Source organism: Taudactylus pleione, unplaced genomic scaffold (genome assembly GCF_031769625.1).
Source record: "Taudactylus pleione unplaced genomic scaffold, aTauple2 ptg000262l, whole genome shotgun sequence".
NCBI lineage: Eukaryota > Metazoa > Chordata > Amphibia > Anura > Myobatrachidae > Taudactylus > Taudactylus pleione.
The window spans coordinates 1,887,141-2,031,319 of NW_028284664.1; the positions used below are offsets into that span (position 1 = coordinate 1,887,141).

The 144,179-nt window shown below is 44.7% G+C and overlaps 1 protein-coding gene across 4 annotated transcripts; it reads left to right on the plus strand.

Moving 5' to 3' along the window:
* The first annotated feature begins 11,648 nt into the window (after nt 1-11,648).
* Nucleotides 11,649-107,007, plus strand: ARL6 (ARF like GTPase 6). Of its 4 annotated transcripts, none has more exons than XM_088481071.1 (8): nt 11,649-11,669; nt 20,513-20,651; nt 48,291-48,352; nt 55,683-55,751; nt 58,475-58,569; nt 85,414-85,543; nt 94,432-94,487; nt 106,574-107,007. In XM_088481071.1, the coding sequence occupies exons 2-8, from the start codon at nt 20,529-20,531 to the stop codon at nt 106,597-106,599; spliced, it is 561 nt and encodes a 186-aa protein (XP_088337197.1). In that variant the 5' UTR covers nt 11,649-11,669; nt 20,513-20,528; the 3' UTR covers nt 106,600-107,007. The 4 variants fall into 4 exon arrangements, with proteins under 4 accessions (XP_088337197.1, XP_088337195.1, XP_088337194.1 ...); XM_088481069.1 differs by lacking the exon at nt 11,649-11,669 and adding an exon at nt 11,748-11,769; XM_088481068.1 differs by lacking the exon at nt 11,649-11,669 and adding an exon at nt 11,983-12,126.
* The last annotated feature ends 37,172 nt before the right edge of the window (nt 107,008-144,179 follow it).

The window sequence follows — 144,179 nt, forward strand, 5'->3', positions numbered from 1 at the left end:
TAATAGGCAACATCAACCTGGTTTCCTGGTCTTGGCGTCCAGTATGCCACACAATGCCCCCAGTTGACATTATGCCATATTGCAGTGCCCACAGTTGACATTATGTCACAAGGTGCCAAGTTCACATTGGCAGGCTCCTGCATCATGGTCTCTCCCAGAAGTGTTCTGTGGCATGAGGGTGAAGGCCCAGGCCTCATAGCAATGGCGCTCCCTGCACTCACTGTAGTTATGCCCCTGCATGTTACATATTTCTGTCTGCAATCATGTCTCTTGCAACCTCATATTCTGCACACAAATCTCATGGCCTGCATTAGTGAAGGAAAAAATAAGTGATTTTGACAAACTTGACAATTTTTGTCATTGTGATATAGGTATCAATGCTTACCTGCCCCTGCCACTCGTTTAAGTGCCAAATTATAGTTTTCAATCACAAACCCTGCTTATCATTACATAACGTGATTATAAGTTCTACTTTGGGGATTTTTATACATTTGTAGTAGAATTACATAAGTCATTTCTAAAGATATATATAGGAAAATCCATATCTTCTTGTAATATTATGATTTTTCCTGACTGCATTAGTGACCTGTTCAATACGAGCAAATTGCTAAGAATGGCCTCAAGCTGGGCAAACACTGCACAAGTCTGTTCAGAATCCCATGCATGCCGATGAAGCAGTACTCGCTAGATAACTAGGTGTGTCTGTAAGGGCACATGCCCTGGGCCCCCATCTCCCAGTGTGCCCTCCATCGCTGGCCCATTGGATCACCAGAGTTACCCGCAGCCACTGTCAGTCTCCTCGACATAGCTCTCTGACGCCAAGTTGTGATTGAGGCTGACCAATGAGCAGTAAAAGCCTGCAGAAGTCTATCTTCAATTTAATCACTCTGTTTCATACATACAGGACATAACTCCTGATTCAGAGGTTGACGCTACTGCATCCGCTCTTGTGGTTGTTGTCGGGGATGTTGGAGCGATAATATCCAAATGCCAGTTTCAGCCACCGCTTGGTGTAGTAGCCAGCGTCTGAATGACCAAGCCCTGGAACTCCCACTTTCTGTGTCCCAGCATGCTGGTAAACCACCGGTGATTCTTCACATGCCACCATCGGCACGCCATTGACACTTGCAGCAGCCCTAGGGCAGGTACACTATCTCCATGTGAGCATGTGGCTGCAGCTGTGCACCTGAGAACGCAGCCACTGTCACTGACGCGCTTGCGACACTCCCATAACACGCCCATGAGATGGACTTTTTTGTGTTCACTTCAGGCCACCTCGCAGTCGCCATCCAGGAATGCCTGTCACTTTGCCACGCCATATATGATACCCAATGCAATAGCACAGTTGTGCAGTGGTGTCCCTCTACGCGGAGGGGGCATGGCCTCCTGGCAGTGGGCATGGCCACACAGGAAGGGGCGTGGCATTGTGGGCCGAACTCCCGTGCTAATTACTGAGGGGGGGGGGGTTGCCAGGGGTGTGGACTGCCCTGTGTGCAGTGTCAAATCCCTCACAGTGTCAGGAACCGACTGCTGCACTTAATGCTACAGTGCAGCACCTGGCTTTTGTCACTGAGGGGTCTGCACCTTGGTGTCACCCCTCGGCAGGTGACACCCGGGTGCGGCCCGCACCCCCCTTGTGACGCCACTGTATTTGTGCGTACCCCTGTGTAATGCATAAGCCATTGGAATATTTGCTTATGCACATCTGCAAATAATCGGTGACCTACGTGAACAGCGGCGTTGTGTTGGAATTGCGTGCACCTTTGAGTCAGGCCCACAGTGTAGATAAATCCTCCCATAATGTACTTATAATACATTACAGCTCACCAGGCAAGTTAATATACCCGGTTATTAAACACTCATTTGCCTCACCATTATGAAACATTCTGAAGTAGAGCGGCTGCAATTAATTGTGGCCTTTGAAGACCAAAATTAAAGGCTAGTTCATGTACCAATGAGAAAAGGTTGTGCTAATAGCGCCGAGGGGTTAATAATGAAACAGAACATCTTGGAAATGCCTAGACCTGCATCAGTTGTAATCTGACATCTCGTGAGTCAGTTTGGACACCAGCTAGGCTGCTCATTGCAAGGTGACGTGAGTTACCAGAGTTTGAACGGGGCATGATAGTGGGTGTCTGACAGATGGGACATTCCATTTCCAAAGCTGTGCAAACATTCAACATTTCTCGATCTCCGGTGTCACGTGTTTACCGGGAATACCTCATGGAAGGCATTACCACCCATCGTGGACAGCGCAATGGCCAACCACGTTGCTTAATGATCGTGACCAGTGGCATCTGGCCAGCATTGTCCATCGTAACAGACAAATGACACTGGCTCAAATCTCATCCACATTCAATGTAGGAGGTACCAGACGCATATCCAGCAGATCAGTGGTCTTTAGCTTCCAAGGGATATGGGAGCAAAAGACCTACCAGAGTGGCCCTGTTAACACTATGACACCGGACACAGTGCCTCACCTGGGTTCGTGATGTCGCTGATTGGACTTTGGAGGATTGCCAACATGTGGCATGGTCCAATGAGTCATGATTCCAGTTGTTTCGGGCTGAGGGTAGGGTTTGAGTGTGACGCAGACCCCATGAGGTCATGGATCCTAATTGTCAACAAGGCACAATGCAGGCGGCAGCTGGTGGTATAATTTAGTGTGGGTACACTGGACCACCTGAACAGGTCATTGACCAGTAACCAATATGTTGCATTGCTTGATGACCATATTCAGCCCTTCAGTCTTCATGTACATCCTCATTGCACGCAGTGTGTTCTCAAGCTGCATATGCCATCACAATGGCTAATTTATGCACGCCCATGCAACAGAGTTCAAACGGACAGGCACGTCTACGTTTCTCCGACCACTCCCCCGTCACCATCCCCTAAGGCTGAATACCTGTCAATCATTCTGCGATGGCTTGCTGTGCTCTGCGTGATTGCAGTGTAGCCGTCGCGCACAGGCATAAGGGTATGTTTACTAAAGTGCAGGTTTTTAGAAGTGGAGATGTTGCTCATAGTAACTAATCAGATTCTAGCTATCTTCTAGAAGATGCTGGATAAATGTTAAGTAGAATCTGATTGGTTGCTATGTGCAACATCTCCACTTCTATAAACCCGCACATTAGTAAATTTGCCCCTTAGTTACCACCGACTAAACTTTCTCTCCACATATTGAGTGCAATTCAAGAAAACCATTTAGGTCAGTGGTTCCTAAACATGATCCTCAAGGCACCCTAATGGTCCAGGTTTTAAGGATATCCATGCTTAAACACAAGTGATTTAATTAGTACCTCATTCAGTATATTTATTATATATATACCATTTGTACACAAGCATGGATATCCTTAAAACCTGGACTGTTAGGGTGCCTTGAGGACCGAGTTTGGGAAACCCTGATTTAGGCAAAAGCACCCCAATTCACACAGCTCCTTTAATCACAGGGTGGAAAATATAGCACCATCTTGACACACAGATACCAAACACTCTGGCATAATCTCTTCCACCCTGTAAAGAAAATACTCTGGGCCTGATTCAGACCCGGTCGCAATCGCTGAGCGCTCGCTACCGGTTCGATGGTGGCCCAGAGCGCATGCGCACGACGGAGCCGGCTCCGTCGTGCGCATACGCGAGACCCGGATAACGACGGGCAATCCGTCGCTCCGGGTCTCACACCAAAGGGGGCGTGCTGTCGATGTTGAGTGACAGCACGCCCCCTTTGGTGGGCGGGTCGGCTGCCCAGACAGAGGCGTTCCCATGGGAACGCCTACCGTTTGGGGGCGGCCCCACTGACATCACAAGTGATGTCAGTGGGAGAGCTTTCGGCTCTGCTTGAGCCGAAAGCTCTCTGGGGCTTGCGGCCACGAGACCCTACCACAAGGGTCTCGTCGCAAGCCAGATGGTGGCGATGGTCTTGATTATCATCCTGGCCACTCGCATTAGCTGTGGGCTAATGGCCGCTCCATAAAAAAAAAAAGACATCCTGATTCAGAGCGAGCGGCTCTGAATCAGGGCCTCTGTTCCTAAACTTTTCATTTATCTATTCCATTTACCTGTGCTGAACTAATTCATTTATGAAAATGGTTTTGGCTTGTCTTTTGTTAAACCATCAATGAATTATGTACAAGTAACTGCATTAGCAAAGTAAGTGGGAAATTAGCGAGCAGAGCAGTTTGTACTGAGAATATTGGTAATGTTTATGTGCTTCCATTAACAATTAAGGCAAATGACTGAGGGGCCTATTAGAGCTATTTTGCGGGAAATCCTTTAAAAACAGACATTTTCGGGGAATCCCAACAAAATCTAAGTATCCCTATATGTAACAAGGAGAGACCGCAGCTGATATCTGCAGCAGTCCCTCCATTTCCTACGGCATAAGCAGCTCCCTTAGGTTTCTATGGAGGTTGCTATGCAAGTCGGAATTACCAAGCTCTGGAATGCTTGTCCCCCGACAGCTCACGCCATCTAATATTGCTTTTACACTGAAGTCCCAGTTCTGAACTGGGATTTGGAACATGGCCGGGTTAGACACCTACTGCGGCGCCAACCCGGGCTATGGCCGGTCCGGCACTGTTCACACCGGTGCAGGGTCTGCAGTGACCCGGCTCTTCCAGCGTTGTAGTGGACGCTTGGAGCTGATGTTATCTCCAAGCACCACTGAAGCCGGCCAAGCAGGCGGCATGCGACACGAACTGGGTCATCGTGACCCGGATCGCGCCGTTTACACTGCAAAGTACCCGAGTTGGATCCTCGGGTCCCTGGACCCAGGTGGATCCATTTACACAGACGAAAATCCCGGGTTGATGTGCGCCAACCCGGGATTTTTAGGTCGGTGTAAAAAGGGTATTAATATGATGTTAGCTATTAAAAGCCTATTGGCTACTTTTTTTTTTACAGAATTTACCAGAAAGGCATCCTCAGTACAGTATGCACGCCAATGCCGAATGCAGTAGCTATCACTTTGCTTCTAGGCATTCGCGGTGACAGCGCTTTTCTGGAAGCTCTTTCCCGGCGCCCCAACCTTACTAAATGCAAACGGTAATTTTCCTGAGCGCATTGTGAGTTGGGGTAAAATTTTCTTACCACAAGTGCATCTCATAGGGGGTTGTTGTGAAATGGACCCCATAGTCTGCTCCCACCACAACCACCACTGTATCCACCAGGGGCAGAACTATGAGAGACAATGGAGGCACCTTCCGCCGGGCGCCAGCACTGTAGGGGCACCTCCTCCATTGCCCACAATATATTCACCCCACCTAGGGCTATAAATATGTACCCTGAGTGTACCGTCAAGGCCGCCCAATACATGGTATTTTCCCTTTTTGCTAGGGGGGGCACCAAATTATAACTTGCCTCCGGGTGTCTGGGATGAATTTACGCCACTGGAATCCTCATATCATGCTTATTGCATGCTCTGTACAACACTTGTTATATACCTTACCTATTAAATCGGGATGTAGTCAAAATGTCGAGAATGAAAAAAGAAACATCGACAGACAAAATGTCAACAACCAAAATGTAGACACAGTCATAATGTCGCAAAATAAGAAAAGACTAAAGTCACAGGTGCTTGGTAGGGTAAAGTACGTTAAAACTGTGTTTCACGCTGCTGTTAAGATGGTCGCTAACCAAAAGAGAAAATAAAATAGAAAATTTAACAGCGCTGCAACACACAGTGCATAATAATCTAATTTCCAGACAGCGGAAGCCCGGCAGGGTTGAAGATCCCGAACGTCAAAAGGTAAGTATTAACTAACCCTATTCTACCCCTAGCTCTAACCCTCCTTTAGGGGTGCCTAACCCTAACTCCCCTCTTCCGCTAGCCTAACCCTAACCTCCCGGGGGGGGGGGGGGTGCCTGACCCGCTAACCTAACCCTTTCCCCCCGCGGCTGTCCACGCCCGGCTTACCTTTGATCGGTAAGCCGGGTGTCGGGCTCCCGGCTTAGGTCGTATGACAGATATCGGGATTTCGACGCCTGTCATTAGTACCTTGCCGGGATTAGAAAGTTGGGAAGCCGGCGGTCAGGATTTAGACCGTCAGCTTCCTGACTACATCCCATTTGTTTTGGGATAGTTTCCAAACCCCACAATCTCATAAATTCTTGTTTAATTTCTTTTTTGTACAAGTATAAAGTCCGGTCCACAAATAAAAATCCACAGGTAAGCAGAAAAAGGAGAGAAAGTTCTCAATTTCTTTACTAATGATATTTGGGTACTTGTGTACTTTACGGACTCATTGCAGAGAGAACCCAAGCGTCCTACACTCATTATTATTATCAATCATGGGATAGGCAACCTGTGGCACTCCAGCTGCTGTGGAACTACACATGACAGCATGCACTGCACATACAGTATTTGCTGTTAGGGCATGCTAAAACTGTGGCAGGGCAAGTTGGCATGTGTATCTGGCTGGATTGTGACAGGTTGCCTACTGGGGGAAAAGCACAGAGCACCCGCAAACAGTGCTCCTATCATGTCACACATATAGACAAATTTCACATAAAATTCATTGTAAACCCTACCCCCTACCCCCGCTAGAGAACTTTGCACTGATTACTGCATGCCTATTATGTGCTGTATGATAAATTAATTGCAATGATCATTGCACTAGACCCTGTCACAGTAGCAGGGCCGGCTCTAGGGCTATTTGAGTGGAGTGCCAAACAGGGGCACCACATATTAGGGGGTGCAGCGGTATCTGGACCAACTCCTTTCCAGCTGCTCCATCCCCACAGCCCTTCTCCACACACATTCTCCCAGAGCAGATCATTCACCAAAGTGGGATTTAGGGAGGGCGGTTGCTCCTCGCTTCCTTCTCCACTCCCCCTCTCAGCGGCCACCGCGGTCTACCTGTGTATTATGTGCACCACCTCCATGTGCTAGCCGGCCGCAGCAGGGAGGGAGGTTACGGCATATTATGATTCTCACATAGGGTGATAGTAGGTCTGGGGCAAGCCCTGCACAGTAGCGCTAATCCCCTTCATAGTTGCGACAAATAAATGTTTGCATAGCATGTATACATGTCTATATTTTATATGCAGGTTATACTGTGACCAGTTACATATATTTTGACTGTTGGATTTTGACAATATCGACATACAGTATTGATACGGTCAAAACAGTGGCGTAACTACGACCCCTGCGGTGGCTTGGGGACGCCGGGGGGCCGTTGCTTCGCCAAAGCAACTGTGAACGCTGGTCTCTGAAGTGATCGGAGGCTAAGGAAGCAAAAATAATAAAAAACTTTTTACACATTGTCATTATGGGGTACTGTGTGTAGAATTTTGAGGACCAAAATGAATTTATTCCATTTTGGAATAAGGCTGTAACATAACAAAATGTGGAAAAAGTGAAGCGCTGAGAATACTTTCCGGATACACTGTAAGAACTGGGGGGGGCACAACTACAGGGGGCACAGCATATGGGCACAACTACAGGGGGCATGGCATATGGGCTCAACTACAGGGGGCACGGCATATTGGCTCAACTACAGGGGGCACTGCATATGGGCTCAACTACAGGGGGCACAGCTACAGTGGGCACTGCATATGGGCTCAACTACAGGGGGCACTGCATATGGAGAACTACAGGGGGCAATGCATATGGGCTCAACTACAATGGGCACTGCATATGGGCTCAACTACAGGGGGCACTGCATATGGAGAACTACAGGGGGCAATGCATATGGGCTCAACTACAGGGGACAATGCATATTGGCTCAACTACAGGGGACAATGCATATGGGTACAACTACAGGGGCATTGCATAAGAGGCACTGCTACAGGGGCATTGCATAAGAGGCACTGCTACAGGGGCATTGCATAAGGGGCACTGCTACAGGGGGGAATTGCAAAAGAAGCACTGCTAGAGGGGGCATTGTATAAGGGGCACTGCTACAGGGGGCATTGCTTAAGGGACACTACTACGGCATTGCTACAGAGGGCATTGCATAAGGGGCACTGCTACAGGGGGCATCACATAAGGGGCACTAGTACAGGGGCACTAGTACAGGGGCATTGCATAAGGGGCACTAGTACAGGGGGCATTGCATAAGGGGCACTAGTACAGGGGACACTGTATAAGTGGCACTAACTTGATACACGCAGTTTACAGGTTATAAGCTATGTTCCCAATAATCTGTTTCTTCACAGACATAGAAACTGTGCAACCTGTCTTGGGTTGAGGTGACAGACTGGCAGGAGAGGAGAGGAGGGTTGGTGAAGTAGATCTTTCAGGGTGGGATGTAATAGGCATTAACATGTGGCATAATGTGTAAGGGGCATTACTGGGTGGCACAATGTGCTATTACTTAGTGTGGCATAATGTGTTATAAAGGGCATTACTGAGTGGCATTATCTGTTATAAGGGGCATAATGTGTAAGGGGCATTACGGTGTGGCATAATGAGTTATAGGGGCATTAAGGTGTTGCAGAATTTGTTATAAGAGCATTACTGTGTGTCATTATGTTATACATGGCAATATTGTGTGGCATAATGTGTAAGGGGCATTACTGTGTGGCATAATGTGTTGTAAGGGGCATTATGGTGTGGTATAATGTGTTATAGGGGCATTACTTAGTGTGTCATAATGTGTAAGTGACATTACTGTATCACGAAACAACACATCTTAAAAGTCATCTTTGGGTGTGTTTGTGTTATGAGCAGGGGGGGGCGTCTGAAACTTTTTTGGCAGGGGGGAGCAAAGTTTATAGTTATGCCCTATGGGCCTGATTCAGAGCTGCACACAAGCGGTTGTGTAAGTTTATCTATCTCAGATGCAAATGCAGAAGGAGGAGCCAGACACCTCTTTTCTGCATTTGCAATCATAGCACTGCTACGTCGCAGGCTGGGATCACCATAGCAACCATCGCGAACGATGGTCGCTATGGTTGTTCTTTTAGTCAGGCTGCGGGAGCTGAAGCCTAGCTGGTGCCTGGTCACGCAAGAGGCCAGGAATCTGCATCCGCCCACAGAGACCCTGAACTCATCCCTCCCGGAAAACGGGGTCGACACCCCCCATTTCCGGGAACGGCAACCAGGCACGCCCCTGCTCCACCACCCAAACGTCGCAGCATATAAATTATGCTGCAGCTTGGGGGATCCCTAACCATCGGAGATGTGCATTTATCTATGGATCAGGCCCTGTATTTTAAATGTCGATATTTTGCCATGGTCAAAATGTTGATATTTAAAATGTAGACATCTAGGAACACATTATGGTGTCTAAAATATCATTGTATATATTCTCTTTGTTAACCTAATATACCACTATGTGCAGTTACCTAGATTTTAAATGTCAGTATGTGACATGGTCAAAATGTCGACATATAAAATACAGACATCTAGGCACAAGTCAACATAGTTCAAGTGCCCAATAAATATTTTAATAGAAAAGGCTAATTTAAATACTGTGACACTGCTTTAAAATGTAATGTTTAAAATTAGTTTTTGTCTATGGGGCACATTTATTAAGAATCACATACTCAATTTAATCTGGGGGCGATATTAGTGCCCATGACCGCATTATAATATGCGATAATGCCACCTGAATGTATTAAATAGCACACACAGGGACAGGGGTCTGGAAGACGCCTGGCTGTCCCTGCAATAGGCTCGGAGTGAAGTGACCACATCAGCGGTCTATTCACTCCTCTATCAAGACTGCTGCACATGAGTGGTCTACAGACCAAGCATTAGCGGCGGCCATTAACGGTGAGGGTTTCTGAAGTCTCTCCCAGTACGTTTTGCGAAGTGTAGCCCATCTTCGGATGGCGAAAGCTGCAGGGGCCAAGCTAACTTGATATCAACTTAACGTATGACTGCCAATGGTGTATATTTGTTGTCACATATTTCTAATAATAATGAAAGTCACTATATAAAAAAAAATGTTGTCGTAAAAAAATACACGTAATTATTTCAGGACTAAAATTTAATAATGGGTGAATAGTATAGGACCTCATGCCATATTTAAACTGCTATTGTCAGTTTGTTATTTTGTCTTTATCAGATAAAGTAAACATGTATTTCATGTTCCTGCAACCTTCTCACATTAAAGCAATTCATATGATACTTATGCTGTTGATATAATAGAATACTGTAATAAGTATCAATATCATTGCATGTCATGCTTCATCTAAAGATATAGATAGATATATATATATATATATATATATATATATAGATAGATAGATAGATAGATAGATATGTATATATATATATATATATATAAAATTATATACATATATATTTATATATACACATAATATATTACTGGCAGACAAAATTTAAAAGACCAGGTGATGTATATTTTCAACTGTGATAGAGAAGGAAATTTAGAAAACATGTTCTGTTATGCATCTTGTGTGTAATAAAAATGTAAAAAAAAGATTGCTTACCTTTACAGTGTTTTCATGTGTATATACAAGGTGATTAGTTATCAAGATAACACTATATTGTTTTTCGTGACTTAAATTGAATAATCCTTAAATAATACAGGACTTGTCATATTTGAAAGGCCAATCCCACAGAGGCAGCGCTGCTATTGGTGTAGGAACGGTCGCAGATTGGTGGAAGGTGCGTACACACTGCACTATTGGTCCAATCTGGCCAGGTGGAATCGGATGAATATTGAACTGCACATATTATGTGATCGTTCGATTCGACCAGTTTCTTCCGACAAAACATGATGGAAGGTGCGTACACGCTCTTGCTATATCCCTGTCCACCAAAGACTCCAAGGGCCAACTGTTATAGGGTGAGAATTTAGATGACGGAAGAGTTTAGCAGTAATTACATTTGGCCCCTCATCCCGTCTGCAGTAGTCTCTCTCCTATCACTGTCTGGGCTGGCTCCTCTGCCCTTCCATTCTCTTTGTCTCTCTCATTCCTGTCTACATTGTTTTTTTTCTAAGATTGTCCTGACATAGATTGGCTAAATCTGTGATGAGCAGGTTAAAGATGATCTTTCCAGCCAATATCGATAAATAGGCCCCTCAAACTGAAACTGGTTATGTGCATGTCTGTAGGGGTGGCAGTCGTGAAGCCGGCGGACGTAATCCCGACCGCCGGCTTCCCGACTGTCTAATCCCGGCAAGTGTCTAATGGCAGGCGTCGAAATCACGACGCCTGTCATTATACATACGCCGGGAGCCCGATGCTCAGCATCACGATCGAAGGGCCGCCGGCCACCCATAGTCGCGGGGAGGGGGGGGGGGGGGTTAGGTTTAGGGCTCCCGGGGGGGACTTAGGGTTAGGCACCCCCCGGGAGGTTAGGCAGCGGGGAAGGGGGGTTAGGGTTAGGCGGCGGGGAAGGGGGGGTTAGGTTTAGGCACTGGGGGAGGGGGGTTAGGCAGCCTTAAGGGAGGGTTAGGGGGTAGAATAGGTTAGCAAAATACTTACCTTAGGACGATAGGGTTTTCACTGCTGCCGGGATGCTGGTGTCGGGATTCGAACCGCCGGCCACGCGTCCGGCAGTTAATCATACCGATTCCGTCTGCAGGGACCCTCATCCGAGAACCCCCAGCTGCAGGTGTCATGTACCTGAGACCTATCCATTGGGAGACGGAGTATGGGGGGAGGGGCGGGAACGGCGGACTATAAACCCCAGCAGGGTGTGTTGGGGGGAACAGGCAGACTACACACACACGGGTATAGCACGCTCTTAGGTACAGCACACGGGTATAGCACGCTCTTAGGTACAGCAGCACACACGGGTATAGCACGCTCTTAGGTACAGCAGCACACACGGGTATAGCACGCTCTTAGGTACAGCACACGGGTATAGTACACACACACAGCACAGTCCCCATGCTGCCGATGGGGAAGATCCCCTTATTACAAGTGTCCCGAGTACCGCTCCCATTCACAGGATCAAACTGTGTCAGGGGGGCCCCGGCACCGTCAGCCAATCGCTGTTCTTCAGAGAATATAACCCAGTATAGTGTAATGACACCAGCGATTGGCAGTAAGGCGGCTGTAAGCCGCAGAAAAGTGTTGCTGGGTTACCATAGAGACCGCCGCTTCCGGTACACACTGTAGCGGCTGCCGGCCTGTCAGTCCCTCACATACCCCGCACGGCCGCCCTCCACTCATCACACGTATCAGTACCGGCACTGCTGCAAGGTATGTCAGGGGAAGACATATACGTAACATGCAGAGTTCCCGGGGATTGGTGCGTTTTACAGCGCTCTGTACATTCATTGCGCACAGCTCCGTGACCCATCACCCGCTCCAATGTCTATCCATCCCCTGACTTTATGCTCCTCTGTCCGTCCATCCCCTGACTATATGCTCCTCTGCCCCTCCATCGCCTGACTGTATGCTCCTCTGTCCGTCCATCCCCTGACTGTATGCTCCTCTGTCCGTCCATCCCCTGACTGTATGCTCCTCTGTCCCCTGACTGTATGCTCCTCTGTCCGTCCATCCCCTGACTGCATGCTCCTCTGTCCGCCCATCCCCTGACTGCATGCTCCTCTGTCCGTCCATCCCCTGACTGTATGCTCCTCTGCCCCTCCATCCCCTGACTGCATGCTCCTCTGCCCCTCCATCCCCTGACTGCATGCTCCTCTGCCCCTCCATCCCCTGACTGCATGCTCCTCTATCCCGACTGCATGCTCCTCTGCCCCTCCATCCCGACTGTATGCTCCTCTGTCCATCCATCTCCTGACTGATTGCTCCTCTGCCCCTCTATCCCCTAACTGCATGCTCCTCTATCCCCTGACTGCATGCTCCTCTGCCCCTCCATCCCCTAACTGCATGCTCCTCTATCCCCTGACTGCATGCTCCTCTGCCCCTCCATCCCTTAACTGCAGGTAACATGTGACCCTCACGCAAACTTCCGACAGGTCTGACCTGACTCAGAAATTGCAACTCTCGTCACACCCAGTGAGTACTGAAGCAGCGAATGCCGTCAGAGTGGCTAATTTATGCACACCCAGGAAATGTATTCAAAGGACAGGCATGCCTCCAACCACTCCCCAGACACCAGCCCCCATACGCTGAAGTCCTGTCACTCACTCTGCGATGGCTTTGTATCTAGCTGCGTGATCGCAGTGCGATCGCAATACTAGCCTGCGCACTACAGTGTTTATGCATGCGCAGTACGCACCATCAGCTGATCTGCATATGCTGTTGCAATTGCGATCCATGATGAATCAGGACCTCTGTCCCTCCCTCCATTCCCTGACTGCATGCTCCTCTGTCCCTCCATCCCCTGACTGCATGCTCCTCTGTCCCTCCATCCCCGACTGCTTTCTCCTCTGTCCCTCCATCCCCTTACTGTATGAACCTCTGTTCCTCCATCCCCTGACTGCATGCTTCTCTGCCCCTCCATCCCCTGACTGCATGCTTCTCTGCCCCTCCATCCCCTGACTGCATGCTTCTCTGCCCCTCCATCCCCTGACTGCATGCTTCTCTGCCCCTCCATCCCCTGACTGTATGCTTCTCTGCCCCTCCATCCCCTGACTGCATGCTCTTCTGCCCCTCCATCCCCTGACTGCATGCTCTTCTGCCCCTCCATCCCCTGACTGCATGCTCTTCTGCCCCTCCATCCCTTGACTGCATGCTCTTCTGCCCCTCCATCCCCTGACTGTATGAACCTCTGTTCCTCCATCCCCTGACTGGAGGCCTGATTCAGAGACTGAGACAATGCTGATATTTTCACAGAACAAGCGATTGATTACTATTGCGTATGCGCCGCACTGTGCGTCGATAGTACAGATTTTTACACAGTTATACGTCGTCGGACAGATATGAGAAGGCAGCAGTGGACATGCTCGGCTATGCTTTTGAAGGCATTAGCATATTTTAGCAACTGAAATCCGTGAGGTTGCGATTGCATTAGCGTAAGTCTCTGATTCAGGCCCTCTATGCGCCTCTTGTCACCTGACCGTGTGCACCTCTGTCACTCCAATCCCTGAATGTATGCCTGTTTGACTGCAGGCATCCTCTGTCCCCCTCCGTCCTCTGACTGCACGCAACCATTGTCCCCCTCCGTCCTCTGACTGCACGCAACCTCTGTCCCCCTCCGTCCTCTGACTGCGTGCAACCTCTGTCCCCCTCCGTCCTCTGACTGCGTGCAACCTCTGTCCCCCTCCGTCCTCTGACTGCGTGCAACCTCTGTCCCCTCTCCGTGCTCTGACTGCGTGCAACCTCTGTACCCCTCCGTGCTCTGACTGCGTGCCACCTCTGCCCCCCTCCGTGCTCTGACTGCGTGCCACCTCTGCCCCCCTCCGTGCTCTGACTGCGTGCTACCTCTGCCCCCTCCGTGCTCTGACTGCGTGCCACCTCTGCCCCCCTCCGTGCTCTGACTGCGTGCCACCTCTGCCCCCCTCCGTGCTCTGACTGCGTGCCACCTCTGCCCCCCTCCGTGCTCTGACTGCGTGCCACCTCTGCCCCCCTCCGTGCTCTGACTGCGTGCCACCTCTGCCCCCTCCGTGCTCTGACTGCGTGCCACCTCTGCCCCCCTCCGTGCTCTGACTGCGTGCAACCTCTGTCCCCCTCCGTCCTCTGACTGCGTGCAATCTCTGTCCCCCTCCGTCCTCTGACTGCGTGCAATCTCTGTCCCCCTCCGTCCTCTGACTGTGTGCAACCTCTGTCCTCTTCTGACTGCATGCAACCTTTGTCCCCCTCCGAGCTCTGACTGCATGCAACCTTTGTCCCCCTCCGAGCTCTGACTGCATGCAACCTTTGTCCCCTTCCGAGCTCTGACTGCATGCAACCTTTGTCCCCTTCCGAGCTCTGACTGCATGCAACCTTTGTCCCCCTCCGAGCTCTGACTGCATGCAACCTTTGTCCCCCTCCGAGCTCTGACTGCATGCAACCTCTGTCCCCCTCCGTCCTCTGACTGCGTGCAACCTCTGTCCCCCTCCGAGCTCTGACTGCATGCAACCTCTGTCCCCCTCCGTCCTCTGACTGCATGCAACCTTTGTCCCCCTCCGTCCTCTGACTGCGTGCAACCTCTGTCCCCCTCCGTCCTCTGACTGCGTGCAACCTCTGTCCCCCTCCGTCCTCTGACTGCGTGCAACCTCTGTCCCCCTCCGTCCTCTGACTGCGTGCAACCTCTGTCCCCCCTCCGACTGCGTGCAACCTCTGTCCCCCTCCGTCCTCTGACTGCGTGAACCTCTGTCCCCCTCCGTCCTCTGACTGCGTGTAACCTCTGTCCCCCTCCGTCTTCTGACTGCATGCAACCTTTGTCCCCCTCCGAGCTCTGACTGCATGCAACCTCTGTCCTCCTTAGTGCTCTGACTGCATGCAACCTCTGTCCTCCTTAGTGCTCTGACTGCATGCAACCTCTGTCTCCCCCCGTGCTCTGAATGCATGCAACCTCTGTCCCCCCTCAGTGCTCTGACTGCGTGTAACCTCTGTCCCCTTCTGTCCTGTGACTGCAGACAACCTCTCTCCCTTTGTCCTCTGACTACATGCAACCTCTGTCCCTTTTATATAATACAGCATCATATGCAACAATTGTGCGGATCAAGAAAAGTAGTGTTCATTGGGCCTGATTCAGAGCCGGACGCTCTGACCAGAGCGCTCGCTCTGAATCAGGGCCCTCCTCCATGAAAATGGAGCGGCCTCCTGGCCGCTCGCATAGCTGTGGGTGACCACCCACAGCATATGTGAGCGGCCAAAAAGATGGTCGCGATGGTCAAGACCATCGCGACCATCGGACTTGCGACGGAGACCCTGCGGTAGGGTCTCCCTGCCACAAGCCCTAGAGTGATTTTGGCTCTATCAGAGCCAAAATCACTCCCACTGACATCACTAGTGATGTCAGTGGGGCCGGCTTCAGACGGAACGCCTCCGTCTGGCCGGCACACCCACCAAAGGGGGCGTGCTGTCAATCAACATCGACAGCACGCCCCCTTTGGTGCGAGACCCGGAGCGATGGAAAGCCCGTCGTTCCCCGGGTCTCGCGCATGCGCACGACGGAGCTCCCTCCGTCGTGCGCATGCGCAGTGGGGAACATCGACCCACTTGCGAGCGTACTGCCGCTCGCGAGTGGGTCTGAATGACCCCCATTGTACACAAATACATGAAAAATAAATTGCACCTTCTTTATGAACTGTTTTTATTCATGTTGAAGATTTGCTGGAGTGTTTGATGTCATTTTCCTGTTGCATGATCAAATATTGGCCAAGCTTCTGTTTTAGGATGGATTACCTCATATTTTCCTCTAGAATAATCTGATTTGATGAGGTGTTTCTTGGAAGACTCAGTGATGGTATGCAGTTCCTATGGTTGCACAACAAGCCCATATCATCACCCTGGTACTTAGTGGTTGATATGAGGTTCTTCTGGTGATACGCTGTATTTGGTCTTCACCAAACATGTTAGTCTTTAATAAGACCACACAACTCCTCCTATGTCTTGTCTGTCCGTAGATCATTGTTCCAGAAGTAATTATTTTGTTGTTGAGATGCAGTTTAGAAAACCTAAGCTGTACAGCAATCGATTATACTGGATTTTTAGTAGAGAAAGTGCTTTACTCTTCCATGAAAGCCATACTTGTTCTGTCTTTTTGTAGTGGTTGAGTCATGAACTTTTAACATGAAACGATCTGATCTTTTGGTGAATTAACAAGGACGCCCACTTCTGAGAAGATTGGAAACTGTTCAGTGTCTTCTATGTGTATGTAATCTGTCTCGCTGTACAACGATGGACTTCAAACTGTTTGGAAATGGCCTTATAACCCTTTCCAGACTGATAAGCAGTAGCTTCTCTGAGATCATTGCACAAGTATTTTCCCCCTGATATAATGTTAACATAGAATTGTAATGCTCCATAGTGAACTACCAAAGGCTTTCTTTTTTTTTTAATAGAAGTTATAGCATTTCCTAATGATTATAAAATATAGTGTACTTGATTAGCAGCATCTGGCTCAGATTACTTTGTGACATGGCTTCTTCTTATTGAATTATATTTCATCCACTGGGGGACAGTTAGGAGCCTGGCACTGTCAAAAGGTGGTGATTTTAACTTTGGCTCCTCCCCCTCAAAGCTCTGATTGGCTGTTACATTTTTTGTGGGTATCCAATGGAGCCGGGTGATTTCTTTGTAGCTGTGGAGCTGTACTATCTATGGCTTTTATTCTGTAGTCTTGATTTTTTTTTTTTTTTTTTTAATTTACAGCATCTATCAGAGGTTGCGAAAGACTCTTGGAGTGGGCCGAGGAGAAGTTACGCGGACTTCTCCTTCGCCGATGGCCTTCTTGGATAATCTCCAGGGGCTTTTCGACCGCTACCACTGGGGTAGGTACTCGGGTTTCCATAGCATTCAGCATCATCGTGATTCAGCTAGTTCCTGAGTGCCTGCCAGATATGGTGGCAATCAGGTAAGAGTTCCCTCCTGCAATTAGAACTAGTCTAATTGCGATCTACCTCTCCTTCTCTGTCCCGGGCTTATATACATGTAGAGGTAAGCGGTCTATGGAGGAAGCGGCACTCCTAATCAGTGTGTTGGAGCTTTGAGCTGCATTCAACATGCTGAAGGCAGCTAAGTCACCGTGTCTTATCTGAACCAACAGGCGGGCACCGGAAGTGCCCAGGCCATGAGCGAGAGCAGATATATTTTTCATTTGCCAAAAATAAAATATTCAGGCCTAAACGTGGTTTATTATTTCTGGAGTAGACAATTGGGAGGCCAGTTATTTCGGCAGGAATGGTGCCTTCATCCCAAGGTTTTTCCAGCAGTTGGTGGAAAAATGGGGTAAATTGGACAATATGATGGTGTTCAGGCTGAGCTTAAAGGTGAAAAACTACAGCTCCAGGACCAGGGATCCAGCAATGTACTGCTGTTGACAGACATGCTGGTGGTTCCTTGGGATTACTCTCTTATTTACCTGTTCCCCCTGGTAGCTGTGTTATCAAGGGTTCTCAAAAAGGTAAAAAGAGAGGAGGACCAGCTCATTCTAATAGCTCCTGATTGGCCTAGGAGGTCATGGCATTTGAATCTGCTGAGCATGTTAGTGGCTGGACTTTAAGCAAAGGTCCTTTCCGGCATTTAGCTGTGCCTTGTCTGGCTTTAACAGCATGACTGTTGAAGCCACATGCCAAAGGGTTCGCTGATAGTGTGGTAAAGATGAGCTAAAAGCAAGGAAGCCAGTCTTTCCTAAAATGTATCACTGTGTTTGGAAGACTTATATTACTTGGTGTGAGCAAAACATTTTCTGACATCTTTTAGGTTGACGAGATTACTCCTCCTGTTTTTACAGGAGGGTCTGGAGGCAGGAATATAGCTTGGTTCTCTGAATGATCAAATTTTGGCTCTATCTGTCTTATACTAAGAATTACTAGCTTTGAGAGCTTCGGAGGTTCAGATGTTCTTGTAGGGTGTTCTTCATGTGCAACCTCCTTTTGTGCTCTGGTTGTTCTTTGGGATTTGAATCTAGTTCTGCTGCCTGTGCAACGTTCTCCTTTTGAGCATTTGGAGTCGCTAGACCTAAAAATTTTAACTTTGAAGGTGGGGTTTCTGATGTTTCTATCCTCACCCTGTATGGTGTCTGAGCTGGGCACTCTTTCATGTAGATCACTATTTCTCATTTTTCATGATGATAGAGCAGTTTTGAGGTTCAGACCTTCATTTCAGCCTAAGGTTGTGCTCTGATTCCATATGAACCAGGATATTATCCTGTTGTGATGCCCAGCTGAGGAGATCTGTCTCTGAATGAAATTAGAGCCCTAAAGCTTTATGCTCAAAAGACGGGGGACATTTATTGAACAGATATTCTTTGTTTTATATGATTTCCGTAATAGAGGCTGGCCAGCCTCTAAGCAGACTTTTTCTTGTGAATTATGTTGGTGATTTGCCAGGCCTATATGGGAGCATATGTTCTAATTCTGGAGAGTTTGAGGACTCGCAAGTGGGTCGATGTTGGCCAAGTGCGCTTGCGCATGAGTGAGCCGGCCCCGTCATGCCGTCGCTATGGGTCTCGCTGCAAAGGGGGCGTGCTGTCGATGTTGAGTGACAGCACGCCCCCTTTGGTGGCCCCACTGACATCACAAATGATGTCAGTGGGAGTGCTTTTGGCTCTGATAGAGCCAAAAGCACTCCAGGGCTTGCGGCAGACGAGACCCTACCACAAGGATCTTGTCGCAAGCCCGATGGTCGCGATGGTCTTGACCATCGCGACCATCTTTTTGGCCGCTCGCTATAGCTGTGGGTGGTCACCCACAACTATGCGAGCGGTCAGGAGGCCACTCTAAAAAAAGAGAGGGAGGGCACTGATTCAGAGCGAGCGCTCTGAAAGAGCATCCGGCTCTGAATCAGGCCTTCATTTCAATAGGTCTGTAGGTGCCTCGTGGGAGCTAGGTATGGAGCCACTGTTGAGCAACAGTGTAGAGCGGCAACTTGGTCTTCCGTGCTCACTTTTACTAAGTTTAAATTTTTTTTTATACTATTGCATCGATAAATGCTATCTTTGGGCCCAGGAGTACTCATGCCCATAGGGACTGCTTTGGAACATTTCCAGTGTCCCCAGTGGATGAAGGAGAAATTAGGATCTTTGTATTTACTGTAAAATCCTTCGATTCCATGGTGGACATTGGATGCACTGCGTTGTTTGGTTCTTATGTGTTTTGTTGTGAGCTTTGTTAGGATGAGTGTACTTTTACTTTCCCTCTCATGCTCCATATTTTGGGGGTTTGTTCGTAAAAGTACAGTTCTAAACGATGGAGTTTTGCTGGGGAAAAGTCTGAGTTGAAGCATCAGTTTTTGAAAGTGCCCAGACTCCTCACTTCACCCCAGTGTTCCCCATGGAATCGGAGAAAAGGATTTTATGGGAAGTACATTTTAAATAACATAAGTCTTGGATGAATTGGATCACGCTAACAGACTATGATAACAAGCACACCTGCAAACCTACAAATGAATGGCAGAAAAAGAACCAAGGTTTTTTAAAATATCAAATTCCAGGGGTTAGATTTCAAAGCTGCGTCTTCTAAGGCTGTTTGACCTGTAAATTGAGAGTAGCAATAGTTTTAGGTGCAAAGAGCGCCATGTTTTGCACTTAGTATTATTGATGCTTTTAAATTTCAAGGTCAAACCCGATAAAAACCATCAACTTTGAAAAGCCACTGCTTTGTAAATCTAGCCCCAGGCGGCCAGGCCTCAACCCTATTCAAATGAAATGGATTATCTGTTATGTGCTATTTGTCACATGAGATTAGATTTGTTACATTTTACATGCCAGGACATAATACCGATTTGAAAAAGGATTCATTTTCTTTTCTAAATGACTCATATAGCAGCCACATTATATATGTGTTATACAGACACTACAAAATAGCTGTATAGTACCATATGCATTATTTAAGAAACCTCCACCTAAACACTCCTACTTGTCAATCATGCTTAGAAGCTATACGCCTTTATAATAAGAAGCTTAGCCTTCTCTTATGCTGTCTGCACTTGTCATGACCTGGCTATTTTCCATTCACATTGGTAAGATTGCTGGTGGAGTAAGCACACTTTTTTATGTCTTTATATAACCGTAATTGTTCTGTAATGTCAGGTACAGAGCGAGGACCATGGGCTTGTTTGACCGGCTGGCAGGCTGGCTGGGCTTGAAGAAGAAAGAAGTTCATGTCTTGTGTCTGGGGTTGGATAACAGTGGTAAGACCACCATCATCAACAAACTGAAACCTGCCAATGTAAGTGTGACTGTACTGTTTGTGTTATTATGTGGGCAACATGATTTACGCAGTTTATCCAAAGAAAAGAAGCAGATGTTCACAAATCAGTCACGAGTTAGTTCTGCCACTGTCTGATTTTATACTTGTATAATGCTCTGTAAATAATCTGTCATGGTATCACTGAAATGGAATATTGTTTTAGTTATTTTAAAGGCGAAGTGTAGTACCGATATGGGTAAAAGACCAGTAGGGTCCTTTAACTTATTATGTTTCTCACTTCAACTACTGCAGACATCACTATTATCTGAGCATGCAGGGCAGGAAGCATGGATAGGTTAGATAAAGCTGGGTACACACACTGAGACGACCGGCAATCGTTCCAACTTTCCAGGCGATTTCCCTTGAGCCCAGAACTAGCGAAATTGAGTGTACACACACACTGCAATCTTGCAAACGAACGATATATTATATCGTTTGGTCATATACGATTTATTACTACAACAGTGGTTCTCAAACTCGGTCCTCAGGGCCCCAAACACGTCACGTTTTCCAGGTCACCCAGCAGTTGTGTCCATTACTCACTGACACATTTTAAAAGATCCACAGGTGGAGTTAATTATTGCACTTGTGATTCTGTGAGGAGACCTGGAAAACATGCACTGTTTGGGGTCCTTAGGACAGAGTTTGAGAACCTGTGCACTAGAACAACTATCTTTAAGTTCACTGGCTGGGAGTAGCAAGATGTGACATCTTCAAAGGCCAAATCAGAATGACATATCGCCTGGTTGTCCGCTCGGCCGTACACACAAGGTGTGCACCATATCGCTAGCGATGTCGTCGGGTTTGATGTGCAGCACATCATACCTGATGATGCCACATGTGAGCGCGGGAGCGCGCATATTGAGTACACACTGAGCGATGTAGGCGATTTGTCATTACGAAACAGCCCTATAACGGCTCCACCCTGTACCCAATTTAAGCATCAATTGTCTGCCCACAGGGATTAATGGATCCTAATTGGATTGTTGTACACCCGTCCATTCAAATGCACACATCCCTGAAATTTAACCAGTCGCTCCACTCTTCATATCTTGCGGGGCCCCAATAATTCCGGAACCAGCGATATAATAACTCTGCTGCTACCTGGGGTAGAGGATTGTTTGTAGGGACTCTCCATTGTTACTGACATGTTCCATCAAGAATAAAATGAACACTATGTGGAAGAGGAATGTCAAGTTTCTGGATGCTATAGGTTTATTTATGCCCTTACAAGTGTGGGATTGTGCTTGTTGTATACACTGACAGAAGAGTTACAGATTTTACAGCCGCACTCCTGAGTCATTACATCTGCACATTTTCCCACAGGCAGTTAATCACAACAGCATGCCAGCTGGAGACTCGTGTCTTATTGTTTTAACAGTGTCCAATTATGGCACTATAAGAATTATTGTAGGGATTTCTGCAATGGTAAAACTGTCTAATTGGGAGCAATTTAAGCACAGGGCATCTCTCTTTCCCGCTGTGTCACACTATTGTGAAAATAATAAAAAAGCAAAATAGAAAGGCACACTCACCTTGTAGGACTTTGTATGATCAGTTTTATTGGCTAATTAACTAGTTGTAAGCCGCCGTGTCTGGTTTTTTTTGCATGTCTTGCTTATGTCTGAGTTTTGTTTGTTTTTCATTCCTGTCCCTGTTATCGGCTCACGGTTGAAGCAGCCATTGTATTGGCTGAACCATTCTTCTTATACTAAATGTTAATCGTAAAATATCGTAGGAGTTAGCCGTAGTTAAATATATGGTCTATATTTTGCTTAATAGAAAGTGGATTTTGCATCGTTTGATGACTTCAGCAAATACACAATATCTTAGACTAGACCAGTGGTTCTCAATCTCTGTCCTCAGGACCCCACACAGGTCACATTTTCCAGGTCACCCAGCTGTAGCACAGGTGTATTTATTACTCACTGACACATTTTAAAAGATCCACAGGTGGAGCTAATTATTTTATTTATGATTCTGTGAGGAGACCTGGAAGACGTCAGTGTTTGGGGTCCTGAGGACCGAGTTTGAGAACCTGTGGACTAGACTATTTGTTCTCAACTCCAAACCTCAAGTACCCCAACAGGTCATGTTTTCAGGATTTCCATAGAAACAGGTGAGATAATTACTGACCCAGCAAAATAGATTAACTCACTTGTGCATGATTAAAGCCCTCCACAAAACATGACCTGTTGGTGGTACTTGAGGATTGGAGATAGGAACCACACTGTTCTAGACCTTGTACAAAGAACTTCTGACACCTCGCATCAATATGTATCTCACTAGATACCATTAATGCTATTTATCCATCTGGTATGTGCTGGATGATTGGTATCCTAAAGGAATAAATTCTGTTATACCCCTTTTCCACCTAAATTCCGGGTCTGACGCGGAGTTGGAACAAAGTCAGCGCCGCTCACACCGCAGTCGGGTCTGCATAGACCCGGCTTTGGCGGAGTGAAAGTGGTCGCTTGGAGATGACGTCATCTCCAAGCGCCACTGAAGCCGGACCAATCGGCCGGCTAGCAGCGCACTCCAGGTCATCGTGACCTGGAGTGCGCTGTTCTCACACCTGGGTTGAATTGCCGGGTCACTCAACCCGGCGATCCAACCCTCTCCCCTTTTACACCAGGGAGCTGCCCGGGTTAACCCTTCAAAAAGCCAGGTTTTAGCTCCGGTGTAAAAGGGGTATATCTTACAAGCCAGTAATATTAACACCTTCTGGGCCTTTTTATACTAAGGGAAAATTTAATTACTGGGCCAGGATATTCAATTAGTGGGGTTTACTCCCCACATTAATCTACAGAGGTGGACTTTTCCTTGCAGCTTCAGGATCTGCAAGGAAATTCTGTGAGAAAAGGCATCCCATGGGGATTCCCGCGCAGAGAAAACCCATTGATTCTGCATTTTTCACAGAACCAGTGGGTTTGCGCATGTTAACCCCTGGTTTACTGCATTTACCGCAAGGGAAAATTTATAATTGAATAGCATTTCCTTGTGCAGCCGGGTAATTAACCACAGGGTTATTGAATTCCCCCCTTAAATTTTGGATATTATATGTGTATATTATTACATATGACTTACTAGTTTTATATAGTGTTATTTTAAGCCTTTTATTTACATGATCTTTTTTATACTACTGTTTTTTCTTTTTCTTTTTTTTTTGAAACCCCTATCAGGTTAAATAATTTTTCTAACCAGTTACTTTGGGACCGATTAGTGGTCAGTAAAGCATCCTGTGTTGGCTGGTTACAATTACCCATTGCCTAGAGAGTCAGGAACTAGCACAGTACTTGTAATTATCAAATACTTGTTGCTGGTTCCAGGAACTAGCACAGTGGCTGTATCTATGACTGTGCATCAGTTGTACCGCACACCTCTTACATTGTAAGCACATTTGGACATGTCCAACTTTACCCTTTTACCCTCTGTTTTATGTCATATTATGCTATTAATTGAGAGGCTTTATAAAGCCTGGGCCTGGCTCTCCACTCATTCTCTTGGACTGCAGTCCCTAAAAAAATGAGCCAGTTCAGACCCTCTAACATGACCCCTTCCATCAGGTACTAAATGATCTGCTACTGGGCTTCCATCTTAATTTCTGACTGCCGTCACCTGTTAAACTACTTAATTGATACAGGTGACAGCAATCATAAATTTTGAGGGAAGTCCAGTAACGGAGCATTTTGTACCTGATGGTAGGGTGCAGTTGGATGGTCTGCAGGTATCCTCTCTGGCATGTTCCCTTTCTCTTCCCTATGAGGACTATGGACACTGGAGGGAAGATCGTGACTGAGATTACTATGTGGAATTGCTATAACGTTATGGGATCGTTCCATGGCAATAGTGAGCTATATGGGAAATTGAATGACAATAGAGACATGAGAATTGTAAAGAAACCAGGGATACGCATTTCAGAGCAATCATGTATTTGGGTCAGCACAGAAGGTGTAATGGTTAGCATTACTGCCTCACAGCACTGAGGTCATGGGTTTGATTCCCACTACGCCCCTAACTGTGTGGAGTTTGTATATTCTCCCTGTGCTTGCGTAGGTTTTCTCCGTGTGCTCCGGTTTCCTCCCACACTCTAAAAATATACTGGTAGGTTAATTGGGTCCGAACAAAAATTAACCCCTAGTGTGTGTGAGCATGTGCTAGGGAATATAGATCATACTTGCCGACTATCTGGCTACCCCTTCCGGGAGGGAGCAGCCAGATCGGCATTACTGGGGGGGCGTGGCCAGCAAACGGGGGCGGCCAGATGACACGTTTTGTGGGCGGAGCCACGCGAGCGCGTCATTTTGGCCCCGCCCCCGCTTCACACTGCTGATATTACAGGCAGTGTGATGCAGGGGGCAGTGCCAAAATGACGCTAATAGCGTCACCGCCCCCCTTCGCTGCCGGGGGTTTTACAAACAATCGGGGTGGGCCAGGAGGGGTCTGCTGCAGCCGGGAGACTTGCCTGCCTTCCCGGGAGGTCGGGAGCGGCACCCGATTTTCGGGAGGCTCCCGACCAAATCGGGAGGGTAGGTAAGTATGATATAGATTGTAAGCTCCACTGGGACAGGGACTGATGTGATTGGCCAAATATTCTCTGAAAAGCGCTGCATAATATGTGTGCGCTATTTAAATAACTTCTAATAAATAATAATGATAATAAACTGTTGTATTATCATGTACCTGTAGTGTGTAAAAAATGATGGTAATAATAAAACATCTTAAAAGAATCTCCCAATATTTGTGTGATCTTATCTGTTTGTGTTGTTGCCCTGTGCTGTTATTTCTATCTAAGCTTACTGTATATGGTTATCTATTATCTATTTGTATAGTACAGTATTAATATATAGCAGAATCTACCTTGTATATGATTATAAGATCCTACATCTCGCTACTGGTGTGGGCATGAATAGTATATAGTGATACATATGTATAATGCAAAGAGCTAATTTAGAGCAGATATGTTTTATCTGGGTAACCTGGAAACCTGCCTTTTGCTAGTGGTCACTTTCTTGAGCCAGCATACAGTAAATGGCGCAGCGGTTTGCATTTCTGCCTCACAACACTGGGTAACTATACTAAAGGTCGATTTTTTTTCTTTTGTGCGATTTGGCGTCTAGTTTGCAAATCGGAGATTTACTAAAGTCAAAACTGACCAAAAATGCATTTATTTTTTTAGAACATCAGACAAACAATCAATACTGTCACATAGACGACAAAAGAAATTGGAAATTTACTAATGGTCTGTTTGTAAAGCGTCCAAAAATGGACGGCAAACCTTCCCAAACAATAGATGCACAGATCAGTATGATGGCATCATGGTGATGACCGGCTGCCTATCTGGTCACACGATCGACAATATACAATAAGTATTACATTTACGTTTCTGGTGTAGGGGTGTACACACACGTGGGTCTGGTCACAACAACAACGGCACTGGTCACAGCTCAGTATAGGCCCTTATACATTTTCAGTGCCAGTCCCATATGGCTCTTAATCCGGCCCTGCCCCTCGTTGCCCACCAGCATTTTTCTCACTTGCCACTTTGCCAACAAGATTTTCTTACCTGCCAGCCCTGTCCTCTAACTTTTTACTCACTTGCCCCCCCATATTTACCCCACACGGCCTCTTCTACTTTCTGAATTCCTTCCTTTGCTGCTCAGGAACCGCCCGCAGCTGAGGTCACAGGATGGAGAGAGAATAAGTTCAAGACAGAGCAGCACTTCAGACCGCCCCTGCTGCTCTGTCATCACTGTAGCCATTGGACCAATACCCTCCATTAACTCTTTAGTCACAGGCTCGGCGCCGCGATCTTACTGAAGTACAGGCATATCGGTGGGTGGGGAGCACAGGAGACCAGGACGAGTACCCCTGATGTGTCTCCCCCCCTTCCCAATTCCTCCCTTATGCCGCTCAGGCAGTACAAAAGAAACATTTAGGAAGGATACACAGTTCTGCATAGAAAGACGCTGACTAGAACGTCTGTTTTGTCATAGGTAACGTTTTTAAATGTGACTTAAAATAGTGCAGAATATGCAATTTGTGTTCTATCCCAAAACTAAAATGTATGGTGGCAAATGCATCATTTAAATCTTCAACCGTATGTTGTTACCTAAATTAATATTGTTGGTAGACTACACAAACACATAAATATACTAATAGGTTAAAAAGAACCTAGGACGAAGTAAGAGCTAAGTCTACCAGACTTATCCAAGGTTGGAAGCATTTAACTCGCTTGAAAAGAAGAGGCCCACTCTCCGACAGCTGGCATCCATAACATGTATTCGGCCTAAACATACATTTTTGCCAGTACATGTAAGTTGTATATTTCAGCACTGCCTGCTGTCATTCTGAGTAATAATGTATAATATATGCAGGCTTAGCCCTGTCTGATCCCCCCGTTACTATTAGCTCTGTGCATTCAGACGCATACTGTTCCATCTGGGCTGCTGGCAGGCTGATGAAGGAGTGCTGTGATGTTACCGCCGTCTAGCTCCCCATCCGAAGCCCGCAATGCATTTTTTTTTACAAACAAAGTCAGATAACTTACTGGGGTTTTCAAAACTAAAAGAGATTTGTGTCCTCTCTATAATTAAATAAAACAAAGACAAATTTCTTGAGAAATTATTATTATTTTGTTTACACATATGCATGTCATTCTAACTTATCCCATAGCAAGGAGGAAAGGTTCCAATGATCATTATGCTGTACTTTACTGTGCAGATACAGTCATCTATAAGTACCCTTTCATGGGGTTCCGGCTGTTGAAATCCCGACAGCCGCCATCCTGATCGTAAGTATAGCTGGGCGCCTTAGCTGTTAGGTGGGGAAGGGGTAAGTGTTAAGCACCATGGTGAGGTTAGGGTTAGGCACCACTGGGGGGAGTTAGGGTTAGGCACCAAGGGGGGACGGTTAGCTTTAGGCACCAAGGGGGGAGGGTTATGTTTAGGCACTAACTGGGAGGGTTAGGGTGCAAGAAGGGAGGGTAAGGGGGGAGGGTTAACATACTTACCCGACCCCTGTCTGGATGCCGAGCATCACCATACCGAGTATTGGGATGCCGCTGTCAGCGTTTTGGACAAAGGCATCCCGACTGCCGGTATTTCATACCGATTCCCTTTCATGATGTGCGTTTCTCACACTGCCTCCAGTTTCAAGTTTACTCTTAAGATCTGATGACATATTGTATCTAGCATGAATCCTCTCTTCACATACAAAGAGCAGAGTGCCCATGTTAATGCACCCATGCAGATCAGAGTGATTCTGCCACTTGCACCTTTTTTGCGCCTCGATAAGCGACATTGGGGTGGCACAGGGGAAATGGTACTGGCAGTCTGTACACTTACAATCACACGCAGATCACGGAAAAATCTTTTTCTTCAGGGTCCATAGGGCTCCACAGGGAGACCTTGGGGTGTAGGTGGTGGTTGGGGCCCGGGCACCACACAGTTAAAGCTTTCAGCTCCCAGGATGCACTGATCCAACACCCTAAACCCCGAGCCAGAGGCACCTCAGTTTCGTCGGTGTCCGGTTGGAGTCGGGTCACCATTATGCAAAGGGTTGCTTAGGCAGCCCGAATATCTTTATTTTTATGATTTTATTTATTTTTAGTACTTGTTGAGTGAGCAGCAGCGGACTGTCTGCAGGCTGGGGATTTCGGCAGGCATCCTGGGGTCCTCGCTAGCCAGTCCCGCGGACAGACGCAGACTGCAGCCCGGACACAAGGGGACATGTAAGGCGGGTCAGGGGACAGACCGGAGGAGCTGAGAGTGAACACAGGCATTGTCCACAGTGATCCACTGGACCACCAGGGTACATATGGAGTGGGAATCCAGCGTCCCGGTGGTTAAAAAATCAGCATGGGGAGGTCTGCCAAGACGTCATTGGTACTGCTTCCTCAATGACAGGACCTGTTGTCTCAGGGTCCTTGCCTTTACCCGGACCTGGGTCATCTGTCTTTGACGGCGTGGCTCTTGAGACATCCCTCCTGAGGTCCAAAGGATTCTCTAGCTCTGTAGTCAAAACTATGCTCAGAGCCGTAAGCCAGCCTCTGCTCGGATCAATCACAGAGTGTGGCATACATATTTCCAATGGTGGTATACCAGAAGCTACGACCCCCAAATGTTTAGGATTTCCACAGTCCTGGTCTTCCTTGGAGCTGGGTTGGACCTTGGACTCCGCCTGGCCTCACTGAAAGTGCATGTCTCTGCTCTATTCATTTGGTTCCAGCATAGGCTAGCTCCACCGGATGTCCACATCTTCCTCCAGGGTGTCCTCCGTATACAACCTCCCTTTGTCCATCCAGTGGCTCTATGGGATTTGACAGTAGTGATTTATGCCTTCCAGAGTCCTCCTTTTGAACCCTTGGATTCTGTGGAACTCAAGTGGCTCACAGCGAAGACACCCGTCCGCCAGAAGGGTGTCAGAATTGGGGGCGCTCTCCTGTCGCTCCCCACTTCTGATATTACATCAGGACAATGCTGTGCTTCAGACTCGTTCTGGTTTCCTTCCAAAGGTTGTTACTAGTTTCCACATTAATGAAGAAATTGTAGTCCCGGCCTTTCAGTCACCAGACCTATCGGCAGGTGAGGCCTCCTTGGATGTGGTCCATGCCCTCAGGACATATGTGGACTGCACCAGTTCCTTTCAGAGGTCAGACTCCTTATTTGTGCTCTATGGATTTCACAAGAAGGGATGGCCAGCCAACAAAACAGACATTGGCTAGATGCTTCACATGACTATCTCACAGGCTTACACGCAGGCAGGCTCTCCTGTACTGGCTACTGTTACTGCTCACTCTACTCGCTCTGTGGGTCCTTTGTGGGCAGCTCACTGTGGCGCCTCAGCTGAAAAGCTGTAAGGCGGCCACGTGGTCCTCTGTCCATACATTTCTGAGGTTTTATGCCTTTGATACATATACCTCTCAGGATGCTTCATTTGGATGCCAGATTCTCCTCTCAGCACATGAGCGTCAGCACCCTTAAATGACTGCTTTGAGACATCCCCAAGGTCTCTCTGTGGAGCCCTATGCACCTTGAAGAAGAAAATGAGAGTTATGGTAAAACATACCTTTGTTAACTTTCTTAGATGTCCATAGGGTCCACTGACGCCGCACCTGGCTTTATATGGGCTATGTTTCTGGTCACCGGTTTCCCGTCTCCTTCTATGTGAGAGTGTGATTCCTGTGTGTACCAGTTATCGATTCTTGCCTGTCTATACCTTCTAACAATCGATTCCTGCCTATACCTTCTAAACAATATTTCTTCCTATACCTTCTAAAATTGTCGCTATTCAGCGTTATGAGTCGCACAAGAAATAAATGCTTTCAGACTTTGAGTGTGGTTCCAAAGCACAAAAAGATATTAACTCAATATAAAAACAGATGGTTACATGCTGCGATCTAAATACAATTAGCGCAAGTAAATCATACAGACCCAAGGTACAGTTGTTACATACGCATGCGCTCTGGGCCCAGATACCGGCATCAGCAATAGAAACCTCTGTCAACAGCACAGTAAGTAGACTCTCGACTGGGGTCAGAGAGCGCACATATATACACTTACAGGGATAGGCAATACAATAGAACAGATTGGCATGATTCCATTGGTTCTCCTTCATGTTGCTTCTGTTACAGGATAGTTCATAGGTCAATTCGAATGGACACAAGTCAGCCTCCAACAGCCCTTTGTGTCCTTTTTCCCGCTGCATGCTAATCTAAGCTGATAACATTACAGAGTACATTTTAATGTTCTAACTCTCTCTAGTCAATAATTTGCAGACGCATGTTGCGATCTTCTCACCGATGATACCGGAAATCTGTTGAGACACAGTGGATCAGTACAACACCAAACACGGTCTGCTTATCATGTATTAACCTTAGATATCAAATAACCTTTATTTCACAACATTAATCATTACTGAATAAACCTTGAATATTACACCTTAAATGTTAGGGAACCTTTCGTGTAAGTGTGCAGTGTGTAAGTATTGGGGAATTGGGAAAAGACGCTAGTTAGCGTTGTGCGACTGTGTTTTGTGTAGTACACTTGGTACGTGTTTTGTAGGGTGAATCATCTTATATGTTTTAGTGACTGTCTGTATTTGTATGATGGGGACTTTTAACTTCTTTCTATTGCGTGGGAATCGCACGACGCTAAATAATAGCATCGCCGTATGTACTTATAATGGCGTGATTCTCTAACATGGCGCTGGGAGGCCAGTCGCAAAATGGCATCTCATTGCCATTCGAAAAATGGCGTCGCCCCGATCAAATTTTAAACCGATCCTGTCTCAGCCAATTATCCGGCATCGACACAGTCTTCCTTCTCTCTTCTCCTCCTGCGGCCTTTGGCTTGTCACAAACTGAGGTGCCTCTGGCTCGGGGGCAGGATATAGGGGGTTGGACCAGTGCATCCTGGGAGCTGAAAGCTTTAACTGTGTGGTACCCGGTCCTCAACCACCACCTACACTCCAAGGTCTCCCTATGGACTTCGAAGAAAGAGAGTTAACAAAGGTAAGTAGTACCATAACTCTGATTTTATGCTTGAGAGCCATATTATTACTGTTGGCAGCGAACCGCTTGTGATTGGCCATTTGCGAATGCTCCGCTGATGCGGATTGGTGATTTATTCATCACTTGGGCAAATGTTTGTGCTTTTGTGAACGTGTTTTAAGCAAAACTTTTTTTGCAGACAAAATTATTTTCTTTCTACTGTATTACAGTTGTTTTGTTTTTAGTTTAATTGATGCGTAATGGTAAATGAATTGGTTGCACCTAAAATAAATGGTTTAGAAAATGGCTAGAAATGAGACGTAGGCATTTTGGACATGTGCATTGTACAAACCATGTGCTACAATTGCTGACATTGTATGTTGTCCGAACTGCTGCTTATTAATCAGGGTCACAATTGTGGACAAGTCTGCATTGTTGTCTTAAATGTGAAGGGGATGCTTTAACGGTTTGGTAAATGGGAACGGAAATATTTAATGTACCCTTTATCAATCTTGCTATGATAATACGTATAATGTATTCCTCCTTTTAAGTTTCATGTAAAAAAAAATCCAGTTTTAAGATTGTCCTGTAAAAGAGAGGTCTGTTTAAAATTATTATTGTTGTTGTCATTGTTCATGAGTTGCAAAGTAGAACATATAGTCAAGACATTGGCAAGGTTAGAAATAATGTTTTTTATTTGAAATAATAATTTTGTCCTTCAAACTTTGCTTTCGTCAAAGAATGCTCCTTTTGCAGCAATTACAGCATTGCAGACCTTTGGCATTCTAGCTGTTAATTTGTTAAGGTAATCTGAAGAAATGTCACCCCACGTTTCCTGAAGCACCTCCCACAAGTTGGATTAGCTTGATGGGCACTTCTTGCGTACCATACGGTCTAGCTGCTCCCACACCAGCTCAATGGGGATGAGATCTGGTGACTGCGCTGGCCACTCCATTACAGACAGAATACCAGCTGCCTGCTTCTTCCCTAAATAGTTCTTGCATAATTTGGAGGTGTGCTTTGGGTCATTGTCCTGTTGGAGGAGGAAATTGGCTCCAATCAAGCGCTGTGCACAGGGTATGGCATGGCATTGCAAAATGGAGTGATAGTCTTCCTTATTCAAAATCCTTTTTACCTTGTACAAATCTCACACTTTACCAGCACCAGAGCTGCCCCAGACTATCACATTACCTCCCACCATGTTTGACAGATGGCGTCAGGCACTCTTCCAGCATCTTTTCACTTGTTCTGCGTCTCACAAATGTTCTTCTGTTTGATCCAAACTCCTCAAACTTCGATTCATCTGTCCATAACACTTTTTTCCAATCTTCCTCTGTCCAATGTCTGTGTTCTTTTGCCCATATTAATCTTTTCCTTTTATTGGCCAGTCTCAGATATGACTTTTTCTTTGCCACTCTGCCTAGAAGGCCAGCATCCCGGAGTCGCCTCTTCACTGTAGACGTTAACACTGGCGTTTTGCGGGTACCATTTAATGAAGCTGCCAGTTGAGGACGTGTGAGGCATCTATTTCTCAAACTAGAGACTCTAATGTACTTGTCTTCTTGCACATCGGGGCCTCCCACTTCTCTTTCTGCTCTGGTTAGAGCCTGATTGTGCTGTTCTCTGAAGGGAGTAGTACACACCGTTGTAGGAAATGTTCAGTTTCTTGGCAACCTCTCGCATGAGCCTTAATTTCTAAGAGCAAGAATAGACTGTCGAGTTTAACATGAAAGTTCTCTTTTTCTGGCCATCTTGAGAGTATAATCGAACCCACAAATGTGATGCTCCAAATACTCAACTAGCTCAAAGGAGGGCCAGTTTTATAGCTTCTCTAACGAGCAAACCCATTTTCAGCTGTGCTAACATTGCACAAGGGTTTTCAAGGGTTTTCTAATCATCCATTAGTCTTCTAACGCACTTAGCAAACACAGTGTACCATTAGAACACTGGAGTGATGGTTGCTGGAAATGGGCCTCTATACACTTATGTAGATATTCCTTTAAAAACCAGACGTTTGCAGCTAGTATAGTCGTTTACCACATTAACAATGTATAGAGTGTATTTCTGATTAATTTAATGTTATCTTCATTGATAAAAACAGTGCTTTTCTTTCAAAAATAAGGACATTTCTAAGTGAGCCCAAACTTTTGAATGGTAGCAGGAGCGGATTGGGCCGCCAGGATGCCGGGCCATTTCCCGCTGGGCCGGTCCCTTATTATGACTTTAGGGGCTGTCGGCGGCTCTTCCCTCACCCATCCCTCTGCCGGCCCAGCTGCAAGCTGACGCGATTGGAGCTCACCTCCGATCGTGCAGCATTACAGCTTCCACGCATGCTGGCAACCGCCCATCCCTCATTAACCCCTCTGCTTTGCTGGCCCAGCCAGCTGCCGCGATCAGAGTTCTGCTCCGATCGGGCAGCGTGTATGCACCTAAACAAACATAGAAGACGGGGGAGCTACCGCGCATGCGCAGCCGCTACAGCTCCCCCATAAGCCTTTGCGGAGCCGTCAGTCACTACTCCAGGCTGTCTGCGGCCCGGTTCCAGGACAATCTCTATATACACACCGGCACTGCATGTTGCCACCTGCCTGAGGTGTACACGCATGGAACAGCAGCAGCTTGTACACAGGTGGCGGCAGCCTACAAATTCTGACTGTGTCACAGTGTAACAGTCAGTAAGTAAACTACATAATTTATAGTTAATATATGGCTGCCTGTATAATATATGTATGTGCGTGTATATATATATATATATATATATATACATATATATATATATATAAAACACAGAAGTCCGGCACTCTCAAAAAAATCTATGTAGAATATGCAAGGGGAGAAACTGAAGGGCACTCAGCAGGACTTGCACAGCCTATACGACTTGAATCAATTAACCAGGCAGAGCCAGATTGTATGCCAACGTTTCAGCAGATAAATGCTTTTATCAAGACATGAATAAAAACAGAAATGCAGTGTAATATATAGCAGATCACTCACCCAAGTGTCCATCACCTCCACGATCTCCCCAGCCGCGGCTCATGCTGATGACGTCACAATCGGGAAACACCAGCGCGCGTGTAGGCCTGGGGGGCGTGGTCCAAACACTAAGTGCCATCACCATGACTACCTGATGCACAACACAAGGAATAGGCTCAATGAAACAATATAACAGAACTACGGCAGCGCGCGATTCTGTAACACAGGGAACCAGGCTAATGTATACAATGTAAAGTAGAAAAAGTCACACCATGCCACAAAAATAATGCATGTGTGTAAACCTGTGTATATACATGCGCTGCACTGAAAGAGGCAAAACACTAATCCACTGACCTAGGTTTATAAAAAACACGAAAAAGAGAGATATTCATTTAAGCCAAAAGGATGTACTGTTTGCAGGATGTGAATCCATTTGGCTTCCTTTTGATGCAAAATGCGACCTCTATCTCCACCTCTGGTGCATGGAGGCACCCAATCAATCATTTAATATCTCATACTAGATAAATTATGTCGATGCTGCAAAACATGCATTAACATGCTCTAGCAAATTTGTCGTGTACTACATCAAATGCCCATGTGGTTTATTTTATGTTGGGAAAACCACACGACAACTGAAGGAACGTATGGCATTGCATCGCTCCAATATTAGGGCAGCCCTTGAGGGCAAAAGTTGTGACCAGCCGGTCGCACGTCATTTTTTTCATTGACAGAATTTTCAGATTTTGGCCTCTATTCACCACCACAATGGTTTTGAAATGAAACAAACAAGATGTGCTTTATCTGCAGACTTTCAGATTTAATTTGAGGGTAATTACATCCAAATCGGGTGAACGGTGTAGGAATTACAGCAGTTTCAATATGTGCCTCCCACTTTTTAAGGGACCAAAAGTAATGGGACTATCAACTCAAAAGCTATTTCATGGACAGGTGTGAGCTATTCCCTCGTTATTTCATTATCAATTAAGCAGGTAAAAGGTCTGGAGTTGATTCTAGCTGTGACATTTGCATTTGGAATCAGTTGCTATCAACTCTCAATGTGAGATCCAAAGAGCTGTCACTATCAGTGAAGCAAGCCATCATTAGGCTGAAAAATCAAAACAAACCCATCAGAGAGATAGCAAAAACATATTAGGTGTGGCCAAATCAACTGTTTGGAACATTCTTAAAAAGAAAGAACGCACCGGAGAGCTCAGCAACACCAAAAGACCTGGAAGACCACGGAAAACAACTCTGGTGGATGACAAAAGAATTATTTCCCTGGTGAAGAAAAACCCCTCCACAACAGTTGGCCAAATCAAGAACACTCTCCTGGAGGTAGATGTATATGTGTCAAAGTCAACAATCAAGAGAAGACTTCACAAGAGTGAATATAGAGGGTTCACCACAAGATGCAAACCATTGGTGAGCCACAAAAACAGAAAGACCAGATTAGAGTTTGCCAAACAACATCTAAAAAAGCCATTACAGTTCTGGAACAACATCCTATGGACAGATGAGACAAAGATCAACTTGTACCAGAGTGAAGGGAAGAGAAGAGAAGGAAAGGAACTGCTCATGATCCAAAACATACCACCTCATCAGAGAAGCATGGTGGTGGTAGTGTCATGGCGTGGGCATGTAGGGCTGCCAATGGAACTGGTTCCCTTGTACAGGTTGAGTCTCCCATATCCAAAATGCTTGGGACCAGGGGTATTTTGGATAACGGAATATTCCGTATTTTGGAATAATTGCATATCATAATGAAATATCTTGGGAATGGGACCCCAATATACACACAGAATGCATATATGTGTTATATGCACCTTATACACATAGCCTGCAGCTCAATAATTTTGTGGCTCAAGCAAAGTTTGTGTACATACATGAAATTAATTTGTTTCATTTACACCCTACACACACAGCCTGAAGGTAATTTTATACCATATTTTTAATAATTTGTGCCTTAGACAAAGTTTGTGTACATTGAACCATCAAAAATCAAAGGTTTTATTATCTCAGTCATGCCTAAATTATTCCGTAATTCGGAATATTCCGTATTTCGGAATATTTGGATATGGGAGACTCAACCTGTATTTATTGATGATGTGACTGCTGACAAAAGCAGCAGAATGAATTCTGAAGTGTTTCGGGCAATATTATATGCTCATATTAAGTCAAATACTTCAGAACTCATTGGACGGCGCTTCACAGTGCAGATGGACAATGACCCGAAGCATACTGCAAAAGCAACCAAAGAGTTTTTTAAGGCTAAAAAGTGGTATGTTATGCAATGGCCAAGTCAATCCCCTGACCTGAATCCGATTGAACATGCATTTCACTTGATGAAGACAAAACTGAAGGGAAAATGCCCCAAGAACAAGCAGGAACTGAAGACATTTGCAGTAGAGGCCTGGCAGCAGGGCCGGATTAACAATGGGGCGGGTGGAGCTTCAGCTCCAGGCCTCCCCATGAAAATAGGCCCACAGGAGACTGACAGCGTTGACAGGAAAAAAATTCTTTCCTGTCACGGCTGCCAGCAGTTACAAACCCTACCACTAGACCACCCCTGCCCGCCCAGGAAAGCTTCTCCGTTTTCGTCAATCATGTCACGGCCAGGCATTACAAACAGTGTACAATTTTTCTATTGTGCACTAAATATATAGACAGTTGACTGGCACTCGCACTTCAATTGGTCCTTTTCACTGGGGTGCTATCCAGGGTTGCTTGTTCAGCTTCCCATATATATAGTTATGCAATCATCTCCCGACGACGCGGAAACACTCTCCAGACTTGGTTTGTAGTTGCAATATTAATCAGCTTTATTATGCATACCACATTAATTTGCCGACGTTTCGGTTCTAACTGAACTTTTATCACGGCATCAGTATTCTTAACATCAGGGTTAGTTAACTAAAGTATGGGTAAATACAATAACATCAGCTAATGGTCTAACAGGTCCTCTCATATGGACTTAATATTGGAAAATCAGATATCAATAGATAATAAACAACAATAATTATTCATACATTAAAAGTGCCTAGTATGTAATCCATACTGGTGTATGGATATCAATTTATTGTACATTTGGTGCATATCTGCACTCATTGTATTCTGCCCAACATAATTATACATACTTGTGAATTCCTAAATGGGTTATAGTTGCTGGCTGTACACTTTGTCAATAAGTGTCTACCATGGCTGAGCTCAGACAATAGCTTTATACATATAGGTGATATTGTGCAATATTTAGCAGAACAGGTTATATAATAGTATGTTAACCATATATTATTAAAGAGTACTAACAAGAGGTGGCTATTGGTGATATACCAACAGATCCCTGACCCAATGTCTGGCTTAATAGCTGCTGCTGTGAGTAGTAAAAAGCTATGTCTTACCTGCTGGTCATGATATGCCGTCCTGCTGCTGGATCAGTGTGGGGCTTTACTGCCTGTATTAGTACCCGCCTACCGGAAGTGCGTCACTCGTGCCTGGCCGAAACCGTAAGTGAACGCGCGCTCACTTGTTAGCATTTTGGGTTGCCGATTACTACTCAGTGGGGAGTATGGATGAACAAATGTATATACAGAGTCCTAAGACTTGCGCAGTTACTGCATTCATATAGATATGCTAGAAACCACTCCGTTAAACCGGAAGTGGGGCATATACTCCCGATAACCGGAAGTGGGGCATATACTCCCGATAACCGGAAGTGGGGCATATTGTCTATTCAGCAGGAAGTGGGGCATGTTTACATGTCCACCGGAAGTGTGGCATGCCTATTGCTAGCGTGCACTGCCTAAGTATGATGAGTTTATTAGAAATTCAAGTCATTCAAGTATAGTGTGTTGTATAATGATTAGGTAGTGTTAAGTGGTAGATGACATATACATACATACATACATACATACATACATATGTGTATGTTAATACATATAGAGGCACATATAATACCATAAGTCGATGGTAACAGGTGATAATATGCTAGTTTGATTAATGTGCTAGGTGAGGACCTGTGGCCAGTTTAGCTTTAGTGATAAACTTCATACACATTATTGTGAGGAGAGTACTTCGGTGTAAATGATATATATTAAAGATTGACAGATAAAAGGTTAGGGATTATACATGTACTTAGAGGAATATATTCAGTGGGCAGTACTCATTAAGTCCACGAGGGGCAACAGTGTCCATCTTATAGATCCAACGACTTTCTTTTTTCTTTAGGCTAGATATTCTGTCTCCTCTAAATTCAAGTGGTGGTACCCAGTCTATTAGTTTGCACTTGAGTGATGATACTTGATGTCCCCTGTGGAGGAAGTGACGTGCTACTGGTTTATCGGATTGACCTGTGGATAATGCTGCTCTGATAGATGCTCTGTGATTGGCCATCCTCTCAAGTTTCTGGAGGTTAATCCCACATAATATAGGCCACAAGGGCATATTAGTACATAGATCAGATGGTCCATTCTGCAATGTAGTTTCCACTTGATTTTTTATTGCTTTCCCTGTGTGGGGATGGGCCACAGTAGGACCAGTGATCATGGAACTGCATGTGGTGCAACCCCCGTAACGGAAGCTCCCTGGTTTTTCCTGCATTGTCCTGATGATGGATTCTCTCGCTTCCGGATTCAGTGTTGGCCGTAATAGGAGTTGCTTGAGATTGGGTCCTCTCTTGTAAGCCATCATTGGTGCTTGTATGTCTCGAAATGGTAGTGTCTGGTCTGTTTTAATGATAGGCCAATGGCGTTTAACCGCTTTTTCTATCTGCGAGGTGGTGTTATTATATTCAGTCACATATATAAGTCGCCCATCACTTTTTGTCCTCTGTGTGGGATTGGTTATCTTGTCCTTGGCTTTATTCAGGCATTTGTTCAAAAGGGATTTAGAGTATCCTCTTTCTTGGAGTCTTGCTGTCATCTCTGATACTTGCGTATTCATTTTGTCCATGTCTGTGTTATTACGTAATACTCTTAGATATTGAGAAATAGGTAAGCTATTTTTTAACGCAGGTGGATGATGGCTCGAAGACATTAGGAATAAATTTCTGTCTGTGGGTTTACGATAGAGGGTGTGGCCTAGTTTTTTGCCCACTCGGTATATCGTTACATCTAGAAAGTCCACTTTGCTGGCATCAATGTGATAGGTGAATTTTACAGGATGTTCAAGTTGGTTGAGTTGTGTGACCATTTCAATGAAGGTGATTTCTGACCCATTCCATATTAGGAAGATATCATCGATGAATCTCAAGAATAATAATATGCACTCACTATATTTAGACAGTATCATTTCTTTTTCATATTTGGCCATATACAGATTTGCGTAGGCTGGTGCTAAGTTTGACCCCATTGCTGTGCTAGAACATTGGAGGTAGTATTCTTCTTTGTATTTGAAGTGGTTATTGTGGAGGACCAATTCCGCTAGATCCAGTAGGAACTTTGTGGGGGCTTGTTGAGTTTGGGTCCCTTGTATTGCCTGTTCCATGGCTGCAAGCCCTTCAGTGTGTGGAATGATAGTGTAAAGAGAACATACATCCATAGTTGCTAGAAACACATCTCCATCAATATTAATACCTGCGAGTTTCGTTATAAGGTCTCCCGTGTCCTTGATGTAACTTGCTGTTTGTTGGACGAGGGGTTGTAGGAAGTAGTCTACGTACACTGCCAACGGCTGTAATATTGATCCTTGGGCCGAAATTATCGGTCTCCCTGGTGGTTTATCAAGGGTTTTGTGGATCTTGGGTGTGGTGTATATGATGGGACATCTAGGATTGCTTGGCAGGAGGTAGGCGTATGTATCCTCATCTAGCCATCTTGCTGATAATGCTTGTTTTAATATCACCTCGACCTTTGATTGTATTTCTGCCATTGGGTTGTACCCAATACGCTGATATACACTTGTGTCACTAAGTTGTTTTGTTATTTCTTCATCATAGTCCTTCCAATTCTGGACCACTACTGCACCCCCTTTGTCTGCAGGCCTTATAACTACTTGTTCATTCATGCGAAGATTATTTAATGCTTGTATCTCACTATTGGTCAAATTATTTAAATATTTTGATGGTTTCTTTTCTGTGACTTCTTGGGTAATAAGTCGAAGATAAGTTTTGATGCTGGCGTTACTTGAGGGGGGGTCAAATCTTTATGGTTTCTTGAATGGGTTAGTGTTTTGATCTCTGCCCGGGTTGGTGTTTTTAAAATGTTCCTTGAGGCGGAGCTTTCTACCCAACTTGTAGTGTTCTATTGTCCACTTAAAGGTATCATGTCTGTTAGTTGGTACAAACGTTAGGCCTCTGGAGAGCAGTGTGTATTCTGTATCCGTTAATTTATAGTCTGAGAGGTTAAAGACTACACTTATAGCCTTCTGCCTTTTCCTTTTCTCTTTGCGTGAGTAACTGCCTCTCCTTGGATGGGGTCTACATTTGGTAAAATTACTGGATTTTCGTCTCTCGTCAGGCTTCTCCCTAAAAAAGCATGTGGTGGTCTTGTCTCTAAGTTATCCGTGTCAGAGGTGGTCCCTGAAGATGCCGTATCAAGTGGGTATAGTTGTTTACACCTCCTGAAGGGGGGTCTGTTGAATCTTTGGTTTCTTGCCGCTCCTGATGCATCTCCCAGTAGCCACCTATAAACTGTGTGGTTCTTGTAGTCTGTAGATACTGTAGTTAATTTCTTTCTTTTGAATGCTGTAAGTTCTCTTCTATAGGTTTCTACCTGGGTATTTAGGCGTTCAAGCCAGTTTGTTGTTTTATCCTCCTTCAAGATGTTAATGCTGGAAACAGGGAATTCTTCCAACTCATATTTAACTTTCTTTAGTTCTTGTCCTACCTCTTCTACTACTAGGATGATGAGGTCGAGAGAACATTTGTTTAAGACACTACACCACCTGCTGCAGAAGACCGGATTGTTCCTGCCGATAGTTGGCATATTGTTGATTCTAAAACCTCTTGGTATCTGTTTATTCCTATGGTATTCCAATAGGAACTGCCCATGTAGTGTGAGGTCTATTTATCTTCTCCTCATTCTTAATAATTGATGGAATACGTCTATGGATGTTTCAGACGGTAATGTTGAGAATTCTAATTTTTCAAACAGGACTCTGTCCGCCTCCTCGTCAGTAAATGACAACACTCCTTGTTCTGCTTGGGACAGTAATGCTTCATCTAGGAGTGCTGCTCCTCCTTGTGCCATATTGGTATATGGCCTCTAGTTATTGGGGTTTAGTGAGTTTGACGTTTATTCACTATGCTACTGCTGCGTTGTGTATGTACTCCAGTACAAAGATGGTTTGAGAATATACGGGTGTCCGGTATGGCGCACAATTTTTCTATTGTGCACGAAATATATAGACAGTTGACCGGCACTCGCACTTCAATTGGTCCTTTTTACTGGGGTGCTATCCAGGGTTGCTTGTTCAGCTTCCCGTATATATAGTTATGCAATCATCTCCCGATGACGCGGAAATACTCTCCAGACTTGGTTTGTAGTTGCAATATTAATCAGCTTTATTATGCATACCAAATTAATTTGCCGACGTTTCGGTTCTAACTGAACCTTTATCACGGCATCAGTATTCTTAACATCAGGGTTAGTTAACTAAAGTATGGGTAAATACAATAACATCAGCTAATGGTCTAACAGGTCCTCTCATATGGACTTAATATTGGAAAATCAGATATCAATAGATAATAAACAACAATAATTATTCATTACATTTAAAAGTGCCTAATATATATATAATCAATATCCCATTGTGACAGGAAAAAAAGACCAGCACACCTCTTATTGGGGTAGATGTATGAAGCCCAGAAGCGGTGTCAGTGCACGTTATGCCCGCTAATACCGCTTCTCCCCGATATATGATCGGCGCTCTGGGCGGTAAATGACAGGGGCGTTATGCAAGATAGTAGCGCCGAGCGGCAGGGCCATGTACGAACGGTCATACTGCATGACCGTTCGGCAAGCTGTAGCTGTCGTTATTGACAGCTACAGCCTAGCGCTAGCCTATCCCCGCAGCAGGGACAGCGCTGTCCCTGCTGGGGCTGCTGCCGGCTCCAGAGCTGCACGCGGGGATCTCGCGATACTTGCGAGATCCCGCTCATGCTCAGTGGAGCCGGCCGGGACAGAGACAGGGCATCAGCACTAGGCTGAAGCGCTACTGTCTCTAGCGGGTAGCACCGGAAGGGGGAGTTAACGCTCCCCCTCTCCGACCGATGAGATGTTCTTACATCTCATCGGTAGTGCTTCCTGCTTCGCCTCGCTAAGAAGCGTTATAGCGGCACGTTAAGTGCCGCTATCATACAACTACCCCATTATATGTAAAACACATGTTGCCTATGTTCATTGTGACATGCATTATTGGATTTGCCAAGCTGTTATTTTTTGAATCACACAGTGATGACAAAGTTTATAATAAGAGGTGTGCTGGTCTTTTTTTCCTGTCACAACGGGATATTATATTTATTCATTATGGGATTTCAGCACCTGAACATTTTTTCGGGGGTGCCTCGCCCCCTCCCCCCCAAACGTGACAGGCAGACAGTCAGGGGCTGTGCACCGCATGGAGGACGAAGTGTAATGTGTGGTCTTTAAGTTAAAACACAGCACATTACATCTCTTCCTCTGTGGGGTGCATATTTCTATAAAGCACAGCCCCTGACCGTCTGTGCCTGGTGCCTGCTGCTCAGTCAGGTAAGAGAGAGATTGGGAGGAGAGGAAAAGGGGTGCTATAACGATTTTTTGTTGCCACCCAACATAAAATCATTCCGACACCCTTGATATAGATATATATAATATATATATGTGTGTGTGTATATACAAATTGTATATTTATAACATATATTTTTATATATGACCAGTTTCAGCTTACAATTACAAAAAAAGGGAATGGGTATGGTTCGATTCCCGTCAGCGGGGGCCCGATAGGAGCAGAGTTCGAAGCAGCGGAAGCCCGACAGCGCTGGAAATCCCGATTGTGGATAGGTAAGTATAGACTAACCTAACCTAACCCCCCTAACCCTAACCCTCCTTAGGGGTGCCTAACCCTAACCACCCCCTTCCCCGCTGCCTAAACCTAAGTCCCCCGGGGGGGTGCCTAACCCTAAGTCCCCCCCGGGGGTGCCTAACCCTAACCCTCCCTCCCCCTAGCCTAACCCTAGCCCTCCCGGGGGGGTGCCTAACCCTAAGTCCCCCCCGGGAGCCCTAAACCTAAGCGCGGCTGTCCGCTCGGTCTCTCGGCATCGGGGAAATGCGGGCGTCTACATCTAGATACCCGGCATTTCACCCATGCCGGGATAAGACAGTTGGGAAGCCAGCTGCCCCAAAAAAGCATGCCTCTGCAAAGATATGCAACACGCTACACTATGTATGCAGAAGTGGTCACACCCTCATTCACTAGTCACACCTCTGCATCACATTGTGGGTCACACCTCATGTGGAAGCACACAATAGGCCCTTCTCAAATGTCAGCTCCAGGCCCATGCAGACCTTAATCTGGCACTGCCTGGCAGAGCATTACCAGGGATGAAACCCAGCGTCTGGTGATGTCTATGCGTTCCAGACTTCAGGCTGTAATTGCCTGCAAAGGATTTGCAACAAAGTATTAAAAACTGAAAGTTAGATTTAGGATTGTTTAGTTTGTCCCATTACTTTTGACCCCTTAAAAAGTGGGAGGCACATATAGAAACCGTTGTAATTCCTACACCGTTCACCTGATTTGTATGTAATTACCCTCAAATTAAATCTGAAAGTCTGCAGTTAAAGCACATCTTGTTTGTTTTATTTCAAAGTCATTGTGGTGGTGAACAGAGGCCAAAATATGAAAATCCTTTCAATGTCCCAATATTTATGGACCTGACTGTATATAACTATATATATATATATATATATATATATATATATAACACACACACTATGTATGTGTGTGTGTGTATATATATATATATATATATGTATGCACTATGTTTATATATATATATATATAATATATATATATATATATATATATATATATATATATATGTATATATATATATATATACACACTGTGTGTGTGTGTGTGTATATATATATATATATATATATCACATATATATGTATATATATATACCATGTATATACATGCTAATATATAAATATATATATATACACACACACACAACTAAAGTGCCGCCCTTCCACTTGCTATATACTGTGTATTTGTGCATATATATGTGTGTGTGTGTGTGTGTGTGTGTGTGTGTGTGTGTGTAAACAGCAAAAAAAGAAATATCGCCTTATCGCGCTCTATCACATATCACACCATATCATAACAATAAATGTTACAAATCATAACAGAGGGCCTGATTGAGACCCACTTGCGCGACCTCATAGCGATGATCGGGAGCCCCGGAGCGAGTGAGAAATCACTCGCTCCGGGGCTCGCTACAAGGCGGGGCGGCTGTCGATGTTGACCGACAGCTCGCCCCATTTTGTAGGCGGGTCGGGGGGGTGGCTGCACAAATGGAGGCGTTCCCGAAGGAATGCCTGCCATTTGTGGGCGGCCCTACTGACTTCACATGTGATGTCAGTAGTGAACTTCCTGCTCTATTAGAGCAGGAAGTTCACGGGGGCTTCCGGTGGATGAGACCCTTCCACAAGGGTCTCGTCACAAGCCCGATGGTCGTGATTATCGCGACCATCGCCAGGCCACACGCACAAGCTGTGGTTGGTCACCCACAGCTGTGCGAGCTGCCTGGAGGCGGATTTTTAAAAAAAAAATCTGCCCTGTTTCAATGCGAGTGCTCGCAAATAGCGAGCCCCCCTTTGAATCAGGACCAGAGTTCGGATCGGATGACATATCGTTTAGTGTGTACCGGCTGTGCACCATGCAAGGGATTAGTATAGCCACAACTGCGTCCAATTTAGAATAAGGCCCTATAAAGTGGGAGTATTCTATTCCCTCAGCAGACCCCGCCCTCTCAACAGAACCCGCCCCCCAAAAGAGCTGCTGCCAAAAATTTTGCGGGCTGGTTTTCCATCCCAATCCGCCCCTGAATGGTAGTGTATATAAGAGTGGCCCCTATACCAGTTAGTAGAACCACCTAAGTCTCATGCCTGGGACTTCCACTATCACAGATATATTTACACTAGCCGGTACCTATATTTCATGAAAACTAGAAGCTGAATAGATTAGAGAATGTCTCATGTCAGTGAGGCTCAGGCAGTGTGTAGATTGCTGGTCCACCGAAGAATACATGAAATTGCCACCTGTGAGTGTGCATTATTGACCATGTTAACTGATTAATTTGCCTGTCCATGTTTAAGGAAATCCTGGAAACATAACCTGTTGGGAGGTAGTAAGAGTTGCGAAACCCTGCATTAAAGCTAACAGCAGATATGTCAGTGCACAAGGTAATTAAATGCAGTTATCTGGGCATATAGAGTCATAGGCTGTGTTAATATAATTCCTGTCTGGTTTACAGTTACAGCCATGACAGTGTGTTAGTAACGCTGAATCCTTCAGAGACCTGTGACATGATGGAAACTATTTTCTCTCCTCCTGACATCTCTGTGCAAGTAACCTCTCCTCGTCTGTGACCGGATACAGACATTCCTTGATTGTGTCCTCCCACGGGATAAGAACAGTAAAATTAAGTTTCTCTTTTGACCATTTTAATGGCCTAATTTTCCAACAGTGCATCTAATTACTCTGCAAGTAAACAGCAATAAAATTAAACAAAGGAAAAGCAAGCTTGTAAGAATTTGCTATTGTAATAAGAGGTGACTTGTGCAAGGTCAATAGAAGTAATTTATGAAGCTGCAAAAATGAGGGATTGCAATGCAGATAAAGCCCTGATCCAGGAACTAGCACAATACCTGTCCACCATCTACCAAGAGCAAGGAACTAGCACAGAGCCTGTATCAGGAGCCAGGAACTAGCACAGTACCAGTATCCACAACTACCTGTAGTGAGGAACTGGCTCAGTGCCTATATCTACCAACTACCTGGATCAGACTAATACACTGCTTGCAGCCGCTGACTACCTGGAGCCAGGAACTAGCACAGTGCTTGAATCCACCAACTACCCGGAGCCAGGATGTGGCACAGTGCTTGAATCCACCATCTACTGAAGCCAGGAGCTAGCACAGTGCTTGAATCCACCATCTACCTGGAGCCAGGAACTAGCGCAGTGCTTGAATCCTCCATCTACCTGGAGCCAGGAACTAGCACAGTGCTTGAATCCACCATTTACTTGGAGCCAGGAACTGGAACTGTGCCTGTATCTTCAAACTACCCAGAAGAAAGGGACTAGCACAGTGCATATATGTACCAACTACCCAGAGCAAGGAACTAGCACAATTCTTGCATCCACCAACTACCCGGAGCCAGCATCTGGCACAGAGCCTGTATGTACCAACTACCTGGAACCAGGAACTGGAACAGTGCCTGTATGTACAAACTACCTGGAGCCAGAAACTGGCAAGGTGCCTGTATATACCAAATATCTGAAGCCAGGAACAAGCATAGTAGTTTTATGCTGCAAATAATCGGAGCAAGGAACATGCACTGTGCCTGTATCCACCAACTACCCGGTGCCAGGAACTAGCACAATGCTTGTATACCTCAACCACCTGGAGCTAGGAACTAGCACAGTGCAATGAACATGTATCCCCCCCAGCAGTAGCAGGAATTGTTACTCTTTACCTACTGTTTCATGTCATTGCATGTAATTTGTATTATGATCTCCTCAATCTATAGCACTGTAGGCCAACAATTTATAAAGAACACCTAAATGTATATAGGCAAGTGTATGAGGTTATCACTGGTCATTGGACTCCACCTGTAGACCTAGCGTACTATCTGAAATGCAAACAGCACAAGTACTTGCACTGGCCTATTTGAGCTTGTACTCTTTTCTAAAACAGGGTAAAATTAGAGGGTCTGATGCAGAGTTAGATGGAAATGGGGCGTATATTTGCCTATATGGAGAGTTGTACGTATCTTCTAGTGCGCCCACCCACCTATGTGTACTCTTGGTTTCTACTAGTCCCCATCATCTTGCACCAGCCAGTCCTAGGTGCAAAATATACTCCTGGAAAGAGTTGTAGCTACACTTGCATCCAACTTTACTTCATTATGTTGAGAAATCCTCATTGAACTATGGACCTGATTCAGACCCGCTCGCTCGATGCGGCCGCTCGCTCTCAGCGTATGGAAATTCAGCTAAGTGACGTCAAGGCATCCGCTCGCACAGTAAGACATCAGCACGCCCACTATGTCTTGGCGAGCGATCACTTTGTGTTTATAGACTCCCACCAGCCTGTCTTTAGCTGCCCACCTGCGTACGTCATCTCCAGGAAGTATATACAAGCATGGGAACATCGGGAACCGTCGGAACTGACCGCAGCACTTGCGGTTGACTGTACCCTACCGCAAGCACTGCGAGTAGTTCAGTGTAAAAATCAACCAGGTGACGTGTACTATGACGCTGCATGTTAATTATACACGCCTCTGAAACGGCGCTGAAACACTCTGGCACGCCTGCGTCCGCAACTCCACTTCCCCGTTACTACTGCCCCGCCCACAAACGGACTCTCCTGTCGCTCATTCCACTGGGATGTCTTGGCAGGGCAAGCGAGCACATTCTGATCGCTCGTACTAGTTTGCGCACACGCACTGCTAACTACACGCATGTGAACATCATCTGTAACGAGCAGCCGCTTACTAGCGAGCAGCTCTGAATCCTGCCCTATGTAAGCGCGCACCTTTTTTTTTTTCTAATACATTTTCAGCCATAAATGTAGAGATGCTATTAAAGTACGTACGACTCTGCATTGCATGCATGCTAACAAGCATACGTTTCATTCTGCATCAGGCCCAGGAGATACTCTTAAAGCTGGAATTCCTGTTGACCATTCCCTACAGATGGTGGGAATAGTAGCTACTTTCTCCAGTCTATGATATGATTTATTGTTGTCACTATAATTATCTGCACTTATATTCTTATTCATTATGTGCTATTTCAGATGAGTGGCAGCACTAGTGCCATTGCAGGTAATGCTGCTTCATCTGCTTTTGAGAGCCCCTTCCTCCACCTAAATTTAGGTGAATGTAGCATTGTGTAATATATGTGATTCAAGGAGAAGAAAAATCTTATCTCTGCCTTTACTTTTATGTTCAAGGCTCAGAGCCAGGATATAGTCCCTACGATTGGATTCAGCATTGAAAAGTTCAAGACATCCAGGTACTGTGCCAGGAACGGTTGAGTCTACTATATCCATTGCACCAAAGCCTTCATAATCATGGCCGTTATGGAATCAGAGGATGTGTTTGTATATTGTCTTTAATTTTATCAATTTGCTTATATTTTTGTAGATTATTCTTAGTCTATAAAGAATCCTTTATTTCACAGTTAATTTCTAATTCATTTACATAGTTCTGTGTCTTGCCAAGCACATCTAAACACTGTCACCACTTCATTGACTATTGAGATGTACCTGTGGATCTTTTACAATGTGCCTGTCTTTAGCACAAACCCGGTTCCAAGATACTCCGATCTATATCCGCGGCCCGTAATGTTATCAAGACCAGCACTCGCCTGAGCCTAAAGGCCCCCATACATCAGCAATCTGAAAACCACAATTGAACAATTTGAGGATTTATTGCCCGATCTTAGGATTTCCCAATCGAGCAATCTGCGCCCATATATTACAGATCTTTTTCAGTGATTTGCAGATTGATTGCAGCAAACGCAGATCTGGCAATCTTGAAAGGCCCATCATTTTGCTGGAAACGGTCTGCAAATCTGCTGATCATGTCCATACACTAGCAATCTGCAGCCCCAATCGATCTGTGAAATCCAACATGTTGGACAATCTGATTAAACAATTCCAATCACTTTTTGGTTGCAATCTGCGATCTGTGAAGCTCATACATTGCAGATTTTTATACACAATTGATTGCAAATTGTACGATTGATGAAATCCATCTCTGATGTATGGGGGCCTTTACACAGAGTTAATAAAAAAAAAAAAAACACCTGGTCTGTGTACAGAAATAATTACACTCCCCAGTTTCTCTCACTAATAATTCTCAGGTTCTGCCTCCACTTTTTTTTCAGGAGCTACTCACTCCAAATAAGGAAGCCTTAAGTCTTGCCTACAACTGCAATTAAGTCCCAGTTATCATTACACAAATAATAACCTAAATAGTAGTAGAGATACGTAGCATAGATTATCAAAATAAATCTGGTAAGATTCGCAGATACCAATCTTATTAAGTGAAGATTAATATGAGAGAGATTCTCACAATGTTTAAAGTAGATACAAACACAATTATAAGAATGACAAACTCCTGGAGCTATTCATTCAGCACACTGTATACTCCGACTAAAGGATTTCTTTTCGCACCCTCATTAGGGTGTGAGGAGAAATCCAACTAAAGTGCCGGCCGTGCGACTGTTTGCCGGCTTAGCGCGGTGCTAACAGCTTCACGGCTGGTACTTTAGTCAGAGAATGCTGATTCTCGCAACTAAACACCCAGGTTAAATCACGGGAACCGGCATTCTCCGACTTAACAGCACGCAGAATTGAATAGCTATGGGAGCTCCCTCCCGGGGCTAGGCAGCAACGCTTTGAATTGAATCGTGGCCTACTGTCTTAGGCAAATAATTTTCATATAAACAGAAAGGAAAAATTCATAGAACAGTCTCACTTACATGAATAGGTGTGCTGGGAGACACAAGAAGATGAAGCAATTCCCAATGTCAGATTGACTCCCAAGAATTGTGCAAAGGTTGAGAGTTTTACATGGCCTGGGCTGTCACACAGCCACCTTTCTGCTGGCTTGTGAAGATGCTAATTAGGGTTTGGCCCTGAATGTAGAAGAGCCAATTATTTTATCATTATCAATATGTTGGATCCTTTGCTTGCAGTCCTAATGGTCTATACATAAATCTACCAGCCATCACCTCATATGGCTTCTTCTCAGGCAAAATAACTAACCCTGCAGCTGGACATTCCACATCAAGGGTCATTCGCAGGTCAACGTGCTGGTAATTATAAAAAAATGCACTTAATAAAGACATAGGGCCAAATGTAATAGGATGTCTGTTTTGGTAAATTGCGAGTTTGGTTCTAAACTCGCAATTTTTCACAACTCTCCAATGTAATAGGGTGTCTGTTCACTAAAACTCACATTTTTCAGAGTTACTAAAACTCTCCATTCTCAAACTCGCATCCAGATGTTTTCACATTGAAAACAATCAACTCGCCCAATGTAATAGAGTGTCTGTTTCAGACTCGCAAAAAAAAGCTTACCAAAAGTCCCCAAATAATAGACCTGCTTCAGGCTAGCGAGTACATCCTGAGCAGGTCAGATTAACACAGAAACATGCACATGTTTCTGTGTGTACTTCTGTAAAATGTTTTTAAATAAAAAAAAAATTACGTGCACCCCCTCCCCAAAAGCATAACCAGCCCCGGGCTTTATAAAGCCTGTTCTGGTTCTAAAAATACGGGGCCAAAATGCATAGGGGGCCCCTGTATATTAAGAACCAGCAAAGGGCTTTGTTGCGCTGGTTCTGGAAAATCAGGGGACAAAACGAGTAGGGGTCCCCTGAAAATTCCAGAACCAGCACCAAACTCTTTCTAGCGGGGGGATAATGCCACAGCCAGGGAAAACCTTTCACCGGTTTCCCCGGCCAAAGCATTATCCCTGACCACTAGTCAGTCCAGGCCGGGGATCCCTGGGGAGTTGGGTACCCCTCCCCAATAAAGGGGCCCCCCTCTCCAGGGCACCCCAGGCCTAGACTGATAGCCCGGGGCTATCCCCGGCACCCTAGGGTGGTGGGTGCCGGGTTGATAGTGTAAAAAAAAAGTTTGCATATAGGGGGTCATTCAGACCCGCTCGCGAGCAGCAGGACGCTCGCAAGCGGGTCGATGTTCCCCACTGCACATGCGCACGACGGAGGGAGCTCCGTCGTGCGCATGCGCGAGACCCGGCGAGCGACGAGCTCACCATCGCTCCGGGTCTCGCACCAAAGGGGGCGTGCTGTCGATGTTGATTGACAGCACGCCCCCTTTGGTGAGCGTGCCGGGGGCGTGCCTGCCAGACGGAGGCGTTACCATGGGAACGCCTACCATCTCAAGCCGGCCCGACTGACATCACTAGTGAAGTCAGTGGGAGTGATTTTGGCTCTGATAGAGCCAAAATCACTCCAGGGCTTGCGGCAGCGAGACCCTACCGCAGGGTCTCCGTCGCAAGCCCGATGGTCAAGACCATCGCGACCATCATCATGGACGCTCGCTATAGCTGTGGGTTACACAGCTATGCGAGCGTCCATGAGGACGCTCCAAAAAAAGGTAGGAGGGCCCTGATTCAGAGCGAGCGCTCTGGTCAGAGCGTTCAGCTCTGAATCAGGCCCATTGTCTTTAGTTGTAGAACCACAAGTACCAGCAAGCCTTCCCTGCATGCTGGTATTTGGAGAACCACAAATACCAGCATGCGGGGCATTACGGGCCCGCTGGCACTTGTAGTTCCACAACTAAAGAAATACGTAAATAAACATACACCGTGAATGTAAAATTTTAATAAAACATACATGCATACTCACCTAGTATCCGAAATAATCCATAGGGGTGTACCTGAAAAAAAAAAAACATACTCACCTCTCCTATGCGTCGATCACGTCCACTGGCAATCCAGGGGTTAAAATAAAAAAACGCAAAAAACCCGATCCATGCCGGACTGAGCAAAAGTATGTGTGTACATATACCTTTGCTCCGCGTAAATGACCCGGGGCACATGTGTGCCCCGTCAGTGAAGGGGCCGCCAGCCAATCGGGGAGCAGCTCCCTAATTAGCTGATTGCGGCCAGCCTGTGTCTCCCATAGACGTCTATGGTGAGAAATCCCCATTGAAGTCTATGCAGGGAGCCGCTACATCGTACCTGCAAGATTAATTGAGGTTAATCTTGTGGTTACATCAATGATACAATGTCGCGACACGTGTGCCCCGGTCATTTACGCGGAGCAAAGGTATGTGTACACACATACCTTTGCTCAGTCCGGCATGGATCGGGTTTTTTGCGTTTTTTTATTTTAACCCCTGGATTGCCTACTTGGAGAAGTGGATGCGATCTACGCATAGGAGAGGTGAGTATGTTTTTTTTTTTTCAGGTACACCCCTATGGATTACTTCGGATACTAGGTGAGTATGTGAGTGTGAGTGTGCATGTATGTTTTATAAAAATTTTACTTTCACGGTGTATGTTTGTTTATTTACGTATTTGTTTAGTTGTGGAACTACAAGTGCCAGCGGGCCTGTAATGCCCCGCATGCTGGAATTTGTGGTTCTCCAAATACCATCATGCAGGGGAGGCTTGCTGGTACTTGTGGTTCTACAACTAAAGACAATATGGAAACTTTATTTTTACACTAACACTATCAACCCGGCACCCACGGGCATAGGGTGCCAGGGATAGACCCGGGCTATCAGTCTAGGCCTGGGGTGCCCTGGAGAGGGGGACCCCTTTATTGGGGGGTCCTCAACTCCCCAGGGACCCCCGGCCTGGACTGACTAGCGGTCAGGGATAATGCTTTGGCCGGGGAAACCGGTGAAAGGTTTTCCCTGGCTGTGGCATTATCCCCCCGCTAGAAAGAGTTCGGTGCTGGTTCTGGAATTTTCAGGGGACCCCTACTCGTTTTGTCCCCTGATTTTCCAGAACCAGGACCAGCTCAACAAAGCCCTGTGCTGGTTCTTAATATACAGGGGCCCCCTACGCATTTTGGCCCCTGTATTTTTAGAACCAGAACAGGCTTTATAAAGCCCGGGGCTGGTTATGCTTTTGGGGAGGGGGGTGCACATTTTTTTTTTTTACACACACACAGAAGCCATCACGGATCTCACTGATCTGTGATGGCTTCTCTAAAACTCGCACCTTTTAATGCTACTCGCATTAAAAGATGTCAGTTTACATAGTCCTAAACTCGCAAATGCAGTAGCCTCGAGCTGAAAAGTTTGCAGGTTATTGAATTTGCGAGTTTCAGTACAAACTCGCACTTTTTAAAAGTGCGAGAAAGTGCGAGTTTGTACTGTTACTAAAACAGACTACCTATTACATTTGGCCCATAGGGTTACATGTTGCCTAATATCTTGTGATCCACAACATAATCACCATAGTCGGTAATGATTACACCTGTGCTGAAGCATGGAATATGTAAATCATGCACTGTTATGGCTCATGTATTCAGTGGAGGTATTGAGGAAATTGTGAGGATCTGATCGGACCTAGGTGATTTGTTGTGGCAATGCCCTTATTGTAATAGAGACTCATTAACCAGCAATATCCGCAAATTATGCCAGCAAAATGAATAGCTTCCCTGGTGATGCATTGCTATTCCATGTGTTGTTAAATATTAATTTACAGCCAGATTTATGCAAGGTTTCTAGCTCTCAGTGGGTCTTCACTTGCAATAAAAAGTCTTTTAGACTAAGTATTTTAGCAATAAACTGAAGATGGTAACGCAGATGCCTTAACAAGGTATTAATGTACTTATGTACGCAAAAATAAAACTTTAAAACCATCTTCTATAAAAAGATTAGTAAAAGTCTGTGGCCATAGTCGTGTTGTTTACTAGATGTCTTATCAAAACCTCTTTTTAAAAATAATGTTTGTTCAGGACAGGGCACAGAAAATAACGATCAGGATATAAAACATAATTAATCCCACCGACCTCTATACCTTGAAAAGTTTATTTTTAATTTAGCCATCGGAGGTTTAAAGCTGCTTCGTCGCTGCGCTGTAACAAGCCTTATATTAGCAACTATAATACATTAATTCCCTTCGTCTGAACATTTTATTTTAGCTGATGATTAAACTGGGCGATTTTGATAGCATCAAATAATCAGTTCCAAAGGGAATTTGTGTAATGGAAGAAAGCTTTAGCAATCCTGTGTTGCTGTTGAGCAGCCGCAAGTGGTAATTACACACCTCATCCTAGTCTTGTGGCCTAATATCACGCCTCGCTTGGGTAATAACACCGATGCATGGAGTGAAAAGAGATAGAAGTTGTAAAATGACATGAACAATGATATAGGAAAGAATGGTGCATTTTAAACTACGGTTTGTACTGTATGTAATCAATTCAAGAAAAAACAGCATTACAGATGTGTCTACATACATCCTAACTCCGTGCGCAACAAGTCGCGTTAAACACAACGTGTGACTCGTAAGCGCCAAACTTTTTCGTGCAGTTTTTTACCTTCAAATGCATCTTATTCACAAAATGATTTGTATAGGACACAAAATCAGCTTCTGCTGATTAAAATGATACGTGGCATGTCCAATATCCCGTCTGTGACTGCGGGTCTATCTGCATGCGGAATGCTACGTTACAGTGTCACAGCTGCTGTGACACCTGTAATGTTGGTTGCCCTAGTGGGGAGTAAGAGATGAATGAAAATACAGTAGGGAGAAGCACAAGAGGGTAGAGGGCCCTGCATGCAAAATGCTACGTTACAGCGTCACAGCCGCTAGCGTAGCGTTTTGCATGCAGATACACCCGCAGTCGCACACAGAATATAGACATGCTGCATATCATTTTAATAGGCAGAAGCTGCTTGTGCTTCCTATATAAGACTCTTCTGAAGGTAAAACTCACACGAAAAGACGCCCAGCGGTACTGAGTTACGCCACGGCATGGCGCGGTTAGAAGGGCTGTTTAATGTGCAAGGAAGTAAGATGTTTGTGGACACATCTGTATGTAAAAATATATTGTTGGATTGCGCCATAGTAATGTTGCACATATAACATCTTGTTAATAACAAAATCAGAATGGCGCTATCAATAAGCTGCTGGCTCAAAGGAGTGTGTCATATAACATCTTGTAACTGAGGGCCTGATTCAGAGCCAGACGCTATTTGCGGACGGTCGTTCCTAAAAAGGGGCCGGCTATTTAAATTGAGCACTCGCTCATTGCGGTTTGTTGATGCCTCTATGTCTGAGCGAGCGAGCAAACGAAAAATACGCTCGCTATTTTGTTATGACGCCCCTTTGCCGTTCACATCACACGTCATCTCCGGTATTTATTTGATCATTCGGGTACATCGAAAGGCGTCTGAACTGCTCGCAGTGCTTGTGGTAGGTTTAACCTACCGCAATCACTGCGAGCAGTTCAGGCTATAAGACAACAAAGTGACGTGGTCGATGACGCTCCTTTACTAATTATGCACTCCCATTAAACGCCCTTTTGACCGTTAGGCACGCCTGTGTTCGGATCTCCACTCCCTCGTTTTCAAGCACCTTTCCCTGTTACCACCCACAAACGGTACATTCTGTCAATCAAATTAGCAGCCCCTCGCTGTTTTGCGAGCGCGCGATTTCCGACCGCAATGACTGGTTTACGCATGCGCATTACTACCCATACGCATGCGCAGTTGTGCGAACATCGCTCAGTGAACGAGCGGCCGCTTACGAGCGGCTCTGAATCAGGCCCTGAGTCTTAGTAGGTTATCAGCATTACACTTTTATGCATATATGTTTCATGTTATTATTATTTTTTTGTTTTGTTTCAGCTTGTCATTCACTGTTTTCGATATGTCTGGACAGGGGAGGTACAGGAATCTCTGGGAGCACTATTACAAGTAAGACCTGGTTACAGCAATTACCTATGATTTTCTATAACTGCTTTTAGAAATTATCTTTACACCTTTTGACACACAGCGACCAGTTCTTAAGCTGCCCACACACACACATAGTGATTTCTTTAGCCGATTTCGACGAATCGGGAGGACAAATCGTGTGAAATATGGCCAAATCGTGAGTTTGTACTCACTATCACAATGCCAATGCGCGTCTCCGCTCGTCGTCCCTCGCAGCTTCAGATCTGCCATGCTGTAGGGCAGATTTGCCAGTCTGGGACACAATGCACTGGCTGCACGATAGATCTGAAGTCAGACTGGACATTTTTTAACTCCAAATTGTGACCACAACAGCCGGGGAGAGTTCAGGGGAAATCGTGTACATCGCCTGATCGGGAACACATCGCTATGTGTGTGGGCAGCATTACTCTTTGTTACAGGATGAATATACTTTTTAAAAAGAATACAGATTTAATAAGCATGGCATGAAGTTTTAATATCATACGTCTTATATGATCGTACATACACCACCAATGCATTATTTGTGGCGATTTTGTGGTTTGCAGGGAGTATAGTACACAATTTCACATCATCTTCCTTCTCATTTATTACATTAGCATCTTTCTTTGCCCTGAATCTGATCAGCTTGACCTGTAGGTGCCAGACCACACCAGCACATCACCTGCTAATCTAGGTTTTGTCACTGCGAACTTCAAACACCTTGATGTGATTGTGTGAGGATAGGTAACAAGATGGAGCTCATAAACACCCACCCAGAGAAGAGTGAACATTTTTGCTGGCAATGGTAGAGAGGGATTGGGTATGAAATATCGGCAGTCGGGATGCCAGCTGTCAATATACCAAACCCCGTTGGTCTGTATCCCCCCTTCTTCTAACTCTAACCCTCCTTTCTTGAACCCTAACCCTCCCCACACCGCATCTTAACCCTCCCCGTTGGTGCCTAAACCTAATGTCTTTAGTTCATATTGAATTGAATATAATAACTGCACTGTGTGTAGGTGACAAGTGCACTGTAATCTTCTCAGGATGTGAATTAAACTATTATATTGGGAACACGAATGGGTCAGATTAGCATGAATGTTTATTTACCTCACAGATTTGCATTCTCTCCTGTTCTGTGTTGGATCATTTGCTATTTACACCACATGAATCCTATCTGTGTGCTCTGTAATAGTCCAATCTACTGTATGATTTGGGTAGCATTACTGTCATGGGCACAAAGTGTGAAATATTATTTTATTCACGTACTTAACGCCAAGTAGACACTTGTCTTCCACACCCATTAATTGCTGCACAGCTCAGCGGTCCGAACTCCCGCATCACTACCGGCATATCCATAAGTGTCAATTCTTGCATATCCCAGCATATGGAACTGATTTATAGTGATCGGATCTATCTGCAAAGGTTTAAAGAGGCTGAGGTTCTCCCTGGCTGTATATCTGTGATGAGCTGCGTCCTGCATCATAAAACTGTCTCCCACAGCTCCTGGTTTTGAAGGTTAAATATTTGAGCTTGTTTACTTTGAGCATAAATGCCACTTAAAGAATCAAAAGTCAGATTACACGAATAGACATGGAAAATATATAGACATAGCTTTCTCTTTTTCATATGACGGGTCCTGCAAGCTAGGTGTTCTTGTCAATGGACTGTCCAAAGGGTTTGTTTCTATAACGGGTTGGGTATGGGATACCGGCGCTCGGGATCCCGGAGTCAAAAGTCCGACGCCAGCACCCCTACAGGGTTAGGACACTGACAACTGTCGGTAGGTATCCTAACCATCCCCCTCTCCCTACCTCTAGCCTCCCCACTTAGTGCCTAAACCTAACCTTCCCCTCCCCGCACCTTAAACCTAACCTCCCCCCTTAATGCCTAACCCCTAACCCTACTACTTACTTTCAGGATTGCTACAGGTGTCGGGAATCCGGCGCCGGTATTCTAATCGCCGGCATCCCATGTGCCAGGATATTGACCGCATCTCGCTATACAAATTTATTGATAGGAATATAGCAAACGAGTTGTGTGAATACTTGTTTCAACAAGTTTTAAGTAACATCCTTATATATTGTGAACAGTAAGTGACAGAAATATAAAATGTTCACTAAGATGGTACAAGCCTACATCCACGCCAGACAGTGACTTAGAAAACCGTTTATTTCACAATCTTGTTAGCAAACCATTACGAAGGAGTCTCTCCTTCGTTCCCCAGTACCCCATTATAGTTACTAATTACAGAGATTACATTACCCACAGTGCACTCTATGGGGGACCGAACATGTATAATAACTGCCCTGATACAGCCGCACCCCAGTTGCACACGCTGTCGCAGGATGAGATAAATAACTCGCCGTGCAGGTTTCCTTGATCACGTTTACAAAACCAGAAGTAAAATAAAAAAGGGAAGTACTCCAAAGCATAACTTAATAAAATGATCATTAAGTTGACTAGTTGTGTATTCTAATTAAGACAACTCCTGCTATGAAATGTTAGCCTTTAAGTAGTCACTAGGGACTTCTGTGAACTTTATGTTGCTGCTAATATGTTTATGCTGTACTGCGATCATGTACAAGCTATTCTGCTACAGTAACTATTTAGGGTGGGATGGTTAATAAGAATGAAACCATAAGACCTGCTTTCTTCCTCTACAAGCTCCTGCTGTGAATGATACGTCTGACAATAAATCTGTTTGCTGTCTTCCCATGCTGCAGAGAAGGCCAGGCTATTATTTTTGTCATTGACAGTAGTGACAAGCTCAGAATGGTTGTGGCCAAAGAAGAACTGGAGACCCTTTTAAATCACGCAGGTAAGATTGCTTTGTGTCCCCCCCCCCTCCCCAACCACCCCCTTTATTCTCATCAGACATTTCCCAGAAACTCGTCTTGTCACGCTGCTGACGGCTGCTACTGAAGAGCACTCAGCTCAAATGATATATGTCAGCGGTTCAAATACCTACAGTCTTTCTTGACTGATTTTAATTTCGGTTCTTCAGCTGTGACTGTGGCACATCCCAGCTCAGAGTTGGCCCAGCAGAGACCGTGCTGTAGATAAAAACGTTTAGAGATTCTATCACCTCGTAGCAGTATTTATAGTACAGAATAGAGGGTATATTTAATAAAGTGAGAGTTTTTAGAAGTGGAGATGTTACTCATAGCAACCAATCAGATTTTAGCTATTATCTTCTAGAAGGTGCTAGTTAAGCGTTATGTAGAATCTGATTGGTTGCTCCGGAGTACATCTCCATATCTAAAAACTCGCACTTTAGTAACCCCTAGGTGTATTGTTCCATTGGTTTAATTGTGCTCTCACACTTTTCTGTTTTGTTGGGCATGTTGGTTTTTTTTGTTTTGTTTTTTTTAGTATAACTTTTGATTAAAAAAAAAAAAAAATTGCCTAAAAGAAACTTTACACAACTTTTGTAACGTGCTACCTATTATTAGTGTAATGTACTACTTTTACCCAATTTAAAGCCGCGTACACTCGCGTAAGGGCGTTCATTTTAAAGCAGATTTAAAACATGCTACGGATAGTCCACAACAATGCATTTGGATGCAATGCACGTAAAAGTCTTTTGATAAGAATTTTCGTTGCTTTGACATCATGAACAGTGTTCACAAACTTTCACTGCATGATAAAAATATAAGCAAATTCTATGGGAACACACGGTCAGCCCATAACGTCCGTCAACCATTCATCTGGATGCATTTGCCCTGTTGCCACTTCCTGTGTACTGAGAGTGCTGGTGGAGGAGCCGCGAGACCGGAGATGAGCATGAGACCAAAAATGGCTATTAATAAACATGGCTGGTCCAGGCGTCGGGGGAGCATTAAGAGCTGCATGACCTGTTCATCCCTGGCTTCAGTGACCGCTACAAGAAGAGATGACCGAACTAGATTGGATTTATATATCCAGAGAGAAGCAGGAACAGCAAGGTAACCATATAATTTTTTTGTTAATGTTTCCAAATATTTATTTTTCAATTATTTATGTAATATACATTTGTTTCTATCTCAGTAATATTTGCACTGTGCGATGGCACCTGGGTGTTAACCTGTTGTCACTGGAATCCTCTTATTATTTGCTCCTTGTCAGCAGGTCTATTGCCTTGCTTGGGATAGCTCAATCTGCTTTTCTAGGCAAGGGATTACTATTAATAATGCCATTTTTGGAGATGTATTTGAGATCTATATAAGTCTCTGACTCCCTAAGGCCACTTTTGGTTGAAAAATAGAAAACCGAGCATAAAAATAATCCCAGATACGATAAATCACTATTTCTGTTCCTATATGTGCGTAAGACGCTTATTAAATGTACACATTTGGTAACGTTGCCCTCGGGAGACTTGGTGAATTCCTTCCAGCGTCATTTTCTACGATTACTCTGATTTATGTAAAAGTAACCATGGGAATATGTATGAGAATGTATATTCTTTTGTGGCCTTTGTCTGGTTTACACTAGCTAACAGACTTAAAAAGCCATTTATTTACAATATGCTTCTAAAATGACCCCAATGTAGTACATGAAAAAAAAATGTATTTGCTTGAGTAGAATGAGACAATAAAAAGTAATTCCTGGCAAAAACTGGCGCAGTGCAAGAACCTGAAAATGGACCTGATCATTGGGCTGCCCGCTACCTCCGGTCTTAAGGGGCTATGTATGAATAATTCATAACATTACATGAAAATGAAAATCCGTGTCTGTCTAGAGGGCACTTTACCATACGATACTGCATGTGTCACAGAGGGTTAAGATAACAGACAATAAATAGCAAAACTTTAAATGCAGTGATTGTATATAATGTTTACTAATGTGCCAAATATTGAATTGTCCTAGAGAAACAAAAACAAAGATATTTTTCAAAACATAAAATAAACACAAGTGCAGTGTTATTTTTTATAGTTATTATTGTATTTTTAGAGCACATTGTGAACACCCGATAGAAGGGACCTCACAGGCATCCAGAATAGTCCCTTGGGCAAGAACCCTAGAATTGCAGTTCCTGAAATCCCGCATGGAGATGAATCAGTAAGAATGGATTTGATTACTCATTCAAGGTTGGACATAAATGTTCCACTTGCGGCTCGGGCATCTTCAGTGTCTTCTTCCGGTTCCTGACCGTTATGTGACCCTCTATTCTAGTGGAGTGATCTGATGCACCGGCATTCCAGAAAGTATGCCTGCCCTAACACTAACCCGAGCGCTAACACTCCATTTAGTGCCTTACCCTAACCTTCCCCCCACAACCTAACCCTAACTTTCCCGGCAGCACCTAACCCTAACCAACGTAATTCTGAGAATGTCATTTCACACGGTGACATTTCGGATGTCGACATTCTGAGGATATCTACCTGATGCCTGTCGACAACATGTGGAACCATGTTGAAATTGTGGTGTCGACGTGGTAAATGTCGACCATGCGTCTGAATACCCAATAATGCAAATGTAGCAATGAACTGCTGCAGCTGTTTTTAAATAGCCAGATTACAATGTATTTGAACACTCATACTTTCATTTTTAAAAATCTAAAATAAAAAATATGTTTACTACTCTGTTTGGGGAGAAAGCTACCTATGTGTTTATTAGTGTGGACTTAAAACATTTGTAAATTTTTTTTTTTTTTGACGCTTTGTTTGATTTAGATTTACTGTCATTGTCCATTAGTTGTGTGCTGTGTTTTTTTTTTTTTTTTTAAAGCATATTTTGTACTCTGAGTCACGCCACACCTCCTAATATTCTGGGTGCATTTGCTCCTGACACTCGCAGCGAGGTGCATTTGCTATCTATACAGAGTTGGCTGCATCTCTCATTTGAGTCCAACTCTGAATAACGTTAGAAGTTTACAGTAATTGCTAAATAGTGATTTCCCTTTCAGACCTTTAAAGAACATTGAGGAGATTGACTCAAATGAAAGGGAGGCAGACCTCTTCACTGAGAAGACCAGAGCAGTATGTAGAACCTGGAAGGTCCTGCATTGTCTATTGCTTCTTCTGCCACACCTGGAACCTTCTGCTCAGATGTAAAAGCTTGTAGGAAAGCCTGACGTAAGAGGGAGAATGCGCATTCTCTATGATTGAGGCTCTCTGGACATATGCAAGAGCACCTGAGAACCGCAACATAAAAACAGCTGCAGGAGCCAAGGATGACAAAAGCTTGAATAATGACCTCCAAAAAGTTCCACCTGAATGCCTTTAGCATGAAAGTGAACAATTTGCAGACGGTTATTTTGGAAATGTCCTGACACACGGCAATTACTATTCTAGCATTTACTCCTACACCTGTATAATATCTTATCCAAATCACTGATTTGCACTTAGTCCCACTGCAAAACAGGTGCACACCATAGCATGAAAATACCACCTTCCATATTGCAGAACAATATGGTCTCAACTTCCTACCCATCATCCTCTGTAAATAACCCGTTACTACAGCGTTTTTAGAGGCTTATAATATGTAAATAGAATTTTTTTATGTTTTTTGTTAATATCTGTTGATGTATTTATTAACATTTGTAAATTAGAACAAAAAAATGTATGTTAACAAAATTGTGGTTTACTTTGATAAAAGATTTCCAAAAGAGCATAATACACATTTTAAAAAAACTGTTTCCATGCTTCATTACTTTATATTAGACAACAAAGAACACAAATGTCAGCACTGTCCTTACCAGTAGAATTCCAGTACCATAATAATGATGTATTGGTCTGCTATGCAGGCTTATGTCGACTTTAAGAATATAGACACCAGAATGCCAACATGGACTGAATATCGACAGGGTTAGGTTAGGGCTATAACCCTATGGAAACGCTATGACAACATGCAAAATGTTGACATTTGACATGTCGACATTTTGGACCACACCCATTGGTTTATACTTTGATGACACCAGGTAAGCTTGCAACACATGTCTTAATTTCTTGCGGGTACCTACACTCTAATCTATGCGCTAATTATCACAGTAATAAGTTAATATAATGTACACTTATCTCACAACTACAGACACTAAGGGCCGTATTCAATTAGCCGCGAAAAGTGCCGTTTGGAGAAAAGTTTTTGCTGATTCTGACTTTTCGCCTGTTTTCAAGTTATCGTCGTATTCAACTAGTTCTCACAAAACAGCCAAGCCGCGATCCAAGCAGCCTTGGTGGCCAGATATACAACCCCCAATTCTGGAGACAAACCCTCTACCAGGATGGGAGGCCGACTTCTTCGGTTCATTGACTCATGACGTCAAACAACCGCGGATGTCTGTGTCCAAGAAGTGATCTCTAATGGGTATGCCCTCACCTTTCTGAGGCTTCCTCCCCAACAATTTGTTTGCACAAGTCCTCCGTGAGACCCCATCAGGGCCCAAGCCATTCACTCCCTGCTATATTCAGGTGCGATAATAACTGTTCCTTTGGTTCAACAAGGAACTGTTTTTTATTCCACTCACTTTTTGGTTCAGAAGCCCAACGGGTCTCATTAGCCTATTCTGGCTTTCAAATCCCTCAACAGGTTTATCCGAGTACCCAAATTCTGCATGGAAACTCTGTAATCAATTGTCCTGGGGGATTTTATGGCTTCTCTGGACATTCAGGATGTATACCTGCATGTGCCTATTATGCCAACCCACCAATGGTTCCTACAGTTTGCTGTCCTGCAGCAACTTTACCAGTTTCAGGCACTGCCCTTCGCTCTGTCGACGGCCCCTCGGGTCTTTACCAAGATAATGGCGGTTATGGCGGCCCACCTAAGGACGTCAGGGAGTCGGGATCCTGCCATACCTAGACCTCTTAATCTTAGCACATTCACCGGTTGTGTTACAATGCCATCTCCAGCTGACCGCGGACTGCCTGCAAACACATGGCTGGCTCATCAATTGGAAAAAGTCCTCCCTATCTCTGACACAGCTGATGGTACATCTGGGGGCAATCCTGGATTCTCGAATACAAAGGATCTTTCTGCCAGCAGACAAAATTTTGGCACTACACTTGCGTGTGCGCAACTTCCTCTACAATTGGAGGAATTTGCATTCAGATGCCCACCGATCCGCTGCTTACATACAAGGATGTAATCATCGGATACACATCGGTCGATCATTGGTCTCCTGCGTAACCCTATGGCCATGCAGAATGGACGATGGAACTAAGACGCCGGAGCCTTAACAACTTCGTATGGGATCGTAGTAGCCGGCTGTGACATGCCCTCGAAAAGGTTGCAACACACCTGCGTTTAAGTTGCCACCACCCCCAACCTTCGTTACCACCCACAAATGGTCTCTGTCTGTCAGTCACTTTGCAAATAAATCCAACCGCTGTCACACGACCATCGCTGCACATGCGCAGTATGATTCCAACGCATTTGCAGTAGAAAAAACATTGGCTATTTGGGAAAGCTTCGACATTGCGTTGATTAATCACCGTCCCTGTATGTGTTGTAAAATGTGCTATGAATACTGCCTTATAGCATACAGATGTGTCCACATACATATTACCTTTTGTGCGCTACAAGTCGCATTAAAATTGTGACTCTGTAGCGCTAAGCGTCTTTTCGTGCGACCTTTGACCTTCAAATGCGTCTTATTAACGATGCAAATAGGATGCACAAGCATGATATGCGGCATGCCTATTTCTACTTCAGGGTCCATTGGGTAACCACAGGATACCTTGGGGGTATAGGTGATGACGTCAGGCATCGGGCACCATAGAGTTAAGTTTCAGCCTCCCAGGATGCACTAGGGTCCCCCTCCTATACCCCGCCCCGAGCCAAGGCATCTGTTTAGTTTGGTACCCGGCCGGAGTCGGATGCACCTGTTAGAGGGGGGCCATGAAGAGCCCCTGAAGTTTCTTCAATGCAGCTGTGGCTGCACATCTGGAAGTACAGCATGGACAGTCAGTCCTGACGTCCATGCTGTCTTCCCTACACCCCCGCCGGTACCAGAACGCTGGTACTGGTCCGGGGATGCTGGTAGGCATCTGGGGTCACAGTTAGTGGTGACCCCAGATGTTTTGGACCATGGCCGAAATCAAGGGGGACAACAGGTAATCAGCGTGGTCCCGCGGTGGGTCCCCACTGATACATGGTCCCGAGTCCCCAGGCAGGGGGCTCCCTGGGGACTGGCTGCAGCGTGGAGCCAGGTTCTAACCTGCGCTTCCACTACCCCCCTGGGACAGCAGGACCGCGGCAGAGTGGTAGCGCTGCGGCGTCCCAGGGATTAAATGCATGCCAGGGGAGCGCGCCTTCCCTGCCTCACAGCCGGCGCCTCCCCCGCTGCACACAGCCCTCTCTGCTCTAGCTGACTGGTCCTGTGTCAGCGCTCCTCCCCAAGGCCGGCCTCCTCTCTGCTCCTCGGTGGCCATCTTTGGAAGAAGCATGGTGAGCGCTGCTGGACGCTGATGAACAGTGGCATCGCGGTCTGGGTCCCCCTGCATACCTCTCCTCCGTTGGATTAAGGTCTGTGTATGCAGCGTTGTGTTCTACCATGCTATGAGTCTGTGTAGTTGAGGATCAGCGCTGATAGTGCAGGAATTGATTTCTTTGCATTGTATGTGACCTATGCTAGCGTCTGCTGCCTGTACTTTCATTTTCTATCTGTCAGCATTTAACTGTCCCTGTTCTTTCTGCTAAAGCCCTTGCAGTGCGGTGCTTGCAGGGTGGTCTCACACTATACTAACGAGTATCAGTGAGAGGGGTCACATACTTACCATTATGTCTGAAAGTGATTTTCCTCTCCAGCTTTTATGTACTACATGCAAGGTACCTATAGCAGAGGGGGACGGTAGTGCGGAGGGACTATGTCGACAGTGTTATTCGTTGACGCGACCGATTACGGTCACGGCTCCGGTACAGGAGCCGCCCTGGGCTTGTTTTGCCAAAGCGCTTACAACCGTCGTGGGCCAGTTAGCTCCGCAGCCTGCCTTCACTCAGAAGGGTTTGTCCCAGCAGTCAGTGGTGTCGTCACCCATGCAGGGTTTCCCAAGACAATTGATGGTACCCCACAGTCTCCCTGTTTCCCCTCCTCAGGTCTCTCATGAGCCTGCGTGGGTTAATTCGTTAACAAGCTCTGTACAGCAGTTGTCAGAAGTGTTGCAAGGGGAGTCTGTGATGCGGCCTCACAAGCGGCCGGTGGCGTCTCTGTCTGCTCCTTATGAGGATGACGACGGGACGTCCGACGATGGGGAGATTCTGGATCTTTCTGACCAGGAACCTCCCCGTCCTAAAGAGTCAGACGCTAAGTCTAAGGTGTATATACCTGGCCTTATTCGTGCAGTCCGTACTGCTTTAGTTATTGAGGATGAGGAGCCTCCAGTATCAAAGTCCAAATACGCCTTTTTCAAGGATGTTAAAGGAGATACCACAGTGTTTCCTCTTTCGGGGCAATTAGTTGACCATCTAGAGGAAGCGTGGAAACAGCCAGGCAAACGATATCAGCCTCAAAGGCGTTTAGCAGTGGCGTATCCGTTTGCAGACAATTATTTTGCCAAGTGGGAGTCCCCTCCACAGGTGGATTCTCATGTGACACGCCTTGTCCGTAGTGCCACATTACCCATGCCATCCATGTCCTCCCTTAAGGATGCTACGGACCGCAAGGTGGATATCTGCCTGAAGTCCGTCTATTCCCTTGCGGGGGGGGCAGCGCGGCCAGCTATGCCATTTGCTGGGTTGCCAGAGCTATGGAGCGCTGGGCTGATACGTTGGAGGCGTCCTTCGATTCCGACTGTTCGGCTGAGCAGATGGAGTTGATCGGCAATCTCCGGGATTCGGCCACTTATATCAACGAAGCGGCCTTGGATATTAGTACCCTGGCGTCTCGAATTTCTTCGGCAGCTGTAGCTGCTCGTCGCACATTGTGGTTGCGATCTTGGAAGGCAGACGCGGATTCCAAAAAGGGTTTGGAAGCGTTGCCTTTTAACGGAGAAGTTCTCTTTGGTCCGGACCTGGACAAGATTGTAGCCACGCTGGTGGCAGCCAAATCGGCATGTCTCCCGTCTGCTGCAGTTCCTTCCGGTTCAGGTACGTCGGCCTTATAGGGCCCAGGGTAGGCCTAAAGCACAGTCCTTTCCCCGACAGGCTGGCCCCAAGAAATCTTCCAAGCCCCGGAAGCAGGCCTGGAGTACCAGACGTCCGGCCCCTAAGCCAGATGATAAGCCTGCGGCCTGACGGTCCGGGCCTCCCTTTGGGGGATCCCAAAGTCGGAGGCCACCTGCTGCAGTTCTCCCCGGTGTTGGTCGGTCACCACAACGGACACTTGGGTTCTCGAGGTGGTCTCACACGGGTATGCCCTCTCCTTCCGGCACAGACCCCCGACTCGATTCTTCACCACGGGTCTACCATCAGACCGAAACAAAGCCACGGAGCTGCGGAAGGTCTTGCACACTTTGCTCCAGGCTAGAGTTATAGTGCCTGTTCCATTCTCCCAGAGGGGCCAGGGTTTCTATTCAAATCTCTTTTTGGTGCAGAAACCCAATGGGTCGTTTCGTCCGATTCTCAACCTCAAAGCTCTCAACAAGTCTTTGCGGGTGCCGAAGTTTCGGATGGAGACCCTTCGGTCCATCATTCTGGCGCTGGAACCTGGGGACTACATGGTGTCATTGGACATACAGGACGCTTACCTGCATGTCCCTATTCTTTTGCGCCATCAGCAGTTCCTCAGGTTTGCAATCCGCAGCGACCACTTTCAGTTCCGGGCGTTACCTTTTGGCCTGGCGACAGCACCACGTGTTTTCACCAAGGTGATGGCGGTCATGGCGGCTTCCCTGCGGCTGCAGGGAGTCCGCATGTTGCCGTACTTGGACGACCTTCTCTTAGTGGCAGGATCTCCGGAGCTCCTTCTGCGCCACTTGGACCTGACCATTGCGCTACTGCAACGGCACAGCTGGTTGATAAACTGGCAGAAGTCCACCCTGATCCCGTCTCAGCGGATTCTGCAGCAAAGGATCTTTGTGACAGGGGAAAAGATCTCTGCCTTACATTCGAGGGTGCGCAGTTGTCTGCAGAGCCGCCGGGTTTCTCTGCACTCGGCAATGAGGTTACTGGGCTCCATGGTGTCGGTATTCGACATGGTGGAATATGCCCAGTTTCACTCCAGACCTCTGCAGCACCTGATCCTGTCCAAATGGAATGGACTGCCTCAGAGTCTGAAGTCCCAGACGTTGGTGCTCACTCCGGAGGTTCGCCTGTCTCTAGCCTGGTGGTTGCAGACGACCCATCTCAACAGGGGTCGTACGTTCTGGGTGGTGAATTGGGTCCTGTTAACAACGGACGCCAGTCTTCGGGGCTGGGGAGCGGTCTCGGGTCCACACTTGTTCCAGGGCAGGTGGACTCCGGCAGAAGCAGAGCTTCCAATAAACATCTTGGAACTCCGAGCGGTTTTCAATGCTCTCCAGCAGGCACATCGGGTTCTCCAAGGTCACCCAGTGCAGGTCCAGTCAGACAACGCTACCACCGTGGCCTACATAAACCGGCAAGGAGGAACCCGAAGTCGGGCGGCTCTCGTAGAGGTGTCTCGGATCCTGGTATGGGCGGAGCATAATCTTCCGGCCATATCAGCTGTCTTCATCCCGGGAGTGCTAAACTGGGAGGCGGACTTTCTCAGTCGCCAGGACGTTCATCCGGGGGAATGGTCCCTGCACCCGGACGTTTTTCAACTGCTGGTGGACAGGTGGGGTCTTCCAGAGATCGACCTCATGGCGTCTTGGCACAACAACAAGTTGCCGGTGTATGGGTCTCGCACAAGAGACGAAGAGGCGTCTGGTGGATGCTCTGGCCGTCCGGTGGACGTTCCGGTTTGCTTATCTCTTTCCACTGGTTTCCCCTCTTCCACGGGTAATCCGGAAATTCAAACAGGAAGGAGGGACGCTCCTGCTGATAGCTCCCGCATGGCCCAGACGGCACTGGTTCTCAGACCTTCAGGGTCTGTCCGTGGACAGTCCTCTGCGGTTACCGCTCCGACCGGACCTTCTGTCACAGGGTCCTTGTCTTCACCCGGACCTGACTCGGCTGTCTTTGACGGCGTGGCTGTTGAGACGGCCATGTTAAGGTCCAGGGGGTTTTCCAGCTCTGTAGTGCGAACCATGCTAAGAGTTCGGAAACCGTCTTCCGCGAGAATATACCATCGCGTGTGGCATTCGTTCTTCCAGTGGTGTCGACCGAGAGGTTATGCACCGCGGGAGTTTCGTCTGTCTCGTGTACTCGCCTTCCTACAAGCGGGACTAGACCACGGGCTTCGCCTTGCTTCTTTGAAGGTGCAGGTTTCTGCCCTGTCCGTCTGGTTTCACCGTAGGATTGCTACAATCCCTGATGTACGCACCTTTATGCAGGGCGTTCTGCGAATTCAGACGCCTTTTGTTCCACCTGTTGCGCCTTGGAACTTGGCTGTGGTCCTGAGAGCTCTCCAAGGACCGCCGTTTGAACCACTGGGCTCAGTGGATCTTAAATGGCTTACAGCTAAGACTGTTTTCCTTCTGGCCATAGCTTCGGCCAGACGTGTTTCTGATTTAGGGGCCCTCTCTTGTAGACCCCCATTCTTGATTTTTCATGGGAACAGGGCAGTGCTACGCACTCGTCCTGAATTTCTTCCCAAAGTTGTTTCCCAGTTTCATGTTAACGAGGAAATAGTTGTTCCAGCTTTTAACTCACCTGGCCTTTCAGTGGGTGAGGCCACTTTGGATGTTGTGCGGGCCTTAAGGACTTATGTTGACCACACTTCTTCGTTTCGGAAGTCGGACGCCTTGTTTGTCCTCTATGGCTTCTGTAAAAAGGGTTGGCCTGCTTCAAAGCAAACTTTGGCAGCCTGGATCCGTATGGCTATTTCTGAAGCTTATCTTCATGAAGGCCTCCTTCTGTGAAGGCTCATTCCACTAGGTCTGTGGGTCCTTCGTGGGCAGCTCGACATGGTGCCTCTGCAGTCCAGATCTGCAAGGCTGCTACGTGGTCCTCTGTCCATACCTTTGAGGTATTATGCGTTTGACACCTTTGCCTCTCAGGATGCTTCCTTCGGGCGGCGGATTTTCCTTTCAGCACAGGAGCGTCCCCACCCTTAAAGGATACTGCTTTGGGACATCCCCAAGGTATCCTGTGGATACCCTATGGACCCTGAAGTAGAAAATATGAGATATGGTAAGAACTTACCCTTGTTATCTCTATTTCTACGAAGTCCATAGGGTTCCACAGGACTCCCGCCCTGTCGCACCTGTGCTGCAGATGGGCTTTACTCTGGTCACCAGTTTTTCCGTCTCCCTCTGGTGAGAATGTGATTCTTGTGTGTGTCCAGAATGATCTTTCTTCTCTCTCTTCCTTTTCCTCCTCCGGCCTATGGCTTGGTACCTAACTGAGATGCCTTGGCTCGGGGGCGGGGTATAGGAGGGGGACCCTAGTGCATCCTGGGAGGCTGAAACTTAACTCTATGGTGCCCGATGCCTGACGTCATCACCTATACCCCCAAGGTATCCTGTGGAACCCTATGGACTTCATAGAAATAGAGATAACAAGGGTAAGTTCTTACCATATCTCATATTATTCTGCGTGCTACTGCATCTGCATGCAAAATGCTACGTTACAGTATCAGCGGCTGTGACACTGTAACGTAGCGTTTCGCATGCAGATACAACCACAGTTGCACACAGAATAAGACTCATTTGAAGGTAAAAAGTTGCACGAAAAGACGCTCTGCACTACCAAATCATGCCACGGCATGGTGCGACTAGAAGGGCCGTTTTACATTCAAGAGGTAAGATGTATGTGGACACATCTGTAATTAAAGGATATATAAACATACTTTAATTGACAATTAATTTGCCCTTGTTTCTCAATGTCTGGATGTAGAAACCCAAAAATGCATTATTTAAAATTAGAAAAGAAAAAAAAAGAAACATTGAGGTATTCATGCCCAGAGACCGGCTGTTTCCACTGACACCTTGCAAGTTAATTAGGAATTGTAAACCTGAGAAGTACATTGCAGTACATGTCATTCCTTCATCTGTTTGTTTCATACATTTTAATTAATTTGACTTATTCTAGTTTCTTTGAAAACTTTTCCTTTTTACTGAAAAGAAAAACACTGCTGTGTTAATTTGTTTCATAGTATGTAACACTTTTTGTCATGTTTAGAGAATAAAGAACATACCAGTTTGCACTTAGCACATTGGCGGAGAACCCGCATGATTGTAGTAATCCGCTTTTCTTGCTGTAGTATAGAAGGATGTTTGGCTGGGTACAGGGGTTATTGTGTCTGGTTTTATTTTTATTTCCAGTGTCAGCGGTCAGATCACATCGCACTAACAAGGACACAGGCTGTGTGATGGCTGGACTGTATTCTGTGGGCTTGTTCCAGGTCTTAGTTCTAATAATAACAGGATAACAGTTTCAGGCACTTTGATATATTCCTAGAGGAAAACTGAGAAATTCCTAAATGCCCTGCGCTCAGGAAACAAACTGTAAATGTCTAAGCACTGCCACAAAAGTATTCAATCCGTGTTATCAGCACTGTTTGCCCTGATTTAAGGAGATCAATCACTAATAATCAAAGTTATTATTTCATATGGTAGGACTGATGTTGCGGCTTGGCTAATGGGTATTTGCCGTGGGCAAACGTGTAGCAGTAGTTTAGACATTTTTTTTCCGTAATTGAACAATCTGGAGTCTGCATAACTGCTCTGTGTGTTAGATGAAGGATATAAAATCACTAAACAGCAACAGCATTGCGGTAACAGCAGGACCCTTTCTCTAGCAGATCACGGGTAATGTAATCCCTAGCAAAGGGCGTCCGAGTCTAGTCTACATTAAGTCTTTAATGCTGGAATACCATACATATTATCGGGGGAAATATAGTCTATTAAAGAATGAATCGCTAATATAATGAGAAAACCGTAACCGTAGGTCTGAGCTTTACTACCCTTGTAGGATTTATTAGACTTCATCATAGAATGCAGATATAGGGGTATATGTGTGAAGCGGAGGCTTTAACCTCAAATTTTAAATTGGCAGTAATATTATATCCCCAGGGGATTTTTTATTACTTTATGGACTTATGTTTGTTATTAGAGCTACCATTTAATTTTGATGTCAAATCCACCCAGAAGTGGCAGCAGTGCCCACCACCCCATCTCTCTGCATTTACCAGCCTGTGCCCTGCTCCCAGCATTCTGCATACGCCACCCCAGCTTTATATATATATATGCACCCCTAACCCCAGAACTCTTCATCAGCCTGTGCCCACATCTATTATATAATGCCCTACGCTGTCATGCACAGTGCGAGTCGGAGCGCCCAACCTCAATGTCTCTCACTGCAGCAACAGAACAATAGACACATTTTTATTTTCTTTCTAAAGATAACCCTACATTTACTAATATATTTTAATAATAACAACATTTTGGTAATAGAACCAACCACCTACATTTCCAGTGGCTCCCACATTGTATAGCTGTAATGCAGTGGCGTCACTAGTGTTGGTGTCGACCCCTCTGATACAGTCTCTTTGCGTGCGTCGAAAGCACTTGTGCCTGTGAGGCCACGCCCTCACTGAATGACATTTTGGGGGCGTGACCGTGTATCACGCCTTCGTCCTCATCATACTGGCGGCTTGCCCAGCACTCTGGGAGCCTCTAGGCACATTGTGGATGACGGGCATATGCGTGCGTCATCCATCACCGCTGCCGCGTTTCTAGCGGAGCAGCTCTGCTATTTTGGTGTCACCCCTTCGGATGGTGTCACCTGGTGCGGCCTGCACACCTCCAGTGTTGCCACTGCTGTAATGGTTCCACGTCCGCGCGGTCGTTGAGGAAAGCCACCTCATTTAGCATATGCCCGGTGCATACAGGAAACACCCCTTCCTCCCAGATCATTTATTATCTCTGGGACTTGGTTGATTGATGCTGCAGGTGGTAGGTTTGGTCTTGTGTGCATGAGCCATAAACAGGTGAAAATTATTTCCCCTAACTCAGAGGTTCCCAAACGCGGTCCTCAAGGCTCCCCAACAGTCCTGGTTTTAGAGATATCCATGGTTGAGCACAGGTGACTTAATTAGTACCTCAATTTGATTTAACCACCTGTGCTCAACCAGGGATATCTCTAAAACCAGGACTGTCGGGGAGCCTTGAGGACCATGTTAGGGAACCTCTGCCCTAACTACTGAAGTGAAAGCCATATCCAACCCTGTTACTATTGCACATACACAAGGCAGTAACATCTGGTGCACACAGTAGCAGTGGGGTTATATTACCATCTTATGCATTGGAATAAATTCTGTTTGATACTAGTAAACGTGGCGTTATCCTTTAAAGAACTGGGATATGATTTTATCATATTGTATGTATGAATATTATTCCTCACACACGACAAATTCTACTTCAATTATCTCAAGTGCTGACAGAATCAGGAACCTTTTCAGCTTTTCTGGGTTGTTTTCATGGTTCGTTTTAACGCTTTGTTGCTATATACACTGTCAAAAAAAGCATAACCACATGCACAGAAGTGTGGCTGTTTAATTGCTTGTTGAGAAGGTTATCTATCTACCAGACAAATACATGCCACACACCCCTCTGAAGAAATCCTTGGTGTGAAGAAACGCATTAGGGAAAGGCATATCCTGATCGCCACTGTGGATAAAGCCGCACCGAATATCTATCGCCACATGGTTGCAATTTTCCGCTCTACAGATTGGAGCTGGGACATTACAGACAACTGACACTAGTGGCACCAGTGTCAGAGAACATGGTGAGATCACGTGGATTACTCCACGCTGAATTATCGGAAACCCTGTGCATTGATCAGAGTCGGAACAGTGCAGGTCTCCGCCAACAGCCGCACGGAGCCGAGGATCAAATCACGCTGGGTGACCGGACACCATACACATTGGTGAGTCCCGTGCTCTGACTTGTTGTTTATTAAGCACCGACCCCCCAGTGAGACTGTGGGAAAGCTGCCAGTTCGGCAGTGAACTTCTTGTGGATTTTGGCCAGACATTAAGGGGCCTATGTATCAAAGCTTGATGTGAGATAAAATTGTGAGATATATATCACCAACCAATCAGCTTCTAACTTACATTTTGCAGGCTGTGTTTAAGAAATGATAGTTTGGAGCTGATTGTTTGGTGATATATATTTCACAATTTTATCTCACATCAAGCTTTGATACATATGCCCCTAAGTGCCGGTTACTTGTACATTTGGGCATTGAAATCCCTTTAGCCCAGGGGTGGGGAACATTTTTTCTGCTGAGGGCCATTTTGATTTATAAAATATTATTTGCGGTTCTGGTGCAGGCCACAACTCCTCTGTGTGATGTCACATGGGGGTGGGGCCACAATCGCCGGTGATTACAGCAATGCCCAGAGCATCCTGAGGATGCTCTGGGGAGCTGTAAGGTCAGCGGTATGACCGTCTGAAGCATCCTAAGGATGCTCCAGGTGGCATTGCTGCTTTATTCTGCTAGCCTCACCTGGCTAGCAGGGTGCCTAGAATGGCACCCTGCTAGCCAGGTGAGGCTAGCAGAATAAAGCTCCAAGGGCCTGACCAAATGATTCCGGGGGCCTTTCACGGCCCCCGGCCTGAGGTTCCCCATCCCTGCTTTAGCCGGACGTGGCTTTCAGGTACTTTTCAAACATATATTCATCAAGCAAAATAAATTGATTGAGAAGCCTTTTTCCCTGCTTATTTGTGAACTCCTGTTTGTGGACTCGGACTCAATATATACTGAAAAGAAATGCACAATAAGGATCTATGAAATTGTGGAGCTTCAAATCTTTTTTTAATTAAGCAAATTAGTATTATATTGTGCCACGAGTTAGCTAAATCCTTGAAATCATGGTGATCCAAGGCTATACATAGAAAGTGTTTCAATATGATTTATTACAACAATTGATGAGACAGAGTTGCTATTTGTCTACCTGTCTGATTATGTGCTGAGGCGTATGATTTTAGATACCGTACAGACATTTGTCCACTCACTGTTTATTAGTTTTTTATTAATGATTTTTTATTGCTTTTCTATTTACATATGTGATCTATTTATTGCTGATGTCTTCTATATTTATGGCTATTGATTGTTTTATTGTATAACTAAATGCAAATCATTTTTTATTGAATACTTATTTTCTTATACATTTTCCTTCTGAATCCGGTCATTGTGCACTGTATCTGGCAGCGCTGTTAACTTTTCGATTTGCAAATCCAAGCCGCGCCTTTACCGCCCCCAGACGAGTTTAGTATGCAGAAACAAGCGCTCCTGCATATTTCCCCCCATGTTGTGGATGATTATTATCTGAGACATTTCTGTCTACCAAACCCCATTATTTTCTAAAGTGTCATGTCAGGACTTCTTCAATTACACAGTCTCTGTCAGTCTCATTTTTCCCTCCATTTCATTCCTGTATCCGTGCCCCGCATGCTCTCTCTCCGGGAGCAGGGACTGCAGGTCAGCCTCCTAGTGGTCATTGGTGGATGAAACCTTGAAACATCAAGTAAATTGTTTCTGTCAGTTGCTTTGATGTTTAAATCTCTTTCAAAGCCCCTCTTCTCCCCTGACGGCAAAATCAAAGCACTGATATTTTTCTTCCTCAAAATTAATTTTGTTTGTCTCTATTTTTTTTTTCCTTCCCACTTCGTGTCTGTTCTGTACTGTGCCCTAATTTGCCTCAGTTCATATCCCAGAAGTATCTTTTATTGCAGACTTTTTCTATCACATCCGTAGCCTGACACAATATTACAACATTGCTGTGAATCAACTAGCTTTTTCCTCTGTTCTTCACTTTATGGCCTTTGCAATATGGCAGGGCAATGTATTCTGTACAGGTACATATTGTGTCTGTGTCTATAATTCTGTTTCCCTCCCTCGTCTTCCCAACACCCCAAACCCCTTGTTCACCAGACACTTACAAAATAAGATGTGCAATATTTTCTCTTTATTTTGCTTGATCTGTGAATCACAATGCTGAAAGCAAGGCAAATTAATATTCATATACTCATTGATTATTGCGGGTAAATACAAGTTGCATATTATCCACTTGCATGATTATACAGTATAGAGGCGTCTTTCTTCTGCAGCCATTCATAGCATTGTCTTGTAACTCATACACATGGAGTCTCTGCTGATGTGCGTAATGAGTCCCGTTATAGCTACTCTGAGGCTTCATTCTTTCTTCCAGGCCAATACAATATCCTTAGCAAACCCACAATTACATGGCAAACGCGATATGAACACAAATCTGCCATCAACTAAACCACAATATTTTATAAGTGAGGAGAAAGTATTCCATTTTATTCTTTAATTGTGAAGAAAAACTAAGTAACTTTCAGATCATATAAGCAGGAAATAAATACATACCATACGGTCAGCAGATAAAACGGTATAATATACCATTACATCACTCTCAGAGGCACTTTACCAAGTAATATTCAGAAATGCCTTTTTTGCGGAGAGTTAGCTCTATGTACTAGATATATGTGTTTGCAGTGGTATGCAGTCAGATAGTTGACTTTCACAATGTCGACAACTAGAATGCCAACACATGATGTTAGCGTTAGACTGTGGTTATGTACTAACCAGATGTTGGGTGCACTACGCATGCGCCGGACCCATGCTGCTCTCTCCCTCCCCACCCGGGTCGTGGCCTGATTGACAGGCTAGTGCTATTTGAGGGCGGGGAGGAGGTAGCGCTGAGCTGCATGCCTGGAAATTGTGGCGTCATGCCCCCTTTTCCTGAGAGTGCCAAGGACATGGACTGAGTCGTAGGGCGCAGATTTCCTGACCTCACAAGCAGCCAGGAACCGGCCAGGCTGAATAAACTTCAGCTTACGCAGCTCGGCCAAAGCAGCAACCATTGTGACTGATGGTCGCGATGGTGATCTGAGGCAGCGTTTACAGATGTTGCACTCGGATTGCAGATGCCAGCTGGATGTGTGAGTGTGGTATAAGAGATAGATAGAAGTTAGATAGACAATGTCTAGATCGATCCCAGATGTTAGACAGTTAATAGATCGGCAGGTACAAAAGGTTGACAGGTACAAAAGGTCGACACAGTAAAGGTCAACATGGAAGAAGGTCAACAGGTGCAAATGTCGACAGGGTCAAAAGGTCGACGCGAAAATGGTCGACACCTTTTCTCTTTTTTTGCGGAAATACCATTCTGCCCCTTGCAGGCTCGCCACGCTGCGGGCACGGTGGCTCGCTTCGATCGTCACATGGATTTGTTCCCCCTCCATGCCCACTTGGATGGTAGGGAATGACGTTGGACACTGGCTCATCTTAAGTTCCTAACCCTAAACCTAACCCTTAAAAAAAAAAAAAAAAAAATCATGTGTCAGTCATTTTTGTGTCGACCGTTTTCTTGCCGACATTTTGACCCTGTCGACCATTTGTACCTGTCAATCTTCTTACATGTCGGCCTTTAGTGTGTCAACCTTTTGTACCTGTTGACCTTTTGTACCTGTCGATCTATTGACTGTCTAAGATCTGGAGTCGATCTAGACATTGTCTAACTAATTACTGTCTATCTACAGTCCGCCACCCGGAGGTGTCTCCTACAGATACCTCCTGCTGCAATTGCATTGAGTTGGATGGTATTGTACAGCCGCTTCCTTACAATACTGTACACATCTGAATCAGGCCCATTCTGTCCATACCAAAATTCTGAATGTCATCAAAATATACCACACCTCCTTATAGTGCATCTGATTCACTGTATACCATTCACAGGGACACCATTAGTTTAACAACCTGTCACAGTGAAATTGGGAGGCACACCAGAAAAAGCCTGAAGCAATATGCCGGGAGTCCCAGGTATTCTCCATCACAAACAGCCAATCACAAGCAGCCTGCAGGGGAAGAGCAGGTGATGACGTGTAGTGCGGGTGTGTTTTACTGGGATTTCTCAGGTTGCATTGTTTCCCTATTATTGTGAAAACAGGGACAAACTGTCCAGCACTGGGGCTAGTGCATTTTTTTTCTGTAGGATGTTGGGGGGTGTATTGGGCCCACTTTTGAATTAATCATTTTGTTATTTCTTTTTTTGCAGACCGCTGTACGTGGGAACAGGTGTATTAGCAGTGGCGATAGGGTGGCCATCCCTTTAAATCTGAACTCATGAATTACACAGGTTCTTAAAACTGGGTGAAATGGAGACTTGTAGTCAGTCAGCCACAGAACTTGCGTAATTCATATGTGTCCAGGTTTAAAGGGATGAGGAGATGGCAAGCCTTGGTGGCTAGTACATCTGACAATTCTCTTTTTCCACAAACTGGCCCCATGAAACATAAAGGCTTTCCTCAGAGAAGCAAACACTTTGAGCAGTGTAACAGCGGGTCACACGCATAATAGTGACACGTAATAAAAACAGTCCTGTAGTCCCCTCACTGTTTTGATGTATATAAGCCGTGAATATGATTTAATGGAGCATTACTTTATGACAAGGAGAGGAGGTCGGAGTTTGATGTGACAGTACAGCGCACCTCATGAGGATTTTTATGCCTCTCTGCACATCAAGTTACATGTTCAATTTGGTGAGGAAAGAAGGCTTGGAGCTTGATGTACGATGTGAGGACCAGTGCTGGTCACTCGAAGGACCATTCAGGCACAACCAAGATGTTTTGCAATGCACATAAAGTACACGCAAGGCCACGTACACACGTGTTAATTGTAAACCTCTAACATGTGCTTTTTAAACCTATTTAAATGCGCTTTATTATTGATAATCTGAAAAGTTATGTAAGCGGATGGACCTGTACACACACATTCAGAATAGCAATTACTTCACATCCATAACGCCATTGCCTGTAGCGTTATTAGACTGTGAAATACTGCGTTTTATGGCAACTGGCAACGCTCATTAGGTACGTCGTACACTATGCTGCAAGTGAGCTCTGACAATGTGCTTCTAGCACTCTGCTAAAATTGAGGACAAACTCTCTGCTCTTAACTACCATTGTTTTGTAACGCCCATGGGTGCAAAATCAAATTACCATGTTATGTGGAGCATATATATATCTATTACAGAGTAGTTTGTTGTTCCCGGCTGGTAAATGTTATTAGATTCCAGCTGAAATTATTTATATTACAGGAATTTTTTGCTCAGTGCCAAAAACTGTAAATGGTTATCTTAGATCTGCGGATGTAGCGGCATCAATCTCGCCCCATTTCTCTCTTGTCCTAGAACTCACATCCAGGAGGAGATGTACTAAGCCATAGATAGAGATAAAGTACCAGCCATTCAGCTCCTAACTGCCATGACACAGGCTGTGTTTGAAAAATGATAGGAGCTGATTGGTGGGTAGTTTTTCTCTCTCTCTCTCTCTCTCTCTCTCTCAACCTTAGTACATCTCTCGATTCTGTAATATTAATGACTGATTATTAATTAGAGTAAAATGCTAACTTTCTCAAAACACATGAAAAGTAACTGGACTGTTTATGCTATGGGTATGTATCATTCCCAGTGGGTGGCACTTCTACGTGTCTTACATTGCCCTGTGTTTGTTAAGCAGAAGGTGAACAAAGCATGGCGAGCCCTCAAATAGTGATCTATTGATTTTTCTATAGGGGAGTTCTGTAGATGAAGATGAAGCTGTAATTCTCGTCCATGAAAAGCAACATCAAAGCGTATTACAAAGGATATTCTGCCGCTTCCCGCTATTGTGCTTTGAAGAGGCAATAATGACCCATGTGCTTGGCATTTCCTAATCATTAATGCACTTGCTGGGAGAGTGTCAGCTGCAGCCTTTAGCTGTCACTATTTGGGGATGTGTCAGATGCAAACAGACACTTCCTGGAAGAGCTTCTGCTAAAGATCACAGTCATATGCTTAGTACAGCTTTCATCTGCAATGTGCGGCTTGTTTGTGTGCTGCATATTGCTAGTAAAAAAATATATGTATGGTATATATCCTCCAAGAGGACAATGTAAACAATGTTCTTATAGATGTTTTAATTGTAATCTTCTTTACAAATAAATTTTTTAAACTTTTATGTCATGTGATAACTTTCTTGTATTACATGAATTGTAGGGAAAAGGTCAGCACCGATATGTATAAGTATACAGTGTGGACATAGCCTAGGGATGGGACTGTGTACAGAAATGCTGTGTCTGTGAATAGGACTGTGTTTAACTCCTTCGCTGCTGTTTCCCCCTAACAGCCCCCCCCCCCCCCCCCCCCATTCCCCTGCGTGCTGGGCTTTTTTTTTTTTTTCAACGCATGCGATCGTCCTATTCCATTATCAATATCAATACAAATTTTTCAAGTACCCACAAACTATGTCATTAATATTTTTGGTAAGTCTACCACGTCAGATAAAATTTGCACAAAATGAGCATAACGTCTTAGTTTATTTTTAATCGAAATTTCAATAAAGTGAACTAAAAGCAAACGTTAATTTTTTATTTTTTGGGGGGCATTAAACCATCTTTCCAAAATGCAGGATTCTGTGCCAAGGTTTTCATAACAAAATCTGCGCTTGAAAATGATTAATGTATTTTTATGTTTGTTTATTTTCACCGTCTCAATTTAAATGCTAACAATATGTAGGAATAATATGGTAGCCAAAATAAATAGGTCTACCAGTTTTCAAACTGGTAACCCTACCACATTAAATGAAAGGAACCCTTTTTTATTTGATACAGTAGTGGGGGATATCTGGGTGTTATCTGTAGAAATAGGCCTATTACTGGGATCCATTATCTCATGAATATTGCGCAAAACCTCATTAATATTAGTCAGGCCACATAAATATTAGGCAGTGCTTAGTAAAGTGTGTCGAAGTCGAATAATTGCATGCGACCGCAAATCAACTGTTATCGGACGATTTGGTCGTCCGCTGTCCGATTTATGTTGGTGCAATCCATGACGCACCATTGCGTGCGCACGTATCCACACATTCGCACAACACTAAATAGCGAATAATATACAACACTCTCACACTGACAAACACAATATTCATGCAGGGTTTAGTTAGTAATGAGAAACAGCTTCTGTATACACGTCTGAGAAAAGTAATTAAAAAATATATACACCAGGATACTGTGAGTGTTTTACATATAAATTGAGAAGCCCCGCATACAGACAAGTATGGCTGTGGCAATTGAAATAAAACCCAGACACTGATATGCACAATTGAATTTGTCTGAATGAGAAGTTAGGAACAATGGTCGGAGGTTTGCTTAAGAAGTACTGACAAGTGTATTCTAAATAGGCAGAGGAAAACCTTTGAATTAGCTATCAGACGAAGTGGCAATGACAGTCAGCTGGGGGTCTCCACCCTGCTTGAAAGTGAACCTCACTGCTTGTAACACCTTGCACTGTAGTTTTAAAATATGTTCTGAAGGGATAATATATATATATTAAATCCATCATAAATACACTGAATTGCATAACACACACATAGACTTACATGCATAACACACACACATAGACTTACATGCATACACACATTAAATAAAACATATAAATATATCAAAACACAAAACACATAAACGCACCACACATATTAGCGAAACTACGATATTCTTACACATTGCACACTTACATAAAAAGGTTCCCTAGCATTAAGGTTAATATTTAAGGTTTATTCATTATTATGTAATGAAGCGACTGTATTTAAGATCTCAGGGTTTAGTACATGATAAGCAGACTGTGTTTGGTGCTATTCTAAACCACTGTTTATTTGCAGACTTCTGGTTCCATCGGCAAGGAGATCGCAGCAGGCATTCGCAAGATATGAATTATAGGTTAGAATGTATCTCTGTATGTCGTGTCTATTGATTAGTTAAAACGGACACAAAGAAGCTATTGGAGGCTGAACTATTACAATACAAACTGACCTATGAACTGCATCGTAACATTAGAACCAGGAAGAAGAACCAATGGGATTATGCCAACTTGTTCTATTGTATTGCCTATCCCTGCAAGGGTTTATATGCAAGCTCCCTGAACCTGCTAATCAGTCCTCATATTGTTTCTGTTGACGGAGGCTTCACCTTTGATGCCGAAAATCTGGCTCCAGAGCGCCTGCGTAATGTATTGACTGTACCTTGTTTATGTATAATCTTTTGCGCTAATTGTATTTAGATCACAGCGTGTAACTATCTGCTTTTTGGTGAATAATATATTTTTGTGCTTCGGAACCACAATCCAAGTCTGGAAAGCAATTATTTCTTGTGCGACCTATAACGCTATTTAGCAACATTTTACAGTGTAGATAGGTAGGAATCAATAAGTGATAGTCTATGCTGATGCAGCCCACAAAATATATTGTCTTGATGATCGGTCCTGTTTTTCTGGTTTTAATTCTTCTATGCCACTATATAAAATACACCTGTGACAGGTATGTGACATCCAGAACAGGTTGCTTTTATATAAAATGTTCCTTAGCTAGGTAAATGTTGCCTTTAATAATAGCAAGGGTATCCAGTCAGAAGGTCGACATTCAGAATGTTGACATGTTCTGAAAGTCGACAGATGTCATCAACAAATATGTCGATATTCAAACATGTTTATAGTGTTGACACCAGAATGTCGGCATGCAGTTTTTTTGTTAGGTTTAGGCTAACATAAGATAAAAACTGCATATCAAACATCTTTGAATGTCGACCTAAAAGCCATGTTGACATTCTGACTGTCGACATACAGAACCTGTCGACCTTCTGGATGTTGACTTTTCAAACCACACCCATAGAAAGCATTTCACCATAGATGGAGATGTATGGTAATTCTTGTTCATTCTCATATCCTGGACATTAATGCAAATGCAGTTTTTAAGTAGAACAACCTGGTTCCCGCAGGTTCATCAGAACAGTCACAGCAGCACATAATATTTCAGGAGATGAGTGCTTGTGGATAGTAGTGACCTGTCTACTTGCTGGATTGTTGCAAACATACAAAAAAAGATTTACAGATGCACAACTCCAACATTACTCATTATGTATAATACATTTTGCAATAGCATTTTGCAAATAATAAGAGGTTTTGGCATAATCATGGTTATGGGCCCACCCACCGCGCCCAGGTAACCTCTGAGGGTGGGTCCCTAACCTACTGGGGTTGAAATCCAGAGCGCAGGACACCCCCAAACCAGCCCAGCTGAGCCACCCCAGGGCATCACTCCAATAAGGAAAGGTGAAGTGTAAAAAAGTAGGATAGATAAGAGCAGCAGCTGCTGCATGTAGGGAGGTGAGAAATAAAGATGTGAAAATAATACATATATATCAAACAAACAATGAAAGTGCTAAAAGTGAAAGAAAGGAAAAATGTGTATATAATGCGATGCCCTGAAGCAGCCCAACCAAATCAATCCAGGGGACCCACACCCCAAAAATCAACCCTTAGCTGCACTGCAGTATAAAAATTTTTAGGACTTACCTAGATTGTGCCTCTTGTTAAAGTGCAGTCAAAATGCCATATCCCTGCTTAAAACCAATTAGGGACAGGTGGGAAGGGGTGCTAGCCTAGATTGAAGGCGTCTCATACCTTCAAGTGTGCATAAAAACACACTAAATAGAATATGTGGAAAGGGGGGCCCTAGACTGCACACCCTGAAAATATACGTAATGGGAGGTGCTACCTGTGGAGACTATTGTTGCAAACATACAAAAAAAAGATTTACAGATGCACAATTCCAACATTACTCATTATGTATAATACATTTTGCAATAGCATTTTGCAAATAATAAGAGGTTTTGGCATAATCATGGCCATGGTTATGGGCCCACCCACCGCGCCCAGGTAACCTCTGAGGGTGGGTCCCTAACCTACTGGGGTTGAAATCCAGAGCGCAGGACACCCCCAAACCACCCCCCAAAATATATATGTATTATTTTCACATCTTTATTTCTCACCTCCCTACATGCAGCAGCTGCTGCTCTTATCTATCCTACTTTATTACACTTCACCTTTCCTTATTGGAGTGATGCCCTGGGGTGGCTCAGCTGGGCTGGTTTGGGGGTGTCCTGCGCTCTGGATTTCAACCCCAGTAGGTTAGGGACCCACCCTCAGAGGTTACCTGGGCGCGGTTGGTGGGCCCATAACCATGGCCATGATTATGCCAAAACCTCTTATTATTTGCAAAATGCTATTGCAAAATGTATTATACATAATGAGTAATGTTGGAATTGTGCATCTGTAAATCTTTTTTTGTATGTTTGCAACAATAGTCTCCACAGGTAGCACCTCCCATTACGTACATTTTCAGGGTGTGCAGTCTAGGGCCCCCCTTTCCACATATTCTATTTAGTGTGTTTTTATGCACACTTGTAGGTATGAGACGCCTTCAATCTAGGCTAGATAGTGAGAGAGTGCCAGCGTAAAGTGTGCGTGGTCACGGCACGTGGGGAGGGATGGTCATGTATTGTTAGCCATGGACCTAGCTGCATTCCTGGAATGCCTACTAATATCCTTTCCCATGAGCCTCTGGGCTATACTGATGGTGGGGGCTTGTCCCCTAAAATCTGGATTTGGAATATCCAGCCTAGATTGAGACAGACATGCACGTGTGTTTTAGTAATTGCAGGTGCCAGCTTGTTGTAGTAGTGCTGTAGCTTTATACACAGGGGTCCTGAATTTGTATAATGATTATATACAGAGGTAAATGTGTTTTTGTTTTTTTGTTTTTTTTTCTTGCACAACTTTGTACGTAGTGATAGATCGGAACCAATCTTCTGTAATTAATCACCAGCCCAAGCTCATTAGTGTATGTCAGACCCTTGCATTACTGAGATCTCAGGAGACGGAATCACCACAAACGTCAACCTTGGCTTCAAGATTCCCTCTGGCTATATTTGCGTGTTGTACAATAATATAAAGCAGTGTTCTCACTTTGTAACATATCAGAATGTTCACACAATATATCTCACTATAGCAGTCATTGTTATTTGTACATGTGGGAGTGTTAGGGGGGGGGTGAGGATACACAGTCTTATTCATAACACTATCTGCATGTTTATACATTCCAAGGTTCTTCAGCTCATAGCTCAGCAGAAATCAGTCTTTGTAATATTATTCATTTAAAGCTATGAATAACTTAAAGACACACACCATCTTGTGACAAGATGGAGTCTTATGTGGATAGTTTAATAACAGATTTATCAGCAATAAAGCTGTCATATTGCAAAAGTGTCTTAATCATATAGGGCACATAAGCATAAAGGTCCTGATTCAGAGCCGCATGTAAAGCAGCCACATCTGCAGGATTTTGCACAGTGCAGGCATCCAAGGCAAACATTTGCATCTTTGCCTATATACGGGTCTACCTATAGTAGCACTGAAGTCAGCCGGATCACTATTTACGACTAAATGGGTATAACCAGTGGCAACTTGGCTTAATCTTGTTGTGGGAGTGTAGACAGAATTGCACCCAGGATAGGGCTAGTGCAACTCCATACTGTTAGCGATACATGGGGCCATGCAGCCGCATGAATGCAACCGGCTCTGAATTCGCCCATGCAATGTGGGTGCGGCTATGAATCAGACAGAATATCTCTCCATAGATAGCTATACCTCCACCGCCATCTTAAGAAACTAGAAAGTTTAAAGGGCAAAGACAGCTTCACAGATTACTTGTCCTGTTAAATATCTGTAGTTATATGGCAATGTGCACAGCACAGTTGTCAGTATGCTCTTTCATGTAAGAACACCTTGCATCCGAGCTTTAATTTTCATTTAAATAACTTATTTTTTGTTTCTCCTATTCCCTAGACATTAAACACAGACGGATACCAATTTTGTTTTTTGCTAACAAAATGGACCTAAGGGATTCTCTGTCATCTGTCAAGGTCTCTCAGTTGCTGTGCTTAGAGAACATCAAGGACAAGCCGTGGCATATTTGGTAATGGTTTTATTAGTCTGCAGTGTGTGTGCCCAATAAGAATGTTTTTGTTTGCTAGAAGCGCCTATAAACCACAATGTGTTGGTCGCTAAAGTCAGTCGAATCATTTCTCAAAAACCATATGATAAGAGGGGCTGCTTCCAAAACAATAACAATAAAGAGGAAATGACAGATTTTAAAGTGTCTTTTTTTTTAACTCCTTGTAATAGTGTTTTGGGGTTTTTTTTATTTCAATAATTCACAAATTCCTTTTTGCTCTTTATTTAATGTGTATTCTGTAATGGCTGCAGTGATGCTCAGCTGTATAGTTACCGATGAGTCCTCATTCACCTATACTTTCTGCGCCCTATAGCAGGAGACGCATGGCGCGATTCCTATGCTGTACACTTTTTCCTCAATTTTGCTACTTTTCCCTCATTTAGCATCGTCTTTCCTTTATTGTGTACTAGGGGCCTGATTCAGAGCCGTTCGCTATTTGCGGTCGTTCGTTCAAAAACAAGGGGTGGCTATTCAAATGATCCGTTCGCAAATTGCAGTCTGTTCACACCTCTAAGTCTGAACGAGCGAGCAAAACATACGCTCGTTTATTTGTTAAAAACGCCCCCTGGCCGCTCGCACCGTACGTCATGTCCGCTATTTATTAGATTAATCGAGTACATCGACCAGCGTATGAACTGCTCGCTATTCTTGTGGTTGGTTTTTGCTACCACAATCTTGCGAGCAGTTCTGGCTATAAAATAACCCAGTGACGTGGTCAATGACGCTGCTGTATTAATTATGCACACCCATAAAACGCCCGTTTTGACCTTTAAGCACGCCTGCGTTCGGATCTCCACTCCCCATTTTCAAGCACGTTCCCCTGTTACCACCCACATACGCCTCATTCTGTCACTCAAAATAGCAGGCATTCGCTATATTGCGAGCACATGAATTTCGGCCGCACTGACTGGTTCGCGCATGCGTATAACGATCCGTACGCATGCGCAGATGTGCGAACATCGCTCGGAACGAGCGTACTGCCGCTAGCGAGTGGCTCTGAATGAGGGCCTAGGTATTTAGGATTATTTATTTATTTTTTTTGCAAGCTAATTAGTATAAAGTGGCAGATAAAGCATAACGATGCTTGGCACAGACTTCATACTTTTTCCTCAACTTTACAACTTACTTTGCTTATAGTGTACTAGGTACTTAGGATTAGTATTTTTATAGCAAAGGAATTGGTATAAAGTAGCAGATTAAGCATAACGATGCATGGCACGGGTCACTCTTAGCAGATCTGCCTTTTGTCTTTTTACCCTAATTTGTAAACTTTTTCCTCAATTTTACATCTTAGTCCGCTTATAGGGCCCGATCAGAGATGTGCGCTAATCCAATCGCACCTGTATTCTCTCACGGAACGCAGTTGCTAAAATCTGCTAATGCGTCCATGAGCTTAGCTGATCATAGAGACGCCCACTGCTGCCTTCTCATATCCGTTTGACGATGTACAACAGAGTAAACATCGGTAACATCAATGCAGATCAGGCAGCAGCAAGCACTGCAGAGAGCTCTCATGCTGCGAAGGAGATCGCAATAGCTAATAAATGCACGTCCATTAAACAGCGTTTAAACGGTCAGACACGCCTGCATTTGCCTAGCCACCCCTGGTAACCTCCCGCAAACACTGACTACCTGTCACTCTCTTTGTGAATAGATCCCCTGTGCAGGCGTAATCACAAAGAAATCGCTGCACATGCACAGTGCAGCTGACACTCGTGCGCAATTGCTAATGATCACTCGATCTGCATAAAAATCTAATTGCATCCATCTCTCAATCAGGCCCTTAGTCCCCAGATACAAAGCCATAGCAGAGTGAGTGACGGGACGTTAGCGTTTTGGGGGTGGTGACGAGGGAGTGGTCGAAGAAACACAGACGTGTCTGTCCATTTGAACGTCGTTGCATGGGCGTGCATAGATTAGCCACTACGATGGCATACGCAGCTTGTGTACTCACTGTGTACGATGAGAATTGCAATTTCTGAGAGAGGTCAGAGCTGCTGTAATTCTGCGTGAGGGTCCGATGTTACCGATGTATACGCAGTATTGCGAGGTATTACGGATGTGAGAAAGTGGTAGTGGGTGTCTCTATGGTGGCTGAGCAGTTGTAAACATTAGCATATTTTTCACTATATAACTGCGCGCGTAATGACCGCTGCGATCACAATAGCAGTCCGTAGCTGCTAATCAGACATTTGCTTTCATTGAACACCACGATTTGTAATCTGGTACCTATGAAGCTTGTTAAGCGATGTCAGGACATAATACCCGGGCCAGAAACTGTCACGCTTAGCCTGGTACCAGCATCTTGGGGAAAGGGGAGAGTGCTAACAGCTGCCATCCTGACAGATTATTTACATACATGATACTGCTAGACGTCTTCCAAACCAATACAGAGCCCATTTAGCAAATGGCTATCCCTTGATTTTCTCTTTGTTTTCCTACTAAACTTTTATCCCAAGTTATTAATCTTTAATGCACAAAGCCAGATTTGTTTATGATGACAGTATTGATTTTTTAAATGGACTTGAGACTGCCGATCTCTTCCAAACTTAATAATGTTCTATTGATCAATTTGTCAACACATCCGGTTTATCACCTAGAGCAGTGGTTCCCAAACTTTTTTGAATCATGGCACCCTAGAATATCAGCATGGTTTTCATGGAAATTCAGAAAAGTAGTAATTGTGCTGACCTGTCACCCTTAGGTTCAGTTATGTGGTGGTGGACAGGTTTATGCTTCTTTTTGTCCACATATTTACATTACATTGACCATAAATTTGTTGCTGGACAACCAACCTGAGGCACCACTGCAAATGTCCTGAGGCACCCCAGGGTGCCACGTTGCACGGTTTGGGAACCACTTACCTAGAGTGTTGGGGAAACGCTTCTCTCTATAATTTTCCCCAGTTTCACCATCTCTGGGACATTTCCAGATCAGTGTAAATAATCACTTTGCACCTTAGTATAGTATGACTTGTTGTGTTTATATGTTAATTGTTACATGATATAATATAATATGTACAACAAAGATCACAAACACACCGCATGTTTCAGGCAGAGCATATAGCTTTTGCTGCAATTTCTGTTTGTGACTTTGATGCTGATTTCTGTGTATTGTTATGCAACAGTGACGTTGTGCAATTGTAATTCACCAGTGTGGAATATAGATACTGGTTGTTGTGGGAGAATTTGAGAAATAATGGCGATCATTTATGAACCATAAAACATTAAGGTGTTGTTTATTTAGACACTGTTACAACTACTTTACTATAACACACATATATAGGAGATACTTTACGCTACATTTGCGTAATTTAGCGCATATCTGATCAACCATAAATGTTGTTTCAAAGTACAAAGTATTGTTTATAATAAAATTACAACCACGTCCTTAATTAATTGTACCTTTTCCTTTATTGCTGCCATGCTTCAAAAACAGTACTTGTTTGACGCTCTTATATTGTTTAACTCGTGCAGTAACGGAATATCAGTACTGCCTTTATTTCAATTGTCACAATTTTTTACATTTTAGGTTTAAGTTCCGTTATAAAATCTGCCTGGCTGTGACCAAGCACAAATTACAATAGCATTGTTTTCGAGCTCATGGCTACTCTGAAGGGACTGAAACGTCTAAGAAACTCACCCATTGCTGGGGAGTCACACAGACTTCCGGAAGAGTTGGGCTCCCTCTGGCATTCCTGCCCACTTCATAGTGAATGCACCCCTGATGATGCAAATTCTTGGTGAAATGCGTCATTATAGCCCGGTGAAACGCGTCATTATAGCCCCGCGTCCTGTAAGTGATGCTGCAGTTTACGGCATTGCGTCATTTACAGCAGGGCCAAGTGACGTGATTTACACACACACAGTGGGTACCTCAATCACCCCTCCGGGAGATATCCTGGAGTAGACTTTCATGTATTGACATATATGCTCTGTGGATTTTTTTCATGGCACTGACGCTACACAATCTTGTATAAAAATACTCCATTCACATACCTAGCAATTCATTATACTATTCTCTACCACCAAATAAAGTGTAGTGTTTGCATTTGTGCTGATAATTAAGTGCATTTTAGCACCTATAATTAATTTGGTTTGCCGGCTCCCTTCTACTCATGTTTGTTCTGGACTACAGTCATCTTAATGCAAATATAGTTCATCCTTCATTTTAATTAACTTTTTTTGCTTTGTCCAATGCACATCAGCATCAGAACACAGACTGCTCCAGAAAAAAAAAAAAAAAGATGACTTTTGTGCTGCGGAATCGCCTTTTCAACTTCTTTAATTGACCGTATTTATCTAGCGCAAACTTTCGTAGTTGGAAGTGTAAGATTCCCATAATGCTAAATGTTCTGTTTTTATTTTATTAACTAAATGTTCTGTTCAATAAATCACTGCACTGTAATTTTGATGCAGTGGGATATTTACACCCTGAGTAATGTCTGTCCTGAGGTTATATTTGGTCTTTGAAGTTTGTGAAGATTATAAAAACTCCTTTTATTGGCATTTAGCCACAAAATAATAACCATTTTCTTACATTACAAAAGGAAAAAATAACAGCATAGCTATGCTCAGTGTTCTGTGCTTTATAAATGCTACATAATGATATGTTTTGTTTTGCAAAATAATATTTTGTTTTGTTTGTTTCTTTACAAATTTGGGTTAAATGAATAATTCTGTAAGACAGAAGTTACATTTCTTACCATTAAACAGATCTGCAAAAGTAGCAAAACACATACTGTACTGTAATCATCAGGTTGTTCATCCTGTCTGCTAAGAGACCAGATTTGTTACTAAAACTGCTCATTAAAGCTAGGGGCACAATCACTGTGAAGATCTGCTAAACGCTCTGATCATTGTGTATACAGTGAGCTATTTCTTGCTCCGTGTGTATTCTTTTTTCAAGGGGATCGCGAGGCCAAGGATTGCAATTTTTAAGTAATGCTAAAAATCCCATTCTCCCGATCTGATTGTTGCAGAAGCGTCTGAAATATCTTTATGCATATGTTTTTTTCCAGCTTTACAAACGGTACAACTGCTATTTTGTAATGCCTCATGTTTACATTTGCGGAACATTTTTGAGTAGGCTAGGGAAGAAGTTGTGTGCATCTGCGGCTTCTTTTTGCAGGACACACAGCCCCTTCCCCATCCCAAATGTACCTCTAGAATGTGTTGGAGATGTATTTTATACCTTACAGATGCATTTCTATGGGAAAATAATTTGCAGCAATCTTCACTCTCACTCCTGCTAAATAAAACATGTAAAAGCATCTGGAAATTTTATAGAGTGCAAATAATAAAAAAAAAAATATATATATATATATACTGTATATTTAGAAAAAAAAAAAAAAAAAGTTTGGAGCTCCAAACCCACTTTAATAGAAAACAGCTTTGGGGCACCATTGCACCCCCCATTCACTATAGTTACAGTCTGCTTGGTTTGTATATGTATATTTCTGTACTCATCTGAAGTAAAATTCTCATTAACATGCAGTGGGCACAACATAATTGTTTCTTACTACTGACATGTGTGATCTATAAGGAAAAATTACAATGTGGTCTCTTCCATTTAGGGATTTGGACAGTGGATGCAGCGGAAAACATCAGGCTTATTGATTGCGGCTCTGTTAAATCCTTGTTATTCTGTTTATAGTGCTGACAGTCCATTTAGATACATAAATACAATACTTACAACATTTTTCAAGTACATGCACTTAATTTAGTTAAGTTACCAGACACATTGCTCTGTGCATCTACTAAGTGCTATAGCTACTAGCTGAAGCTATGAAACCATCCTACTCCTCCTATACAATGGCCAGTAATAATTAACTATTGCAGTTTATGTGAAAGCTGTGCAAAATCTTAGGGCCTGATTCTCATGCAGGATTAAGGGCCACATGGTCATGAGGCTGAAAAGGGGAGGAGCGGTGGTCAGTGCTGTGTGGGTGTGGCCAGAGCAGTGTGGGTGTGGCCAGTGCTGTGTGGGTGTGTACACCCCCCCTACACTATCAGCACCACTGTCTCTCTAAATACATATAAATTGCATAATTTTGTGACAAACTAGAAAAATAATTGTAATACTTGATGACTTATGGTCAATCATGTGGGCAGCTAGTCATCATCATGCTGCCATTATTAAAGGCCTACATTTATATGGAGGCCTGGAGCTGTAGCTCCATTCGCCCCATTGATAATCTGGCCCTGCCGATTCTGTGTCGCACGGAGATGCCCACTTGCAGCGCCTTGCGCCCAAGGAAATCCATCTCGGTGCGTCTTTTGAGGCACCATCATACACACCATCAGAACTTGCACCAGCCCTATGGCAGGTGCAGTTTCTCCATCTGATCATGGACTCCTGTGTGTGTGAGCAGCTTTGCGTTTTTGGCTGCAGTCAGCGACCCTCTGCGTCTGCCTAACCACCCTCATGGTACATCCCAGGTCCCACTAAGCTCCACACTCCCTGCATCCAAATTTGTTCTGCATCTCCATGCGGTAACAATCAGGACTCATGCGCAGCACTTATAACATCAGCCAGCTAGTTGTACATTGGCATTGCGTGTGGCTCAGAATTCGGTATTAGGTGACCCATGGGGATGGGTACCGGATGCCGGCACTCAGGATCCCGGGAGGCAAAATCCTGATGCCAGAACCCCCAACAGGGTTAGGGTGCCGACACCTCTCAGTAGGTATCCTAACCCTCCCCCTCTCCCTAACCCTCCCTCCCCAGTGCCTATACCTAACCCCCCCCCCCTAGTGCCTAAGCCTTACCATCCCCCCTAGCACTCTAAACTTAACCCTCACCCCTAGTGTCTAACTCCTACCCTCCCCCTAAACCCGCTACTTTCATTCGGGATGCTGGCACCGGGATTCTGACAGGTGTTGGGATTCCGGCACCCGGTATTCTAAGCACCGGTATCCCATGTGCCAGGATATTGACCGTATCCCGTCCCATAAACATACCTATGATGACTATCAGCTGTAACATATATCCAACTACTTACAGGGTTTTTTGCCTGATGCCCTTTCTTGCTAGGGCCACATGAGGAACGGACATAACGAGCCCTTGTGTATTTCATTGCAGAGTGCTAGACCTCAAGGGCCTGATTTGCATGAGTCGCACTCGGGTCCGAATGAGTATATGCACGTACTAATGCATACACATTTATGTGATGGCACCACCCCACGTTCTTCTGTATGCTCACTATCATCAGCACTTACACCTACCCCGTGCTACAGTAGGTGCAGGAGACGCGTCTGAATTTGGAATCCATAATGCATAAGTAGGAATAGTGAGTACCTCTGGCTACACACCCACGAGGCGGTTCTCTGGCATGCTTTTGCATTGTTGCTGCCCAGTTGCCACCCAGGAACACCCATTTAGGGTCCACAGAGAAATTGCTGAGATCCGTGCGACTGAATCGTGCATATGTTTGCAAAGATGCCTATGCAGCCCGCGATGCATGCATAGTATGTGATTAAATTACTAGACACTGCTGCTTATGCAACTCGGAGTCAGGCCCAATTCTTGGGTGTGACCAATATTTTATCTCCTGTGGGCCACTGAGCATATTAGTCCTTCTCTGCTGTGCTTGTGAAAGTGGAGTGTGGACAGTTAGATTAAGGTCAGGAGTTTGGGCTGGCCATGTCCATCTCCCCACACCATCCTTTATGACCTGGGACATGTTGGAGCATAAAATGCACCTCCCCCCAAACTTTTGCATAATATTGGGTTTATTGAACCCAAAACATTAAGGTACAACTCAACAATGAGCATTCTACACAGGAATAAGGGCACCAAACCATGAGAATCACCCCCCATCCTGATGCCACCTCCAGCAAACTTCATTGTTGGGACTACACACTTGGTATATTTACTAAGCAGTGTTAGGAGACAGAGGGTTTCATTCAGACCCGCTCGCGAGCGCAGGACGCTCGCAAGCGGGTTGATGGTATCCAAATGCGCATGCACACGACGGAGGGAGCTCCGTCGTGCGCATGCGCGAGACCCGGCGAGCAACTGGGTGGCCGTCGCTCGGGGTCTCGCACCAAAGGGGGAGTGCTGTCGATGGTGAGTGACAGCACGCCCCCTTTGGTGGGCGTGCCGGGGGCATGGCTGCCAGACGGAGGCGTTCCCATGGGAACGCCTACCGTCTGGGTCCGGCCCCACGGACATCACTGGTGATGTCAGTGGGAGTGATTTTGGCTCTGATAGAGCCAAAATCACTCCAGGGCTTGCGGCAGCGAGACCCTACCGCAGAGTCTCGTCGCAAGCCCATCATCATGGACGCTCGCATAGGCTGTGGGTGGTAACCCACAGCTATGCGAGCGTCCAAGAGGCCGCTCCAAGTTTAGGTAGGAGGGCCCTGATTCAGAGCGAGCGCTCTGGTCAGAGCGTCTGGCTCTGAATCGGGCCCAGAGTGAAAAGTGATAAGGTGCCAGCCAATCAGCTCCCAGCTGTCATCACAAAGGCTGTGTTTGAAAAATGACAGTTGGGAGCTGATTGGATGGCATCTTATCTCCTTTCACTCTGTCTCCTAACACTGCTTAGTAAATAGACCCCTTGGTATAGACCATAGCCCCATGTTTAAATGAATGGCAATTGGCGGCATGACAGGTGATTCTTAGTTCTGCACTACGTACCATTCAGGACTATTCTGCTGACTGTGGCAGCCACGTGTATGTATGTATGTATGTATGTATGTATATATGCTTCTGTTTGTAACTATTCACAACACTGATGTGACGTCCACAGGCAGATCTGTCTAATTTGAGGGGAGTCGTCATACACTGATAATGTACATTTTATTTACAATCCTGTTGTGCTAATTGTATTCCTATCCATTACAGTGCAAGTGATGGGCTGAAAGGAGAGGGCCTTCAGGAAGGGGTAGACTGGCTGCAGGGTAAGTCACAATGTCCCACCACATTACCACTGCATTTCTCTATTGCCTTCATTTATTTCTGCCATTCTTTCATTTTATTATCTCCATTTCTCCTGCTATCAGACCAAATCACGCAGTGAGTACAACTGCTCTTCATTTGCTTATTCAATTTTATTTTAATTCCTTCAATCTTGTATAGTTCCGGCAGCGCTGTTAGAGACTTCCATGCTGGCAGTTACTTTCTCATTTCTCCCCGCGCATTCTCATTTCTCCCCGCGCATTCTCATTTCTCCCCACGCTTTCTCAGTTCTCACCACGCTTTCTCAGTTCTCACCACGCTTTCTCATTTCTCCCCACGCTTTCTCATTTCTCCCCACGCTTTCTCATTTCTCACCACGCTTTCTCATTTCTCACCACGCTTTCTCATTTCTCCCCACGCTTTCCCATTTCTCACCACGCATTCTCATTTCTCACCACGCTTTCTCATTTCTCACCACGCTTTCTCATTTCTCCCCACGCTTTCTCAGTTCTCACCACGCTTTCTCAGTTCTCACCACGCTTTCTCATTTCTCACCACGCTTTCCCATTTCTCCCCACGCTTTCCCATTTCTCCCCACGCTTTCTCATTTCTCCCCACGCTTTCTCATTTCTCCCCACACTTTCCCATTTCTCCCCACGCGTTCCCAGTTCTCCCCACGCGTTCCCAGTTCTCCCCACGCTTTCCCAGTTCTCACCACGCTTTCTCAGTTCTCCCCACGCTTTCTCATTTCTCACCACGCTTTCTCATCTCTCCCCACGCTTTCCCATTTCTCACCACGCTTTCCCATTTCTCACCACGCATTCCCATTTCTCACCACACATTCTCATTTTTTAAATTGCCGATCACCCCTTGTTATCAGGGTAAAGAGAAACGTGTAATAGTACAAAAACCTTAACATGCATCAAGCAAACAAAACTTTATGTAGTTGTATAAATAATAGCATCAGTACAAATGATGTGTGTGCAATTGCTGCAAATAATAGATCTATATCTCTTTGGGGTGGGCATGGTATAACTTTGAGGTGGGCACTGACATAAATGACGACTATTGGCCTAAGCGTCATTGTGGGGGAGATATATCAAACCTCCTAAAGATTGGAGAAGTTACCCTAGCAACAAATCTGCTTCTAGCTATCATATGTCAAGTACATTGTATAAATGATATGTAGAAGGTGATTGGTTGCTATGGACACCCTTTCCGCTACTTCACTCTTTAGGTGGCTTGATACAGCTCCCCCTTTGTTAAACCTATAACGAGCCTCAATTTAAATGCATTAATAGAACCGAATGCTCAGGACTTAGAAAAAAAAAATGAATTATTCAGGATACTAACATTTTGAATACTTAATGACTCTTTAACACAACATAAAGGTTCATTCTATAACTGAAATGTTTATTTGTTAATGAAATATTTGTATGCTTTTTTTTTTTTTATACATACACAGTAGGAGCTTCACATATGTTTCCTATAGATCCACTGAGATGGATTCTCATGTACCTGTATTAACCAGAGGGCATCTTCTCCAGCATATAAACTGTTCATTCAGTGAGAATTAAATAAATTACTCTGAGTCTTCAGTTCTGCCCAGATGTTAGCCTAAAGCTCCCGGCTGCTTGATTGGCAAAGCTGTGCTGCCAATCACCAGACCTTGCTCTGCCTGTGGGCTTGTCAGTCATCTGTCTGACACTTGGGAATACTAAGGACACCTTGGAACTTTGATTTCCACCCGAGCGTTCAGCTTAAAGACTGTTTGTAATTAAGAGAACACAATTTAATCATTTTTAATAAGACTTTTACAGCTGGGGTCAAGTTGTGTATTTAGCCAGTCACAATGGCAGAGAAAATTGTTTTCATTTGCACAATGAAATACTGGAAAAGTCTTCTGTATTGCCTTATTCATGTGATTGTGCGCCTTCCGCCTCTAGTGGTACTGCAGCTCCCTTGTGCCAGCGATTATTATAGATTAACTATAATAATTATGCTGGAGGACAAATCTTATATAGTGTGTGTAACTGAGCTTTGGTTAGATGAATTTCATGACTGGGTGGTGAATTAGGAATGACATTGGCCCAAATAGGCATCAGCAAGAACATATAGATTTAGCCACTAGATTTAAAATAACAATAATTTAAAAGGCAAAACCAGGTTGGTTTTACAATTTTAAATTATTGGCACTTAAAATCTAGCGCAGTGGTTAACCAACTTTCTTGAATCACGGCACCCTAGAGCATTAGCATTTTTTTTACGGCACCCCTAGGTGGTTCTTATTGAGAAATTCCGAAAACCATATTAAATTAAGTAACTTGTGCTGACCTGTCACCCTTAGTGTCAGTTATGAGCTGGTCAGCAGGGTTGTACTTCTGCTTGTCCACATGTTTTATGTTTCCCAGCCACCAGCACTGGTCTTGCCTATCGCATTGACCATAGATAAATTGATTTGGTCCTGGACCACCAGCCCGTGGCACCCCTGCATGTGCCCGGCACCGAGTTTGGGAACCACTGATCTAGCGGCTAAATGGCTGAGGATTTAGGAGGGAAAAGATAAATGGGGAAATGCTTTTTCATGTATGCAAAAACCTGTTTAAGACCTGCCCAGAGGTGAAGTATCTGTGAAGATTTTGACATTGGGATCTATTAATTATTAATCGCGATGGAGGCCCCAACTAGTATCTGACTCGTCGTGAGTAGCATAGTCAGATCCGGAACTACCGGTGCGATGATGGCTGCTCTGAAAGGCATGTGTCACCGTAAGCCCTAGCACCTATACTTTCACCGCTGTTTAGTTTACACAGCTCAGTGTGAATCAGCAGCGTTACTGCACAACGGAGTGGTGTAGAGGGTTTGCTCTTCGCAACTCGGACCTCGTTTTCAAAGGAAGTAATGGGGTCTCCGCAAATTAATGGCATCTGCAGGTTTCAAACTTTCAGTTTTTGGAGCTTGATGAATTTATGTCCCCATACCAGTGGTCGAAGTGGGGCGGTATACGGCGGTATGACATACCGCCACTTCCCGACCCCACTTCATTTTAACCGCAGAAAAGAATGCACCAGCGCTGGGATGCAGTATGGCATCCCAGCGCTGGAACAGCGGCGGAAATGTGTAGAGATGTGTCCCGCAGGGGACACATCTCGATCTGCGGCAGCGGACACGCTGGCATGTAGCCGGGACAAAGCATCCGGCCGCCAGCACACGCTGGCTGCCAGCCAATCGCAAGGCTCGCGGCTGCAAGCCAATCACGGGGCTCGCAGCCGCCAGCCAATCACAGGGCTCGCGGCAGGCAGCCAATCACAGGGCTCGTGGCCGCCAGCCAATGAGAAGCTGCCAAGTGGCAGCTTCTCATTGGCTCGCACAACTGCACCAGCAACGTGGGACCTGGTGCTCCTGAGTCCTGGCAGCTCCGTTCCAGCAGCGCACTGAGCGCAGGACAGAGGTAAGTAGTGAGAGGGAATAGAGAGAGGGGATGATGTGAGAGGGAATAGAGAGAGGGGCAGACAGAGGGAGGCAGGCAGTTAGTATTGTAGGGGGTGACAGAGAGGAAATTAGTGAGAAGGGCAGGGTGTGAGAGAGGGGAGCAGGCAGGGAGAGTGGGGGGGGGAGATTTACAATGGGGTGTTATGGAAGCAGGGGCCCAAGGAGAGGGGGGGGGAAGAGATTCATTCACCATACCCCCACCTCTAAATTCCCACTTCGAGCACTGCCCCATACTATTGTATGGGGACATAAAGCTTCAGCGAGATCTCCTGTGGGGTTGGGTGTGGGATCCAAGCGGTCAGAATCTCGACACTGGCATCCCGACAGAGTTAGGATACCAATACCTGACTGTCAGTGTCCTAACCCTCCCTCCCCGCTGCCTAAGCCTAACCTCCCCTCCTAGTGCCTAAACCTGTATAAGCCAAAACCTAACCCTCCTCCCTTAGTGCCTAACCATAACTCTTCCCCTAGATTCTAAGCGCCGGCATCCCGACTGTCTCTTATGACCGCATACCCTCCTTTGTTACATACCTATACACAGAGAATAGCCCTGGTTACTCCAATGTGCGATATAGACATGGGATGTAAGATTTGTGTGTCTATATAAATGATCAGTAGGAATAACTATCTCATCTAGTCCTAAGGTGCGCTGTCTTGGAGTTATCCTGGACTCATCCCTCTCCTTCAAACCACATATCCAGAACCTTTCACAGTCCTGTCGTTTCCATCTCAAAAATATTTCTAAGATCAGACCCTATCTCACCCAGGATGCTACTAAAACCCTCATACACTCACTGGTCATCTCCAGATTGGACTATTGTAACCTCCTATCTGGCCTCCCCAAATCCCATCTCTCTCCTCTCCAGTCTATCCTTAATGCTGCTGCTCGGCTCATCTTCCTCTCCAAACATTCTGCATCTGCCTCCCCTCTCCTACAAGCCCTACACTGGCTCCCCTTCCCTTTCAGAGTCCAATTTAAGGTTCTCACGCTCGCTCACAAAGCCCTCACCCAATCTTCTCCCATATACATCTCTGATCTCATCTCCCTTCACGCTCCTCTCTGCCCTCTTCGCTCAACTAATGCACGCCGCCTTTCATGCCAGCTGATTACTTCCTCCCACTCCCGCCTCCAAGATTTTGCCCGCACTGCTCCCCACCTCTGGAACTCTCTCCCACTCCGCATCAGACTCTCCACCTGTTTGCAATCCTTCAAACGGGCTCTCAAGACCCACTACTTCATCAAAGCCTTCCAGCTATCATTCTAACTCCTTGCTACATGCTCCTTCGTCCCCATCTGTGTCAACCCAGTTTGTCTTCCCCCACCTTTTTAGAATGTAAGCTCTCACGAGCAGGGCCATCTACCCTCTTGTGCTTCTCCTTACTATAGTGTAATTTACGTCTTACTCACCACTAGGGCACCTAACACTTGGTTGCTTATGCTCTGTTACTTATCTGGGTGATATGGTCACTAATGTAGCAATATATATTATCCATGTCCAGTATTGTATTGTTCTGTAAGTCACTTCTATACAATTTGTTTTTGTACTTTGTAAGGCGCTGCGGAACACTTGTGGCGCCATATAAATAAATGATAATAATAATAATAATAATCCCCCACTACAGTCCTTTTACCTCTGTTTCATTAAACCATTTTTTAAGGGAACTAGAAAAACAGGTGCAGAGTTTAATCTGCTCAGAGGAATATCAGAACTTGTCATTTGGAGAGACAGCTCCTAAATACAAACACAAATGTTGATATTTTGAAGTTTAAAATATATTTTAGATATCGTTGTACATAATGAGTGGCAACAATATTTTTGTGAGTAAAAGGCAACCACTGTGACTAAGTGCAACAATTGTGCAGGTGATAAAGGGAAACAATAGCGAATGTGAATTGGTAAGGGGCCAATAATCCAATATCAAATTAGAAAAAATGTCTCAACATTTCTCCAAAGGAAATCAGGTTAGCGAAAGACTGAAGCTGAAAACAAATTGCTAACCCCAAAATGGACAAAAAGAGTACGAAAAATAAAATTGATAATATTGGGCCACTAAATAATAAACTAACAAATTAATTGTAGTGGATAAAGTGAAAACTGATCTTTTCAAAAAATTCCAGGAAACATGTTGTTTAGCAATAGCCTCTAGACGTTATGTGTGACTTGTCACAAAAGGAAACGTAGTTACACCAAAACCAAATGAAGACTGCTAAATGAGATGTGGCATCTACCCATGTGTGCTAAAGGAAATCAGTCCAATCCTTTATAGACCCCTATTTCTTATATATTATTAGATTTATCTGATCATCCGTCCATCCAGGGGCGTAACTAGGTGTTTTAAGGCCCCATAGTAAAAGTTTGTGAAGGCCCCAATGTACCACTTAATGGTGAAAAATGTGTATAATACATGTAACTTTGACAAGGAAGATGGGCCCCCCTCAGCTCTGGGCCGCATTCCAGCTGTACCCCTTGCACCTAGGGTGCTTACGCCTATGCATCCATCCATCCTTCTAATATTAGTTATTATTATTATCATTTATTTATATGGCGCCACAAGTGTTCCGCAGCGCCTTACATAGTACAAAAACAGATAAGTAACCAGCGACTTACAGTACTATACAAAGCAGGACATGGATAATAAACATTGCTATATTAGCGACCTTTACACCCACATAAGCAGCCGAGTGTTGGTTGCCCTAGTGGGGAGTAAGAGATAAATGAAAATACAGTAGGGAGGACCACAAGAGGGTAGAGGGCCCTGCTCGAAAGAGCTTACATTCTAAAAGGGAGGGGTAGACAAACAGGAGTGACACAGATGGGGTAGGTGGGGAGAAAGGAAGCTGTAGCAGCAAGTTAGGATGAGAGCTGGGTGGGTCTTAAGAGCTAGTTGCCCTCATTCCTAATTTTCAGGGACAGCTCCAGGTGTGAAGGTCTATTCCTTATGAATATCATTCCTGTTTAATTTTGACCGACCCGACCATTTCATTTTTTCCTCATGTCCAATGCTGTTTTACCTTCTACCCTTGTCCTCAGTACTTTGTAAGTTTATATTTATTAATCAGAAGAGCATTAAACAATAACATATATGCTAATGAAAGTCAGCCGACTTGCCGTGGTGTTGTTCTAGGTCCTTGTTTTGTGCTTAACGTACTTACAGTGCATCCGGAAAGTATTCACAGCGCTTCACTTTTTCCACATTTTGTTATGTTACAGCCTTATTCCAATATGGAATAAATTCCTTTTTGTCCTCAAAATTCTACACACAATACTCCATAATGACAACGTATAAAAAGTTTTTTTGAGATTTTGCAAATCACATGTACATAAGTATTCACAGCCTTTGTCATGAAGCTCAAAATTGAGCTCAGGTGCATCCTGTTTCCACTGATCATCCTTGAGATGTTCCTACAGCTTAATTGGAGTCCACCTGTGGTAAAATCAGTTGACTGGACATGATTTTGAAAGGCATACACCTGTCTATATAAGGTCCCACACTTGGCAGTGCATGTCAGATCACAATCCAAGCATGAAGTCCAAGGAATTGTGTGTAGACCTCCGAGACAGGATTATCTCGAGGCACAAATCTGGGGGAGGATACAGAAAACTATCTCCCCAATGAGCACAGTGGCCTCCATCATCTGTAAATGAAAGAAGTTCGGAACCACCAGGACCCTTCCTATAGTTGGCTGGCCGTCTAAACTGAGCGAACAGGGGACAAGGGCCCTAGTCAGGGAGGTGACCAAGAACCTGATGGTCACTCTGTCAGAGCTACAGCATTTCTCTGTGGAGAGAGGAGAACCTTCCAGAAGGACAACCATCTCTGCAGCAATCCACCAATCAGGCCTGGTAGAGTGGCCAGACGGAAGCCACTCCTTAGTAAAAAGCACATGGCAGCCTGCCCGGAGTTTGCCAAAATGCACCTGAAAGACTCTCAGACAATGAGAAACAAAATGCCCTGGTCTGATGAGACAAAGATTGAACTCTCTGGTGTGAATGCCAGACATTATGTTTGGAGGAAACCAGGCACCGCTCACCATCAGGCCAATACCATCCCTACAGTGAAGCATGGTGGTGGATGCATCATGCTGTGGGGATGTTTTTCAGCGGCAGGAACTGGGAGACTAGTCAGGATAGAGGGAAAGATGAATGCAGCAATGTACAGAGACATCCTGGATGAAAACCTGCTCCAGAGCGCTCTTGACCTTAGACTGGGGCGACGGTTCATCTTTCAGCAGGACAATGACCCTAAGCACACAGCCAAGATATCAAAGGATTGGCTTCAGGACAACTCTGTGAATGTCCTTGAGTGACCCAGCCAGAGCCCAGACTTGAATCCGATTGATCATCTCTGGAGAGATCTGAAAATGGCTGTGCACCGACGCTTCCCATCCAACCTGATGGAGCTTGAGAGGTGCTACAAAGAGGAATGGGCGAAACTGCCCAAAGATAGGTGTGCCAAGTTTGTGACATCATTTTCAAAAAGACTTGAGGCTGTAATTGCTGCCAAAGGTGCATCAATAAAGTATTGAGCAAAGGCTGTGAATACTTATGTACATGTGATTTCTTAGTTTTTGTTTTTTAAATTAAATTTGCAAAAATCTCAAAAAAAAACTTTTTACACGTTGTCATTATGGGGTATTGTGTGTAGAATTTTGAGGACAAAAATTAATTATTCCATTTTGGAATAAGGCTGTAACATAACAAAATGTGGAAAAAGTGAAGCGCTGTGAATACTTTCCGGATGCACTGTATATGCTACAGAATAGCAACAAAGTGTCTCTAAACTAAAGTGTTTGTCTTCTTCACCCAACAAGGCTAAATATAAACTTATATTTTCATACACATGAGATACAAGCACCCAGTGCAGTATAATACATAAATAACCATCTGCCAATCATCACCTGCCTAAAATGCTAATAGGCAGGTGCAATGCTAGCCCATCATTGTATTGCATGAATTACATATGTACATTACAGATTTGAACCCCTATTGACTTTTATATTCGGTAATGACCTGATTATTTTTGCTAGTATGAATATGTGTGTGTGTGTACGAGACTATATATTTTGGGCTTTTTATCTCAAGTACCTGAAACGGAAACCAATAGCTTTATTTATATGCTTACTTCTTCTTACCTTTCCGCTATACCTGCATTGTTATACTTATAATGTGTCAAACAGAATGACAGTCAGCCCCAAATAGTGGTGAACTTTAATATTTTAGCAACACATGGAATCGCCACTAGGTGTCAGAATTGATTTACTGTTCACAAACATGTAGTGGCAGCTATGTTGCTGTACATGTCATGGCATTACAAGACATTTGGATGAGTGAATAATGCAGTGTTACTTAATGTGTGCAGAATGATAATAGGAAGTACAGCAGAATTAAATCATGGCAGGGTGTCACAGGCTGTCTTGATCTGCTCTGCTGTATGGTGTGTGATTGATTGAGACATATCTTCATCATTTATATATTTCAATATGATTTCAGGATAGGGGCCTAACCTTTGCTGGCAGCTCATGTTATTGCGATTCCAGCAATACTCAACTATTTTAGAAGGTTACAATTACATCTCACATGGGTGGAGCAGTTCTGTCACAATTAAGACCTAAATGCTTGCATTTCTAGAGAGTTCCCAGAATTTCATTAAAGGAAATGACCACATTTTAATATGTATTCATTTAAAAAAAAAAAACTTTCTACACTAGACCCCTTTCACCGAAAAGGACCTCTCTAAAGTGTGCGTGGGTGCATGTAAATGTGCGTGGGTGCATGTAAATGTGTGTGTTTATGGATATGTGTGTGTGTGTGTGTGTATATGTACGTACATATATATATATAAAATGTGTGTGTGTGTTTATGTACAGCATGTGTATGTATATATAATGGTGTTCACTTTAAGTCCGGTGCCAGACCTAGAAAGGGCACTGTAGCGCGCCCCAAAAAAACTGCCCTCTTTTCATTACTCTTGGGGGCATGCCAGGCACTTACGGACATGCCGGGCTGCCCCCAAGCTCTCCTCACTGAATATTCACCATCAGTCAGTATGTGGCCCAGAAGTTGATTGACAGCATGCCAGGGTGAATTGCAGAGGTCTTGAAAACGAAAGGTCAACACTGCAAATATTGACTCTTTGCATAAACGTAATGTAATTGTCAATAAAAGCCTTTGACACTTATGAAATGCTTGTAATTTTACTTCAGTATACCAAAGTAACATCTGACAAGGTTCAAGCAACTGACGTGTTTTTTTATATAACCATATGTAATAAAGCAACCACCATGTGTGTGTGTATAGTAAAGTGCAACAGTGTACAAATGTGTTATTCAATATAATACCAATAAATAAATAAAGATTATCAATCCAAAATACAAAAGTGTAATAATAAGATCAAATACCCATAAATTAAGATAAAAATTTTAACAATTTATTCTTACATATAATAGACACAAATTGATGTAGAAACCGTCAATAATCAGTGATATTCAATTAAACCCTAGAGGGCAACCACTTAATCTGCATATAAATGTACAAAAGTGCCACGTGCTGTGCAAAATCACATAGTTATCATATGTTGTCCACTATAACTAAGGTAGTAAGCAGCAATCAATATTAATTCATAGCACAACAGGATTAAAAGCAGAAAAAGGTAATTTTAAAAACAATAAGTTTTTCTAAAAAGTCAATGCTTATCTGTATAAGGTGTAAGTAGTTTATGAGGCAAGAGGAGCAGTTTTCCCAATGCGTTTCATCCACCTAGGAATTCATCAAGGAGTGTGGACATTCTGATATTTCATACCACACCCATAATTTTTTACTCCATTTAGACTAAATAATCACTTGCAATATCTAATTTCCATGAAAAGTTGTTGTTTGCTCCTGGAGCCCTAACTGAAGAATCGGAATCTTTCATCCCTTGGATTTGGTTGGTTAGTGGCATGACTAGCTATGACGAGCTATAGGGCATTAGTGCCTAGTGGATTGGAGCATGGGATCAGCCCGTGGCCCGTGGCTGCTCCCACTGTGTGTAGGAGAAGAGCGCACTTTACACCAAGTTGTCCATTTGGTGGTACTGCCCAGCGATCGCTCCTTTTTGGAACATGGTACATCCGATTTATAAAAGATATACAGATCTTCCTCTCCTGTGTGAGAGCTGACTTTTTTCAGTAATTGGATCTAAGATCCACAGGAACTAGATCGACATTTAATTGGTCGACACCAGTTGGTCAAACTGCCGACTGACAAAAAGTCGACAGTGCAGAAGGTTAATAGGGTTAAAAGGTGCATGAAGGAAGGGTTAGGGTTAGGCACTGGGGGAGAGGGTTTAGCTGGGTACACACTAAACGATGTGTGTACCCAGCGATGCGACTGATGTTAGACAATTTAGTGCCCGACTGCCTGATATTTCGGCCCCTGTAGCATCCCGCTGTATGGGGTCTTCAGTGGCATCATCAGATTGAGCTGCATGTAGGGCTGAGTTGATGTTGCGGCTGACGGCCCCACGGAACGCGCAATGACCGACATAGTGGGAACACACTGCATGATTTTAACGATTTATCATTCCGATCCGTCGGAACTGGGCAAATCGTTCAAAATATTGTTAAATGTGTACCCAGTTACCCCTTAGGCACTAAGGGGAGGGTTATGATTAGGGTTAAATTACAAAAAAAAAAGTGTAGATTATTTGAACCTGTCTACCTTTTAACCCTGTCGACCTTCTGCACAGTTGACCATTTGTCAGTCAACCTTTTGTCCATGTCGACCTTTTGACTGTTGACCTAATTACTGTCGATCCATTACACCACACCCACTTTTTCCACAATTCCCACACCAGAGATTGTCTTATGATGATCTGAGCCATTGGCAGTCACAGTTCTGCTCACAGCAAGCCTATACCCCAGCGCCATCAAGCTGCTTGCATTTCCCAGTTTACAGAGGCGCTTTAAAAAGGTTCTCTACTTGATGCATACCATGAAACAAACTCTTGCTTTGGATTCCAGGTAGTCTTATCTTCTACAAGTTTATAGTTTACCTCTCACCTACACACAGTAAATGCAGCCAGTTTGTATGCTAAACCTACATTAATGAGAATGTACGAGAGCTGGAAGTACCTCAGCAATGTCAGTAGTCACTAGTGAATTGATAGGCTGCATTGGTTTTGCATATAAAATGGCTGCCTCTACTATTTGTAGACTGCAGCAGTCACATTAAATGTACATTTTCAGACTATCTTCCTTAGGATTAAAGAAAACAATGGTTTGCAGACATCTTTATACACATTTTAAACTCCTTACATTCTTAGTTTAAAAATGTTTACATATATAAAGCTCTCATAAAAATTAAAAGTTGCTTACTAAGGTTTTTTTGCTCGACTTTTATGTACATAAGTCAATATATTCAGTTTTACTTTTGAAATATGTTTGTAAAGACACTTTTTCATAATTACAAAGTCATAACTGTGGAGCATTTTATGTACTGAAATGATCGTAAAAATCATCTAGTTATATAAAACCTGTCATGGAAATAACTTTATTAAGGCATTAAGGAAGATGTTCTAAATATTTTGTGGTCATCATCATTTTTGTTGTCAACAGATCAAATCCAAGCAATGAAGACCTAAGAAGATAAAGCGTTTCACACGCCACCACGTTGCATACACTTGGACCAAAAGAAGTGCTAATTTACTATTCTTAGTTTACAAGGTCAGAGAAGGTCATCCATTATTTAGCGATCAGGTACAAATTTGTAAAGCAAACCTATTACGGCAAATAATGAGTACGTGAGTTTTTTATTTATCTTTTTACGTGCTCTGTTACATCAGTGAAATAAAATGTGTCCGATTTATAAATAATACAAAGTAGTGGGATCACGTTTTAATTTATTAATTTATTCACCTTCGTTGTACTTCAAAAGTACTGTAAAATATTCATAGTTTACATTTTGTATTTTAGAACTGAAAAGAAATGTGAGCGAGTGTTTAAGCAATATTACAAATGGATGATTATATTTGTGGATTGATTTTATTAACTGTGATTCAATAAATAAAACCTATTCAAAGTTTGTAATGGAGTAATGTTATTTGCATGTTTTTTTTTTCTCTTAAAATAGAATCAAATCTGAAATAAATCATTTGACATGTTGTATAGGAGAGTCAGGTTTACAGGAGTGTTTTACTTGTATGTTGAAACATCTTATGCTCAGGAACATAGCCAGAATCGAGCATTTAATTCCCTCAGAAGATTTGCCTAAAGTCATACATGCATTTATATCATCACACCTAGACTACTGCAACGCCCTCTACCTGGGTCTCCCAGCAAAAGAATTGCACCACTTGCAGATGGTACAAAACGCAGTTGCCAGGCTATTAACCAACCAGCCCCGTTCCCGCCACATAACACCCATTCTCTACTCCCTTCGCTGGCTGCCTGTCAGATGGCGAATTGTTTTCAAGATTGGCTTACTAACTTACAAAGCCCTAAATGACCATGGCCCGAGGTACCTGAAGCAGCTTCTGATTCCAAACCGTCCCTCTCGATTACTGCGATCTGTTGATGAAGGACTATTAACAGTACCTAGAATCTCACGGAATTCGTCTGGGGGTCGAGCTTTCAGTTTTGTGGCTCCAACCTTTTGGAACTCATTTCCCCGCACAGTTCGAGAGACCTCCACTCTAGAATCCTTCAAAAATAGACTCAAGACTCACCTATTCACCCAAGCATTTCACTAATGTCCCTTGTTTAAGCTTATTTTGTAATGTAAATGTAAAGCACTTTGAGTCCTTTAGGAGAAAAGCGCTATATAAATAAAATTATTAATTATAGAAAATCATGCAGAAGTTACTGCATGCTAATGTACTTCTGTGACAATTCTTCCCACACCACAAGTCACTGACTTTGAGCAATAGATTTACTGATACCTGATTACATAGGAGAAAATCATTAAAGTTACCATAAAACGGCTTATACTCCAAACTCTGAGAGGCCGCATAGCATCTGCCAGCCAACGTATGCCAGTATTGTGGATCTGATGGTAAGTTGGGGCACTAGACTGAATTTGCCATGGAGCAAGGTGACAGACTTATCCCAGGAGGCAGTTTTTTGTAGACCAGTGGTTCTCAAACTCTGTCCTCAGGACCCCACACAGTTCACGTTTTCCAGGTCACTCAGCAGGTACACAGGTGTAGTCATTACTCACTGACACATTTTAAAAGGTGGTGCTAATTATTTCCCTTGCAATTCTGTGAGGAGACCTGGAAAACATGAACTGTTTGGGGTCCTGAGGACCGAGCTTGAGAACCTGTGGTGTAGATCGACAGAGGTCTTCATAGGTGCTAATTGCTGGCTCTTGATGAAGAGATTGTCCTCCACTGGATACCTGATTGCATGAAGCCTGCTACTGGTACATCAATGGCAGCCGCTCCCAGCACATGGGTCATTGACAAGTGTGGGCTGCAGGACCAAATTAACAAATACCTGGATGAGGCTACTGCTTTAGGCCCCCATATAAAAGTAGTCTAATTATCATCATCGCTCAATCATGACCAGCTGGCTCCACGGTTATCCATAAAACATATATTAAAATTGTATTCATATTTTCCTCACAAAATGATGCATTCATTTCTTCTTTTACGTATGATGGAGATATACTAAGCTCTAGAAAGTGATAAATTGGAGAGTGACAAACTGCCAACCACTCAGCTCCTAACTGTCATGTCAGGCTGTGTTTGAAAAATGGCAGTTAGGAGCTGGTTGGTTGGTTGTTTATCACTCTCCACTTTATCACTTTGCGGAGCTTAGTACATCTGCCCCTTAAGGCCCCTACACACAGAACGATATTGCAAACGATCTGACGCATTGGAACAACCAATTGTCAATATCTTTCCGTGTGTATGCACTGTACCGTGCATTGTGTGCTCCCGTGGGGTCGTAGCTTGCATCGCCTGATCTTTTGAACATGCAGAAAGATCAGGCGATGCGGCTGACGAACCCATGCAACGCTATGCGGAGGGGGCCGGCATATTGGGCGGTCGGGCACCGGATCGTCCGATATGTCCGCCTGGTATCGTGGGTCCCATTGGCAGGTACACAATCGTACAGTGTGTACCCACTTTTAGAGTGAGACTGGGGTTGATAGTGTAGAAGGTGTACACGCCCCCATGGCACTGGCCACACCCACACAGTGCTGGTCACACCTCCTCTGCTTCTTACAATAGGCCCTTGGTCATTTTCAGCTCCAGGCCTGTGAGGCCCTGGAATACAGGCAGTCAGCGAGTCTGACCGTTTAAGGGCCGTTTTATGGCCATGCATAAATAAGCTATTGCGATAGCCTTCGCAGCATGAGAGCTCTCAGCGTGTCAGGAGAGACACAGGGTTTGAGACAGGTCAGACTTGGCTTACAAGCTGTGTGACTGCCAGATCTGCGTCGATGTTCCCAATGTTTACACTGTTGTACATCATCGGGCGGTTATGCGAAGGCGGCAGCAGTGGGCAACCCTAAGCTTTAGGAGACAGCATATTTTTGCAAAAGCCTTCCATAAGAAATCGCAGCATTAGCGTCCATCTCTAAATCAGGCCCTCTGACGGTATGAAAGGTCATCAGCCAGCTAGACAGGTAGCCAGTGCTGCATGGCTTATTGTGTGTAGTACATAAATGGATCATGTGGCATTAGTTTGTTCTGTCATTGCACACCTCACTTACAGGGAAAATGTTTTTCTGCCGCTGTTACAGAGGTGAATGAATATACAAGTCCCTTCCTGATTTGATTTACCATAACTAAGCAAATGCTTGTTTGATTTTATTTTTTTAACCAAATTTGTGGTTTTATGTCAAGTTTTGCTAAAAAGATCAAACACAAGAAACGGATCACCTTTACCCATATAGTGGGGTCATCTGCAGTATTTTATATACCTTTCAGACATTGGAAAATTGTGAACATCAGGTCGTTACTCACAAACATGACCACTCACACAAGTGGGAGCACAAGGATTCTGGTGACACTGACGTCGCCAGAGGAAGGAAAAAGCAGCAGTCTGGAAACTGATAAAACATTAACTATTCTACTTTGCAGTAATGTAACGGATAAGTGACTTTACTCTCTGCCATTTACTGTAGTGCATTCTGTAAGGCTGACTGCATTAAGAGCAGGGCGCGGACTGCATTTCATGGTTTAAACATGAGTAAACCATGTTTGTCATTTACCGAAGAGTAGTTCAGTTTAAGCATCAATAATGTACATTTTTCAAACAATTTGGCATGGACAGGAATATGGAAATTAGTTAAACAGTGTTTTAATGTGTAAAAATAATAGTAATCCTGACATTTTCATTTTTTTTTTTTTAAGTGGCAGAAGTAAAGCAATTACTTCACACAATGACATGGAAAATGTCTACTGAAAATATAGGTAAGGACAGTTAAACAACACTTCTCATAACTGATCTTGGTTAAATGCCATTAGTACTGAAATCCTGTTAAAAAAAAAGTTGGTTCTGCTTCTACTGCAGGTAACAGTTGGGTTAGGTGTAGACCTACAAATGATCTAGTGTTTTGACTGGCTGCACATGGGTCTAAACCTGTGAACGGTCTAATGTCCTGATTGGCTACAGGTAGGTCTAGACATGCAAATAGTCTAATGTTCTGATTGGCTAAAGATAGGTCTCGTCCTATGAATATTCTGATGTTCTGATTGGATACAGGTAAGTCTAGACCTTTGAATTGTCTAATGCTGGGTACACACTTGTCGATATATTGATCGTATTATCAACAAGCGATATATCGCCAGTGCATCGATGGGTGTGTACACCCGATATGTCGCTGCACGGCATCATTTACAGACATATCAGGTCACACCTGCAGCACAGTCGATGCTGAGCTATCTGACAGATACAGTGGTGCATCTGGCTGTGTGTACGAGTGACCCGCCAACCGCCGGTACACTGACTGCAAGGAATGCCAACATCACAACTGGGCAGGCAACTTTGTGACGCCCAGTAGTGACGTCATCCTAGACACATCGAGCGGCCAATTGATGACATCAAAGTGTGTTCCCAATATAATGTTCTGATTGGTCTAGACCTGTGAATGGTCTAATGTTCTGAATGGCTACAGGTAGGTCTAGACCTGTGAAAGTGTTTATGCTGTGATTGGCTACAAGAGTATGGAGACTTCCTATGGCTGCCTCATTCTTGAAAGGTCTGTTAAATGCCTTTTACTTAGTAAAGAGACAATGGCCCTGATTCAGAGCCACTCGTTAACAGCAGTACGCTCGTTGCGTTCCGATGTTCAATAACCGCGCATGCGTCGGAGTAACACTGCGCATGTGCGTACTGCAGATTGCGAGTTTTTTGGGACTCGTTCCTAAAATAGCGTACAGGAAGTGACATGTCAAATGTGATTGACAGAACAGGGCGTTTTAGGGTGTTGACGAGGGTGGAGATGGAAAAACGCAGGCGTGGCGAGGCGTTTTTGGGGCGTACATACATTAGCAGATGCGAGCGTAAAATGTGTACGGACCGACTCCTACGTCACTGGATGATCCTCTTTCCCTTCCAAATGCTCGCACAGCTTAGGGTCTGGATTACTCGACCACATTGGCGATGGCCTTCTCCTCCGTCCCTGGACTCCACGATGTTGTTGCGATTAATCGCGGGCGGGCAGAAAAGCAATTAGTGTTGGATTGAGAACCGGCTTGGTATGTGTTTTGAAATCAGTTTTTTGGGATAGCACAAAACGTACGCAAGTGGAACTCAGAGCTGCTAATGTCAGGATGACACAGTCAATTTGCGTACATTTGGGGGGGTTTATTTGGGCAGCAATTTGGTGGTTAGGGCCTATTGTAACAATAATTTCATCATGTTTTCAGTTTCGCACCATTTTATTTGTGCCTCTTGAATTTGCCGAATTATATGAATTTTTAAACGTTCCTCAAAGAGCCCTTTTTTTTTTTTTTTTGGCCGAGTTTTTGCCTTTTGGCCCAGGATTAAATGTAACCCATTTGTACAATAATTTCACAATCCAATGTCATTGTTTAATTTCCAATTTATTGCTCAAACAAAAAAAGTTATTTTTAAAATTTTGGGGACATCTTTTTTGCCCAAAGATATGTTCCCAAATCAAACAAATTGGCCCAACATAACTGTTGACATAAACATACATCAAAAAAATAAAAACATTTCACAAGAAAGGAGAGGGAAGTTTTGACCCGAAAGGAATATGAGCCAAGCACAGAAGGATTGTGGGAAAAGTCACCATTGCTGTCACCGTTTTTTCACCCGTTTGGATGGGGGAGGGAGGGCGCCAGACCGGGTCCGGGATGTCATCGGGCTGGCCTGTCCAGAGGCAGATGTTGTGGCCTCTGGACTAGGCACAGGGCTAGGCACATTTGGAGGATTGGCTGATGTTGTGCCAGAGGTGGAGGATCCTGATGTTCCGGCAGGAAGGGAGGTCGGCTCCACCATGTGCTGGCGAACGAGCTGCTCCAGGGCATTGGCGATGCGGATGTTGGCCCTGGTATTTTCCGCCAGGGCCTGACCAATGGTCTCGTTGGCCGCAGCATTTTGCTCCAGGGCCTCAGCCACCCGTAGCAGACTGGCGCCCATCCTCTGCAGAATCTCCGTATGGGAATCCGATTTGAAATTGAGTTCTGTGAGGAGGGCCACTGCCTGCGAGGGGGATTGTCCTGGACTGGCTTCTGCAGGGTCCTCAGCCGGATGTACTGGTTCCTCCCCTGCAGAGCCAGCAGAAATTCGGCGGCCAAGGCTCCCCTCTGGAGCAGACTCATCCGCCTGTGTCTCTGTTAGGAAAAAAGAGAAAAGCCTCACATTAGAATCTACATATTGGCACAATAACATTTCAGAGTTGATGACATCCAAAGATTTACCTGGGACAACATGAGGAGCCGCAAAGTCTGGCATGTCCGTATCCATGTTGGACACGCCAAACACCTCCACAGGCTGCACACACCCCTGTGCCAGCTCTTCTAAATCCGTCAACTCCAATGACACAGGGGTGGGACCCCCACCTGTCCCCCTTGCATGCCTAGCCCTGTCCGCGAGTTTTTGTTTTAAGCGATATTTGAAGTCGCCCCATCTGTGGGAAAAAATGGAAGCCATTATCCTTTGGTTTAAAATGGGGTTTGTTTTTAGGGGGGGCAAGGGTTTACTTACCGCCGTTTGACATCCCGGGCTAGACGGACATAATCACCCACCCTATTGACAGCAACGGCTACCTCTTCCCACATTCTCCACTTCTGGCTTACACTCATATTCCTGTCTGCCTGTGGCAGGATGTCCACACACTTCTGGATCAAAACCTTCATCTCCTTTCTTGTGAAATGTGGCTGCCTTTTTTTTTTGGCCGCTTTGGCCGGAATACTGGGCCCAGCAGCCTCTTCCATGTCATCCTCCTCACCTATTTGTGTAAATTTACAGAATTCACAAAATCACAACTTGCCTAATCTTATGTTTCAAATTAATCGTTGATAGAAAATGCATGAAAGACTTACCGCCTGACTCTTGGGCATTTTTTCCCTGGTCTGTCGCCATGTCTGAGGTCCAAACAAGAAATACCACCGAATTTGAATGTGTTTTCGTGACGTATTTATACATGCGTCCTTATTTTGCGGCCGCATCATTGATTGTGCGGCCCTATGATCCCTCCTTAATTTGTGCGGGAAACGAAACACTATTTATGGCTTGGTGTGTCTCAAGTCGAGGTGGCGTTTTTGGATTGTTGGAGGTTATCTTGGCTGGAGTTTATTGATTGCGTAGAAAGGAGTTGGCGGTTGTAGATTCGTTTGTTGGTTTGATTTGCGTTTTTTTTTTCCGTTATCTTTGTTGGTTTATATTTTTGGGACCTCGTTTCTTGATTTGGTAAGTTTTGTGAAGTCTAACTTTTGTTCAATTGTTGTTTCATTGTGTTTCTAATTTTTTTTTAATTTTGGATCCATAATTTCTTCTATTTTAGATTTTGTTTATTTTCGACCCAAAAGACCTTTTGTTTTTGACTCTTATATATTTGCTCTTGGTAAGTCCATTTTTTATCTTGTATTTGCGAACTAATTAGCGCATTTTTAGTAGTTACTCTTGTGACTTGTATTAGCGAACTAATTAGCGCATTTTTAGTAGTTACTCTTGTGACTTGTATTAGCGAACTAATTAGCGCATTTTTAGTAGTTACTCTTGTGACTTGTATTAGCGAACTAATTAGCGCATTTTTAACAGCTTAATAATCATTCTAACTTTTTGGTGGTTTCTCTTTCGCTTTTTGGGCCAACATTTCGACCCATTTTGATGTACTGTGTTAAATGTCGCTTTGCTGTTTTGCTAAATGGGTGTTTGGCATATTTTAACTTTGGTCTAGCACAAAATTTGTAAACAAAAATGCACAGAGTGAAATGTGTCAAGTAATTTTGGTGTTTATATTCAGTTTGGACGTATCATGACAATACCCCGGCATGTAAGCAGCAATGGATGGTATCATCAAGCTAAGTTGTTTTAATATAGTTTTGGGGTGGGTCAAAAGCCTTACTTTAAAATCTTTGAATTTCAGGTTGATCTGGGGCGGATTGTTCTGGCCATGCTCCCGGAAGCCGACCAACCTCAATCTTGTCCCAGGCGTAGGCATCGTAGGCATGCAAGGCCCCAGATATTTCGAACACGTGTCACCCTTTTTGGAATGCCCGATGATGAGGTTTTAAGACGCTACCGTCTACCTCCCAAAATCATCATAGACACTCTCTCATTAATAGAAAGTGATCTTGAGCGGCAAATTGACAGTCCAACAGCAATACCACCACTTACGCAATTTATGGCGGTGTTACATTTCTGTGCCTCAGGATCGTTTCAAACAACGGTGGGAATAGTGGCGGGCATCTCCCAATCCTCCTTTTCCCGGATCCTGAGGGCAGTGATGGAGGCACTTTTCAAGCACCTCCATCATTTTATTCAAATGCCTTTGGATATGGGTGCCCTTAGTGTGGCCAAGGCCAATTTTTACCAAATAGCTGCCTTCCCACACATCATAGGGGTTGTGGATGGTACTCACATACCACTTCAGCCTCCAGCCCGGCTGGAGGCCATATTTAGAAACAGGAAACACTATCACTCCCTGAATGTAATGGTGGTATGTGATGCCTCCCTCCAGATCCTGTCCCTGAATGCTAAATTACCCGGAAGTGCACATGACTCCTTCGTCATTCGGCAATCAGGGATATGGCACAAATTAACCAACCTACAAGCTGGTGATGCGTGGCTTCTGGGTAAGTGGAGACCTTTAGTACATAACAATGTTAAGCTTGATACACAGTGTTCCTGATGTTGTCAATTCTTTTCCATAGGAGACAGTGGATATCCTTGCATGTCCTGGCTGCTCACTCCTTATTTGGCTCCCACACCAGGGCCACAAAGTGAGTATAATTCCGCACTTACAGCCACCAGGCAAGTGGTGGAGCGCTGTATCGGCCTTTTAAAAGGCCGATTCAGATGCCTCCACCGCTCTGGTGGCTAGCTCATGTATTTGCCGGATATGGTGTCGAAAATTGTGGTCCTGTGTGGGATATTTCACAACATCGCCATAAGGAGTGGTGTCCCAATGCAGCCAGAGGATGCCTTACCTGAGGATGGCCCCCCCGAGGTTGGTCGGAGGTCAGTATGTGGGGGGGCCATACGCGATGATGTGGTGGGCAGATTTTTTAGGTAAGTTTGAACAAAACAGTGTTTTAACCTAATGTGTATGTGTTTGTTTGCGAACATCTAATTTTGTTTTCTTTTTTTCAACATCTTCGGTTTGTTCACATAATCTTTGGCCCTACAACGCTCACTACTTCATGCTACCCTTACCAAACCTGGATCTGCTCATTTTGGGAATATATTCTGGAACCCATATCGCAACGCCATGTTTGTGGAATCATTTTGGCATGGTCCTTCCTCAACCAGTTCTTGATTTTTTTTTTTTGGTTTTTTTTTTATTGGGTATGTGTTGTATTTGAGATTCTCACTGTGTGTTTTTTTTGTGAGTGACCACTTTGATTTCTCAGTTATGTTGTGAATAAATGTTTGGAGAGTTAAATGTTCTTCCTTTTTTTGGACGTTACCAGCAAGTTTAACCAGGTTAACACACCTTACATTTGACTAAGGGGTAATCCAGTACTGACGCCAGTTGAGCAAAAATGAAATATGTTTTCAGGTTCCCAACCCACACCAAAAGGAAGCCTGTCCAATCATTTGGCTTTGTAAGATTCGCCTAAGCAGCTTGCCCACCAACTAGGAACCTGTAAAATGTAGAAATATCTAATTGCCACTACACACAAAAAGGGAAATGACATTGTTACTGTTATGTGTTTCTTGAGGGTGTTTTACATACAAATACAAAAGCCACTCTAATTTTTAAAAAATGCAAAACCTTGCAGGAACAGTCTACTTATGTCAGGGTTAACTATCTTTGGTTTTGAAAAAACGAATGAGGCAGAACGTATATTAGAAATAAACAATTTATTTTGAAAAATATAAAAACAAAAAAAAACTACTGGCGAAGGATGCCAGACAGCCGGTCAAGGGCCACAAGCACCCCAATTACATTTTGGCGCATGTGTGCCACACAATGTTCGACCTCTTGCCGACGCCTCTGTTCCTCTGTGGGTGAGAAAAGTGTGTGGATTAATCAAACAATAGGGAATCCACGTTAAAAAAACAAAAACACAACGAAATCACTCCAAAACCAAAATTTAAAAAAAAGGGGTGCTGCAAAAATTACAAGGCCTATGTAGAAATACCCACAGGTGTGATATGTGTATGTTGAAATCAGCAGGAATAGGTAAAGGCAAACTGCTAAATCACCAAAAAAGAACCCAAAAATCACGAATAAAGGAACGACACATGATTACATACAGTTTGTGGTTAAAAAATACGCAAAATAAAAACATACCGGTAGCCAAAACGGCAGATCCCGAAGTCCCTCCATCTTCATCCTCGGAGGAGCCTTCATTCCCCAAAGAACTGGGCGGGGTTATCACGGACTCCGGGGAGGGGGTAATTGGAAGAGGGGTGGTTGGAGGAGAGGGGGAAGGGGGACGGAGGGGAAGGAGGCCCGACAGTTCCGGGAGAGGCTCTTGGAAGGCTTGGGAGGAGGGGGGAATAGGGGAATTATTTGGGGTGGAGTGTTGGCTGGGGGTGGGTGAGAGTGGGCGGGACCGCCGTCTGGCCGGACGGTGACGGCGTAGTCTTGCCTGTCCCCCTAAAAGATGTCAAACAAATTGTGGTTAGTTTCTGGCCAAATCCTGCCCAAATAACATTTTAAAATCACCCACCACCAACAAAAAACATGCAAATATGAGTAGAATGAATATATCAGAAATAGAGGGAAAACATGGTCATGCAGATATGAGGAGAATGAATAAATAGGACAGACATAAAAACATGCACACGCAGATATGATGAGAATGAAAAAATAGGACAGACATGAAAACATGCACACGCAGTTTGCCCCACAAAGACAAACATGAAAACCACAATACATAACACTTACTTTCCAATATCTGCATGCGAAAGCATGCCAGCAAGCGGGGCGTTCGCCGTTGCAGGTCAGACCACCTGCGCTCCAGCTGGCCGATGTTGCGGCGTGAGCCGAAGGAGCGCAGGCGGGCCCGTGCCTCCGCATACGCGGAACGCTTCTGCCGGTTGGTGATGGGTGGAGGCTGGCTGGTGATACGCCGATCCAGCACCTCCGTTAGCACCAGCAGCCCGCGCCTGGTGAATGCGGAGGCTCTCATGATGGCAATGATGTTTTTCTTAAAATTCATTTTTGATAAAGTGTGGCAAAAATTTCTGATTGGCTAATGTAGCTTGGAAATTAACAGGAGCAATTTGATTGGTTAGTGTATGAGTCATGTGTTCGACAGGGCCAGAAATCTCTGGAGAGTTATGATAGGCTTGATGCAGTGACATGCGTAAGCAAATTTAAATAAAGAAATGAACCCCGGAAAATATGCGGGGATCCACAGCAATAGTACAATTGTCTCATTGTGGCTAACATGTTTTTTGAGCAATAAAAGCGAATGTTTAGCCGTACGTATTCTGCGGGTAAACACAAACACGGACAAGAGTAAAGTTTCTTGCATTGTGTTGAAAAAAAAAAAACATTAAGCTAATTGATACATTGATTGGCATGATACGATTGATGGAGGTAGGCAGAATAAAGGAGCAGGTAATCGACATCTGACATGGCCTCTTCCGGTTTATAGTTGTGCGTGCGTTCCCTTCAAGCCATTTCGGGGATGTACGCTCGCTATTTCGCACGCTCGTTAGTTAGAGGAGGGGTCGTCTGAGTTTGGGGAGGATTTTTAGATGCGATCGAAAATACGAGCGAGCCCTTGAATTTAAATATTTTTGTACGTACGCCTAACGTACGTGCGCCCGCTTGCGAGTGGCTCTGAATGAGGGCCAATGTTCCATAATCCAATGCAGCCTTTAAAGAGACAAAAGTATTCATGGAAAATATGAAAACAACATTTATTTTATGCAATATCTGTTTTATCCATGTAAATCACTGCTGGCTTCAATCAGTTTTGTTATCTCAGGCTCCCCTAGCTGGAAGCTGCCATGATGATGTCTCAGCTCAATTCAATTAGGCGAGACTATAGTATGGCTGTATGCGCCTGACTCCTGGATTTGTTTTTGTAGCCACATTGGGCTGCATACAAAAATCTCTAATCCGGGGTAAGATTGGGCTTCGCTCCGAATTAAATTGACCCTTTAGCATGTGGAAATACCTTTTATAACTTCTATTATGCTTATTTACAGTAACTGGTACATTATCCCATTTATAAAATTCTATTGCCAGGCAACATCTATTAGAGTTAGTGAACAACATTGATTTTTCAGGGGTATTTTAGAGACACGTTAGGTTGCTAAGTCCTCAATACAGTGACACTTGCCTCTACAACTGCTGTGAATAGACCACATATTGTGAACATACAGTACAACTCTTTTTTTTTTTTTTTTAGTCGTTTAACTAGAACAGAATAATAGGAGTACCCGAACGTCCACACCAAGAGGAAGGAAACTACAGTGTCATTTCAACATCTTACCAAACCAGAAAACTTTCTCTTGTGAAAACAAAGATTAATATTCAGGAGCTATGCTGAGCTGGCTCAAGAACTTCCAAATATACTTTGCATTTGATTATAAAATCTGTACAAAATGTTTATATACAGTGTGTATATGTGTGTGTGTATATATATATTTATTAGGGGTGAGCGGGTTCGGATTTCAGAAATCCGAACCCCCCCGATCCGAGGCTGATCCGAGTCAGGCTCGACTTTTCCCGCCTGACTCGGATCTGAAATCGAGGCAAAACGTCATCATCCCGCCTTCCGGGTCTCGCGGGTTTTGGATTCTATATAAGGTACCTGCGTCGGCGCCATTTTCTCACTCGGCTGTGGACAGTAAAGAGGGAGGGTGGGAGTTAGGGCTGGCTGGGCTGTGTAGTGTAGTGTTGTGCTGTGCTGCTGTTGTCCATAGGGGCTGTGTCCACTCCTCCAGTCCATAGGGGCTGGCTGTGTTGTTCGGTGCTGCTGTTGTCCATAGGGGCTGCGTCCACTCCTCCAAAGTCCATAGGGGCTGGCTGGGCTGTGTTGTGCAGTCAGTTGTCCATAGAGGCTGTGTCCACTCCAAAGTCCTGTGCAGTGTCCCAGTCCTAAACGGGTGCTGTAGTGTTGTCCAGGGGGTGCTCTGTCCATCAGGGGTGCTCCCCCCAAGTGCAAAAAAAAATAATATTTTTTCTGTGTTTGTGAATTGTGAGCGCAGTAGCCGCATGTGCATCAACAAAGTAGCGCCAAGCGTGCTTCTGCGTCATAAGTAAAGGGCCGGCTGGCTCGTCCGTTAAAGGGTGCTGTAACCCCCAAAGTGCACTCCAAACAAAATAAAAAAATAATTTTCTGTGTTTGTGAATTGTGTGCACTGTGGCCGCACGGTTATCAACAAAGTAGCGCCAAGCGTGCGCCTGTGTCATAGGTAAAGGGCCAGCTGGTTTGACCGTTAAAGGGTGCTGTAACCCCCAAAGTGCACTCCAAACAAAATAAAAAAATATATTTTTTTGTGAATTGTGTGCGCAGTAGACGCACGTGTATCAACAAAGTAGTGCCAAGCGTGCGCCTGTGTCATAAGTAAAGGGCCGGCTGGCTTGACCGTTAAAGGGTGCTGTAACCCCCAAAGTGCACTCCAAACAAAATAAAAAAATATTTTCTGTGTTTGTGAATTGTGTGCACTGTGGCTGCACATGCATCAATGAAGGAGCCGTGCCAAGCATGCGCCTGTGTCCCATAAGTCTGTTAAAGGGTGGTGTAACCCCCAAAGTGCACTCCACAAAATTCTTTTTTTTCTGTGTTTGTGTGCGAAATGTATGCGCAGTAGCACGTGCATCAACACAGCAGCAGCGCCAAGCGTGGGCCTGTGTCATGTCAAGGGCAGGTTTGGACATCTGGTCCGGACTGAAGGACGTGCCAACAATTTCTGACATGTCTACTGTCACTGCATATGATACTGTCGCCACTGACAGAATGGTGGAGGAATTATTTTCTGTGTTTGTGAATTGTGTGCACTGTGGCTGCACGTGCATCAACAAAGGAGCAGCGCCAAGCGAGCGCCTGTGTCATAAGTAAAGGGCCGGCTGGCTTGTCCGTTAAAGGGTGGTGTAACCCCCAAAGCACGCTCCACAAAAAATAAAAAATTCTTATTTTTTTTTCTGTCTTTGTGAAATGTGTGGGCTGTAGCCGCACCTGCATCCTCAAAGCAGCAGCGACAAGCGTGCATCTGTCTGTTAAAGGATTACATCGGTGACAGCATCCAAGTAGGCATGTCAGACAGTCCGTACCTGTACTGGCAGGAAAAAGAGGCAATTTGGAGGCCCCTGTACAAACTGGCTCTATTTTACCTGAGTTGCCCCCCCTCCAGTGTGTACTCCGAAAGAGTGTTTAGTGCAGCCAGGAACCTTGTCAGCGAAAGGCATAGGAGGTTGCTTCCACAAAATGTGGAGAAGATGATCATAAAAATGAATTATCAACTCTTCCAGGGAGACCAGCCTCCAGAACGCACAGAGGGACCTGTGGTGGTGGATTCCAGCGGGGACAAATTAATACTCTGTGAGGATGAGGATGTACACAACACTGAAGAGGGTGAGGAATCTGTGAATGAGGAGGATGAGGATGACATCTTGCCTCCGTAGAGCCAGTTTGTGCAGGGACAGATTAATTGCCAGCTTGTTTTGTGGGGGCCCAAACGAACCAATCATTTCAGCCACAGTCGTGTGGCAGACCCTGGCGCTGAAATGTTTGGTTTGTTAAAGTGTGCATGTCCTGTTTATACAACATAAGGGTGGGTGGGAGGGCCCAAGGACAATTCCATCTTGCACCTCTTTTTTTTCTTTGCATTATGTACTGTTTGGGGCCTAGTTTTTCAAACTGCCATCCTGTCTGCCACTGCAGTGTCACTCCTAGATGGGCACACGTGTTTGTGCCGCCCACTCGTGTTGCTTAGCATAGTCATCCAGCTACCTCGGTGCATCCTTTTGGACATAAAAAGACTATTGTGAGGTGTGAGGTGTTCAGAATAGATTGGAAATTAAGGTTATTGAGGTTAATAATAGCATAGGAGCAGAAAAACCAACACATTCTGTGATTTTAGCTGTTTTTATGCTTTTTTTCAAAAAAATACAGATCCAAAACACAAAACCCAGAACCCAAAACACGGAAGGGTGGTTTTGGCAAAACCAATCCAGATCCAAAACACGAAGAAAGATCCAGATCCAAAACCAAAACACGAAAAGTGGCCGGTGCACACCCCTAATATATATATATGTGTGTGTGTATATATGTATGTATATATATATATATATATATATATAATATACATGTAATTGAGGGATCGGCAACCTGCACACGCGTCTTATGCTGGGCATACACTATACAATTATCTGTCAGATATCTGTCCAATCTGGCTGGTTGGAATGAAAATCTGGTAATGTATGGGAGCCAATGAAAATCGTCCATTTGCTCACAAACACTGAAAAACAGACAAAAATGGTAATTCTCAGACAAATTGGTTAAATCAAATGAATTTAACCAATTTGAACAATAATTTTTGTCCATTTTTCCAGTGTTTAAGACCATATGGTCGACTGTCATTGGCTCCCATACATTACCAGATTTTTATTCCAACCAGCCAGATTGGACAGATATCTGACAGATAATTGTAGAGTGTATGCCCAGCATAAGTCACACGATGCATGCTTCAAGGTACATTACTGTAGTTGCTCGCAGCGACTATTTACTCGTAGTGCGATTGACAGTCCCTGAGCATTTGGGGAGGGGTAACTGGGCATGGCCACAAAGAACACAGTTGTGTTACAACCGTTTTCCAGTCATGTCACAGCCTGTGTCTGCGATCCCGCATGCAGTGCAAGTGGCGCCGGTATCTCAGTACACACGGCCATTCTGCACCACCATATTGCTACTTAGAAGTCCGATTATCAAAGGATCTGTGACAGATGCTGCGTATATGTACGCAGACGCTTGGGTTTGCAAAGCCGCAGGTGGGCGTCTCAATACATTCCTCGCCGTCATATGTGACCACCCACAGCATATACGAGCGGCCAAAAAGATGGTCGCGGTGGTCTTGACCATCGCGACCATCGGACTTGCGACGGAGACCCTGCGGTAGGGTCTCCCTGCCACAAGCCCTGGAGTGATTTTGGCTCTATCAGAGCCAAAATCACTCCCACTGACATCACTAGTGATGTCAGTGGGGCCGGCTTCAGACGGTAGGCGTTCCCATGGGAACGCCTCCATCTGGCAGGCACGCCCACTAAAGGGGGCGTGCTGTCAATCAACATCGACAGCACGCCCCCTTTGGTGCGAGACCCGGAGCGATGGAAAGCCCGTCGCTCCCCGGGTCTCGCGCATGTGCACGACAGAGCTCCCTCCGTCGATGTTCCCCACTGCATGCGCAGTGGGGAACATCGACCCGCTTGCGAGCGTACTGCTGCTCGCGAGCGGGTCTGAATGACCCCCTTATATCATAGCGTGTAACTGACTGTACTTTTACTTGAAATATCACTTTGTGCTTTGGAATCACAGGTTCAAGGTCTGGAGTCTTTATTTACTATATGACTGCGTACGCAAAATAGCGTCACCCTTAGAGGTTTATAGGCAGGATATTAGAAGGTATAGGCAGGAGTGTATAGAGGTTCTAATTCAATATCCTTAGTTGGGGGCTCATAGTGAAGTCACTTACCTACACACACAATACATACGGTTATCGATATCTCACCAAAGGGTGGAGTGGCCACATGCAGGGTTTACCTGTAACAGCTCGGTGCTGAGAAATCGCTACCCGTTTTTGTGTGAGCCAGGGACGCTGACTAGAATCCAGGGACAAGAGAGGAAAAAGTTTGTTTTCCTTTGTTGACAGAACCTTATGTTTAGAGGGGTGCCGCAGTATTGAGCACGCTGTTGAGTCCTAGTTTTGCACACAGTCAAGACGCACTTTTGTGTACGCAGCTAAAGGTTGTCATACGGTTGTGTGGTAGTCGCATTATTGTGTATGCGACTGGTCGCACAATAGCATATACGTACTTCCGGTTGTGCTGCCACGTGTTTAAACAAAGCCATTGAGGTTTACATTTTTCAATTGTTATCAATATCTGGGTTAACGTGTATTTTTCTGCGCAGGAAAAAAATGTGTGTAACAGTGAGTATTTGTTGGTAGGGGTAACTTGTTCCCTAAAGTTAGAGGTACCGAATGATCTTTAAGGGCTAAGTGCTAGCCGCTCGGTAAGCAGCTTACCGTTCTATACACAGTAGCAGGTGTACATGTTGTCTTTGTTGTAGAGAGGTGCATGGAAGTAGCCGACTTAAACTTCCATAGGTGTGGAAGTTGCCTTCTTAAATCTTATCCGGGTGTGTGGAGTAGCCTTCTTCAAATCTCCGCAGGTGTGTGGGCGCTGCCGTTTAAATCATCCACAGGTAAGTGAAAGTATCTTGACTGTCTTTCACCAGTTTAAATCTTTATTGAAAAATGTAGGAGTTGTCTCAGAATGGGAGTCATGCAAACAATAGAGATGTTAGACAATGATGTGCTGCTAATGGAAGCGCCGCTTGGATCGGCCCGTCGTATTATGCATACTAAGTACGGTACTTATGCAATAAGGTATTGTGATGTATGTTTTAAAATGATGACGAAGAGTGTTAGACCGTTTCCCAGAATTGGTAGTTTTGATAAAGATGTATTAGATAATGTCCGGGATCACATCAGTCTGATGCACTCCTGAGAGAAAAAGGTAAAATATTATGAATGTTTAAAGTTGTGGCAGCATGAAGGGGATGTGTGGCTTAAAAATGCGCAAGCGACGCAAACTAGCGCTGCGCGCGCATTGCCAGAGAATACATCCGCGACGTTAAATTGCAATGCGGGCAAGCCGCAAAATGGCGCGCACGTGCAGCAAGGTAGCATTGTGGAAATTCACGCGCACCACCTCCACCTTATGTGGATGGAGGTGCAAGTACAGTTATCAAAAATACCCATAAAAATGTAACAAGCAATTTGTACCCTCTCTTAAGCAACCATAAAGAAAATGTTCATGATGTGGATGATGAGCCTATTGTAATGTCTGCCATTTCCCATGCTGTACAGATGATAGATGCTGCACCACAACAATCACGAGTGGTGCCGCTATCTTCAAAGGTAACAGCAAGGGAAGTGCTAACACCCTCTGCACCCGTGGAGGAAGTTGTTAATACCATATGTAGCAGCAACAGATTAAACCCCCAGCCAGGTAACAAGGTCAAAAGGTAGCAGTATTGCCGGTCTGCATCCCATTCGGACAATAACCGTTCCGAATGGAAATGCAGATGCGAACGGTGTAGTGTCCACGAGGGAAGTGGTAATGCATTGTCCTTGGACAAGAGCAGAACTAAATTCCATCATAAATGATTTCCCCGATCCCAAAAAGGAATTAGCCAAATGTCAAAGATTTTTGAGGAATTTGGGTAGTTCTCATGAACCAACTAATAAAGATTGGCGTGTGGTGTTAAGGGCCTGTCTACCACGCAATACCGACAAGACAAAATTTATCACGGATTGTGTATTGGATGGTGACGTTCCATTAACAGACCAAGTAAACCAAGGTAACATTTCCCGCATTGTAACTCAATTGGGTATATATTTTCCAATAGTAGTTAACTGGAACAAAATTTTAACCATAAAGCAAAAGGAGAGTGAATCTGCGGAAGATTATTGCGACCGGGCTCTGCAGGCTATCACCCAGTACACTGGGTTAGAGGATATTAAAGATAGCACTCACCACAGAGGAATGATAGTCACGGTACTCATGGACGGTCTTAAAGAGATCTTAAAGACCCGGGTTCAGACCTCACAACCTGGCTGGCGGGGACTTACAATAGATAACCTCATAGAGTCTGCCATAGAACATGATAAAAACATCTCAAAGAAGAGAGAGACCCAGAGCGAAAAACTAAAGGCTGGCAGTATCCAAGCTCTGGAAGGAATGACAGTAACATCACAGCCAACAGACACACTTGCATCTACACACACACTTACACCTGAACAGTTATATGCCCTCACTAATCCCACGCAACAGCAAACACAGCTCTATTCCACTAACCCTACACAACCACAGGTTCCATACTACTCACAAACTTCATACCCCCCACAATACCCTTATCCTCCATATCCTTACCCATATCCATCACCTTTTCCCCCTGCTCAAACCTCACAACAACCCGTATCTTCATCCGATCCATGAACATGTTTTAATTGTAACCAGCCAGGACATTTAAGTAGAAACTGCAGAGCAAAAAGGGTAGGACCCCCAAATCAGGGAAAACCTGCATATCCCCATAAGGGATATGCACAGAGACCAGCAAATGTCCAACAGGCACCAGCTCCAATAGTAGCCGTTAATGCTTTATTGGAGAATGGAAGCCAACGCTAGGGGTCAGGTCATACCTGTAGTCTACAGATAGTCAGGTTAATGGGAAGTACTAGGGAAGATCCGGTCATGATGGTTGATGTAGCTGGTACTAAATATCCTTTTCTTGTAGACAGGGGCGACCAGGTCAGTGATAAAATCTCCCGTTAATTTACAGGTGACCAACGAGACAATACCAACAATGGGTGTAACAGGTAAAGTGGAACGTTATCCTTTAACAAAATCCACAGAGGTTACTATCGGGCCACTGCATACCAGGAATTCTTTCCTTCTGGCTGCTGCGGCTCCTACTAACCTGCTGGGTGGAGATTTGTTATGTAAGATGGGATGTGTTATATATTGCACCCCTGATGGTGTATTTCTAGATATTCCAGGGAGAGTTGCGCACGAGATGCTGGATATGTTGGACACTCCCCAAAGGATAATGTATCACTCTACAAGTTTTAATGAAAATCCATCTCAAGTAGATCAAATGTTGTCCCAAATTCCAGATTCCCTTTGGACTAAGGATGGACAGGACACTGGATTAATGGCAAACGTAAGCCCCGTAATGGTATATTTAAAAAGCGGTAGGCAAGCCCCAAAAATTCCCCAGTACCCACTAAAACAGGAGGTAGAATTAGGGATTTTTCCAATAATTGAGCAATTATTGCAACAGGAAATTTTAGTTCGTACAGCTAGTGTAGCCAACAGTCCCATCTTCCCGGTGAAGAAGACTGGTGGGAGGGGTTATAGGCTGGTACAAGACCTTAGAGGTGTTAATAAGGTAGTAGAGAGCCAATTCCCCGTAGTGCCAAATCCAGCTGTCATTCTTATGCAGATCACTCCAAATGCAACCCATTTCACTGTCATTGACCTCTGTTCTGCTTTCTTCTCTGTGCCTCTCCACCGTAACTGTCAGTATTTATTCGCATTTACATACAGAGGTGTACAATATACATGGACATGGTTGCCACAAGGTTTCATAGACAGCCCCATATCTTCTCCCAGGCCTTGCACGACTGCTTACAATCTTTTCAACCTGCCAATGGATCTGTTCTAATTCAATATGTGGACGATTTATTGCTATATTCTGATTCGTTTATGTCATGTTTGAATGATACTAAACTTTTGTTGCTTCATCTCTCGCATACAGGACACAAGGTGGCTAAGGATAAACTACAGCCGTGCCAATCCAGAGTAAAATATTTGGGACACTGCCTAACCCAGGGGTTACGACATCTCACAAATGATAGAATCCAGGCCATACAGAACATGACACTGCCGCAGAATCAACAGCAAATTCGTACCTTCTTGGGAATGTGTGGATACTGTAGAATGTGGATCCCAGGTTTTTCTATTTTGGCCTTGCCTTTGCAGGACTTAGGGCCTCATTCAGAGGCGGTCGTAGGATGCAAGCGGTCGCTCAGAAACAGGGCGGCCGCTTGCATCCTGAACGGCCGCCTCCACGTCGGTCGTTAGGCTGTGGGTTAACACCCACAGCTCTAACGACCGCTAAGGGAGATGGTCACGATGGTCAAGACCATCGCGACCATCGGGGCTTACGACGAGACCCTAGGGTAGGGTCTCGTCAACCTTAAGCCTCAGAGAGCTTCCTGCTCTTTTTGAGCAGGAAGCTCCCCACTGACATCACTGATGATGTCAGTGGGGACGCCCACAAAACGGCAATCGTTCCGAAAGGAACACCTCTGTTTGGCCGGACACGCCCCCTGCCTGCCCAGCAAACGGAGCGAGCTGTCAATCAACATCGACAGCTCACTCCGTCTGCTTCGAGCCCGCTAACGACGGGTGATCCGTCGTTAGTGGAGGCTCGCGCATGCGCATGACGGAGCCGTCTCCGTTGTGTGCATGCCCTGTGGACCAACATCGAGTCGGTTGCGAGCTCTCAGCGCTCGCGACCGACTCTGAATAAGGTCCTTAGGGGGTCACTCAGACCCGGTCGTTAGCGCCGATGCTCTCGGACCGGGTCGATGACCCCCCACAGAGCATGCGCACGACGGCGCCGTCGTGCGCATGCGTGAGACCCGCTACGACCGACAGCGCCGGTCGTAGCGGGTCTCGATCCAAAGGGGGCGAGCTGTCGATGTTGATAGACAGCTCGCCCCGTTTGGAAGGTGGGCTGGGGGGGTGGCAGCCCAAACAGAAGCGTTCCCATGGGAACACCTACCGTTTGGGGGTGGCCCCACTGACATCACTAGTGATGTCAGTGGAGAGCTTCCGGCTCTGACAGAGCCAGAAGCTCTCCGGGGCTTATGACAAGGGAGACCCTACCCTAGGGCCTCGTCGTAAGCCCCGATGGTCGCGATGGTCTCTGACCATCGCGACCATTACCGGAGCGGTCGTTAGAGCTGTGGGTGTTAACCCACAGCCTAACGACCGCAACAGAGGCGGGCGGTCAGGATGCAAGTGGCCGCCCAGTTTCTGAGCAACCGCTTGCATCCTCCGACTGCCTCTGAATGAGGCCCTTAGTCTCTTTCTCAAAGCCCGATCGTGTCATACACACAGAGGAATCAGAGCAGGGTTTCCTTAATCTTAAGGATAGTCTGACAAAAGCACCTGCATTGGGAATACCTGATTATTAAAAACCTTTTGATTTGTATTGTACGGAAGCCGATGGTTGTGCTGCAGGTGTCCTCACACAAAAACATGGTGATGCCTGTAGGCCCATAGCATACTACAGTGCCCAATTGGACACTGTGGCAAGATCACTATTGGTGAGTAAAAGTGAGGACGTAGTATTGGGTCATGATATGATTGTCTATACTCCCCACGCTGTATCTGCTCTGCTGAACTCTGCTCAAACCAGACACGTCTCTTCAGCTATGTTTACCAAATGGGAACTAGCTCTAATCACACCTGCAAACATCACTGTTAAACGTTGCAGCACGCTGAACCCAGCAACATATTTACCATATGTACAACATGATGTACAAAGGGTGGAAGGAGACGAGTTGCTGGCGGGAGCTGAGTTCAGCGGACATAATGATGCACACGATTGTATGGAATATCTGAATCAGACCTCTACTGCTAGACCTGACATACATGACACACCTTTAGAGAATGTAGATGTAAGTTTTTACACGGATGGGAGTTGTCATAGACAAACAGACACAGGTGAATTATGTACAGGTTATGCTGTTGTAAATGACACAGACATCATAGAAGCTAAACCTCTTGGTCCTCCTCACTCAGCCCAGGTGGCAGAGTTAGTAGCATTAACTAGAGCGTGTGAACTGGCAGCAGACAAGTCTGCTAACATTTACACTGACTCGAGGTACGCGTTCGGGGTGGTGCACGATTTCGGGGCTCTATGGCGTCTTGAGAAATTTTATGACAGCAGCAGGCACACCAGTTGCACATTCCCGACACATAAAACATCTTTTAGAAGCAATCCAACTGCCCAAAGCGGTGGCAGTAATTAATTGTAAAGCCAATACATGTGAGGATGATCCGGTGTCACTGGGCAACAACAGAGCCGATGAAGCTGCAAAATGGGCAGCAGGGTTAAAAATGTTTTCTCCAACTGAAAAAATTATGTCTTTTCAAACATTTGATATGTTGAAATTAATTGAGATGCAAAATTTGTGTTCAATCCAGGAAAAGTCCATCTGGAAGTCTAAGGGATGTGGGCAAGAGTCTTCCGGGCTCTGGAGGGATGGACAAGGTAAACCAGTAGCCCCCAAGGCATATTACCCCAGCCTGGCTGAGGCAGCACACGGTCTGACTCATCTGGGAAAGCAAGGTATGTGCAAATTGATGAGAGCATACTGGTGTGCACCAGGTTTTTCTTCACAAGCGGAAAAGAGAGCAATGTCCTGTCTGACCTGCTTGAGGAAGAACATAGGGAAAGCGATCCCTACCGAACCATCCCACATTCCACCGACTGATGGACCTTTCCAGGTGATACAAATTGATTTCATCCAATTACCACCCTGCAGGAATCTCAAGTATGTATTGGTGTGCACTGACGTATTTTCTAATTGGGTTGAGGCCTACCCAGCGGCCACTAATACTGCTGCGTTTACTGCCAAGAAAATAGTTCAGGAATTTGTATGCAGATACGGTATCCCTAAAATCATCGAGAGTGACAGGGGTACTCATTTCACAGGTGATGTTTTTCAAAATATGTGTAAGCTGATGGGTATTAATAGCCGACTTCACACCCCCTACCGACCGCAAGCCAGTGCCAAGGTAGAGAGGATGAACGGGACTATTAAAAATAAGTTAAGTAAAATCATGGCAGAGACTGGACTAGGTTGGCCAGAAGCATTACCGTTGGTCCTGCATAGTATAAGGACCACTCCCAGACCCCTTCTAAATCTGTCTCCCTTTGAAATACTGTTCGGTAGACAACCTCATTTGATTATAAGTCCACAGGAATACTTGAAAGGTAACAACGAGGTAACTGTATGGTATCTTATATCAATGAGAAAGCAGTTAAAACAGCAGCAGCAGAAACTGAAATTGTTGTCCAATGATATGCCTGAAACTAACTGTCATGATGTTGAACCAGGAGAATATGTTATGATCAGAAATTTCTTGCGTTCAGGTGGTTTGACTGATCGGTGGGAAGGTCCGTACCAGGTGCTGCTGACAAGTACTACATCTTTGAAGGTGGCTGAGAGAGATACCTGGGTCCATTCCACTCACTGCAAAAAGGTCAATCAACCGGTGGAGAAACAAGGCGGAGACAAGGCTGATAGCGTGGACCTGTCGATCGCGAACTTGTTCCGGGAGGATTGAAAAGGCCGTAGTGAGATACCTGAACTAAAAGAAATTTGCAGGTCTTGTTGTGGCAATGGATGGGCCTGCTGTGTTCATTTTTATATTCTCTTTTAGAGTGCTCACCATTCTGGTTGGTTCTGGGATATCCGATTTCTGTGATGGGGGACCGATTGAGGAGATGGGAGCTGATGACAGTGCTGATGGAGTGGAATCAGGAGGAGTGCTATGCCAATCAGGGGAGTGTCTGACCAATCTTAGAATCTTAGTACTGTTATTGTTAAGAGAGCTGTTATTCCGGATACTCGGGGACGGTGTGGAAGTTTATCGTCTGAAGATTCCTGTATTTGTGAGCTTTGAGGGTCCCTAGTTGATGAGAACTGTATTCAACGGTGCCAGCCTAAATATAACCCGTACTGGGGTGGGTATCCTTTAGAGGATTATCATAGCATGGTAGGCAAAGTATTAAATCAAACTGATTGCTGGGTGCTGGGTGTGTTCACATGTGCCACAGGGACAGCATAATGTAGGGTTGGTGCCATTTCCACTGAATATCATGGAAATTTTAGAATTGCAAAAAGGGAAAACATTGGATGGAAAATCCCTCTCATCCAAACCACCTCATTTTAAACTCTATCAATTCCAAGTAGATAGATCACTTTTGTGTTTGAACATAACCAACCCCAATAAACCCGGGAGTTGGGAAGTGACAGGGAATAATCAGACGATGACCTTCTCACAGAGAGCTGATAATGAGTCCATAAACCATGATCTGGTACACTCAATTAAATCTAGTGGGAAACATTTTAGGTACCGGTATACATTGAGTTCCACTAAAGAAATTATTGGCAAGGTACCAGATGGTTATTGTGCTAAAATAATACAACCAGAAACTTGCATATACCAGATGGAAGAGCCTGCGATAGGATTGTTTGCAAGGGAACTGTGTTTAATGATAATGATGCATACCATCCCTTATGTTCTCCCCGATAATGTGTATTTTATATGTGGAAGAAAGGCATATAAGTGGCTCTCCCCGAGTTCCGAAGGTTTGTGTTACCTGGGAAGAGTAGTCCCAGAAGTTATGACCCTCACACATGTTGAAATGCTTGGTATCCATAAAAACACACCATCACCATACCTTCACACGCAATATGAACACAGAGACAAATGAAATATGATATCTGGTGACGTGCATAAAGCCACTCAGTTAATTAGTGAGACAACTGGCTTCCAAGTTTTAGTCGCACTGGATCCCACCAGGATCGCTCGGGGTACATTAAATTTTAGATATATTCAGGAACTTGCTAAATTGATAGATAATATCACCGAGATGTATGATGACACATTCAGGTATACAGGGAGAGAATTGCAAGCGTACAAGAAAGAACTGGTGCAACACAGGCTAGTGTTAAATTATTTAACTGCTGTTACTGGAGGCTTCTGCGTAACTTTGGCCACCCAATTTGGAGTAAAATGTTGCACCTATGTCACCAATGATACCAGCGACCCCAAGGAGGTGATAGACCGGAAGATGGATGAAATTCTGCAGCTAAAATGGGAGTTTCGTAAGAACCATAATGCTTCAGTTGCTGAAATAGGGGAGAAGACAGAAGGATGGGTTTCATGGCTGAACTGAACCCAGTGAAATGGTTCTCAGGTCTAGGGGAATGGGTCCAGGAAGTAATCGCCAGCATAGGCAAATTCTTGATCCTTATACTGATTGTCATCATAATAATTGGGATATGTGTCCGGTGTGTTCCTATTGTGTTGAAGTGTGGAAAATGTAAAGATAAAGTAAAACGAAAGAACGAAATTATGATGGTGGCCAGTAATGACAATATGAATACCGAGGTAAATATAGAACTGCATTACAACCCTGAACTAGGAAATATCATCATTTAATGTATTATATTTAGACCTGCATAGAATGTATTATTGAAATGTTATTTTTAAAACACCTCAGATAATGTAAAGTCTCAAATTCCCCTTCAAGACTGCCTTTATAGGACTGGAGTATCCCCACACCTTTCACGTGATCTTCCAAGATCCACGGTGTGCGTATAATAGTAGTTTTATGTCCCCACTCAGTGACACATTATTGATGGATTAAGAACCACCTTGTGCCATCCCATAATAACACTAAATAATATATAAATGTAAGCCTAAATTAATTTTTAAAATCAGATTGTGATAGCATGTTGTTCGCTATCAAAGGGTGGACTGTCGAAGCTGGATAATTGACTGAGACAAGATCAGCTTAAAATATGATCGTAAAGACGCCATCTTGCGACTGGCCGCAAGACGCCATTTTAGAAAATGAGATTGCAAGATGCCATTTTGCGAATGGCCGTCCAAGCGCCATTTTAGGTAAACTCACACTTAAGTACATATGGCGATATTACTATTAGCATCATGCGATTGCATCTTTCACCATTTCTCATACACACATTAATACGCACAATTGCGCTGTTAACTAGTCGCATATTAGCGAATGCATAAGATCCTGTATGAAAATGCTGTTTATTAGCTTCATGTGCACGCATCTGCCCCAAGTTAACTAGCGTCTTTATATCAAACCCCAAATACTTACACAGTACATATTCACATAATAGGTCTCATAAGCTTTAAAGTATAAGATTCAAGTTTGTTCATTTATTAGCACAGAAACAGACAAATCTCAGGTGCACAACTCCAAATTATTAATAATATATATAAATGCAATAAAATTTTGCAATCAATAGAGGTTTTTAGCATAATCATGGCCAAGGTTATGGGCCTACCCACCATATCCAGGTAACCTCTTTCGGGTAGGTCCCTAACATACTAGGGTTCAAATCCAGAGCGCAAGACCCCCCAAAACTGGCCCAGCCAAGCCGCCCCAGGGCACCACCATAGTAAGAAAAGTGCAGTGTAAAGAGGTAGTTAGGAGCAGCTGCAGCTGCATATAAAGAATGAAAATAAAAAAGTGAAGTACATATATATTAAACACACACAGTGAAGGGTTAAAATGTGTTATAAAGGAAAATGTGTTATAATGCGGTGCCCTGAGACAGATTAACCAACGCAATCCAGGGGGACCCACACCCCAAAATTGAACCAAATTTGCACTACAGTATATAACTTGTAGGACTTATCTAGAATTGTGCCTAATACAGTGTGCATATACATTACCATACTCCATGCTTTTAAATTATTATTCATAATTTGGAGTTGTGCACCTGAGATTTGTCTGTTTCTGTGCCTGCAATTAGTCTCATCAGGTAGCACCTCCCATCATATATATAGTCAGGTTGTGCAGTGCAGAAATCTTTCCCATATGCTCCATTTAATGTGCTTTATTGCACTTCTGAGGGAAAAGAGACGCCCTCATTCTGGATTAGCACCCTTCCTTATTGGTTTATAACAATTATAACACATTTTCCTTTATAACACATTTTAACCCTTCACTGTGTGTGTTTAATATATATGTACTTCACTTTTTTATTTTCATTCTTTATATGCAGCTGCAGCTGCTCCTAACTATCTCTTTACACTGCACTTTTCTTACTATGGTGGTGCCCTGGGGCAGCTTGGCTGGGCCAGTTTTGGGGGATCTTGCGCTCTGGAATTGAACCCTAGTATGTTAGGGACCTACCCTCAAGAGGTTACCTGGATATAGTGGGTAGGCCCATGACCTTGGCCATGATTATGCTAAAAACCTCTATTGATTGCAAAATTTTATTGCATTTATATATATTATTAATAATTTGGAGTTGTGCACCTGAGATTTGTCTGTTTCTGTGCCTGCAATTAGTCTCATCAGGTAGCACCTCCCATCATATATATAGTCAGGTTGTGCAGTCCAGAAATCTTTCCCATATTGTTCATTTATTATAATTGCATGATAAGTAAGTCATGTTTGATATTATACTGATCTGCACTCTTTCAACAGCATTCTGATATCGTCAGTGTGAAGATCGCAACATGCATTCTCAACTTATGGTCCGCAGAGACTTAAAGCACCGAAATGTACATTATATGACCAACTGTTAGGATGTGCATGAGGCAGGAAACCAGAGACAACCAGTTGTTAGAGGCTGGACTGTGTCTATTTGAATCAACCTGTTAAATGCTCTGCAACAGATGCATCCTCCTTGGGAACCTATGGCATCAGCGACAAGCCTCTCTATTGTGTTGTCTGTTTCTGTGAGAGTATAAACGTGTGTGTTGTGACCCCAGTCTGAGTCTTCTTGCTGAATGCTGATAGACGAGGGGTTTCTTGCTGATGCCTACATCTGGTCCAGAAGCGCTGCGTATGTATAACTGTACTTGGGTCTGTATAATTCTTTGTGCTAAATTGTACTTAGATCATAGTGTCTAACTGACTGTACTTTTACTTGAAATATCACTTTGTGCTTTGGAACCACAGGTTCAAGGTCTGGAGTCTTTATTTACTATATGACTGCATACGCAAAATAGCGTCATCCTTAGAGGTTTATAGGCAGGACATTAGAAGGTATAGGCAGGAGTGTATAGAGGTTCTAATTCAATATCCTTAGTGGGAACAAACCAGGGTACTGGGAGAAAACCGAGTGCCCTGTTTGCTCCTGTTACATCGCATCAAAAGAATTTTGATTTAAAAAAAACAATTATTCCAATGGTTTGCGCATGCCCAAAAATCATGTTGCGCATGCGTAAATGCAACCCGCGGCCATTACTGATGTTAACCATCTGTATTCAGCTGTAGTTTAACATTGAATGGCCATCGCTTCCACACCATTCAATAGCGGCCGTCAGAAAGCCGCCATCAAATGGTCAGGCCCGCAGAATCATTTGGTCTGGCCCTCTGAGCTTTTTTATGCTAGCTTCATCTGGCTAACAGAGTGCTTAGAATGGCACCATGCAGCCAGAATCTATCAGCAGTGCAGTCTGGAGCGTCCTTAGGACGCTTCAGACGGTCGCACCGCTGCGCTTACAGCTCCCTGGAGCATCCTGAGGATGCTCCGGACATTGCTGTAATCACCGGCAATTGTGACCCTGTCCCCCCGTGTCACGTCACACGGAGGGGGCGTAGCCTGCACTGGGCCCACAAATAATGTTATATATACTGTATATAAAAATAGCCCATGGCAGAAAAAAGGTTCCCCACACTTGGTTTAAACCATTGGAAACCAATGTCCATCCCTATGGTAAACCAGCATTACCCAGAACATTCACCACTGCTAGCAATCAGCCTATTAGCTACAGTAACATTAGCAGGGATAATACTTAGGCCGTGCTAGGCCCTAGGCAGTTACAGTATATTATAACATATATTTAGGGCCGGCCCTGTACTTGTGTTATCCAAGGAAATATTAAGATATTTGCCTTGCTGAACTTTGTTCCCTGAGCTGGTCTGTGAACTTTTTGACAGCAGTGCAAATATTACAGTTTAGTGACTCATCCAGCACAACCAGTTTGGTGGAATGCATAGAATCACTGCTTGTTTGTACAAGATGGCAGCAGTCATAAAGATAATAAAAGCATTGCTTTCACTAATTTACTGATTCAATGAAAGTAAGTGCATTAATGTTTAAAGGGAACCTATAATCAGAATTTTGTCATTTGTTAAACTGCATGAAGATGTAGCATTTTTTTTTAAACCTACCACTCATGATAGCCTATTAGGAGTTGCCACTTCAGATTACTAACTAATAAACTAGTAAAGCATACAAGAAAGGTATTTTTAAAGGGATATTAAACTGGAACATTATGTGTTCTAAATTAAATATTTTGCTTACAAATCTATTCCTGAAATCAGTACTACTGCCATATCCAAGGCTAAGGTCGGCTACACACTTGTAAGACTGGCAATCGTGCCGATGGAGGGGGTGATTTCCCTTTGCCCCGCTCTAAAGGAAATTGCCAGTACACACTTAAAAGATTTAATGAATGACAGAACAATCGCCTTCATTAACAGCCTCACATGCGATCCGCTGGAGTGAACAGTCGGGCGTACACACTGCACAAAATGCCCGATTTGTAGTTCCGATTTGCCCAAATCACCCAAATCGGAACACTATCGTGCAGGTGTGTACCCGCCCTCACTTTGTTCAAAAGTTATAGTTTTGTGAAATACTTTATATTTATATATAATTATATATTTGATTTATTTTCCCATGGTAATTTGACTACTAGATGGACCATACCAATATGTTAATCATACAATATTTAGATGTTCATCTCCACCATGATTAATCTTGAGGGTGAACTCCCAATTTTTATTTAATATCCTATACTCATAATAAAATGATCTAAAGATCATTGTTTCTTTGTTTGTCTTCTGCTGTATTATGATAGAAAAACTGAAAAACAGAAGTCCGGGTTTTTAGAAGAGCAGATGTTGCCCATAGCAACCAATCAGATTCTATTTATCATGTATCTAGCACCTTCTAAAAGTTAATAACTAGAATCTGATTGGCTGCTATGGGCAACACCTCCACTTCTAAATACCTGCACTGTAGTAAATATACCCCTAAGGGTAAGCGGTAAAATGGCAAACCGGTCTTACGTATCAGAGAGAGCAGAGCCTTGCTTGCTGCCTGTAAATGTGTGTGTAGTGAAGAAGGTAGGGGAAGGAATGGCAAGCCATAGAACTTGTACATACACAGTGGCAATTAAATCAGGCATTCTTCACACGTTACCTGCAGTAATGCTGAGAGGCATTTGTTTTGCTTTTATCCATTTGCAAGAATCACGAGCGTTAACTCAGACGTTAATACACATGCATACATGGCCTTAGTCAGCGGCAGACCCAAACAGTTGGTGTGGGCATGCTGGGATCAGTAGTGCAACATAAAATAAAAATGTTTGCGTGTGTAGCCCTAGTATTTTGTGAGCATTTTTGCATAAGGACCAGCCCGACAATTGTGTTTTGTTTTTTATTGTGGGTTTGAACCCCATACAAAACACAGACCTGTGCTGACTGGTTTAGGGCTAGATAGCACTATTAGAGGGGACCCCACACTGCGATTTTTCCTGCTATGGTGGCTCTTGCTCTAGCTGGATTAGCCTATTGCTGGTATTGTCATTTTTAGGGGACCCCACACTACTAGGCCTCACCTATTTTGCAGATACCAGCCTAAACAAGGAGTACTACAGCTGGAAGTATCTCTATATAAAATGAATAACATTGCTATATACATATACACAGGTGACGTGAATAACATTGATTATCTTGTTACAATGGCACCTGTCAAGTGGTGGAATATATTAGGCCAGGGGTGGCCAACCAGTCAGAGGCAAAGAGCCAAAAAATATCTGTAGTCAAGTTATAGAGACGATATCTTGCGCATGCACAAAAATAGGGTTTGGCCTAGCTGTCACAAGGTCATGCCACATTTTTGCGCGCACTCCTTTGGTATGATATTTGCAGGAGCATGACCTTGTGTCACACCCTCGTAGTCAGGGCCGGATTAAGGTCTGTGGGGGCCCCTGGGCAACAAACCCTATATACCACCGTCCCCTGCAGTAATGCCCCTTATGCAGTGCCCACAGTAGTGGTCCCCCTATGCAGTTCCCCCAGTAGTGCTCCTTATATAGTGCCCCCAGACCCATTAGTGGTCCCCCTATGCAGTGCCCCCAGTAGTGCCCCTTATATAGTGCCCCCAGACCCAGTAGTGGTCCCCCCTATGCAGTGCGCCTTATATAATGCCCCAGTAGTGGTCCCCTTATACAGTGCCCCCATTAGTGCACCTTATATAGTGCCCCCAGACCCAGTAGTGTCCCTCCCTATGCAGTGCCCCTTATGTAATGCCCCAGTAGTGGTCCCCCTACACAGTGCCCCCAGTAGTGCCCCCAGACCCAATAGTAGTGCCCCTTATATAACTCCCCAGTAGTGGTCCCCCTATACAGTGCCCTCAGTAGTGCCCCTTATATAGTGCCCCCAGACCCAGTAGTGGTCCCCCCCATGCAGTGCCCCTTATATAGTGCCCCCAGTAGTCCCCCCTTATTCATTGCCCCCAGTAGTAGCCCACCCGTATTCAGTGCCGCCAGTAGTTGTCCTATGCATTGCCCCCAGTGCCCCCATGAAGCGGCCCCCCATGCAGTGCCCCTTACATACACAAAAAAAAACACAACTTACCTGAAACCCCGCCCCTGACGCAACCACCAGTGTCCGCTCCAGCTCCTCTTCTCCTGCAGTATGGGAGAGCCGTCAGCGTTATGACGTCACTCCCATCATCACCCGGGGGGGAGCCGGAAGACTGAGCTCATGAGTGAGCTCCACCCGGCTCCCTCCGTTGAAGCAGCCAATGAGAGTCTGTCTGACTCTCATCGGCTGCTGTAACAAACACAAAGCTGCCGCCGGCGGCTGTGTGTATGTCACTGTGTAGTGTGGCCGCGCTCACTGCGCGGTCTACACTACACTAACGGCGGGGACACGAGCGGCGAGTGAAGACACCGGCTGCACCGCTGCTAGTGAGGTCCCCTCTGTGTGTGGGGGCCCAGGGACGACCGCCCCTGTCGCCCCCCCTTAATCCGGCCCTGCTCGTAGTAGTGCCCTTTATGCAATGCCCCCTGTAGTAGTAGTGCCCCTTATGCATTGCCCCCTGTAGTTGTGCCCCTTATGCAGTGCCCCCTTAAAGTAGTGCCCCTAATGCAGTGCCACCAGTACTTACCTGACCATGCTGGCTCCATGCCGTCGGGGCTCTCGTTGCCACTGACTGGATCTAACTGGATGCAGCAAGCTCCTCACATTGTGGGTGATGTTATGATGTCATCACTGAAAACGCTGGCCTCTGAAGCAATCAGGGGCTTCTTCAGCGTTCACAGTTGCAGTGGCGTAGCAATGGTCCCCCTTAATCTGGCCCCCGGCACCCCCAAGCCACCGCGGGGTCCCAACCGCATCACAACAAAGAAAGAGCCGCATGCGGCTCAGGAGCCATGGGTTGGCCATGCCTGTATTAGACAGCAAGTAAACACTCGGTGCCTGATTCACTACGGATCGCTATTGTGACCGCAGCTGCGATTATGCACGCAGTTCTGCTGCAAAAATATGCTAATGTCTGCAATTGCTCACTCGGCATAGAGACGCCCACTACCGCTTTTGCACATCCGAAGGACCCCGCAGTCCTGCGTATACATCGGGAACATCAGACCCTCACGCACAATTACAACAGGTCTGACGTTACTCAGAAATTGCTAACCTCGTCGTACGCAGAAAGTACTCCAGCTGCGTATGCTGTTGCAGTGGCTAATTAATGCATCCTTTGGATAGAATTAATTAAATTCATTATTTAATTTATTTTTATTATTATTATTTTTATTACAATTATGCATTTGTTATTTTTTGGTAATAATCTAATATATATATATATATATATATATATATATATATATATATATGTATAATGTGTGTGTGTGTATATTTTAGATGGTTTATTATTATTATTATTATTATATACATATCTGTTTATGCAAATACAATTGGTTTCATCCATTTTGCAGATTGGAATGTCTAAGGATTTTCAGTATATAGCATTTAAGCAATGTGTCCTAATGAGTAAGAGCTTGTAAAAATGGGAGTACTAATTAGAACCAGACACCTGAGCCAATTAAAAAAACAACTTATAAAGCATCACCTTTACTACTGTTCACTCAGACACGTGCTTCTTGAAAAAGCCGTGTACCATGGAGAAACGCGCGTTGAAGTCACAGGTGCCATTTCATTTGGAGCACTCATCTGCCACTTGTTCCACACCAGAGCGCTTTGTTTCACTGGCTTGCCGGAGCAAGCAGATACAGCCGAACAGAGGGCCAGATTCAGACCCGCTCGCGAGCGAAGGACGCTCGCAAGCGGGTCGATGTTGGCCGAATGCGCATGCGCACGACGGAGGGAGCTACGTCGTGCGCATGCGCGAGACCCAGCGAGCAACGAGGAATACGTCGCTCGGGGTCTCGCACCAAAGGGGGCGTGCTGTCGATGGTGACTGATAGCACGCCCCCTTTGGTGGGCGTGCCGGGGGCGTGGCTGCCAGATGGAGGCATTCCCATGGGAACGCCTACCGTCTGAGTCTGGCCCCACTGACATCAGTAGTGATGTCAGTGGGAGTGATAGAGCCAAAATCACTCCAGGGCTTGCGGCAGCGAGATCCTACCACAGGGTCTCATCGCAAGCCCGATGGTCGCGATGGTCTTGACCATCGCGACCATCATCATGGACACTCGCATAAGCCGTGGGTAGCTATGCGAGCGTCCAAGAGGCCGCTCCATTTTTAGGGAAGAGGGCCCTGATTCAGAGCGAGCGCTCTGGTCAGAGTGTTCAGCTCTGAATCAGGCCCAGAGACCCTGCTTATAGAGGCCCGCTGTGGCTCAGGACTCACTCGGGAGTCAGCTGACCATGACAGTCTAGAGCTGACTTCCAGGACCCTCCACTTACATCTTGGCAGTTACATCGTATCCTTTAGCCGTTGGAACCACCACATTTAAACAATCAGACTGGAGTCTGTTAAAGAGGACTATACTGGAGGGAATATTTCTCCTATACATCATTCCATCAATTTTACTCCCAAAAAGGATTACCATCTCAGTGCATTTGCACTCTATTTAAATAGCTGTGGAACGCATAGTATATCTCTTCTGTTACCATTAACACTGGAGACTTTGGCCCTCATTCAGAGGTGGTCGCAAGGGTGCGATCGATCGTATCATAAAAGAGCGAGAAAATGCAAATCAAGTGCAAAATCGCAGCGCACTTCGTAGGCGAGGAAACTCCCATCACAATGAAAACACACCTCCTGAGTCGCGTAAAGGGGTGAGCGAGGACTACAGTCGCAGAAATTTGTCGGTTGCTGGCGCCAAGCTATGTGACCATCGTGGTTTTTTGGCAGAGTCAAGTTTCCACATCTGCTCTTTTGATGGTTCTTTTGCCTATTTCGATGCGGATGCAAGCAGCGTGCAATTGCTTTGTTTATTTTTGTCTATTCTTCTAATGTAAATTTTGCATGTGTTTTTTGATGTTTAGTTTAAGAAATCTGGCTATGGGCTTCATTAATAAAAAAATAAAGCATGCTGGGATGTGCAGTACCACAAACCTAAAAAAAATCTACAAAAACATCTCCAAAAACATGTATTTAGCATTTGAACCAAAAAAAGGGGATTATGATTATTAAATGTATTTTAAATGGTTTTGCAAACAAATGTAATAATGTAATATAAATATCACATACCGAGAGCAACCAAATGTAATGTCCTTTTAAAAAGAAAAAAAAACAACAATTAACGCAACCACTTTGCTAATATACATTGCAATGACAAACACCTGTTACTTTGTTAATTGACTCCAGACATCGGCAGAGGCAGAAACCATCGCCTGCAGTCGCAGTGCTTGAGGTAGACCCTGGGCTCAGTCAAGCACTACGAGAAGTAGCATCATAAAGGCTGCGGTATGACGTGTGCGATGACCCGCTCAGTAATTTATGCACGTCTTTAAATCTCTCTTTTTACGACAGACACGCCTGCATTCGCTGCGCCACGCCCCCGTTCACATGCACCTTCCCCTGTTACCACCCACAAAAAGAACTATCTGTCAATCAGAACTACGATCAAGTAGTGACTGACGACAGACTCCATATAGCTCGCAAGAACTGGCTTGCGCACGTGCAATGCCGACTACACGCATGCGCACATGACAAAGAATCGCTCGTTGCGATCGATCGTGCCCTAGCGACCGCCTCTGAATGAGGTCCTTTGTTTCTATTTGAGACTATCATTTACCATCTAGTTTTGCCATCAGCATTACTGAGGTTTCAATACAATTTTTTTTGCTATTAGCTATTACCACTTATCAAGCTCCCATACAATTGCTTTTATTATTGATTGTTATGTGTTATTATTTATTTACTTCCGGGAACAACTAGTTTTTGTTTATATGTATTAATATTACATAAAATTTTATACATTTTGCACTAATTTGGTGTTTTTTATGATGGTATAAGCGCCTTTGCAGTATTCCCCTGTTTAGTTTTTATTTGTATTGGAGACAGGCAATCTCCAATTCTGCAAATTGGCAGCTGTACCTTTTGAGTTTATTCACCACATGTCCCCATCAGGCTCCAAGGTTATTTTGTGATAACGCTAATTAATGCATGCCCATGCAACGCCGTTCAAGCGGACTGGCACACCTGCGTTTTGCCGACCACTCCCCCATCACCACCCCCAAATGCTAACGTCCAGTCCCTTGATCTGTGATAGCTTTGTATCTGCGTAGGTGATGGCAGACTCCATGCACTGCGTTGCATACGCATGAGCAGTACTCACCATCGGCTGGTCTGCGTACACTGTTGCAGTTGTCATGGACAAGCGTAAGGATCTGTACGAGTTTGACAAGCATAGGCAAATGCAGGGGGGGTTTCCGTCTGCCTGGAAACCCCCCTCTCCAGCACACACATGACCACAGTAGAAATAGTAATATAATAGAATTTTACTAGTGTTGAATGTTCTTCTCAGTATCACAAATGAAATAATTAGCCCCACCTGTGGATCTTCCAGCCAGTAAAAAATAACCTATGCACCAACTAGGAAATCTGGAAAACATGCACTATTAGGGATGCACTGCTATAGAGCCCAATATGTACATATATGTCCAGGGCAGTGCTAGGTTCTTCTGCTGCTCCTCCAAGCTCCTGGACTTGCTGCAATGGTCTGGAATGGTGCCCACATCTAATATAAATATGTTCAGCTCAGGCAGGATGGCCCTACTGCTGCATCTAATGGCTTATTGTGATTGCTGGTCCTGTGTATGCTGGAATTAAGATACACAATACACTTTGTATGACACATATTAAAGCCATACTTGCCGACAATCAGCTCCCGCCTTCCGGGAGGGAGCTGATTGTCGGCTAATAGCGGAGACGGGGCCTGCCATTGGGGGCGGAGCCGGAGGCGGGGCAGCCATTTTGTGTCACACTGGGGGGCGGAGCCGCACGATCGCGTCATTGTGACTCCGCCCCCTCTTCACAATGCCGTGATTTTTGGCATTGTGAAGCAGGGGGCGGGGCCACGATGACGCGATTCTGCGCGAATCGCGTCACCGGGCCCCCCGCTGCGGGTATTTCTGTTTTTTTCAGGGGGGAGGTGGGGAGGGTCGGAGACTTCCGGTAGGCTTGCCTGCCTTTCCGGGGGCCGGGAGCGGCTCCCGAAAATTAGGAGGCTCCCGGCCAAATCGAGAGGGTAGGCAAGCCTGATTAAAGCTGGTTAAGTACTAATTCTGCCTTCTTTGTGGACTGGCCACACTCGCTCTAAAATCAAGCATTTGGAAACCCCCCTCTAGAAATCCTGCGTTTGCCACTGACAAGGACCAAATTGTTATAGCTGTGTCAGGGCATATCCAGGACGTGCACACCTTTGAAGCCTCCTGCCGTTTCTACATTGCCACCAAAGATTAAACTGTGGCTTTCATATTCGCAAGATCATATGTCTGCAGATGGTTGTTTTACTTCACAGCATACAGACAGAACAGAA

Excerpts from the sequence above, each read along its gene's own strand:
- ARL6 (XM_088481071.1), top strand. The coding sequence starts at position 20,529 with ATGGGCTTGTTTGACCGGCTGGCAGGCTGGCTGGGCTTGAAGAAGAAA. Across the intron at positions 55,752-58,474 it reads CTCTGGGAGCACTATTACAA|AGAAGGCCAGGCTATTATTT; the intron begins GTAAGACCTGGT and ends CCCATGCTGCAG. Across the intron at positions 94,488-106,573 it reads AGGGGTAGACTGGCTGCAGG|ATCAAATCCAAGCAATGAAG; the intron begins GTAAGTCACAAT and ends TGTTGTCAACAG.